This window comes from Octopus sinensis, linkage group LG2 (assembly GCF_006345805.1).
Source record: "Octopus sinensis linkage group LG2, ASM634580v1, whole genome shotgun sequence".
Taxonomy (NCBI): domain Eukaryota; kingdom Metazoa; phylum Mollusca; class Cephalopoda; order Octopoda; family Octopodidae; genus Octopus; species Octopus sinensis.
The window spans coordinates 163,820,504-163,956,280 of NC_042998.1; the positions used below are offsets into that span (position 1 = coordinate 163,820,504).

The 135,777-nt window shown below is 37.8% G+C and overlaps 3 protein-coding genes and 1 long non-coding RNA gene across 8 annotated transcripts in view; 2 read left to right on the forward strand and 2 right to left on the reverse strand.

Moving 5' to 3' along the window:
* Nucleotides 1-6,149, forward strand: part of LOC115226650 (centlein-like) — a 410,125-nt gene extending 403,976 nt beyond the window's left edge. For all 4 annotated transcript variants that reach the window (XM_036500365.1, XM_036500367.1, XM_036500368.1 and 1 more), the window contains 3 exons: nt 1,398-1,583; nt 3,294-3,491; nt 5,930-6,149. In XM_036500365.1, the coding sequence (XP_036356258.1) occupies nt 1,398-1,583; nt 3,294-3,491; nt 5,930-6,097 (552 nt within the window). In that variant the 3' untranslated portion in view covers nt 6,098-6,149. The remainder of the gene's footprint in view (nt 1-1,397; nt 1,584-3,293; nt 3,492-5,929) is intronic.
* A 919-nt stretch (nt 6,150-7,068) lies between these two features.
* LOC115232545 lies at nt 7,069-43,592 on the reverse strand. Of its 2 annotated transcripts, none has more exons than XR_004997867.1 (17): nt 43,467-43,592; nt 39,721-39,970; nt 35,893-35,999; nt 31,696-31,860; nt 30,778-30,889; nt 28,213-28,332; nt 25,474-25,609; nt 24,080-24,151; nt 23,360-23,492; nt 22,427-22,591; nt 19,713-19,909; nt 18,965-19,091; nt 16,190-16,400; nt 13,580-13,743; nt 12,207-12,461; nt 8,122-8,784; nt 7,069-7,274 (listed from the first exon to the last, which is right to left on the reverse strand). XR_004997867.1 is itself a non-coding variant. In XM_029802485.2 (17 exons), exons 3-17 carry the CDS (start codon nt 39,932-39,934, stop codon nt 8,182-8,184), a joined length of 2,781 nt encoding a protein of 926 aa, XP_029658345.2. In that variant the 5' UTR covers nt 39,935-39,970; nt 42,647-42,824; nt 43,467-43,582; the 3' UTR covers nt 7,632-8,181. The 2 variants fall into 2 exon arrangements, 1 of the variants encoding a protein (XP_029658345.2); XM_029802485.2 differs by lacking the exon at nt 7,069-7,274 and adding an exon at nt 42,647-42,824 and having other exon boundaries at nt 7,632-8,784; nt 43,467-43,582.
* An 11,619-nt stretch (nt 43,593-55,211) lies between these two features.
* LOC115232646 (long-chain fatty acid transport protein 6-like) lies at nt 55,212-119,154 on the forward strand. Its single transcript, XM_029802644.2, has 14 exons — nt 55,212-55,350; nt 64,633-64,694; nt 73,883-74,304; nt 82,665-82,775; nt 84,203-84,427; nt 89,124-89,282; nt 91,750-91,874; nt 94,170-94,361; nt 95,645-95,744; nt 98,265-98,463; nt 99,650-99,747; nt 103,772-104,098; nt 107,048-107,320; nt 119,143-119,154. Exons 3-12 carry the CDS (start codon nt 73,920-73,922, stop codon nt 104,086-104,088), a joined length of 1,911 nt encoding a protein of 636 aa, XP_029658504.1. The 5' UTR covers nt 55,212-55,350; nt 64,633-64,694; nt 73,883-73,919; the 3' UTR covers nt 104,089-104,098; nt 107,048-107,320; nt 119,143-119,154.
* LOC118762094 lies at nt 78,670-80,056 on the reverse strand. Its single transcript, XR_004997871.1, has 3 exons — nt 80,045-80,056; nt 79,262-79,266; nt 78,670-78,762 (listed from the first exon to the last, which is right to left on the reverse strand). It is a non-coding gene; the product is annotated as an uncharacterized LOC118762094 (long non-coding RNA).
* Nucleotides 119,155-135,777: the final 16,623 nt, after the last annotated feature.

The following is a 135,777-nucleotide window of genomic DNA, read 5'->3' on the forward strand; positions in this document are numbered from 1 at the left end:
TTCATCTGAACCCATGCCTGTATGAGAAAATGAATGCTAAAGCAATGTTGATGCTGATGAATAAATCAATGAATAGCTTTAAGTGTAATCCACAAATCTATTATTCTGGAGATGCAAGATATCAGATGTTCAGCATGGGAATAGAAAATCAGTATTCAATTAATATTTCTGTAGTAATGCCATCTTCATTGTTAGACACACCGCCCTTAAAATTTACACCTTAAAATGAGAGCAGTTTTAATTTTTATTGACAGTAAGAAGTTTGTTGGAAAGTAATTTAGTGGCTATGTCAAGCAGATGACAAAGAAATACATAAAGAAGCTAATATGCTGGCTCTATTTCAAAAATGTGTTGCTATTTTATCTCAGGTCAAGTATAATGCAGTAGACTTATGATAAAGATATTCTAGTCACAACCACTCCATTTAAAAATTTTTTTCTGATGCAATGTATTGAATTCTTCATTAGCCAATGAGTTCTTCCTTTTTTAAAACTTTTAGCATTTAAATTGGCCATACCTGGCCCAGAATAATCTATCTGTTTTATGTTCAAATTGATCATATCTATCCTCTAACATCTACCCTACAATTTAATTTTTAAAATAAACAATCACATCATTGAAATCTCAGTGCTACAACATAACACATGATTAGTTCAAATTAAAAGAGTGGCTGTGGGGTAAGTAGCTTGCTTACCAACCACATGGTTCCAGGTTCAGTCCCACTGCACGGCACCTTGGGAAAGTGTCTTCTACTATAGCCTCAGGGTAACCAAAGCCTTGTGAGTGGATTTGGTAGACAGAAACTGAAAGAAGCCCGTCGTATATATGTATATATATGTGTTTGTGTGTCTGTGTTTGTCCCCCCAACATCGCTTGACAACCGATGCTGGCATGTTTATGTCCCCGTAACTTATGACAGTAGAGTTGCTCAAGGTACCATGCAGTGGAACTGAACCCCGGACCATGTGGTTGGGAAGCAAACTTCTTACTGCACTGCCATACCTACACCTATGTGGAATTATTTTTTTTCCTTGCCAGTAAATCAAAAAGCCTCATTTTGAAGGCAATTGAGGGTAGTTTTTGTCTGTATGTTATGCCAAAATGTCTTGTTTTCTCATCCTTTATAAACTTGAAGTAGCATATTACATAAGTGATAGACTTAATCATTGTTTGATGTGACATCTCCACCTGACCTGTGGATACTTTTAGTAAAATCCATCCTTTTGGAAGCATTCAGGCTAGGTTCTTGATCTGGAAATAACTTATATCCATTTTCCCACCAATCTTCAAAGCTCTGAAAAAGAGCCATATGTGTTCTTCTTCCTCCTATGATTAAAACATGTACAAAAAAAATGAAAAATAATATTGCATTTGATTTTAATTACATTGTGAAACAGAATCGGCAGTATGAATACACTTTACAGCAGCACGAGAAGATGCAAGCTGCTGTAAGTGAATTGGAAAAATCCGCCCAGAAACATATTGTAGAGATAGCAGCCCAGAGTGAAGCAGCAATTACCAACACACAGAACAAACTAATCGCAGCCCACTCAAAGATCGAATGGTTCCACAAGTTTGTCAAGGTAGGAAATATATTAATGATAGCAGATGTAATATAGTAAGTGATATTTTTTGTTGATGGCAACATCATTTTGGATATACATCTAGCCAAGACACAGCTGATGCCTGTTTGCCATCAGCAGAGAAATTCATATGTTGGGAAAACTTACATATTGTCTGTTTCAATGATGAAAATTCAGTTATTCAATCAACTGAACCACCTATACATTGGAGTAGTGTAGTGTGTGAGGGACTGAGTATTCCATGTGCTTATGTACTCTTAATGTAGAATCAGTATAACACAATGTACAACAAAGTCAGTGCTTTGAATTATAGACATACTCCATACAGTAGTCTTACAATTTCCATCTTCCCAGTTTCTTCCCAAGACTTGAGTCAACCTGAAACTATGATCAAATATATTTGCTCTAGATAGCTTGCAGTAATATTGAACCCTGGACCCCATTGTTATGAAGTAAATTTCTTAATTTACTTGGCCATGTTTCATCCACTATATTAGTTTGTTAGTCTGAACAAGTCAATCACTCTCCAAATATTGTTGACTGGAGGGTTCAAAGTCTCTATTAATGCAGTCACATGACCTAAACAGATCACTGAATTGAATATATGTTGAATATGTGACTTCAAAGATCAAGGTTCAAACTCATCCCTCCATCCATCCTCTCAAATCACTATTCTATGGGGTCCTGTCACAAGCAACTGTCATTACACTTTTCAGTTGAATTCCTAAACAGGATCGATTAAAACTATGGATGTTATCCAACCATTTCATTTTTGATCTACCCCTAAGTCTCCTGCCAGTTAGCTCAGCTTGAAGAATCTGTCTTGTCACTACAATTGTTTCCACATGTCATTATACCCACAGTCCATTGGTGAAATTATATAATTAACATAGTGTGTAATCACTATCGTCCATCAAAGGTGCAAAATGTGTTTTCCTGGTAACCAATAACTGTGGATGAGCTTAGTATAGCATACTACAAAGTGGTTTTTACCTAAATTTTATCCAACTATCATCATCATCATCGTTTAACATCTGTCTTCCATGCAGGCATGGGTTGGACGGTTTGACAGGAGCTGGCCAGAAGACTACACCAGGCTGCTGTCTGTTTTGGCTGGTTTTTACAGCTGGATGCCCTTCGTAACACCAACCACTCCACAGAGTGGACTGAGTGCTTTTTATGTGGCACCAGCACAGGCAAGGTCAGTTTTGGCATGGTTTTTACAGCTGGATGCCCTTCCAAATGTCAACCACTTTACAGTGTGGACGGGATGCTTTTTATGTGGCACCAGCACTAGCAGGGTCGCCAAGTAACTTGCAAGACAAGGAATTTTTTAGAAGAGAAGGGGGCATTGGAAGAGGTGATCTTGCATCAGATGTTGAAAGGTGACAGAGAAGCAGAAACAGGTGTCTTGCTATAGGAGAGGTATATAGCTAGGGACTGCTGAACTCTACACATTTTTTTCATTCTCTCTCTGTTTATTTCCTTTTATTCCTTTCTGTTGAAGAGTGTAGGCTCAAAACATAAAAGACTTGTTCATTTTTCCCAAGTGTCAAATTAATACATTTGGTTGTTGTTCATACACCTGTCTTCATCTTTTGTTTTTCTATAAATCTCAACTACATATATGTGTGTATGTACATGCACATATGTATATATAATGTCTTTTGTTTGTTTCCTTTTGTGTGTGATGGTGGAATTTTAATACAGATATTGAGCCATGAACTTGTACATCGTATTTACCAAGTGCGAGAAACATTAAACAAGTCACAGATGGGCAAAATACAGCAACAGTTACCTTCACACACAAGCATGCAGGAGGCTAAGAATCTAGCCAAGAATATTTTGAACATAAGTGATTTAGAATTGAATGATATTATGAAAGGAGATAATTTAACTGCCAAATTGGTAAGTCATTTTTTCCCTTATTATGTTGTCTGCTTTTCATTCATTGCACTTTTTCCTATTAAAATAAATTTCCTGTGACTTTTAATTGTTTGAAAATAATTAAGAATTTTGTAATACTCTTTACTCTTTTTTACTCTTTTTACTTGTTTCAGTCATTTTAGTGTGGCCATGCTGGAGCACCACCTTTAGTTGAGAAAATCAACCTCAGGACTTATTCTTCATAATCCTAGTACTTATTCTATCAGTCTCTTTTGTTGAACTGCTAAGTTACAGGGACGTAAACACACCAGCATCGGTTGTCAAGCGATGTTGGCGGGGGACGAACACAAACACACACCCTCATATATATATGACAGGCTACCAAATCCACTCACAAGGCTTTGGTCGTCCCAAGGTCGTCCCAAGACACTTGCCCAAGGTACCACGCACTGGGACTGAACCCGGAACCATGTGGTTGGTAAGCAAGCTACTTACCACACAGCCACTCCTGCGCCTATATATTTTTCTAAAATAATTAATTTTGTCATTATTAAACTGTTGTTAGCAACATAAATTAACAAAAGACTCTGCCATATGATTTTGACACCTAAAGCTATAAGACAATCGTTTACTCCTTTGTCATCTCATTTTCTTATATGTGTGTGTGTGTATCTATGTGCCTGTGTGTGTTTGTCCCCCACCACTGTTTAACAACCAGTGTTGCTATGTTTACATCCTTGTAACTTAGTGGTTTAGTGAAAGTGACTGGTAGAATAAGCACCAGGCTTAAAACAAAATAAAAAACAAGTATAGGGGTTGATCCATTCAACTAAAACTTCTTTAACGTAGTGCCCCAGCATGGCCGCAGTCTAGTAACTAAAACATATAAAGGATAAAATATAAGCAAAAGCTTATCGGTGCTGCAGAGTTCCAGTCCATTTCATGGTGAGAAACCTCCATAAAGTTATCAATCTTACATTCACTGGAAGATTGAAAAAAGGGGGAAAAGGGCAAGATATAGAGAAAATAAACCTGAGAGACGTTTATGAATTTGTGTTGCAAGGTGCCTGAGTTGAAACTGTGTGTTGAAGCAGATATTGTTATATTTCAAAGGCGGCGAGCTGGCAGAAATGTTAGCATGCCGGATGAAATGCTTAGCAGTATTTCATGTCGTTACATTCTGAATTCAAATTCCGCCGAGGGCGACTTTGCCTTTCATCCTTTCGTGGTCGATAAATTAAGTACCAGTTGCATACTGGGTCGATCTAATCAACTAGCCCCCTCCCCAAAAATTTCAGGCCTTGTGCCTAGAGAAAAGATATTATATTCCAGGATGGTCTTCTTTTATTTTTTCCAAATAAACACATACACCATATATTCGTCCTTCACTCGTTTATTATGGACTAAACAGAGCAGGAGGATACACATGGATGGAAAGGGTCATTGAAGAGGTCAAAGATGTGTGGTGAAATATTTCCAGACAATGGACGAGATAAAACAAGAACAGTAATGAAAAACAAATGACCATTCCGAAATACAACCTGAGGGATTTAGTCACCGGCTAGAGAATACACAAGCCAATAGTTTGCCAAGTTGAGAATAGGACAGGAGAGGTGAACATCCATGACTGTTAATGCCAGTAGGTATGGCACAAGGAAAAAAGAAAAGTTGAGAGAGAAGGAACATGTACATGCCTCTTTTCTGACCATTTTGGAAACATTGATTTTCTTTTTTATAAGAACTCCTCCTACAAATTCATAGGATGTTTCTTTCATAAATGATTTCTGATTTAAGCCCAAGTCCATTTTGAAGGGAAGGGAATTAGTTGCCTAATCAATCTCAGTACTTTAGTGACATTTCATTTTATCGACCTCAGAGAGATGAAAGGCAAAGCTAACCACAGCAGAATTTGGACTCGAAATGTAAAGATCTTGAGCAAATACTACAAAACTTTTTTCCCCACTACACTTTAAAACCAAGGTGCCACATAAAAAGCGTTGGTACTGGTGCCATGTAAAAAGTATTGGTGCTGGTGCCTTCTAAAACACATCCAGTACACTATGTAAATTGGTTGGCATTAGGAAAAAGCATTCTATGGAACCTGGTGTGGACCCTGTGTGTTTTACGTGGCACCATTACCAGTACTTTTCACAAGGCACCAGCACCAATGCTTTATACATGGCACCATCACCAGTGTCATATTGTCCATCCCATGCCAGCATGGAAAATGGACTTTAAATGACAGTGATGATGACAACTGTTTTAAATGATGATGCTAACCGTTTTACCAATCCTCCACCCTCTGTTAAAGATGAAGCTAATTGTCTGCTAAATTATAATTTTATTAGCAACATATATCTGACATTTGAAATCCTTAATACATTTCAAAAGATTGTTGCAAAACAAAATTTTACTGTGACAATTCCAAAGATTTCTTATTTCATTTTGATTTGTTTCAGCAAAATGTAACTGATAGTCAATATGCCAAGGACCAAAGATGGGCGTCACTGTGTGAAGAAACCATCAAGTCACGTGATGATTTTGTTATTCCTCTATTGGATCTTTTCATTAAGAAGTTAGAAGAAAAAGATAGTTTATTATATAGCTTATATTCAACAAAATATTAAAATACAGACAATTTTATTTTTTAAATATATTTATTTATATATAAATGATTATCAATTCTTTTTTGATCAATAAATTCATGATTTTTTTTTCTTTGATATAAAAATATAATTTCATAAATGCTTTGAGTAATGTTCTATTTTCAATAATTTCTAGAGCAGTTTTGTCTAGTTTACATATATGTATCAGTATAAATGTGCATGATGTATTCTTTACAATTACTGGACTCTTATGAATTGATAAATTAATATCTAAAATCTTCAGCAAATATTGATTTATGAAAAAGTGCTGAGTAGGTCCAAAGGTGTGTCAGAGGTTGAAATTCATCGCAGACTTTCAGTATAATACAGGAACAGCACTCCACCATGTAGAAGTGTGTATGAGTGGATCGAGAAGTTTAAAACTAACCGGAAAACGTGAAGCACAAAGAGGGAGCAGGATGCCCCTCAACCTTCACCACTTATGTGAAGATTCAACAAGATCAAGCGATGGTTGGTTCTGGTGAACTAATGAGCAACCAACAAAGAGAGGGTATGTTCTCTGCAAATTAGTCATGGTTCTGCATATGAAATCATCCGCAAAAAGTTTTGCTTCCATAAAGTCTGTATGAGATGGGTGCCAAGAGAGCTTACAGAAGTGCATAAGCACAGTTGTGTGGAGATCTGTTACTGCTTACTCAGCTGCTACAGTGATGAAAGCAAAGCTTTTTTGGAGAGAACAGTCATAGGAGATAAGGCATGGGTCCAATAGGTAGAATTTGGAAAGGAAAACTCAGAATTGGCAGCAAAAAAGAAATTCAAGTAAAGTGTACCACATTTTGGGGGAACACAAGAGAGCCTATATTGAAACATTAACTGGATAAGGGGTTTAGCCACCAATGTAGGCTACAGTGAAATGCTGGCCAACAAACTGAAACCAGCAATTTGCACCAAACACCAAGGTCTATTGTCAAAGCAAGTGTTATTGTTGCACAACAACGCATGCCCAAATATGGCCACCCACACTATTGAAACCATTGAGTTTCAAGTTCCTGGAATGCTCTGCATAGTCCAGATCTCATCCCTTCTGACTATCATCTCTTTGGACCACTCAAACATTCTTTATGAGGTTATCTGCTACAGATAAAGAGGTGCAGGTAGTAGTACATAAATGGTTGTGCAACCTTCAGAAAAACTTTCTCTGATGAAATGAGTAAACTTGTAGACTGCTGGCAGAGCATTGAAAAGCAAAGGAACTATGTTGAAAAATGATGTAAATGTTCAACCCCAGCTTTTGTTTAAACAAATTACAGAACAAGAGTCTATGTAACTTTTGACTTATCCTTGTACATTTTGAAATGATGGTGAATGAAAAATTAGCACATTAATAATGAAATTAGAGAGCTTATTTGTTAGAAATGATCTCTGTTTTTCACACATTAATCATTTATTCATAGGGCTTGCATATAATATCTTCACTATTTTGTATGATTTTTTTTTCTTTAAAATTTAAAAATAGTGGTTACTGTAAATAAGAAATTTTCGTGATTTTTTTTTCTTTGATATAAAAATATATAAATATATAATTTCATAAATGTTTTGAGTAATGTCCTCTTTTCAATAATTTCTAGAGCAGTTTTGTCTAGTTTACATATATGTATCAGTATGAATGTGCATGAGATATTCTTTACAATTACTGGACTCTTATGAATTGATAAATTAATATCTAAAATCTTCAGCAAATATTGATTGATGAAAAAGTGCTAAGTAGGTCCAAAGGTGTGTCAGAGGTAAATAAGAAATTTTCATAAGTGGCATACATATTCAGAAGAGAGATTTCTATGCATTTAGTAGAGAAGCATTCATTAATCAGTTATTGGTTAATAACTATTTGGCACTTGTCAAATAAAACTACCATATACCATCTCAACATTTACATGATATGATCAAGGATCTTCTTTGACCTATGTCTAATTCATCCACCATCACCCTTATTTAATGAAACTGCTAAGTAGGTAACACACGGGTCAATTTCTTCGACTGAAACCCTTTAAAGTGGTGCTCCAGCATGGCCACAGTCAAATGAGTAAAACAAATAGAATACATGATTAAAATCCTTCTTGGTATTTTTGTTTCCGTATTGTTTTTACTGGTTGACTCATAGATGTTAATAAGGATGAATTGATGCTGTGAAATGGATTAAGTTGTTGTGAAAATAATGACTGTCTTTCAATTGATGGAGATCTTCTAAATGGATCAGCAGATTGACGCATTTTTGAATGAGTTGGTGACCCACCAAAACCATCTTCAAACTGATTCGTACTTGAAAAAGTTGGTGACTTTGACATGCTGTCAGTCTTAGTAAACAGTGATTTTCTTTTTGAGAAATCCTTAGAATGGATTGTTTGTGATAGAGGTGGTGATAAGCTACTGGAATCAAACGTTTGTGATCGAAGAGATGTGGTCGGCTGAGAATGAGATAACTTAGTAAAGTCAGTTTTGTGAGGAGTTTTATGTCTGTCTGATTCTTGTAAATATGTTGGTAAAGACAGAAAAATTTCTTTAACAGAAGTTGAGACTGTTTGTTGGCTTGAAGACTGAAAATGTGTTGGTGATGAAAGTTGAGACTCTCGTTCACCAAATTCTTTGTCGACCTGAGCAGTTGCAGATGGATAATTTCCATTAGAACTTTCAGCATCAGACCACCGTACCTGAAACAAGCAAAAGAAAATTAAAGTCATTGACATAGCAAGCCCAAAATAATTGTCTTTAACCTAGTCACTATTTTTAGTTGCAGCTGCTTCACTTCCACTAATATTGACTTTTTTGGAAAACAGAAATATACACAACTTACATTACCTAAAGTCATGGATATAATCTAGTAAATATTGATTTTAAATGTTTGGCACAAGGCTAGTAAGTTTGGAGAGAGGGTAAGTTGATTACATTAACCCCAGTACTCAATTGGTGCTCTTTTTATCGACCCTGAGAGGATGACAGGCAAAGCTGACCTCTATGGAATTCAAACATAAAGACAGACAAAATGCCACTAGGCATTTTGGCTGGTGTGCTGACGATTCTGTCAGCTTACCACCTTTAAACTCATAAACGCTAACAAGTCAACTGAAGAATTATTACTACCACGTAAAGATAATAAAATTCATTTCTTACCAAGTTATACAGATATTTAGAATAGAAGGTTCATTACTCTTACTAGGTACATCAGCATAATCATTATTGTTTAATGTCTGCCTTCCATGCTGGCATGGGTTGGATGGTTTGACTGAGAACTGGCACGCCAGGAGGCTGCACCAGGCTCTAATTTGATCTGGCACAGTTTCTACAGCTGGATGCCCTTCCTAACATCAACTACTCCAAGAGTGTAGCGGGTGCTTTTTACATGCCACCAGCACAGGGGTGGGGCATTCAGGCAGTACTAGCATTGATCTCGTTCAAATGGTGCATTTTACATGTCACTGGCACATTTTCATAAATGAGAGAGAGAGCAAGGTTTATAACATTTACAAGGCACACAGAATTACATGAGATAAGTTGTATCTAACACACACATTTAAACATAGAAGAGGGGTTTAAATGAGAGAGATGTTTGTTTAGTAAGCATAAATTCAGATGGCGACAGAGACATTTATTATTAACTAAGCACAAGCATTGGAGAGTACCAGTGGACCTGGTTGGCTCTATGCCTGATGGAAAGGCAGATGTTATGATGATCAAGATGATGAAACATACATTTAGAAGAGAGTTTAATAATATTTACTACTGCCTGTATTTACAAGAGAGTAATTTTATAAATCAGATGTGTTATTTAATCAGAGGTTTAGTATGTTGGTACAACTGCAAGAACATACCATTCAGCAGTATCATCACTCTTTTAAGGTCCACTTTTCCATGCATGGACTGGAAGAAATTCACTGAGTGAGATATTTTACGAATGGATTCACTTCCTGTCACCAACCCTCACCTGTTTCCAAATAAGGTTATATTCCCCATCATTAGACAATGTTTTCATAGCAAATTGGAAAAAAAAACAAAAGACACTACTTGCATAACAGTGACATTTGTTTACAACTGTCACATGAAGTCAAGACCAGGATATAGTATCACACATAAATACATATAGATATATATATATATGTGGAGGCACATGACCTAGTGGTTAGAGCAGCGGAGTTGTGGTCGAAGGATTACGGGTTCAAATCTCAGACCGGGTGATGTGTGTGTTTATGAGCGAAACACCTAAGCAGAAGGCAATGGCAAACTTCTGCTGACTCTTTCACCACAACTTTCTCTCACTCTTTCCTCCTGCATCTTGCAGCTCACCTGCAACGGACTGGAAACCTATATGCCAAGGAAACCGAGAAAGCAGCCCTATGAACAAACAACAACAATATATATATATATATATATATATATATACACACACATATACATACATATATATACACACATATACATACATACACATATATAAGGGTGTGTTGAAAATTCCTGGCTTTAAGGGTATTGCGAAAGGCCTGGTTAGAGGCCCAACTTTCTGAGTTCTTTTACAGGACTTAGAAAAACTGAAAGACCACTGCAATAAGTGTGTGAATCTGAGTGGGGAATATGTTGAATAAAATCATAATTAACTGATCCTCTTGTATTTTCTTGTACTCAAAACCAGGAACTTTTCAGCACCCCCATGTGTGTGTGTATTGTACCCCTGCCAATGACATGTGAAAAGCACTCATTACACTCTTGTAGTGGTTGGCATTAGGAAGGGCATCTAGCCATAGAAACCATGCCAAATCAGACTGCAACCCGGTGTAGCTCTCTGACTCACCAGTTCCCGACAAACCATCTAACCTATGCCAACATGGAAAGTGGACATTAAATGATGATGATTACATAAATATATTTATTATTATTCTTTCTTACGAAATGTATAGAACTGCTTAAGAAGTGCTCGGGTTGAACCCAAGACAAAAGATAAGAATTAAAAAATAAACTCAAATTAGGTAATCAATTTTTTATACATACTCATACAGTTATAAATTCAAATTAAAATGTGTATATATTAATATGTATCAACATATATGAATATTTTTAAAAATATAAATATACATAAAAATACATGTAAATAGAGTCCTGTAGGATATATATGGAAAAAGTGTGAGAATAAGAGAACTGATAAAAATTTGTTTAAGTACGAAAATTAAGTGTAAAGAGTTTCAGTTAAAAGATCCATAAAATTCAATCTGCTTTTTTTAATTTGAGTTTATTTTTTTAATTTTCATATATATATATATATTTATATAAACTAAATAAGGGTAGAAATTGATATTAATCAATTAAAACCAGTGGCTTAGCATATTTTAAAAAATCCAAAGATTAAAAATTGTGTTACATACAAAATTTAGAGGACTGACCACAAAAAGTGGACAGCCTATATGCTAAACATAGATGTCAAATCACCATTACCACGAAGAATCTGTTCTCAAGAAAAATCTCAGCAAAAAATCAAAATGTAAAAATAAGCAAGACAAATGAAAATATACGAAATAAAAAACGATTACCTATGTACCATTGGCTTCACTTGTTAATATTTACGTATATGGACAAGCAAATATCTGCAAGATCATCAGCATAGTCTGTCGTTTACAAAACACAATTTCCAGAATTTTTTTTATTTCGTATATTTTCATTTGTCTTGCTTATTTTTACAATTTGGGTTTTTTGCTGAGATTTTTCTTGAGAACAGATTCTCTGTGGTAATGGCGATTTGACGTCTATGTTTAGCATATACATAGGCTGTCCACTTTCAATGGTCAGTCCTCTAAATTTTGTATATATGGGCCTGATGAAGCCTTCTGGCTTCACAGACCCCAGTAGAACCGTCCAACCCATGCTAGCATGGAAAACGGATGCTAAACGATGATGAATAGGATTCTTTTCGAGTTCCATCTGCAAAAGCCACTGAAAAGACTTTGATCAAACTAGGGCTAATGTAGGAGACACTTGCCCAAGGTGCCATGCAGTGGGATTGAATCAAAAACCATGTGATAGGAAAGTAAACTTCTTACCACACTGTCATACCTGCACAATGATACTAAATGATAACAGATATACTTACAATGCTTTTTGTGGGTGTTTCCTTGGGTGTAGAATTTGAGCTGTCTCGTACATCATCACTACCATTGTCCTCCTCTCCTCCTTCTACCTCCTTTTCCTCTCCTTCTACTTCCTCTTCCTCTTCTGAAGAACTCATTTCCACATCATACCAGTGTTTATATAATTTCTTTGATAGTCTTCTGTTTTCACCTGTCAGCTTATCTATTGATGGTGGCGTGGCATTATAAGAGATATCAGATGATTTCATTATACCGTCCTTGATAAGAAGAAAGAAAAATCAATAATATTTGTGAACAGTTTCTTTTTTTTTTCAATTATTATCAGTTTAATATTGGCTTTTGTGATATAGTCACTCCATTTGAATTTCAGGATTGATTGTAGTTTTACTTGACAAAATCTCTCAAGTCAACATATATAATCTTTTGGCATTTAAACCTGCCAAATCCAACCCAAATATTCTACCTGCTTTACATTCAAACTGGCCAAATTGAGCCTCTCATACCAATCACATCATCAGAATTTCAAAGTGACAAGATAATGCATAATCAATTGAAAACAATACACAGTCGTGGCTGTGTGACTAAGAAGCTTGCTTCCCAACCACATGGTTCTAGGTTCAGTCCCACTGCATGGCACCTTGGATAAGTGTCTTCTGCTATAGCCTTGGGCTCACCAAAGCCTTAAGAGTGGATTTGATGGATGGAAACTAAAAGAAGCCCATCGTATTTGCCATGCTGGACTGCTGAAATCTACAAGTTTTTTTCATTCTCGCTCTCTCTCTCTGTTTATTTTCTCTTATTCCTTTCTGTTGAAGGGCATAGGCTCGAAACATAAAAGACTTTTTCATTTTCTCTGAGTGTCAAACTGATACACTTGTTTGTTGTTCATACACCTGTCTTCATTTTTTGTTTTTCTATAAATTTCAACTATGAATATATATATATATATATATATATATATAGGTTGGACAGTTTGATAGAATCTCGATGTCTGTTTTGGCATGGTTTCTATGACTGGATGCCCTTCCTAATGCCAACCACCTTACAAAGTGTACTGGGTGCATTTACATGGCACAGTATGGGTGCTTTTTATGTGGCACTAGCACCCACAATCTCACAAGATTAGGAACATTCAGCTGGAGAAGGATGCAAGGGACATGCCTGTATGCAAGGACAACCACACATTTACTTAGCTGGGTGTATTTTCTCAAGCACTGTAAACTCCAAGGAGTATTGGTCCCCTGACATCTCTTCTGCAAGGCCCAGTATCTGAAGATCCTTTCTCATCACTTTGTCCCATATCTTGCTGGGTCTACCCCTTCTACACATCCCCTCAAGGATTAAAAACGAAAAATCAAGAGAGATTAACACTCACCACTTCAATAGCACTAAGCAGGTGTTTGCTAGTCAAAAAAGAGGTATTACATGCTTTGCATACTCCTGTAACGATTTCATCATCATCAGAATCAACATTATCATTCTGACATTGAGGCATGCAGAGCTGACACAACACATGGCCTTTCACATCTTCAAATATTCCTGTAAAATGAAAATTTAATCAAAATCAGAATATTTTTATTTCTATTCTCAAAGCTTCAACAATCTCATATCTTGCACTCTCTAATCCTCAAAAACATGAGCTTAAAACCTTTGAAGTCACTACAAATGCTAGTTTGCATAATCTTTGATCTTTACTGATGCCCATCACATACATAAAATAGCTGAGATTATATCTCAAAACAGTAGTCTTCTACGATCATCACCATCAACATTTTATGCCTGTTTTCCATGTTGGCATGGGTTGAATGGGGCATTGGTAGGAAATGATTCAGTGTTGATCAATTGATGAGCTTCTACAAAGCTCAAGTAAGACACAATGAAATAAGGCTTCCACACATGAGACATTTCTGTTGATACACACTAACTTCCAAATCACAACCAAAAAGAAAATCCTTGACTGATTGGCAAAAATACAATCACCAATACATATATTCGCTATGGATACAATTCAGTATAGATCAGTGGATTTGGTCATTCAACCATTCATTGACACCTACATGCCATTGGAAAACAACCATCTTTGATTTCAAGACGAAAGATGTTCTTCCATCAGGATAATGCTTGGCCACATACAGCGAGGATGACATTCCAAAGGCTGGAGCAGTTTGAATGAGAAACAATGCACCACCCACCATATTCGCTGGAGATAGCCCCATCTGATTATCATTTATTCCGTAGTCTTCAAAATCATTTCGACGGAAAAAATATGAATTCTGTAGACAAGGTCAGAACACTAGTGGAGGAGTATTTTTCATCATGGACAAGTGTATTTTGAAGGAGGGGCCTTGCAAGTCTACCAGATAGATTGATGAGCATTGTAGAAAATGAAGGAGAGTATATTTTAGATTAAAAAGAACTTTGTTTATGTTAATTTTTAAAAAATAAAAAAGTATAAAAAAACTGCATAGGATGACCCAATATATATATATATATATATATATATATATAAAATGAGATAGGGGTTGTAAATTCAACCCTCCATGGGATAACATATATCCAATATACTGCTAGAGAAGTACCCAACAAAGCTAATACATAAATGTTAAAAATTGCGATGCAATTAATTAATTTACTGTATTAGGTGGGCAAAGGTAAAATTATTTTTACCATAAATTAATAATACAAAATGAGAAAATGGAGAAATATATCTAAATCAATCATCAACCATCAGATAATACCGAATCATATACTTTATTAAAACACTACACAATAGCAATGAGATTAGACATTAATACAGTACAATAATTACAATCAATATGGTGAGATATAACTAAATAAATATAACAAGATATAAAAATACATTTACATTATAACTGACAGCTGTTTCGGCCATGAAGATAGGTATATCTCATTTAACCTATTAGCCATATAATGCAGGTATAAATGAGACATTAACAAGAATATCTTACGGCCTCTTCGAAGAGGGCGTAAGATATTCTTGTTAATGTCTCATTTATACCTGCATTATATGGCTAATAGGTTAAATGAGATATACCTATCTTCATGGCCGAAACAGCTGTCAGTTATAATGTAAATGTATTTTTATATCTTGTTATATTTATTTAGTTATATCTCACCATATTGATTGTAATTATTGTACTGTATTAATGTCTAATCTCATTGCTATTGTGTAGTGTTTTAATAAAGTATATGATTCGGTATTATCTGATGGTTGATGATTGATTTAGATATATTTCTCCGTTTTCTCATTTTGTATAAATATATATATATATATATATATATATTTCAGCATGAGAAACCATTAACCAAGACACACTTTCTTTTTCCTCTCTGTTTTCTTTACTCGTTCTTTTCTGTCAGAGTGTAGGCTCAAAATGTCAAACTAATACACCTTGTTTGTTGTTCTTTTATTTGTCTGTCTTTTGTTTTTTATACATTTGAACCAAATGAAGGCGCATGGCACAGCGGTTAGAGCTTACAGTTGTGGGGTTGTGAGTACGAATCCCAGACCGGGCTGCGTGTTGTGTTTTTGAGCAAGACACTTTATTTCACATTGCTCCAGTTCACTCAGCTGTAGCAATGAGTTGCGACGTTACAGGTGCCAAGCTGTATCGGCCTTTGCCTTTCCCTTGGATAACACTGGTGGAGTGGAGAGGGGAGGCTGGTACGCATGGGTGACTGCTGGTCTTCCATAAACAATTTTGCCCGGACTTGTACCTGGGAGAGTGACTTTCTAGGTGCAATCCTATGGTCAGTCATGACCGAAGGGGGTCTTAGTATTTAGTATATATATATATATATATATATATATATAATCAGTCAACTCACAACAAAATAGTATCAAGTATTATTATTTAGAACAGGTTACAAAATGAGCAAGCACCAAATATTCATTCAACTTCAAAAGTGGTACATCAAAAAAAAAACATGCAACTTAAACGGAGTACACCAAATATATACTCAACTTTCACCTCATATGTTGGCCTTGCCTTCATGCGTTGAGAGTACCCTTCTTCAAGTTGGTTTTCAAGGTGTTCTAACCAGTTTTTACTGATGCTAATAATTTCTTCTGAATGTTTCACAATGCTGTCACCAGGACCAGCAGAGCACGTCTTGTCTTCATAAACATTAGTTACACCATATGCTTGGTAGAAGATGTCACCAAGGGAATTTAGCTGAAAGATGTTAAGTATAATAATTATAATTACAGCATGAAAATTAAGCTAGGAGCTGATAATTTTCAAGTCTATTATATATCTGAATAGCAATCATAAAGGACTTTATTGTTCAAGAAGGTAGAATGAAATTTAAAGCATATAAAATCAAATACAGATCTAGCCACTTTAAATGTATTTATCAATGTAATTTCAGAGAATACCATCTCAGCAGTTACCAATTCAATATGTGTGTGTGTGTGGTCAAGCATGACCTTCGAATGTTGGGCCTCACAGAGGCAATGATAAGAGACCGAGATCTCTGGAGATATGCTGTGACTGCGAAGACCCCCTGACAAATAATGTGAGTTCATGGCTGTTTCTTGCACCAGCTTCACATAGCAGCCCCAGCCCATCCGAAGTACCTTGGATCGCAGGACGGCCTGCTGTACTTACCTTGGATCATAGGGCGACCTGCTGTGCTTGAGGAGACCTATTGAGTCAAGTACATCAACATCAAATAAAGATCAAATGGAAATTGTAGTTGTGATACCTGTGCCGGTGACACATTAAAAGCACCGAACGTGGCTGATGCCAGCGCCGCTTTGACTGGCTTTCGTGCCAGTGGCACATAAAAAGCACCAACCGATCGTGACTGTTGCCAGCCTCCCCTGGCTCCTGTGCCAGTGGCACATAAAAAGCACCCACTACACTCAAGGAGTGGTTGGCATTAGGAAGGGCATCCAGCTGTAGAAACACTGCCAGATCAGACTGGAGCCTGGTGCAGCCTCCTGGCTTCCCAGACCCCAGTCGAACCATCCAAGCCATGCTAGCATGGAAAACGGACATTAAACGATGATGATGATATATATAATATATATATATATATATATAGTCATGCTACACAGCAGCAAAACATAGGCTGGAACTGTTGAGGACATGCATAGTCTTGAAAGAAATGAAGCCAGTATGCTTCACTGGATGTGCAATAACGGTATGCATGTTCAACAGAGTGTAAGCATCTTGAGAGAAAAGTTAGATATAAGAGGTAACAGAAATGGTGTGCAAGAGAGATGACTGTATTGGTATGGTCATGTGATACATATGGATGAGCACAGCTGTGTAAAGAGGCACTGGTCTCTAACTGTGGAAGAAGTAGACCCAGGAAGACATTGGACGAGGTGGTGACAAGTCGAGGCGATGACAAATGACTGAGACTATTGGCAATATGCCATGCTTGAGAAGACTCAATGAGCCAAGAGAAATTGTAATCATGGCCGATGCCAGTGTCACATAACAGGCACCTGTACTGGTGGCACGTAAAAAACATCCATTACACTCTTGGAGTGGTTGGTATTAGGAAAGGCATCCAGTCATAGAAACTATGCCAAACCAGACGGGAACTTACTGCAACTCTCTGACTTACCAGTTTCAGTCAAATCATCTAACCCATGCCAGCATGGAAAGTGGACGTTAAATTATGATAATGATGATGATATATATATATATATATGTATATGTGTGTGTGTGTGTGTGTGTGTGTGTGTGTGTGTGTGTTGTGTGTGTGTGTGTAAACAAATGATGAGTGGATTTAAAGGTGTAACTTTTATTTCATGGTTTACAATTGTTTCAACAACTTGGGTGACCAGTCACACTCATCAAAAGACATTGATGAGAATGACAATTAGTCATGCATATTATGAAACATATATTAAACAACAGCATCACAAGTTGTTTGTTTAGAACTGATTGAATTATAGAATACAGAAAATTATTTGGCTTCTCACTTAAATAATCAATATAATCACAGCGGGGCAGTGCCACAAACTGAAATGACAGCAAGACCTTATAGACATGTGTGTGTCTTTCCAAAGCCAAACACAACAAAATTTGTCTTGAAAGAATTCATTCAAATACAAAAAAAAATCCAATGATAACAGATGTTGTCCTCATCATCATCATCATCATCATCTTTTAACGTTCGCTTTCCATGCTTGCATGGGTTTGACGGTTTAACTGAGGGCTGGCAAACCAAGAGGCTGCACCAGGCTCCAATCTGATCTGGCAAGGTTTCTACAGTTGGATACCCTTCCTAACACCAACTAGGGGCCAGTCAGACAGTACTGGCATCGGCCACACTTGAATGGTACTTTTCATATACCACTGGCAAAGGAGCCAGTCCAGTGGGACTGGCATCAACCATGCTCGAATGATGCTTTTTATGTGCCTCTGGCATGGATGCCAGTGAGGTGGTACTGGCATTGGCCATGACAATGATTTCACTTAACTCAACAGGTCTTCTCAAGCACAGTATATATTGCCCACTGATTGAAGGGTACTTTTAAATGGGCTGGTTATGCAATACTGGTATAAGCTATGGTTATGGTCTCACTTGGCTTGCGGGGTTTTCTCAAGCACACCATATCTCCAATGGTCTCAGTCGCTTGTCACTGCCTCTGTGAAGCCCAACATTCGAAGGTCGTGCTTCACCACCTTATCCCAGGTCTTCCTGGGTCTACCTCTTCCACAGGTTCCCTCCACTGTTGAGGTGTGTATAGTAAAAATAATAAAAGTCATAGTCATACCTGGAAAACATACATGCCCTCAGAATTGATAGCCTCCCCAGCAACCCCGACGATGGGATCAGAGAGTCTTTCATGAACGACGATATCTTTGATTTGATTGATAATCTTTTCAATGAAGTATAAATCTCTAGAAGAAGAAATTATTCAATAATTAATAAGCTGTGAATTCAGAAATGATCGAGAAACTGCAACTGAAAAGTTAATATAGTTACATACATCTTCATTATCCATCATCATTTAACATGCTGACATGGTTTGACAGAAACTGACCAGTAAAGATTGTTTGCCAACATAACATGGCAGACCTGGTTTAGGACTAATGTTGCTGTAATTTAGCCCCAGGAGACATCGTCTACAGCTGGCTACACAACATAATCTGTGTCCTTAAAAAAAATATATAAGGACACAGATCATGTCGTATAGCCAGCTGTAGATGTCTAAATTACAGCAACATTAGTCCTAAACCAGGACTGCCATGTTATGTTGGCAAACCATCTTTACTACAAAGTACTGTTGCTGAATATCTGATGTTGTGAGATTTAGAAATGGTAATTTTCTAAGAAACTGACCAGTTGAAGAGCTGTTCAGGCTCCATGTCTGTTTTGGCATTAATTCTATGGCTGGAAACCCTACCTAATTAAGAATGCCTTTGATCCCAGGTCTGACTTGGGGCTACAGAAATGCAACAAGGAAGAACATGAAAAAGAAAAAAAAAATACTTTAACTAATTGCAAATGTAAAGCCATACCCAGGTCTTGAGATTCGCCAAGGAGAACACATAGATATAGGCGGGTGATTAGGATCTGTTCGATATTGTACACATATGGCCTCATTTGGATACTGGCTGGCAGCTAGAAGAACTTCATCACCTGAAGACTGGACAGCACCTTGGATTGGTGATAAATAATGGGGGATTCCTTCTAACATGTGCTGCCATTGTAACACCTGTTGAAGCAAAACCAGGTAAAAATACATAAATATTTACTATTTCATTTGAAATTCATTATATTCATTTAACAGTAATTTTAACTGTCACATCTTTAATTTAGAAAAAGAACTAATTTATTAATTGTGCTTTTTCCCCTCTCTCTCTCTCTCTCAAAGAAGCAAAATTCCATTCCTGCACCATTTCTTTCACATATTGAGCCACAAAGTGATCATTCAAACTAAAAGAATAGCCAAACTCCCTCAAACAGCACCTTGTCATTCTTATACAAGGAAGGAAGGGAATGTAGGACCATGTGGGGCCTAGATACATTATGCCTGAAAACAAGACAAGATAGTCAAGACTGGAATATTTGAGTATAGATCTGATTAGTCAACTTTGTCCTAAGGGTTAAAAAATCATCAACACCTAAATGCCTAAATTATTTATTACTGTATTTCAAATATAGGATTGTGGATACTCATACCTCTCACCAAACCTTTCTGCTTCACTCTCTTGCCTTTCACATGCTTCATCATATTCCCATTGATTATGAGACAAGTACACTTGGGATAGGGTGGTAGTCTATTGTTGAAATACTGGTGGGAACATTGACTGTCCACTACCTTTTTCTTTTTACTTCTTTGTCAGGAAGAGAAGGGTACCATCCATGACCCTTTAATATTTCAGGTATCTAAGCCTAGTAGGGTGGAAGAAATTATCCTAGAGCCAGAAATTTAAATTTTTGCAACAGAGTGAATTTTTCTTAAAGTACCTGGCTACAGCGAAGGTATAAGTAACATGGCTAAATTCTGTGGAAATATAGGAGTGGCATGGCTGTGTAGGAAGAAATTTGCTTGCCAGTCACATGGTTCAAGGTAAAGTCTCACTGTGTGGCACCTTGGATAAGTGTCTTCTATTATAGCCTCAAGCCAACCAAAGCCCTGTGAATGGATATGGTAGACGGAAACCAAAAGCCGCCAGTCATATACATATACATAAGTATGTGTGTCTTTGTGTCTATGTTTGTCCCCCACCATCTCTTGACAACCAGTATTGATACAGTTCTATATTTAAGAGATGAGGAATTATGTACATTATTTACATTCGACAGATATTTGTCATCTTGTTTGTTGTTAACACAACGTTTCGGTTGATATACCCTCCAGCCATCTTCGTCATATGCCCGTGGGCATATGGTGTAGTGGTTAAGAGCACAGGCTACTAACCCCAAGATTCCAAGATTGATTCCAAACAGTGACCTGAATAATAACAATAATAATAATAATAATAATAATAACAACAACATCGAAAAATACCTTAGGAATGAGAACCTAAGTTCGAAATTTCCCCAAGACACCTGAAGAAGGTTGGAGGGCATATCAGCCAAAATGTTGTATTAACAACAAACAAGATGAGGACAAATATCCGTTGAATGTAAATAATGTAAATAATGAACCAGTATTGATGTGTTTACATCCCCATAACATAGCAGTTCAGCAAAAGTGACTGATACAGTAAGTACCAAGTTTAAACAAAAAGTACTATGATTGATTCATTTGACTAAAAATTCTCCAAAGTACTGCCCCAGCATGGCCACAGTCAACTAACTGAAGCAAGTAAGAGATAAAAGATATAAAGGTGGCTAATGTTTCTAGGACTGCACTATGCTCTGGCAGAGATACTAAACATTTAGAGTTAACAATTTTCCAGTACTATAACTTGTTAAAAACAACATGACAAAAAAATGATTGACTGACTGACTTGTGAGGTACTCATTGAAGCAGCAAGTATTGTAGTACCTTACAGGATGTCAACTGAATCCACCTACATCTCAATTTTGTCAATATAATTATCAAAAGAACGCTATGAGAATCCACCAGTCTACATAGCCACTAGCATAGTTGAGTCAGACTAAAGAAATTCAAGATGGTAAAATAAAAAGAAAAATGAAATTATAATCTTTTATGTATTTGATAGAGAGTTGCTGAAGAGGTCACAGAATGGATGACAAAAGAACTTTAACAAAGAAACCAAAATAATAGTAATAAAGCTGAAGAAAAGACCAAATATATAGCACAAGTGTTTAATTGGCAAAGTATGACCATCCCCAAGTATAACATTATAGAAATTATAATCTTTTTGTTGAATTTAGGGAGAGTCATTATGCCTATAACAAACACAAGCACTGGTTCTATTTCACTTCTTTTGTTATTATTATTAGTCAATTCATTAACATTTAAGCTATTGGATTGCTTGATTAATCGTTTGGTGAAATCAATAATCAGCTAGGCTTATCAAAGTCCTTTCATCACCATTTGCAATCTTGTCAATGACATGCCCTCTCTATACTCCAGGTCAGTTTCAAGACTGCCAAATTAAATAGAACCAGTACAGGTGTTTATTATTGGCATAATTATGCTCCTGAGATACAACAGAATGTGTTTCAACAAAAGTTCATATCAAGTATATTGCAAACCAAATACAAAAATGGAATTATAATCAAAATTTATTTAATCATATATTCTTCTACTTACTGGATGACAAAGAAATCTTTCATCTATGAGAAACAAACCATGATCTGTAGCTACAAAATGATGGAATGGATTTGTCCGAGAACAACATGAGGCAGAAATTCTTTCATCTTTAGACAGAAACTTATTCGGAAGAGCAAATACATCTCTTGGGTTTCTACAGGATGTCTGCAACAAGAAAAGATTCAGAATAAAATATCAAAATAAAAATTGTTTTAGCAGAGATACACAGACACAAAGACAAACATACATAGACACACACATATATATGATGGGTTTCTTCCAGTTTCCATGTTGCCATCTATCAAATCCACTCACAATTCCTGGACCAGGTTGTGTGTTGTGTTCTTCAGCAAGACACTTTATTTCACACTGCTCCAGTTCCCTCAGCTGTAAAAATGAGTTGCAACTTCACTGGTGCCAAGCTGTATTGGCATTTTCCTTTCCCTTGGATAACATCAGTAACATGGAGAGGGGAGGCTGGCATGCATGGGTGACTGTTGGCCTTCCATAAACAACTTTGCTCGGAGGGTAACTTTCTAGGTACAATCATTCATAACCAAAGGGGGTCTTAAGTTTAGAAATAGCGATAGCATATAAATGACATATAAAATTGATAATAGTGACTGCCACATAAAAAGTACTCATGGCAGTGCTATGTAGGAAAGAACCTGTGCCAGTGCCACATACAAGAACCTGTGCTGGTACCACGTAAAAGAACCTGAGCCAGTGTCATGTATAGAGCACCATGCACCCTCGGTAAAATGGTTGGCATTAGGAGGGGCATCCAACCATAGAAACCATGCCAAAACATACAAGTGGAGTCTTGGGCAGGTCTCCAGCTCCATCCTGTCAAACCATCAAACCCATGCCAGCACAGAAAACATGTTAAAAGATAAGGATAATGATGATGACATTATGAAAATGAATACAAACCCTGATATCCATCAGTTCCATAGCTGATTGATTAGTGAAAACAAATGACCGTGGATGTGAAGCGTAGTGGACATTACACCAATTTGACTTGCAAGGGAATCGGTGAGGGTGTTGATTAACCACATTCTGAACACTGAAACAAATGTGTCAAAATAAGCAAAAAGGAAAGGGTAAAATACAAAGGAAAACTTTCACTTGGACCAAAATTTTAAAATGAAACTCAAAAACATTGAAATGAAAATTCAACGAAATGAAATTAAAATGATCTTTAGGCTGCCACTGCAAAGTGACTCAAGCTCCAAGAGTTTCATGCATCTGCATCAAATATTCTTCCTGTTTGCATCACCATACTTATTTGTATATACACACACACACACACATATATATACACATAAACATAAATATATATACATATATATAAATATATATACATATAGGGACAATTCACAAAAAAACAAAAGACGAAGACAGGTGGTGTAGACAACAAACAGATGTATTAGTTTAACACTCGGGAAGTGAAAATGTCTTTAACGTTTCGAGCCTACGCTCTTCTTCGATGGAAGAGTCCATCATATATCATCATCGTCATTTAACGTCTGCTTTCCATATTAGCATGGGTTGGACAGTTATATAACCAAAAAGAAGTATTGAAGCAACAATAATATAAAGGATTAAAAAAGACTTGGAAATGAAAATAGTAGAAATAAGAAAGAAATGTACCTTCTGTTGCAATCCCACAGAAAGACAGAATTTGTATGGTCAGCTACAAGACATTCTCCCACAATATACGGACTGAAAAATAAAGTATAATGTAACAAATATAGCTACACCTAACTGAGAACAAATACAAATGTGTATATGTGGGTATATGTGTATTCATGTATGTGTACATAAATATAAATATATGTATGTGTAAATGTATATATATATGTATTTTATGTATGTATGTGTATGTGTGTGTGTGTGTATTAGTCTAATACTCAGGAAAAATGGAAAAGTGTTTGATGCTTCAAGCCTATGCTCTTTGACAAAAAAGAAGAGGAAAGTAAATGGAGAGAAAAAAAAAACATGCCTGAGTTGACAGTTTTACATGTCAAATTGTGTGTGTGGGTGGGTGTATACAGGTTTGGCCAAAAGTCACCTGACAGTAAATCAAAAAACACTTAATTCCAAGATTAAAACAAAAAAATTATTTTATATCAGACGACTTCACTAATAAATAGGCATATGTTGAAAAAAAAAACAAAAAAAAACCGGTAATTTTAACTGACAGCATTCAATTATTAAACATTCATAATTGGAATGAATAAATAAAATTTAATATTAAGTATTTATGGAATTTTGATTCACTGTCACGTGACTTTTGGCCAACCCTGTATATATATAAAGTGCACAATATAAAATATTCAAAAATCATAACTAAAGGACTATATAAGAGAGCAAGTGTATGTACGCCGCTATATATATATATATATATATATAAAATACAAAATGAGACAAGAACGCAAAACATCCAGATAGCTAGGTGATACAAAGAGGGACAACAAAACATCCAGATAGACAATACAAAGAAAACAATGACGAGTTATTCGAAACCCTCTATCCTCAGTCAAACGCCAGATTATCCTCGCACTTTCAGCTGATTATTCTTGAGATTGCTCCAATCTAGCCAGCCCCAAGGAGAAACTAAGCTAAGAGCATTATATTCCTTGGAAGAAAGCAATGAATGTATACAAAAACAAGGACGGAAAAAACCGGACAAAGTTGCACAAATATAAATACAATAAAAATAATAACAGGACATAACAACAGGTGTCTTTTGACTAAGGACGAATTGAATTAAGCTGGCATGTGTGGAAATGAAGCCTTACAGCAGGGATACAAAGATTTCACAAACACAGGGACTCTACTTTTCACTTCACTCAAAGCAGTTGCTCGAATTGCTAGAAATAGCAGTCAAATCTCTCTCAAATCACATTCTACCATCTTAAGAAAGAAGGACACATTCAAAAACAGTGTGCCAAAGAAAACAACAAGATGGTCACAGTTGGAACACTTCTGATCATGGATTTGCTCAATCATGATTGACCTGAGACTAAAATCAAACAACAAACCTCAAGTTTACTGAAGTATATGTCTTCCCTTCACAATGAAGAGTATTCTTTAAAGAGCTGCTTATTCCATCTCCATCACTGTCACAGCTTATCTCAAACAGAAAACATTTGTCAACAGTTCGAGTTAAACAGTATGCTGAAAAGTAAAATAAGAGAGAAAATATAAAAACTAGTTCAGCAATCATCAATCTTTGGAAAAGAACTCTTTTAAAGAATCTATTTATCAATCCCAAAAGGATGAAAGGTAAAGTCAACCTCAGGGGCATTTGAACTCAGAATGTAGACAGATGAAATGCCACTAAGCATTTTGCCAGGCGTGCTAACAATTCTGCCAGCACACTACCTTTGTTTTTTTTAAATATTGCAATTCGTTTTGATTCATCCAAAGTTAACAACTTAATACACAATAATCATTACAAAGCCTGCAACTGGTTATTTCCTTGGTGCTACTAAGTTCATAGAAGTGCAACCATTATGTTGTCTGCTAGTTCACAGAGTATTTAAAACCATAACTGAATGACCATTCTATTGCCAAATATTTTCATTTATTTATGCGCCCTTTTCAAGCCTAGCCAGGCTCACGGGCCCGGTTTCCTGGTTTCTGTGGTGTATGTGTTTCCCCCCAGCTGGATGGGACACCAGTCCATCACAGCGTTACTCAAGAAACAGTGAGATAAAGTTGGGGTGAAAGAGTAAAACAGGGGTCGCCACCACCCCCTGCCGGAGCCTCATGGAGCTTTTAGGTATTTTCACTTGATAAACACAGACAACACCCGGTCTGGGAATCAAAACTGTGATCCTCCAACCACGAGTCCGCTGCCCTAACCACTGGGCCATTGCACCTCCACATTGTCAAATATATTGAATAAATAAATGCAATTCCATTCAATTTTTATTTATCATAAATTCCTAACATATTATCATCATCATCATTTAACATGTTTTCTATGCTGGCATGGGTTGGATGGTTTGAGAGGGGCTGGCTGGCAAACCAGAGGGCTGCACCAGGCTCCAATCATCTGTTACAGCATGGTTTCTACAGCTGGAGGACCTTTCTAATATCAACCACATCACAGAGTGCACTGGGTTTTTTTTTTTTTATCTGGTGCCAGCATGGGTGCTTTATATGTTGTGCTAGTATGGGTGTGTTTTAAAAAAATTACTGGGTAAGTTACCCATGTATCTCCTCTAGAGACTCATGTTCCTGTCCTTCTTTCCTACTTTAGTCTCTCAACACCAGGTACAATGCCAACACCCTCAACACTGCACCCACCAATTAGTGAAGGAATCTTGTCTTGCATGTTACTTGGTGATCCCACTAGTACTGGTGCCAACAAAAAAACACTCAGTACAATCTGTAAAGTGACTGACACTAAGAAGAGCATTCTTTATTAAAGCAAACAATGGAAACCAACACGGCCCTGAAGCTCATAGAATCTTGTGGAACTGTTGAACCCATACCAGCATGAAACATGGTTAAGCATCATCATCATTATCTATTTCTTTACTACCCACAAGGGGCTAAACACAGAGAGGACAGACAAACGGATTAAGTCGATTATATCGACCCCAGTGCGTAACTGGTACTTATTTTATCGACCCCGAAAGGATGAAAGGCAAAGTCGACCTCGGCGGAATTTGAACTCAGAACATAACAGCTGACGAAATATGGCTACGCATTTCGCCTGGCTTGCTAACGTTTCTGCCAGCTCGCCGCCTCATTATCGTTTAACATCTACCTTCCATGCTGGCACGGGTTGGATGGTTTAACAGGAGCTGGCCAGGCAGAAGACTGCACTAGGCTTCTGTGTCTGTTTTGGCATGGTTTTTATGGCTGGATGCCATCCCTAATACCAACCACCCCACAGAGTGGACTGAGTACTCTTTATGTGGCACCAGCACAGGCAAGGTTGGTTTTGGCATGGTCTTTACAGCTGGATGCCCTTTCAAATACTAACTACTTTACAGTGAGGACCGGATGCTTTTTACATGGTACCAGCACTGGTAGGTACACCATGTAACTTGATCTTGTGTCAGATGATGAAAGGTTAGAGTGTGAATGCAACAATTTGAGATTTAACTTCCAATATGCAGGCTGAGTTTTAATTAGATGACAGAACTTTAAGAGCAAAATAAAGTTAAGCTCTTCATCTCTAGTGTCAGGACACATGGAGCAGATGAAGAATCTTCTAATCATTTGATATACTAGTTGCCAAATTTCCTTCTAAGCACATCCTAAAATTTTAAAAAGTACAAATTGGACAATGGGGTCTTAGAAATACAAAGAAGATGGGATGATCATGGCTGGAACACTTTAAGTTAATATGTGTACTTCATCAGAGCTAACTTGGTGACAAATAATAAAACACAGAGGGCAAATTGGTCAACAGATTGAATATTATTAATTACCTGTGTCGGTGGCACATAAAAACACCATCCGAGCGTGGCCGTCTGCCAACCTCGTCTGGCACCTGTGTCGGTGGCACATAAAATCACCTACTACACTCTCGGAGTGGTTGGCGTTAGGAAGGGCATCCAGCTGTAGAAACACTGCCAGATCTGACTGGCCTGGTACAGCCTTCGGGCTCCCCAGACCCCAGTTGAACCGTCCAACCCATGCTAGCATGGAAAGCGGACGTTAAATGATGATGATGATGATGAATAAAATATGTGTAGAATAACTTGTATTTAGAAAAATGAATTGTATGGAAGACAAGGTTGAAATAAAATAAAACTTACTTGTGTCATACAAAGTTTGACAAGACAGGTCAAACATTTCTTCATTCACTTTAATCTTGTGAACAAATTTTTTGTCCAAGTTAAGCAGGCTGGAGTCATTTACCTTGGGTGTGATGATTTCTTCAAGTTAAGAAATAATCTTCTAAGAAGAAGGAACTTTTAACTGTTTACCTGACCTGCTAGAAACAATAGCAATATTCTCCCTCCAAACACTTTCTGTCATAACTCTTTAACATTCAGATTACTCTGCCAAATGCAACACTTATACATTTCCATTGTTAAGAATTAATCATGCATTATATCATAGCTTTGGAATTTCAATGGCGTGATTGTTTATTCTTACAACAACATTGTATGATAGGTGTGAAAGGCTGGATCTGACCAGTTTGAACATAAAATAGGTAGAATATTTGGGCCAGATACAGCAAGTTTAAATACTAAGAGTTAAAAAATGAAGTACATATTACATAATGTAGTCCTTGTATTGCAATTCCCCAACCCACAAACTAACAAAATGCTTATGGCTATAACACCATTCATCAGAGGTCTGCTCATTCAGGGTTAACCAGTGGCTAAATAATACAGATTGATCTATTGGTCTGCTATGCACTCATCTCACATGCTCACTTATACATTATACTACATTCACTCTAAATTTCCTACTTAGTAGTTCATAGGAACAAGCATGGCTGTTTAGTAAAGAAGCTTGCTTCACAACCACATGGTCCTGGGTTCAGTCTCATTGCATGGCACCTTGGGCAAATGTCTTGTACTATAAGGCCTCAGGCTGACCAAAGCCTTGTGTGGGGATTAGGTAGATGGAAATTGACAGAAGCCCACCATCTATATATATATATTTGTGTGTGTATGTGTATGTGTGTGTGTGTAGGGTGTTTTTGTGTTTGTCCCCCACCATCACTTGACAACTAGTGTTGGTGAGTTTACATTCCCGTAACTTACCAATTCAGCAAAAGAACCCAATAGGATAAGTACCAGGTTAAAAAAAAATATAAGTACTAGGGTCAAGAAAAATGGCAAAATAGATAAATAAACTAATAAAAATTGGATAACTCCAGACCCTGGGTTTCTGACTCTGTATAAAAATACTTTGCCTTTGTCAATGAAATATACCAAGAATTGTACATAATTACATATATATATATATATATATACACACAAACATACGAATACTTACATATATGCACATGTATATATATATATATGTGCACCTATATATATGACCAGTTTAGTTATCAGTCCAAACGCCATGTGCTATGCGGTCAAAATACCACTGTGGTGAATATAATGATGAAGTGAATATATATAAATTTCTATATAAATAAGGATAAGACTGTTATTTAACAATCAAATCAAGTGGCAACACGGGAAGATAAAAACTTTATAGGTTATAATTATTATTATTAAAATTATAATAAGGGTATCTATGAGATACCACCATACTTGAAATATTCATATGTTTGTGTGTGTATATATATATGTACTTATGTACAATTCTTTGCATATTTCATTGACAAAGGCAAAGTATTTTTATACAGAGCCAGAAACCCAGGGTCTGGTATTATCCAAATTTTATTAGTTTATTTATCTATATGTCTTTTTACCTTGTGCTGTATTGAATGCATGATGTGGTTTTAGAGTCAGGTTCTGACTGCTATTTCAAGCATGATGCTATCTCTTAGATACCCTTATTATATATATATATATATATATATATATATTATATATATATATATAAAATGAGATAGGGGTTGTAAATTCAACCCTCCATGGGATAACATATATCCAATATACTGCTAGAGAAGTACCCAACAAAGCTAATACATAAATGTTAAAAATTGCGATGCAATTAATTCATCTACTGTATTATGTGGGCAAAGGTAAAATTATTTTTACCGTAAATTAATAATACAAAATGAGAAAATGGAGAAATATATCTAAATCAATCATCAACCATCTGATAATACCCAATCAATACTTTATTAAACCATTACACAATAGCAATGATATTATACATTAATATAGTACAAATATAACAAGACATAGAAATACATTTACATTTACATTGGATGATAACTGACGAAGATTGAGCAATGTCCTATCCTGTGTATGAATTTTCCATTTGTTCCTTTGTTATGTTTCTGTTTAAATTTTGGAACTTATCATGTATATATATATTTGTAAATAGTAAAGGATTACTCCAAATGTTTACCAGTTTGCTCTTAGTTAGGTATTCAAAGTAGGTTATTCAACAGTTAATATATAAATCCAATAATATTCTCATAAGATGAGAATTTAGAGATATATTCCATTGGATAATTCTGAATATATTACCATAACCATAGAGGTTTTCTAGGGCATATAATATCGACAATAAAAAAAAAAGAATTATTATGAAGCGGCATAGCATTATCTTTAATTCTTTTTATATATACAGCTTTACATAGACCTACCTATGTTTCAACTGCACCTATTAAATACATAAAAAAAAAAAAAAGAGATCTCAAGACCCTTAAAAATTGAAAACACAATGAATCTTAAGGATACTGATTGTTTTGAAATCAGGCCCAGTTATGGCAGCTAGTGATATTGTAGAATCTGCTTGGTTGGAGAAGTTCAATGTTTGCAAACATCCACCTATAAATTTATGATTGGAATGCTGAAAAAAAGCAATAAAAAAAAAAAACGATGTATGTGTGTGTGTATGAGAGCATGAAAGAGAAAAACAACTACATAGGCATGCTTTTATAGTTTCATTAGTTTCTGATTGGACTCTGGTCATGTTGGAGCACAGCATTCAAGAGTGTTAATCAGTCATAGCCAAGGACTTAGGCACCTGTTTCATCAACCTTGGCAGAAGAAAATGCAAGGTGACTTGGGCACAAAGAAATGTAATGATTTTTTTTGCTTCTTCCTCACTAACCCTGACTGAGTAAAGCCAAGTTAATATACATACACACAATAAAATAAGAATCAGCCAGAGTACTAGGTAAATACCCAACACCAAGGTAGTCCAATGGCTCATCAGTCTAGAAGTTCCCTTCTGTTTGTTTTTTTAGGCAGATTCATCATCCATTACTGGCTTACTAGGCCTGTCATGTCCTCACCATATTACTCATTTTCGCTATCTGAATGGACTAGAGCGTCAGGAAATGAAGTGCTTTGCTCAAGAACACAATGCATTGCTTGGTTCAGGAACCAAAACCACTATCTCATGATCATGATTCCAACACCCTAACCAATAAGCCATGTGCCTCCACTAGAGCACCAGGCATTGATACAAAACGTATAAAACCCCTGAAAGTGGTGCTCTAGTGTGGCCAATTTTAAAACTAAAACCAGTAGAAAAGGAACAAAAATAATAATAAATACTAATAAAAATAAAATTAAAAATATCAATAAAAAAAATATAGCATAAAGACAATAAAAAAATCAGCATCATCAATTGGAATGGTATTTTCTTACCCAAACATTTTGGACATCCAAAAACTTCCCAAGTGCTTCATAAAAGTTTCGTAAATAATTGTTAGCATAAAACATTTTCAATGCACTGGTTTCAGTCACATTCGCTTCTTCTGTGGCATGTAAGGCCTTAAGAATTTCCAACAGATGAATCTGCCAAGTGGCATCCTACAAAAAAAGAAATCAATGCAGACGTTAAAAATACCCACTTGGATAAAAAAAAAAAAAAGATGCTTTGTAAGTAATAAAGCATATTGGTTTAGAGATTTACGTTAAAGACACTTCCATGAGTATCTTTCCCAGCTTATTTGTGGTCTCAATGCATCTCTTATGCACCCATAGTTGACAATAGGTAGGAAGCAAAGTCCTGCCTTCTCTCCTGCTAACTGCAACTCATGACCAATTATCATCAGGTGTCTTATTTCTGGAGGTGTATCTGCTTTCAGAGTGGAGAGGAACTAGCAATCTTTCTTTCTAAGCTAAAGGTAGTAATGTCCATATTTGTTCATGACAGTGTGATCTTTCTGTAAGGTTTTAGTAGCATTAGGACTCCTGATTGCATTTAATATTTTACAATTATATCAGGCAGCAAGCAGACAGAATTGTTTGCCAAGGCATATGGCTTAGTTGTTAGGGTGTTGGACTCATGATCGTAAGAGTGTGATTTCAATTCCTGGACTGGGTGATACGTTGTGTTCTTGAGCAAAACACTTCATTTCACATTGCTCCAGTGCACTCATCTGGCAAAAATGAGTAATCCTGTGATGGACTGATGACCCATCCAGGTGATGAATTTGTAACACCAAAGAAACCAGGAAACCGGCCCTTATGAGTCAGCATGACTCGAGAAGATAAAATTTACAGTCTGTCTTTATTTTCTGAGTTCTAATTCTGCTGAGATTGACTTTTCCTTTCATCCTTTAAGGAAGAGGTGGGGAAACTTTTTAGTGCAGCAGGTAAAAATTTCCAAAGAAAAAGGTCCACAAGTGGATCACAAGTTCTGACTCTTGTATCTGTGTATATATCTATGTATAATTCAATATACCTTAATAAAGATAAGTTTAACACATTAAATTAACATGTAACATCTTCATTAATGCCACCACTGAATTTAGGATGTTTATATTACTTATGAGGTATTCTATATGTACCTATCCTAATGTTGGACAAATCATAACAGTCAAGCACAAATTGAATTTAATTTTGAAAAATTACATTAAAACCTAAATACTATTATGTGTAAATGACATATTTGAACAAATTTATCCTAGTGATAATTTCATCAAAGCTAACTAACCCTAACTTTAAAATTTGACTTTGTTTAGTGAGAAGGATAAAACTACTTTTTAAAAAATGTTTTTCACTCATAAACACACATCGCCTGGTCTGAGATGCAAACACACGATCCCTCGACCGCGAGTCTGCTGCTCTAACTACTAGGCCATGTGCCTCCACTTCATATATATATATATATATATATATATATATATCACCGTGACTGACCAGGCTATCAGATGTTGCTACACATCGCTTGTCACAATGCGCTTTGCATTGTTTTAGCTACCCCACTGGCTAAGCGAGCAGGCCAATATATATATATACAAACGGTATGAAATTCTGATATGGTGCCCACATAAATATTCCAGTACCATCGCCAAACTTCCATAGGGTTTTGGGGGACTTTTTTCTATCATCTAGCTATTTTATCTTCCCTACAAAAACGAAGGAAAAAAAAACCAACATCCATATCATGTATACTATATAAGTATCCTGTTCAGCAAACCGAATCCACATCCACAGATCTGTGTCAGCAGCCCTTAATTAGATTATTATTCATCCGAAGTTCTTCTACACATCCTCATAGCCCTTCCTTTTATTTTGTCCATCTTACCACTATCACATGGGATGCGTATATAATTTACAGAATGACAACGTTTATCACATTCAATACTCCATAATATATGGAGTTATTCATTAGATCTGATAATATTATACGTTTCAGCTATCAAAATAAATAAAATCGTTTCTGTAAAGTTTTAATGTCTACAATCTATGAATTCCGATCACGTAAGAGAGAAAGCAACGACGACAACTCAATAAACAAAATGCATGAGTTACCTCCCCTGATACTTTTATTTGGTTTTACTTTTCATATTGCTAAATGTGATAATTATTTTACACGACATCGTAAGAATGCAAAGAACAAGATAAAATCTGAGAGGTGAGAAACCTATTGAAGCAATGAATTATTAGTACACAAATCACATATATTCTAAACCATCAGCTTGACTAATAATATCCTTTGTAAAAGTAAACACTATATCATAAAATATTTTACTTGTTTCAGTCATTTTGACTGCGGATATGCTGGAGCACCACCTTTAGTCAAGCAAATCGACCCCAGCACTTATTCTTTGTAAGCCTAGTACTTATTCTATCGGTCTATTTTGTCGAACCGCTAGATTACGGGGACGTAAACACACCAACATCGGTTGTCAAGGGACGTTGGGGAGACAAACACAGACACACAAACATATACACACACGCACACACACACACATACATATATATGTGTATATATATATATATATATATATATATATATACAACGGGCTTCTTTCAGTTTCCGTCTACCAAATCCACTCAGAAGGCTTTAGTCGGCCCGAGGCTATAGTAGAAGACACTTGCCCAAGGTGCCATGCAATGGGACTGAACCCAGAACCATGTGGTTGGTAAGCAAGCTACTTACCACACAGCCACTCCTTGCCTCGTCATCTAATAAGAGGAAAACAAAAAGAATGTAGCCTTGTTTTGGCTAGAAACAAAAGTGTAACAAGGTGGTATCAAAAGTTTCCCTTACTAGTTATGTTTAATATAAAATAACTTATTTACCTAAGTTTTAATATCATCTCCTTCAAAATAGTCACCCTGTGCAGCAATACACCATTCCCAGCATTCCTGCTACTTTTAGAATCTGTCCTGGAAGACATTTTCTGTAAGCAAATCGAAGACCTTCTGCAATTCGCTCTGGAACTTGACAACGGAGTTAAAACGGCAACCTTTGAGCTGCATTTTTATCTTGGGGAAGAGATAGAAGTCCGTAAGTGCTAAATCTGGCAAATAGGGCAAGTGCAGAAGTGATACCATGTTTTTGGCATCAAACTCACAAGTGAGGGGAGCTCAGTGACAAGATGCATTGTCGTCGTGAACAATCCAGTTCTTGGTGCACCACAGACCCATTTGCTTTCACCGAATGTCCTCCTTCAAACATTTCAAAACATTGCAGTAGAACTCGATTGATGGGCTGGCCTTGGTGGAAGAATTCTCAATGCACAATACCACATTTCCGGGGATGACGCTCATGGCAGGACTTCCAGATCGCTCACTGTCATCCAAGGATGTTCTTCCACTTTGAAACATCCATGCCATATTGGCTTTTTGTTTTTGTCCATGACAAAATTGCAGACTACAGCATACATGTGATCACAAAAATACAAATTTCATAACTTGCAAAGTAAAAATAGCAATATCATTTGGCACAGTCTCATGAAGGTCATTGCTAGTTGTCACTGTATATACAACTGTGTGCTTGCCATTTCTTGGCACACTACATAACTAGTCCGAGAACTTTATCATACCACCTTATACATCATCATCGTTTAACATCTGCTTTACATGGGTTCGACGATTTGACTGAGGACTGGCGAACCAGATGGCTGCATCAGGATCCAGTCTTGATCTGGCAGAGTTTCTACAGCTGGATGCCCTTCTTAACTCCAACCACTCTGAGAGTAAAGTGGGTGCTTTTACATGCCACCGGCACGAGGGCCAGTCAGGTGGTACAGGCAATGGCAATGCTCAAATGGTGTTTTTTACGTGCCACTTGCACAGGAGCCAGTCCAGCGGCACTGACAATGACCTTGCTCGAATGTTTTTTCACGTGCCACCAGCACAAGTGCCAGTAAGGCGACTCTGGTAACGATCACGGAAGCCAGTTAGCTGCTCTGGCAACAATCACGCTTGGATGGTGCTCTTAGCACTCCACTAGCACGAATGCCAGTCATCGAATTTGATTTCGATTTAATACACTGAAACATTATCAAAAGATAAAAGAAAAACATCGCCACATCCCTAATTAACATAGATGTTCTCTGACTGAGCAACACCAAGAAATAAATATTATTCTAATCCTCATCTTACCTGATGACATAGAGTCTTCATTATTTTAAGTCTTTTGTGTAAGGAAGTCATTTTCTTTTTAATGTAGTTGAGGCGATGAATCCCAATGGCATCATGTTCTTGTAAAACTGAAAGGAAATGAAACAGGAATATTCATGTTTTGTTGTTATTTAGCTTTAAATCAGCACTGATTGAAGCATTCGAAATTTTGTAAATATTCATTTTTTATTCAGACAATGTACAAGGGGATGCTGAAAAGTTCCTGGCTTTCAGTAAAAGAAAATACAGGAGGATCAGTTAATTATGATTTTATACAACATATTCCCCACTCAGATTCACACACTTATTGCAGCAGTCCTTCAGTTTTTCTAAGCCCTGTAAAATAACTCAGAAGGTTGGGCCTCCAGCCATGCCTTTCGCAATGCCCTTAAAGTCAAGAACTTTTCAGCACTGCCTCACATCAAAATCAACACTATCTGTTTTTAAAGACAGCAGAAAGTAATTTGAAACAGATTTAGCTGCATTTTCATCAAATCTAATGACTACATAAAGAACCCCTGGTTGACTCATATATATATATAATATATATTTTGTCTTGTCTTCCTAAAACACCGAATCTCTTCTTTTTATTATTCTGAAAGATTTTCCCAAACTCTATGAATATGAACTCTTCAGTTGCTCATTGCACCAAAATATCCTTTCACAAAACAGTTAGGTGCAGCACATTACATCACTGTATTTATGTGTAATTCCATAAATGTGCTATAGAGGAAAAACAAGTCTTTCTATTATTTGTTTGACTTTCTGTAAATGAATAAACAAATGTTATCTTTTATCTTTTACTTGTTTTAGTCATTAGACTGCGGCCATGCTGGGGTACTGTCTTGAATTTTTAGTTAACTGAATCCACCCCAGTACTTGTTCTATTAGACTCTTTTGCCGAACAGCTAAATTACAGGGATGTCAATACACCAAAACCAGTTGTCAAGAGCTGATGGGGGGGGGGGGCAAACACAGACACACACACATATAGATATATATCCATATGGTGGTGGTTGCCCCCTCGTTATTGAGTATGGCCATTGCATGAAGCTTAATCAATGTTGTTATCATGCAATGCCTGTGCAAGAAGATTTTTTTTTAAAGTGAAGAAAGGCTGTGCACTGAGTCAATCCCACTCACTAAGCAACAGCAGCCATAATCCGAAAAGAAGAACAAATCAACATCATCGGTAACCACTGAGCCGCAGGTTTTATGTCGGAGTTATCCCAGTTACCTGAGTTACCTCTCCTAGAAGGATGCCCTAACAAAGGCTAGGAGTCCTTCACTCCCAATGGTTTAACTGCGCGATCGGGTATTCAGTCCGATTATTTCTATGTCCCCACGCATGATACAGCCTTAAGACATTTATTGGATGGCCATTGACTCTCAAGAATTCCTCCGCCCTTTGACAGGTTTTGTTTTTCATCCCGCAGGGTGTCCAATAAACACCCTCCTCACCAAGCAAGCTTGGTGGGGTTGCTGGTTTAGTCGCCGACGACCCAACCATGCAATATATATATATACGACAGGCTTCTTTCAGTTTCTGTCTCCCAAATCCACTCACAAGGCTTTGGTCAGCCGAAGGCTATAGTAGAAGACACTTGCCCAAAGTGCCACACAGTGGGCTGAACCTGGAGCCACATGGTTGGGAAGCAAGCTTCTTACCCCACAGCCACTCCTGCATCTATACTTACATTTCAGTAACTATTAGAAAGACTTGTAACTGAATTGGAGCGGATTGTTGTGTTTTGCTTACAAAGTGTGAAATGCTTGCAAATTAACAGTCTTGAGTGTATCATGCAAATGATAACACTGTAACAAAATTTTTCAGTCATAGGTACAGGAGTGGCTGTGTGGTAAGTAGCTGTATGCGGAAGCCTGACGATGGACGATTGCGTCATTAAAGCAAGAGAGTTCATCGGTCGGGTAACGTAAAATTGTAATTGTGTTACATTGTGACAGAGGTTTATTGCCTCTGAAGAGACTTTTAAAAGTGTAAATTGTAAATTGAAATTTTTGTGAAAATTTTTTGAATTTTTGTAAATTTTGAAAAGAACATTGTTTTAGAGAAGCAAAAGTCGGCGGGCGCTTTCTGACTTCTCCCATCACCATCTTCATCAACCACCACCATCATCCATTAATGTCCTTGTCCAGCCCGTAGCTACTCTGTGTGCTGCCCTAGTGGCAAATTATTAAAATAAAGTAGCTTGCTTACCAACCACATGGTTCTAGGTTCAGTCCCACTGCGTGGCACCTTGGGCAAGTGTCATCTACCATAGCCTCAGGCCAACCAAAGCCTTGAGTGTGGATTTGGTAGACGGAAACTGAAAGATGTCCGTCATATATATGTGTGTATATGTTTGTGTGTCTGTGTTTGTCCCCCCAACATCGCTTGACAACTGATGCTGGTATGTTTATGTCCCTGTAACTTAGCGGTTCAGCAAAAGAGACCGACAGAATAAGTACTAGGCTTACAAAGAATAAGTCTTGGGATTGATTTGCTTAACAAAAGGTGGTGCTCCAGCATGGCCGCAGTCAAATGACTGAAGTGAGTAAAAGAGTAAAGAGTCAGTAAGTGCTATTCCCTGTTTGCTTCTATCTAGAAATCAAAGAAATGGCTACTATTCCCTTAAAACTCTGCCTTTATGACTTGGACATCAATGTTTTGAAACTGACTTTTTTTCCATTACATTTCAGTCAGATTCAGTGCTGAGTTGCTCAAACAAAAATATCATTATAACAAATATTCTTCTCAGTACCACAGATTTGTTTGTCCTTTAGTGGCTGATGATATGTGCATCACTGATCACAACTAGAAGTAGTGGAGAAGCATCAAAGCCATGTGTTGAGAGGAATTCTTTGGGGTTTGAATAATTCACTTCTAGAAATATGGGGCTTTCATTCATCATCCTTAAACAACCCCTAATTCAGCGACCTTTTGAGTGGGATGGACTACTTGACCAGAAGAAAATTCTAACAGGACCCCACCTGTAAGGTCATGTGCTGTTGATCTTGATATGAGATCACTATAGTTCTATATTTAAGAGATGAGGAATTATTTACATTATTTACATTTTTTATTCTTTTAATTTACATTTGATGGATATTTATCCTCATCTCGTTTGTTATTAACACAACGTTTCGGCTGATATACCCTTCAGCTTTCATCAGGTATCTTAGGGAAATTTCGAACCTGGGTTCTCATTCCTAAGGTATTTTTCGATGTTGTTGTTGTTGTTATTATTATTCAGGTCACTACCTGGAATTGAACTCAGAATCTTGGGGTTAGTAGCCTGCGCTCTTAACCACTACGCTATGCCTATGTAAATAATAAGATCACTATGTTGCACACATGTGGTTGTGATGCATGTGTCGGGTGTACCCTTATCAGAGAGGTAGTCATGAAGGGTATATTGGGTTTTGTATATTTGTACCCCAATGCTACTTTGATGACATGCGCAGCTCTCTCATTCAATAATAATAATGATGCTTTCAAAATCTGGCACAAAACCAACAATTTCAGGGGAGGGACAGGCCAATTAGATCAACCCCAATGCTCAACTGGTATGTACTTTATCGACTCCAAAAGGATGAAAGGCAAAGTTAACCTCAACAGAATTTGAACTCAGATGGATAAAATGCCACTAAGCATTTTGCCTGGCATGCTAACAATTCTGCCAGCTTACCACCGTAATAATAATAGTAATAATGTAATATAAATAAAATGCCAAATGCTCTGGTGCATGACTTTCAACCCACCCTGTATATCAGTGAGTAAGTTCCATTAAATTAGTAAAATATCTTTACCATCAGGCTTCTGGAATAAAGGGAGGCTTGAAAACTTTGCATAAAGATGTTCTCCTTTACAACTGTTGTGTTCCTTTTGAACAGTCGCTTTTCCAGTTTCGTTAACATGTACACCACATAAGCTTCCACAATCAGGAAAGAAGTCTCTTCTTTCTCTTGAATTCCACAGTATTGAGTGAAAGTTGTACGGAGGATAATTCATAGAGAAAGTCATTCTGGCCTTTGTTTATCTTGTTCCACTTTGGTAGTTCTGCAACAAGAAGTTAAACTAAGTAAATAATGATTATCAAAGCAGTGGGTTCATTTAATTAGGTACAAGATCAATTATATTCTATCCTAGGATATTATTTTTTATCTTTTACTTGTTCCAGTCATTAAAATGCAGTCATGAAGAATTTTTAGTCAAATGTATTGATTCCAGTATTTAATTTTTTAAGCCTGGTATTTATTCTATCAATCTCTTTTGCTGAACCACTAAGTTACAGGGACACAAACCCACCAGCAGTGGTTGTCAAGTGGCAGGTGGGATAGGGGACAAACACAGACACATGTAGATATATATGCATACACACACACACAACAGGTTTCTTTCAGTTTCCAGCTACCAAATTCACTCACAAGACATTGGTCAGCCTGAGGCTACAGTAGAAAACATTTACCCAAGGTGCCATGCAGTGGAACTGAACCTTGAACCATGTGGTTGTGAAGCAAGCTTCTTACCACACAGCCACGCCTGTGCCTTTCTAGAACTTATTTTACAAACCAAGAAGAAAAGAAATGTAAAATTCTGGTGGGGTTAGAACTCCGAGCGACATACAAAGACAGGACTAAATACTGGACCATTCCCCCTCTATTTAGATGAGTAGTTTTACACCAGGGTTCATATAAGATTTGGTTGACAAAGTTCATGTGCAATACACTGGTTATTCTTCTACAATAGATAAAATATTTTAACAGGCACAGCTGTGTTGTAAGAAGTTTACTTCCCAACTACATGGTTCCAGGTTCAGTTCCATTGTATGGCACCTCCGGGCAAGTGTCTTCTACTATAACCTTTGGCCAACCAAAATCTTATGACTAGATCTGGTAGACAAAAACTGAAAGAAGCCCATTGTACATGCTTATATATCTACATATATCTATGTGTGTATGTCTTTGTGCCTGGGTCTGTCCCCCACCAATGCTGGTGTGTTTATGTCCCAGTAATTTAGCTGATCAGCAAAAGTGGCCAATAGAATAAGTACTAGGCTTAAAAACACAAAGAAGTAAGTACTGGAGTTGATTCATTCAACTAAAAATTCTTCAAGGTAGTGCTCCAGCATGGTCAGTTTAGTGACTGAAAAGTAGTACAAGATAAAAGATATATTTTCTCAAATCTTATTATAAAAATACTACAGGATTTTTTAAACATCAAATGGTTAAGGGCCAGGGGAGTAAAATAGGAATCAAGGGGGTCTATAGACAAAATATGGTTTAGAACCACTGATCAAATGTAAGTTAGACAACACTGGATAAGATCTATCAACTGTGAGAGGCATGTGCAGTTAGCAAAGTGACACCAACAACTTAGCAATGAAACAGTGACCAAATAGTTGTCAATCGAGGCTTAGTTCACTGTTACCTCTTGTTTATTGAGGAAAAGAGGAAAGAAAGAAAAGCAAAGCTATAATCTACAACACTGGAAGAATGCCATGTCAAACAAGGGCAATAGTTTGGCAGGGATTATACAGATGCCTTTCTGGGACTACTTGTCTACCAGTGACTTCTACCTGGCCTGGCACTCTTTCTCACCTGTGGCTCCACAAAATGTCTGCATATGACAATGAGCAAATTACTGAGCAAAGGAATTAGCAGGTGGGATAAACCAGGATGAGGGTAGACAATAAATTTTAAGATCTTGGTAAAATTTCAATAAGATGTTACCCTATGCCTGTGAGGACTGGATTTTCCAGCAGTCAATGCAATGAAAAAACAACTATCAGTTATAAAGTTTCAACAAGAAAAAATATCCACCAATATTATGTGGAACCCACAAGGCAGAAAGTTGGCAGACTCATTAGCATGCTGGGTAAAATACTTAGTAGTATTTCATCCACCTTTACATTCCGAGTTCAAATTCTGCCGAAGTTAACTTTGCCTTCATCCTTTCAAGATCAATAAAATAAGTACCAGTTAATCACTGGGATCGATGCAACTGACTTACCCCTCCACTGAACTTGCTGGCATTGTGCCAAAATTTGAAACCAATATTACTGTGGAATCTGTTCCTTCAGAACATGGTAAGGCTCTTAAACTTCCCTGTCATCTCAATGCATCCTTAACATACCTCCAGTCATATCAGCCAAACTTACCCCAGGTCTTCAAAGCCAGGGATGATAGAGGAGGCTAGTCATCCAACCTACTCTCACTATAATCCATGTTCAGCCCAAGTCAGGACACAAACTTCTTCAAACAACAGACATCAGTCCTTTCATTGCATCAGTCAGAGTATCACACACTCTATGATAATAAAACATTACCACTTCTGAGAAGATGTAATATAGATGGAGGCAATTATAAATTTCCAGCTACTTATGAGGCTGCATTGTTGTTTTCTGTAAGCCTTGGTCATCTTCGAAAGTGAGGGTGAACAACATTCTGCAGTCATTGCTGTATTAGCTACTTTGGTTCACAGCCCCACAAAAGAGCAAAGCATATGTATTAAAGTTCTTTTCAAAATGGCAGGGGGAAGCAAACTTTTCTGCAACAAAATCATACTAGAGCATAGGTGACTGATGGGGGAGTGAGAGGTGGGGTCCAATTAATTGACAATAAATGTTTTCCAGTCATACAGGTAAGGATTATTCCCCATCTAACACTGGATCTTGTTGACATAATTTGAGGTTGGCATTTTCACCATTAACCAGCTATAGGCTAAAAACATTACCTTTTCAACCATGTAGTTCTATTGGGTTTCACATCATGGTGCAGATACAGTAAGAAGAATGTTGCATCCTATGTTTTTAAAGATGATGGACAACCATTTGGGCTAGTATTTTCTTCCACACACTTGGGTTGACCAATGTCTTGTAATAATAATTTGATGGGCAGAAACCGCATGGAAACTTGAAATTTTGAAAAAAAAAAAACAATGTGTCAGTATGTGTGCATGCACACCAATTTCTTTTCTTTTTTTTAAATTAAATTATGATATAATCCGTAATCTACACTATTCGAAAGATATTCGCAGAAAATTTCATGAAAAGAATACGCATTTTCCTGAAAGTCATGAGGAAACAAAAACCGGCTCCTGTGGATTTACCCAACTCCTCTCTCTACTCTACAGAAATTTTCCACAACAAATTCCGATACAATTGGAATCTACAGCATCTGATACGTTTTTGTAGAAAGTTTCATTAAAAAAATATTCTGAGAGTTATAAAAAAACAAAGTCAGTGACGGACACTCTTGCGTCTATATGCTCTATGTAGATCCTTTTCACCACGATAGGATATTTTGAGAAAATGTAGCTGTTATATCTAGCATGTAGGAGCTACTTCATTGATACGAAATATCTCGTTGTATGTTTTCTTATTTATCTCCAAGAATATATGCTAGGAGATAAATAATAGACATTATTGCTATGAATGTAGCACAAGTTAAACACACGTGCTTAGTGAACATAACAAGACGACTAGCTAACTAGAATTTTTAACATATTTCTCTTTCTTTCGCAAATATGTGCATGATTATCAATACAGTCTTACCTTTATTGTGTATTTACGCAGTCTTCATTCTACTAAATATTTCTACCATGAGCATTTAAAGACCAAAGACGAATAAACACAACACAACATAAACATCAACAATGACCGATTTTTAAGCGGTGATATACCAAATACGTTCCTAAGGAAAAATACGTACACAATTATTATCTGCATAGACTACTTTAGTTTTCAGTGCAACTGTCGCCTGAGATTATTGAACGTTATGACTTATGTAATTCCTAATAACTTTCATAGGAAAACTGTAGAATCAAAGGAAATTAGTGATGTTCAGCGATGATAAATAGTAATACAAACTAGCAATACCCATGGAAGTTCCACGATTATTTTGAAAACAGCAAAAACAGTTGGAAGATTATAAAAGTTTATGAAAATACAGTTTCTTGAAATATTTGCTTCTTTATATGTTATAAGACTGCACGTAGTTTTGAATGTGCTTTTCTTACATCTCTGAAAAACCTCATCCTTGTTATCTATTTGTTTCCTCTCCTACTTTAGGAATTGTCGCTTAGATTTTTTTATTTTATTTCAAGAAGTAAACTATTTCAATTATGGACAAAATCGAAAACAAGCTACATCTGCAATATTATTCTACTACTGTACAACTACGTTGGCAAATTTTAGATAAATTAATTCGCCGTTGGTAGTTCACAATACTAAATAGGTTGCGTGTGATGACCTCTGATATTTGAGTTTTCGTACATTTTCAGCTTGGAATGTTTATTTTTACAAGTGTACTAATATTTAACCGTTACTCACTCTTACTCTGTTGTTTTAGGGATCTTTTCGGTTTGAACGGCCGTTTTTAACATAATTTCTTGGTAACTAAAAAATTTTAAACTTCGTATACTGGTAGAATGTGTTTAGAAAACATCTTTTTCTCTTGGCTTTATTGAGAAAATTCTATAGTTTGTAAGATAATTGTTTTTTTTTCTTCTATTTCTGCAATTTCAACCAATCACTGGCGTCTATTGAGGTAAAAAAAACATTCTGTGTCGCATGAATATGTCCCTCGTTTAAGAAACAGAATGGGTTTATTTACATTTCTGAAGAAAAAAAATACCCTCCTAACCCTAACCCAGACTGAAATGCAATAGATCGATATTAGGGTCATAATTATGGGTGACAATTTCATATGACACCGCTAGAAAAAAACTGCCGTTCAAACCGAAAAAGATCCTTGTTTTAGTTCTTCTCTACCAGCGTGACGAGAGTGTGAAGCATATTTGCGTTTTATTATGTGATAGTTCATTGTTATTGGAGACAAGCGGAGCACGTAAGTAATATATGCATGATTGGACATTACAACACAAGGTCGGAACCTTTTGTGGAACATGACATGAACGCGTTAAATAAGGAAACGTAGAAGACGAGAGACCATCTCATTGAACAAAGCTACATAGTTCAGTTCAGACCTCCTTGTGAATCGTGTCTGAGGTTGAATTCGCCAACTTCTTACAACTTTAAGATAAAGTTTCTAGAACCTTTTAATTCAAGCCATTTGATGAGAAAATTTGCACCCTTTCTTCGAAGTTCACAGCATCAACCAATGCTGATTAGACAAGCCATATTCATGTAGGCATCAATACCATTTATGGCGGCATTTTGCATTTTATGGCAGTAAGATAGATCGTGGTCTTGAGCAGAGAAAATCGGTGAGCAATGGTTCAAGTCACAGCAAGAGCTTCACTATATGTATTTCATCCTTATTTTCATATAAGAGAAAAGTTCATATGGATAGATTTCAACCTAAAGTTCCACTAAATAAAGTAGCTGCCCCGCTGAGCTATGTGTTCTTGAAATAACATATTAATGCGATCTTTGATTTGAAATGCATGTAACTTAGGAATTGAAAGTAGACGTAAATCAATTCAGAAAGTACAAAAAGACTTGGATATGCCGAGCAAACGAGATGAATATGTAGCTGATTTAAAAGTCAAAGATGTCATTATTGCAAATTACTCTTTTTATTTCGCAATCAACATAGAAAAGAAAGCGTTTGTTAAGAATCTCCTCATATAATAATGAGCATTGTGTTTTTATATATTTGTCCAAAATCACAGAGTAAGAGAAAGAGTAGTGTAAGAGAAGGGAGAGGAGAGAAAATAGTAACTCAGTGAAGAAGTAGTGAGAATAATAGTCCTGATTGAGAGAGAGTGAGAGAAAGTAATATATATATATATATACTTTATTTAAAGCATATTACTCTACCACTGGTATTTGAGTACTCTTTTTTCCCACCTTGTTTCACATTTATGTGTTTACTCCGGTATATATATATATATATATATATATATATATATATATATATATATATATATATATATATATATAAACTGCTAAGTTTACAGGGATATATATATATATATATATAATATATATATATATATATATATATAAAACAATACTGGGAGGATAAGAAACGAAGAATCGAACGAACCCGACGCGAAGCGCTGTCAGACAATAGTGTAATAAAGGCCTTTTCGTTTGTTTTTCTCGTTTGTTTTCTTGTTTATTTTGATTTCTCGTATTGTATTTTATTTCTCGTTTTGTATTTTCTTTTACATGTATTTTTATCTTGTATTTTATTGTGCAGTTTTATTGTTACGTCCTGTTTGTGCTACATTTTTTTCTTGCTCATTTTACCCCTCTGCGAGGTTATTTCATTTTAATTCTCTCGCAGGAAGGCCTAGTATTGACGAGTCGTGTCCTGTCTTGCCTTCGAAACACGCTTAAGTCTACTAGCGACAACTGATGATTGGGGAATTCCCTTGTGTAGCTTGTCCTGTACCTTTTTTCTGTTGTAAATAATGTTTTTCCGTTTTCGTTCTCGTCCTGTTCCACGTCTCTGTCTTTCTGTTGTAAAAAAATGGCTTTTCCGTTTTCGTTTCTGTTGAGTTCTACGTCTTTTTGTGGTGTCCTGTATTTACGTATATATATTTATATATGCATGTATATATACATGTAGATGTAGGTACGTACATATATGTTTGTATGTATGCATATATTTTATTTATTACACACTATATATATATATATATATATATATATATCGTTTGTAGAAATACATAAATCCGGAGGAGAAGCACACTCTAAGATGTAGAGCAGTTAATATAATGGGGGAGGCTAGTTTATTGGGTTACCCTGGGTTTCTCGCTCATAAGGGGTTTGGCCTTACGGCCTATCTTCAGACCCCAAACACTGCTGGCCTTTTAACGAGGGATGTTGCTAATGAAAACGTCAACACTTTAATAATTGGACTGGTTCATTAATCCAGCGGCTGTGAATGACTCTTGTGCAGTAACTGACAATAACACTCGTGTCCGTGCGCGAACAACTTTGTGTCCAAAGTTTTATTCAGGTGCGTAACAAACGAACTCATACAGTGAGTACATAATGTTCAATAATGTTATCTGGGATGAAGAAAAGGTTCTGAACATCTTGCCATGTCCCACGATGACAATGAGAAAATAGAAGTAATTCAAGCTACAAAATTTACTTTCCCACAGGCACTAGGCGTAGAATATCATAGCGAGTTGCTGGTGGGAAATAAATATCGAATCCATGTACCTGCCTTTCTCTCCGATGTTGACCTTGTCGTATCGTAGAGAAAGAGAAGTTCAATCGGAATACGCTCTTAAGTAGGCAATATGCTTCTACTGCCCTCTTATGTATCGTTTGCTAGTAAAGGGGGAGCTAACCAAGTTGTATTTTCTTAAAATTTCCTTGGATTCTTCTTTTAACATCAAGACTTTCTAATTTCTTAAGCTTTCCCTTCCACCAAAAAAAAAAAAAAAAATGGAATGCTTTGGTTTCAACTCAGTTTGAAATTTCATTCTTTTGGAGGAATAGCATGTTTTAAAATACTGAAATGATTATTTAGATATGAAGAAGGTGTTTTATAAAGTTTTAATTTCCTTTAAGTGATTGCTTGCATTTAATTTCTACTTTCAGTTTGTGGTCATAAATGAAGAAATACCATTCATTTATTGTTATTCTTTGACTTGTTTCAATCATTTGACTGTGGCCATACCGAGGTTTAACCTTCTATGGTTTAGTCAACTAAATCAACCTTAAGATAATTTGATCTGTCAATCTTTTTTGGTGAACTGCTAAGTTACAGGGATATAAACACACCACCACACCGGGTTGTCAAGTGATGAGAAATAAACACAACAGACATGCACACATACACACACTCACGCATACACACACATATACGCATGTGCGCGCGCACACACACACACATACACACACTCATGGAAGAGAGAGATGAAGTCTGTCAACTGCTGCTGTTGGAGACTGGAATTGGACAAGCATTTAAAGAAACAAAAGGAATGACTGAGTATTTCTGATGAAAAGTAAAATTTGATGGCAAAACAGCATCAGGACAAGATTGGCTGACTGTGCCTTCAAATGCAATTACTCCAGCTGGGCCTGTCCTTCACTTGAGGTCTTTTGCAGTAACACCAGACTCTGTTCTTCCAGCAAGACCAAAGCAATGTTTTTCAAATTCTGATCTATTGTCTCCAAACATTTAAAGGATGCCCTTGATGTTTAAACCCAGGTCAGGCCAGACTGAGCCATTCTGTATTTTTATTGAAGATGTAGGACAACATTATTTAATGCGTCCTTCATTTTTAAAATGTTAGAGAATGGTGTGAGGGAGATTTGGCTGTTATTTCTAGCAAATTGAACAACCACAAAGATTTGATTGCGTGATGAGATTTTTTTTACACATATATATATCAAAAGGGTTTTGTTAGGGGAGATTTTCAGTTTAAATTTTTCTGTTGTCGAACACTCATCGTTTTGTCAATGGACCGGAAGTTGTTCGCAACAGCACCAGTTAAAATTACCCATATACAACAACTTTAACACGAAATAACTTCTAAAACACAAAATTTTGTCAAAAACGTTGAGATTAAACCCTGTTCTATGTGACACATTCTACCAGTATCAGAAGTTTCAAAATGTTTAGTTAAAAAAAAAAAAGTAATTAAAAAATATGTCCGTCAAATGGAATAGATCCGAACTGGGCTTACAAAGAATAAGTCATGGGGTCGACTTCTTCGACTAAAACCTTTTAAGACGGTGCTACATCATGGCCACAATCAAATGAGTGAAACAAATGAAAGAATAAAAGAATAACTGTAAAAGCTACAGATTTATTCTTTACATTGCGTCGACTTTGTTATTACAGTTTCTAATTCATGGCCAACGTGAAAACTTTGTAGTGATCCTGTACAACGGCGCGCGCGCACCGCCCTTTTCTGTTTCGCGCGTGCGGGGCCGGTGCTTTCACCACCGGAAGAAGGAATTTGCTGACGTGGCGTTTGGCTTGTATGGCGAAGGGAGCGTAAGACGTTGACCACCAGCGTCCAGTAGGCAGTGACTTGAGACACAGCGACCGAAGGCATCAGACGTGTAATTTTCTCTCTCTGTCCGGACTTGATAGCAGCAGTCAAGAGAAGACTTTTAACCAGGATTTGTTGCCGACCACATCATTTTCTCTCCCTATTCGGACGCCATCTTGACCAGTGTTGTTTGCATTTGAACACTGTAAATTCTACAGCGATAAAGTTCAGCTCTGACACATCCATGCCAAGCGGAACCAGATATACCACTTATTTGTTACTGTCATAAGAGAATAAAGTAGATATATATTTTTTACGTCTGCGTCTTGTTGTTTCTGACTGGTAGAATCTGGATATTAAAGCAACGGTAATTTGTATGCACCAACTGCACCTTAAAAGTGCAGTGAAGCTATGTTAGTTCCCGTTACAACTTATTTGTACGGTGAAATAAAATTCATTGAATGTTTGTAAGGTGTTATTACATTATTTACCCACAGCCTCATGCATATCCTCCTTACAACATATAGGTACTCCACCCACAAGCCACCTCTAGTTACAAAATTTCACGCTTACGAAAATTTTGTAGCAAGTACATGCTTGTTTAAGCTTAAATAGGCCAATATCCGCTTGTACACGCGTTTTTCTGCAAGTGATCATATGACCTGGTTATATACCAATCTAGCCTTTCCGGATCTTATCTCAGCATGTGACAGACCAACCAAGCGCCAGAAATTTATATCTGCCCGCTGGGAGCCTACCATCAGCTATATAAGGAGACCTTTCCTGCTATTTCTTTAGTTAGGTAGGTTTGCACGGTCGACTTCAGATCTTTGGCAGAGAACAAGTTTACTTCCCAAGCAGCCCCACTATTCTTTGGTGCGTATGTTTGTTCCTGCCATACAGCAGAAGTTACGTCTCATATATGTTTTCCTGTTTTACACCGCATGCATCATATACCATCAGCATTAGAAAACTTTGCACATTTGCTAACAGTATATTTCAAGATGTATCTCAACAGCTTTGCCATGTTAATGCTCTTTTACGGCTTGACTAAATCGTCGCATTTTATCATCTTGGTTTTTCTGTTCCTTCCTTTATATGCACACGTATATTGGAACTCAAACCAGCTTTATCCCTCAACACAACTTCAGCCGTTAAAAGTGTATAGTATCACTATTTAATTTCGGAATACAGTCTGTATTTCGCCCTTGCGTAAAACTGGGATATATTCTTAACAATTAAAAAAAACTACACTCTCTTCATCAAAACGCCGATTTCCACAATTATACACAGTTCCTCTTCTCAATCTCAAATCATTATATCAGGTCTATTGTATTTACATTTTATTGAGGTTTTCTCTGGGACATTCCACCAGTACTCCTTTTTATCATGAATAGCTATGGCTTCCACCATACTGTGAGTTTTTATTTCTTTGTCCTTGGGGTTATCCTTCCGACGGATTTCATTGTAGTATCCTATCTACAACATCATGTCTCATTGGTAGATAATACCGTGATGACATTTTCGGACAACTGCTTATGATATCAATGATATTTTTGATGTTAACTCTACAAAATCTGCATCAGTTGTCACATTTTGCAGCACTTCCTGCAACTCTGTCCCTTTTGTGCATTAGGTATTTGGTTAATGTATCTTGCTCTTGGATTGCAAACACATACCCTTCAAAGTGGGAGTTAGTAGTCCGGTTGTACAAGTGCACTTTTCCCGAACTTATGGACTCTTAGACGGCTTACACACACACACAGAGGATCGTTTTTAGAAATACATAAATCTGGAGGAAAAGTACACTCTAAGATGCAGAGCAGTTAATATTATAGTGGGGTAGACCGATTTATGGGGTTACCCTGGGTTTCTCGCTCATTAAGGTTTAGCCTTATGGCGTTTCTTCAGACCCCAAACACGTCTGGCCTGAGATCTCTTTAAAGTATGGGGGGGAGCCTCGTTTTGAAGGGTAAAACCCTACCCTATTATTCTCCCTTTGCCATTGTCCGATCTTCGGCCGTGTTACCATCTTGCGGTCACCAAAGCACCACAAATGTAAACGATTGTCTCCCTTCGGGTTTGGCTATTGTTTTCTGGCTGTGGTGCCGCCATGTGGATTAAAAAAAAACCGCCAGGAATTTTCTAAAATGCAAGCATGGTCCGAAAATCTCCGTCCTGGAGTTGAGGATGCCCTCTGGCACGAGCAAGTCTTTAAGGATCCTCGTGCGTTAGGCAATGCATAACTTGAACCGTTTCATCCTGTTGAAGTAGGGACATGGGTTCTTGAGTATTTTCTATGCAATCAAGTATGGAATCTCTTCATCTCGTAATTGCCAGATATAGCTGGCCAGCGATGTCGCATATCTCCTTTCTGGGACTCTGAAGGACAGATAGTTGGAAATATGCTGTTTGAGAGAGTTCCCAGTGCACTCCATGAACTTCTGTGGGTGCATGATGTCGTTGCGCTTGTTGCTGTTACCCAGGGTAACCCCATAAACCGACCTATCCCATTATAATATATATATGTGTGTGTGTGGTGGTGCTTAGTTCAGATTTACAGAAAACGAAAAGTAGTTTGATGTCCAGGAAGAATGGGAAAGTCTTTGGCATTTTAAACCTATGCTCTTCAACAGAAAGAGTTGAGAGGGAAAAAAACGGACAGAGAATAAAAAGAAAAAAACGGAGAAATAAAGAAATGTGTAGGGATCAACGGGTCAACATGATGAAGTGACTGAATGAAAGAGGCTGAGTGAATGGGAGATAATAACGGTGACCTGGCTGAACTAGGGTGCACATGTTAGAATGGCGTGTGTGAGTGTGTATGGGTGAATGATGGCGAACAGGTTTAAATGTATGTGGTATCGTGCGTGGGAAATGAAAAGAGGTTCACCTATCTTCCTCTCTCGTTGATGCCTGTCTAGCAGTAATCTCTCCGGCGATCCTGCCCTACCCCTGTTATCAAGTATAAGCAGCTGCTATCTTACCAACCCAGGAGCGAGCGAATTCCCTGACGTCCGTTCACGATGCCTCTAGCAGGCAAAATGAGGCTGACGCTCGCTTCTCTCTCCCCACTTCCATCTCTCACGATTCCTCTTCTGGTCAATCCGTTGACTATTGACGTCATGACCTTCTTTTTCCGGCTCATCTCCACACGCCTCCCCGATCTCAAAGATCACCTCCTCACTTCACTCCATGTCGAAATCTACCACCCATCCGGGTGGGTGCCTTGCCCGCTGTCATCTTCTTAAGTTGGGAACCTCATTCTCTTCCTCTTTTCCACAATCATCATCCGACGAAGCGACAATCCTACGAACACCTAAGACATGACGTGGTATTCTATCCACAGAAATGTTGTATTGGAACTGACAGCCGTCACTATTTCTCTGTTCCACTGAGTTGTGCAGCGTGCTTTTGGGGGCTTGATCCAGACTTCATTTCCCACGTCCACAAAATGGGCTCCCTCTCTTCTACAGGGCATCTCGATGATTTACTCGGATGCTTCCATTCATATTTGAATATTGTTCTATGTGGCACGGACTGTTTGGCCTGACCTGATCGAGGCGACATGTACCAGAATACTTATTCCAGTGGCGAGATATGGCCTTGATCATTCGATGATGTCTCTTCATGACCCCATTTCCACTCGGCTTGTATGCCGCTCTGAAAAAGCGGTGCACTTTCCACTTGTCGAGCATCTCATTCAGCGCCTCCGAACGAAACGCTGTGCTGTTGACCATCAGCAATTCATTCACAAAGACCCGCTCTAAGAATACCTCGTTTAGAATACATGCCATTTCGTCCGCAGTGCTTGCCCTCAATTCCCTCGAAATGGCCATCCGATCCGGTCCACAGTCGACCATCGAGAGATACGTCCCCTGTCGGTAGTGCGTTACATCCACTGCTAGTCGTCTCCAGTTGTGTTCTACCAAAATATTTCCTTGCTCATGCACACCCGGAGCAGGGTCGATGGATTGACACTTATCAAAATTCCTGACCGCCTTTTGGATGCTCCGTCTAGTAACATCAGCGTCAATCTTCCTGGCGAGATACAGGGTCCTATCCACACTCATATAATACATGGCATGCAGTCTCGGAGTCATATAACCGACACAGCGCCTCTACTCGTTCGCGGGGTAGGTTTGAGAGGCAGTAACTTCTCCGTGGCCTTTTCCCTGACCGCAATTTTGGGCAATATGCCCAATCTGTTTGCACCGGAAGCAAACTGGTCCGGGCTCTGCGCACTCCCTGGCACTTAAAACACCGGCCTGTGAACGGTCGCTATCGTTCCACAGCAGGTCTCTTTTCGTCATTCACTGGCCATCGTGGGCTTCTACAACAGCCATCACCACTGCCTTCCACTCGGTGTTTTGTGTCAATATGCGGGCTTGAACGATGAGCTCGCTCATCGCCATTTCGTTGCCGCCTGGCAATTGTTGTAGCCGCATCAACATGTCGTCGGGAAAGCCATTCACAAAGACCAGTCGTGCACCTTTCCCAGTCCCTCTCCGGTGAGACCAGATAAAACAGCCAACCTCCGTACCTCCACAGTATATTCGTCAACCTATTCCCCTGTCCATTCCCAGCTTAGCAAAACTGGTGTACTCTCCCCCTGTGTAAGCCGCTCTCAAGCGCTGCTCAATCTTGTTCTTCTTCATTCATTTTGAGGTACTGTGCCAGCGCGCTCCTCTCTAAATACAGCGCCATGAAGCTTGCTACATTTTCGATGCCTTGTAGTCTGGTTACAACTCTGACCTTTTGAATACAAGCTATTACGTCTCCTTCGCCATAGAAAGGTCTGATGACGTCACTGCCGATCTTATCTTCACTGCTATCATATATTAGGGGACTAGGATGTCTGTATATGATTGCCGAAATAGCTTGTCGTGCGTGGGAAATGAAGAGAGGTTCACCAATCTTACTGTCTCGTCGACGCCTGTCTAGCAGTAATCTCTCCGGCGATCCTGCCCTACTCCTGTCATTCAGTATAAGCAGATGCTATCTGACCAACCCGGGAGCGAATTCCCTGGCGTCCGTTCGCGATGCCCCCGGCGGGCAAAATGAGGCCGATGCTCGCCTCTCTACCCCCACTGCCCCTCTCGCGCTTCCTTTTCTGGTCAGTCCCTTGACCCCTGACGTCATGACCTTCTTCTTCCGGCTCATTTCTACTAGTGGGCAAGCTTAAAATTATATGGGCCAGCAGGCGAGTGCGTGTGAATATATGTGGGCGAGCTTAAAATTATGTGCGCCTGTGTGTGTATGGGAGCGTGTGTTAGTGTCTGTATGGAGTTTTGTACGTCTCATGTGTTTGTGAGTGTATGTGCGCGTATGGACTGGTGTATATGCACGTGGGGCTATCATGTGTGTATGTCCGTGTGAATATTTACATGTATCTGTAAAAATTAACACGTCCTTCTCCAAGCCTTAGATTCAAACCCGTATCTAATAATTCTCGGTCGTCCAAACCACCACGATCAACAGGTGCGAAAAAAGGGTTTTTTTCTTGTCGTCAAAAAGTGATTGATCATCTCCCTTTGACCTACCACCTCAGCCATTTCAGGCAAAGTTCAAATGGACAGGAGCTGACCTATTTAGGCACGATCTCTGCTGCAGTATGTATGTCCTTCTAGCTGCCACGATTGTTATAAATACGGTGGTCAGCAGAGGAACTGACAAGAGAGGTCTACATGCCGACAGAAAGTTTTGTCAGACTGCAGAGACCGAGAGAAATGATATAATCGACTTAATACCTATGTCTGTCCTTGTTTGTCCCCTCTATGTTTAGCCCCTTGTGGGTAATAAAGAAATAGGTATTTCGTCTGCCGCTACGTTCTGAGTTCAAATTCCGCCGAGGTCGACTTTGCCTTTCATTCTTTCGGGGTCGATTAAATAAGTACCAGTTACGCACTGGGGTCGTATTTAATCGACTTAATCCGTTTGTCTGTCTTTGTTTGTCCTCTCTGTGTTTAGCCCCTTGTGGGTTGTAAAGAAATAGGTAGACTACTGTCTTAGATGAACTACGCACAAACATATTCATTTCTGACATAATCACTTCCACAGATGTACCCTGTTTCTATTTCTCGCAACTCGTAGCAGTTGTCAACATTTGCATGTAGTAAAGAATTATGTGTACCAACGACAAATTAAGTCCAGTGAATAAATTATTTTAACTATGAATTGATTCATTCATTTCTTTACTTCAAAGGCATCCACATTCCTATTGCATCTGTTCACCAGATTCACAATTAACCACTACACATCTATCTATCTGTTGCATAATTTCTTGCACACTTGTCATTTATTAAATTTCATACTATAGTACTACTATGCCTAAGCGAAATATAAAACATCTATTTATCTAAATAGAGAGAGAAAAAAGAAAGAGGTATAGCAAGAGTGCATTATAGTCATCGTTATCATCACAATGCTCTGAAGTTTATATGAGTGAGTAGTCTCACTGCTTACCCTGTCAAACTAGGACTATTCTTGTTACGCCTGAATCTTATCGTGTGAGTTTTGATTATTCTCTTAGTTTTTTTTTTAACTGTTACTCTTCTGGTGAGCAAAATGATTATGCAATAATAATTATTTATTTATTCATTTTATATAAGTAATTAGTTATATATTGTCATGTCAGTAGATTTAAATAGTGTTGTAATTTGTTTAGCACAGATTTTGTAGTAGACGTAATATCAACTGTCCTCTGGTTGTTATACATAGAAGGAAAGAAAATGGAAAAACTGGATGTATGAATGATTTATTTGTTGAAAAGTTTTTTTCAAAAAACAGCAATAACCTCCGCTAAGGCAACACCAACGTCCTCTCAACGATTAGCCGGAGATGATTTTTAAAATGAGAATATCTGAAATAAACTCGACTGCTCTCACAAACGAGAATATTAAAAATGAGTCCGACTGTTCCCTAAAGTTAAGTAAAAAAAAAAAACACCGGAAAAATAATCCAGAATCCTTGCACGGTACCGAATCGATCCCAAAATTTAATCAGTTCGAGCCAGTCACGATGTCAAACATTCCTGGGAGTTTCATCCGAATCCATCTAACCGTTCTTCAGATATCTTGTCCACGGACAAACAAACACGACTGAAAACTGTTGAGGGCGGGGGTAATAAATTATAAGTTGTAAAGTTGTTGAGTGCAATTCGAAAATTTGGCTGCTTTTTCTTGCAATCGAGAGACGACGTCGAGGTTCACTTGGAGGCACGACTAGTGGCGATGGAAGTTTTCGTGTCAGGCGTGACTAGGGTGCAATTTGGCTGCCATCTAAATATTGCAGAAATATTGCATCGAATAAAGGTGTTGACTTTATTCTATTCATCCTGGGATGATGTAAGCTGACTTAGACAGGAATTAAATATCAAAAACGAATTTATTATTTTATTGAAGTATTACTTATCTCGGCAAATTACCTCAGATTAATGAATGGGTTTATTTTTTTAAAGAGTCACTAGTCCTAGGGGAGGAAGTCTTTCGGCCCCTCCCCCCATTTTCTCCTAAATTTGTTTATTTTTGTAATTTTTTTGCCAAAAATCCCCGTTTTCGGATACGGAGGTTCTGGAAAATTGCCAAAAATTGGCTTTGAGAAATCTCCCCTTCCTCCACCCCAACTTCTTCAATTTTGACTTTCTTCCTCAACACTAACCCTAAAACTCTAGCCTTAACCCTGAAACCCTAACCCTAAAACCCTAACCTTAACCCTAAAACTGTAACTGTAAGTACAGAAATGTTTTGAAATTTTTTTCAGAATGATAATCTACATATTTTTCTGCATTTTGAAAAAAAAAAAAAGTTAAAAATGAAGGAAATGAAGGGTGGGGGTGTTAATTTAGAAATGTCGATTTTTGCCAATTTTTCTGCAGATTCGTCTTCCCCGTAGCTGAAAAGAGGGTCTATGTTTGAAAAAAACCCCCAATTTTTTAAGGAAAAAGTGGTCGGGCGGGGGTGGGGGGTGTCTTGCCCAAGGGGTCTTCAGAGATTTTACGGAATCTAAGTGAAATACCCCCAAAATTATCAATTGCTAAAAAAGGGACTCTATGTGTGTGTGTGCTTGCATGCGCATATATGTATGTCTTATACTTTTTAACTTGTGTAATGAAGTTGTTTGGTTAAGGTATTGGTTGCACCGTTACTTAATATGATATCATACCTTGACGGGCAGGTGTGATATAATTGAAGGAGCATGCTAGGTTAAGAAAGTTAATTTCGGCCTGTATGTATGTACACATTCTTATTGTAGTAGTAAACCACAGATAGTGGTAGAATGATGTAAGAGAAAAAAAATTGAGTGAGTGAAAGTTATAGAGTCGAGGGAAGTTGTGTAACCTTTCTCCTTCAGGCTGTTTATACTTTAGTGGCTGTCTGCTTGGGGTCATGACTCTATTTGGTCTTAGTTCACTGCCTCACCTAATTCTAGTATTTATAACTATGCAAAAACCAGCTAGAAGGATAGACATATTGTTGAGAGCAATAGATTTCGTTGGTGGTACCTGTTATGTCTATTCTAACTTTTGGTGGCCTAGAAGAGGTTAGAAGGGTCAAGTGGCAATGACATTATTCTGTTTAGAGAAGGCATCTGGCAAATGTAACTACTGTCACTCACAGAAAAACTATTGGGCTGGTGCATAATTATTGCGGCTTTTATTCAACAAAAACAATAACAACATGTAACAAAAACCCCTTTAAATGATTATTCCGGAGCATATTCACCATCTACTTCAACTTCTGCTTTCCATTTGCTTGGCAGATGGTCAAACCGCCATTTAAAGATGTTTTTGTTAAATATTGTTATTGTTTTTGTTGAATAAAATTTGTTGAACAAATGCCGCAATAATTATGCATCAACCACGAGAAAAGTGTTGTTGAACTGTTATGTGAAATTTGGTGATCGAGGATCGAATCCACGCCATGCCTGCATGAAACCATTACACTTTCAGTCATTTGAATGCGGCAATGCTGGGATACCACCTTGAAGGGTTTTAGTCGAACAAATTGACTGAAATTGAACAAATTGAACTGAACCTGAAACCATGTAGTTGCAAAACAAGCTTCTTATGAGTACAGCCATGACTATGCATTTAGTATTGAAATAATAGGAGGGGAAAATGTTATCAAGAATTAATCTGGGTCACTTTTCACATTGACTGAAATAGCACACGAACACAAAGAACAGAAAAGATTAAGAAGAAAAATAGCAATGTGTTTGTTTTGGTAAAAGAGCATACTAGAAATAAACAAGTCGTTAGAGGTGTCGTCAGAGCAGGATTAAGAATAAAATTTAAAATTTGTTTCTGTATAATGACTATTGCAATCTGCTGGGTGTTTTTGTATCATATATGTAATATTAATAGGTGCTGACTTGGCTGTGTGACAAGACGCTTGCTTCCCAACCACATAGCTCCAGGTTCAGTCCCACTGTGTGGCACCTTGGGCAAGTGTCTTATACTACAGCCTTGGGCCAACCAAAACCTCATGAGTGGATTTGGTAGATGGAAAGAAGCTCACCATAAATATGTGTGTGTGTGTGTGTGTGTGTCTGTGCTCATCTCTCACCACCACCTGACAACTGTGTCGGTGTGTTTACGTCCCCATAGTTTAGCTGTTAGGCAAAAGAGGTTGAAAAAGTACTGGGGTTGTTCATTCAACTAAAAATTCTTCAAGACAGTGCCCCAGCATATTCACAGTCAAATGATTGAAACGAGTAAAAGATAAGAGGTAATTAGATTATATCTTATGCACTTTATTGTGCTTTGTTATGCGTGTGATCCATCCATTTGTAGAAAATTGTCTTGCATAAAACTGGTCTGTGGTGCAAAAAAATGTCAACGACCACTGCTTTAAACTTCAGCACATCAAGCAATTTTACAGGTCAAAGAATTCACTACTAAACTGGTTGTATAAAAATCAAGCTCTGGAAATGAACATTTAAAGAAAGTAATGAGTATATGAATACTATTACCTACGAAATTCAAGCTTCTTTTAATAACTTATCTTATTTTAAGAACGCATGGCACTAGCAGACAGAATGGAAAAGGCATTGCCTCGGATGCTAGTGAGGGAGATGCCCTGGAACAGCCACTCTGATGCATGGAGCTTGCACTTGTGGACAGCAATCTCTGTCCCGACAGTGGTGAGCAGGGATATGATCCAGGGACCAAAGAATATTGGAGGCCTCAACTGCCACAGGGAGTTGTCAGGGAGTAACTAATGCCTTGACAGTTTTTTTTTCTCTCAGCCTGATGAGCAGGAGAGCCTAGGCTGGTAGCTGACAACAAGTTGCCACTGGAGAAGGTGTCTCAGCAAGTGGCATCCCAGATGAGGTGTCTATAGTCACTGAATGGGGAAATTGTCATACCATCCAGCCTTAACCCTTTAGTGTTCAATTTGCTCTGTCAACTATAATGCATATTTATTCACATCCTTTTGAATTTATCCTGCATCATTTAGTCTTGAGATTTTGATGATGTGATTGTTTATGTTAAAAATGACATACTAGGGTAGGTGTGTAATTTATTCAATGCACTGACATACCCTAAAATGTCAGCTTAGTTTGAGAAATGCAGCTGCAATATGGACTCACAGAGCCTATCATTAAGAGTGTATTTTTGATTAAATGGAAAAGTTTTATGTGGTGAGAGCACAAATTCTGTCACATCACTGTGTAAAAGCCATATCATTTCTGTGTGATAGAAAATGCTTGAATAAGGTGGCGAACTGGCAGAAATGTTAGCACGCTGGGTGAAATGCTTAACAGTATTTTGTCTGCCGCTACGTTCTGAGTTCAAATTCCGCTGAGGTCAACTTTCCCTTTCATCCTTTCGAGGTCGATAAATTAAGTACCATTTACACACTGGGGTCGATATAATCGACTTAATCCCTTTGTCTGTCCTTGTTTGTCCCCTGTATGTTTAGCCCCTTGTGGGAAATAAAGAAATAAGAAAATCCTTAAATTACTCATGGAAAAGACATGCATTAGGTGCAAGCGCTTTGAAGGCATCGACAATCTTAAGGCATCTTTGAAGGCATTAACATTGTTCATGATAGCCTTCACTTTAGGTTCCATCTGCTTCACAACCACAGATTGGCAATGGATCATACACTGAATAACTTCAGTTCTAGAGTTCAGCTCATTTGTCTAAGTCATAAACTGCTATAATGTGGATCCTCATCCACTTGTATGTTGTTGTTGGCACTGTGATATTTTTGTCAACATTATTATGTTGTGGCAGTATTCCACGTCTATTATTTTCGACTCATCTATTGTGCTATTGCTGATAGCACTGCAGGTCAATGACTTTGTAACATCTACCTTGCCAGGTAACTTGAACTCAATATATTTCATGTAACTGACACTGACTCCAACTGAGAAACTCATACAACAACTCTACTACTACTGACTGACTTCTATAATGACTGACTGTCATTTCTCTGTAACATCTCTTTTAGTCTATATTTTTCTTTGTGAAGCAAGTCATTTTATTTTACTTCATTTGCTCCTTTTCCTATTTTAGTGTTTTTTTTCCAACTTCATATTTTTTTTCTTTTTGTTGTTTAATTATAGGAACTTTGTGCTCTTCCTTTTTCTTCCACTTGTACACATGGGTTCAACCATCTGTAATGGTGTTGGTACCTAGAACATGTCATACAGCCATTCCATAAGTTCTTCCACTCTGTATAGTTAATTTTCTATGAATCTCTTCTTCAAATGGTTTCTATGTTTTTTTTCAATACCTTTTCTTCTTTTTACCCCATACATCAATTTTTCTATGTACTTTGTAATTTTGTCTTCTTCCCTTTACTGTTTTCTGTTCTTATATGACCTCATGTCATATAAAATTTTGATATGTCTTTCCTGGCACTTTTTCTTTCCTCGCCAGGTAACAGTTTATCAAAACTGATTTCACCTTCCTGGCAAACATCAGTTCTGCTGGTAAGCTTCCTGCTGGTGTATCAGGGTTTGGTGTCACCTTGTTATACACTCAGGAATTGCTGCAGGGTGACTTCATCTGTGACTTCCTTGTTTGCTTTCCTTAAAGCTCTTTTAAAAATGTTCACAAAACACTCTGCCTGTCCATTTGATCTGGAATGGTAAGGCACTATTGTTTTATGTTCTACCATGAACATTTCGCAGAATTTTCTAAATTGTGTTCTATTATCAGATACAGTCACATCTGGGATGCCGAATCTTGCAAATAATTCATGCAAGAAATCTATCACAATTGAGGCAGTTGGTTTTTTGCACTTAACAATTTCTGGCCATTTTGTAAAACTGTCAACTACAACTAAGTAGTAATAACCATTTAATAGACCCGCAAAATCAATGTACAGTCTTGCCCATGGACATTTTACTTCTGGCCAAGTTTCCCATTTTTGAGTAAGCAATTTCGCTGCCAGTGTACATCCCTGCAGCCTTTTACTATGTTTTCAACTTCTTTGTCCATCTTTGACCAGTACACATAACTGTGCACAAGCATTTCCATCCTTGTGATCCCTGGTGTCCAATATGGAATTCTTTCACTACCCTTTGGCCATAAATCAGTATGCTGTTGCATGTTGAATATATGTTTACATAGTCCTTACCAAGGATATTTTACTACTTGTGGTGCCACTAGATAGTTATACTTCAACCAGAGTATTTACAGCTTGATTTACCCAGGGATTTGAACTCATGTTCACTAGCTAAACTATTACTACACTTAGCACTTAATACTTTTATATTCACTATTCCATTGATTCTTAGGATAATGAAGCAGAGGAAGCCAGGAGCATTAAACCTACCTTTTCTCTTATATTTGTAGGTTTGGTGTTCTTTCTCTTGTAACTAATGGATCGTATATGCTGTTCATTTCTATACTGGCCTACTTAGAAGGTTATCAAAGGTCAACATATGTGCTGATTATTTTTATCATTTTATCACCAAGTGTCATGTCCTATTTGTTATCACAACTTTTTATTCATAGTGATGGCTTCTCTTGTCTCTTCACAAATAATTTTATATCTTTACAATGCTCCTCTGAAAATAAATTGCTTATGCTTCTACAATACACAAAGCATTTTAACTTTTTTTTCATAATTCTTAATAACATTTGATTATAGAGACACAGTAAGATTTTTTAACACAGTGAATGGCTATGGAGGTCCAGTAGAGTAAAGTAGGAATCAAAAGGATCCATAGACAAAAAGTGGTTGAGAACCACTGATATAGTGTAAGTTAGATAAGTTGTGGTAGATTTTTGATTGACAACATTCTTAACCATTGCATCTCTGCTCTTGGCAGGTGATGTTATGCTTGCAAGGTAGTTGTCTCTCTGAAAGGTCTTTCCACTCCTGATCATCTCTCATTGGCATGTGCCTGAGTTTTGCTTGATGTTACAGGCTACGATCAATGCCTTTGTTTATGCTCCATGAATGGTGGGGATCAAAGTTCAAGTTTTATTTGTTAAAGGCCAACTTGTGATATGTGGAAGTTATTAGCATATCCAGAAAAGCCAGTTTATTAACTTTTTCCTCTCTTTTTGTAAACTGTATCACAGGTCTTATTGAATTTACATGGTCTAGCAGTATTTTCACTTCTTAATAGTGAAGCCAAAGTACGAAGCTGTTTTCTCTATACTCTCAGCTACATGACTAGTTTAACCTTTCTGATACCGATCTGTTTGAGACCACCTTTGGCTTAAAGTGATCAAAATTAAAACTGTTCATAAAAATTTTTTGTTAATTTATGTTTCAGACATAGTCTTAATAATAACAAAGCTATTCTATTGAATTCGTCATTATTTTCAAAATTTCTAGAAACGAAAGTAACATATTTTAATAGAAATGTGGTAATAAAAATGTTATGTGGTTTTCTTCCTAAAGCTATTTCATCAAAGTACGCTTTATATATATATATTTCCTCAATGGACATAATGACAAGCTCATAACTAAAGCCCCCCCTCTACCAGACCCCAATTGCTTTTGAACAAAATGAGGAATCCTCTGTATAGTTGTTGGATCTGCTAAAATTCAACATGACAGTTCTTCAAATAACACCCTTAAAACAGGAAGGAGGCATTGAATCATGTAATACCAGATATATATTGGTTTTCAATTTTGGCATAAGGCCAGCAATTTTAAGGGATAGGTAAGTCAATTATATCGACCCCAGTGTTCAACTGGTATTTATTTCATCAGCCTTGAAAGGATGAAAGGCAAAGTCATCCTTAGTAGAATTTGAACTCAGAATGTAAAGATGGATGAAATGCCGCTAAAGTATTTTGTCTGGCATGCTAACAATTTTGCCTGCTCACTAGATATATATTAGTCCTAGATATATATTAAAAAGATGGGGTGGTCAAGGTTGAAATACTTTTGATAATGGGTCTGCTACATCAGAGCTAATTTGGGCTAAAAAGCTACAGCAACAGAATTTTGCTTGATTGTTTAAACTGCCGGAAATAACAACCAAATATTATCCATTTCAGATATTACACTCCACCATCTTAAGAAAGGTAGGGGTACTTCAAATGCTTGGTCCTGGTGCAAAAGAAATGTTGCCGTTTAACCTTGAGTCATCTTTGACTGAGCACACCAGCATTGTGATCTTACTGATCCTATCTTTTTACATATCAAGAACCATATATGCTAAAATATTCTAAACTGGAGTGCTATTATTTGGCTTTTGTTTCTAGCTGGTTGTGCAACTGCATAGCAGCTGACTCACTGGCTCAAAAGCTAAAAATGATTTATTTGATTAAGTTCTTCACTGGTATGCTTTGTTATTTATTATTAATGTATGTATTGGTGGTAATCTGGTAGAATGTTAGCATGCTGGGCAAATACTTAATGGCTTTGCCATTCATCCTTTTGGGGTTGATAAATAGCACCAGTGAAACACTGGGGTCGATGTGATCAACTGTCCACCTCCCATAAATTTCAATCCTTGTGCCTATGGTAAAAAGGATTATTTCTTATTTCTTTATTGCCCACAAGGGGCTAAACATAGAGGGGACAAACAAGGACAGACAAAGGGATTAAGTCGATTACATCGACCCCAGTGCGTAACTGGTATGCTTTGTTATCTATTATTAATGTATGTATTGGTGGTAATCTGGCAGAATGTTAGCATGCTGGGCAAATACTTAATGGCTTTGCCATTTATCCTTTTGGTGTTGATAAATAGCACCAGTGAAACACTGGGGTCGATGTGATCGACTGTCCACCTCCCATAAATTTCAATCCTTGTGCCTATGGTAGAAAGGATTATTTCTTATTTCTTTATTGCCCACAAGGGGCTAAACATAGAGGGGACAAACAAGGACAGACAAAGGGATTAAGTCGATTACATCGACCCCAGTGCGTAACTGGTACTTAATTTATCGACCCCGAAAGGATGAAAAGCAAAGTCGACCTCAGCGGAATTTGAACTCAGAACGTAATGGCAGATGAAATACCGCTAAGCATTTCGCTGGTGTGCTAACGATTCTGCCAGCTTGGTGCCTTCAAAAGGATTATTTATGTATTTATTAAGGTGGTGAGCCGGCAGAATTGTTGACATATTGGGCAAAATGATTAGTGGCATTTCGTCTGTCTTTGTTCTGAGTTCAAATTCTGCCAAGGTCTACTCTGCCTTTCATACTTTTGGGGTCAATAAAATAAGTGCCCAGCTGAACACTGAGGTTGATGCAATCCATTTACGAGCTCCTCTGAAATTGCTGGCCTTGTGCTAAAATTGGAAATCATTATTTATGTATTTATTTTGTTTAGTAATTTTTTTTCTTAATTTTCTTTTCTCATTAGCTACATCTCCATGGAGTTACTTCAGTTTTTCTGGTGAAAATTTGATAAAATTGAAATTTTAGGTAAGTCCATTGATTTCTTTCTTATAATTGATATAAGTGCAGCTGACAGGGGTATTTGGTTAAGAAACTTGCTTCCCAACCATGTGGTTTGGGGTTCAATCCCATTGCAAGGCACCTTGGACTATAGCCCTGGGCCAACCAATGTCTTGTGAGTGAATTTGGCAGAAAAAAACTGAAAGCCTGTTGTATACATATGTGAAGGTGCATGGCTCAGTGGTTAGAGCATCAGGCTCACAATCGTGAGGTAGTGAGTTCAATTTCTGGATCAAGTTATGTGTTGTGTCTTTGAGCAAGACACTTTATTTCACGTTGTTCCAGTTCACTCAGCTGTAACAATGAGTTGCGACGTCACAGGTGCCAAGCTGTATCGGCCTTTGCCTTTCCCTTGGATAACACTGGTGGAGTGGAGAGGGGAGGCTGGTATGCATGGTTGACTGCTGGTCTTCCATAAACAACCTTGCTCGGACTTGTGCCTCAGAGGGAAACTTCCTAGGTGCAATCCCATGGTCATACACACACACACAAATATAATAATAATAATAATTGTTTCTACTAAAGGCACAAGGCCTGAAATTTGGTGGGAGGGGATTTGTCAATTACATTGCCCCCAGTGTTTCACTGGTAATAAATTTATTGACCCTGAAATGATGAAAGGCAAAGTCGACCTCGGCGGAATTTGAACTCAGAATGTAGTGACGGGTGAAATAATACTAAGCATTTCATCCAGCATGCTAACGATTCTGCCAGCTCACTTAAAGATGATGTGAGGTGCAGAAACACACGTTGAGATCCACAATTAAAGTTTGTTAACTTTAATCATCATACAGTTCGATATTTAAGAGATGAGGAATTATGTACATTATTTACATTTGATAGATATTTGTCCTCATCTTGTTTGTTGTTAACACAATGTTTCGGCTGATATATCCTCCAGCCTTCATCAGGTGTCTTGGGGAAATTTCAAACCTGGGATCTCATTCCTAAGGTATTTTTCGATGTTATTATTATTATTATTATTATTATTATTATTATTATTATTATTATTATATTATTATTATTATTATCAATATTATTATTCAGGTCACTGCCTGGAATCAAACTTGAAATTTTGGGGTTAGTAGCCCATGCTCTTAACCTCTACGCCATATGCCCATGGCATAGTGGTTAAGAGCGCAGGCTACTAGCCCAAGATTCTGAGTTTTATTCCAGCAGTAAATAATAAAAACATTGAAAATACCTTAGGAATGAGAACCCAGGTTCAAAATTTCCCCAAGACACCTGATAAAGGCTGGAAGGTATATCAGCTGAAACGTGTTAACAACAAACAAGATGAGGACAAATATCCGTCAAATGTAAATAATGTAAATAATGTACATAATTCCTCATCTCTTAAATATAGAACTGATTGAAGTTAAAAAACTTTAATTGTGGATCACAACGTGTGTTTCTGCACCCTACATCATCTTTAAGTTGCCAGCTTCATATTATGTAAGATTACTCTTAATTATTATTATCTATTTGAATATTGTCCAGCAACAGCAGCCGTTGCTTCATTGGGTGAAGTACGATTAAGAACTGTTAGATTTTTCTGAATACTTGTCAAAAGATGTTCTATACTTTCCATCAATCAAATAGTTTTATTCTGGTGGTGGGCGGTACTTGTGAATAGCAAACCAAAAAAACTTGTCACAATAATGGCAACAACAACAACAACAATAATACCAACAATAACAGGGACAACATGACCTTTATGTTATCTGCTGTGGTGAGTGAAAACAGCAAAAAAAAACAAAACAACAACCTTATTTAAACAATAGTATTGGTCAAATGAAAAGAAAGATAAAAGCAAAAATAAAATCTTTCATTAAAACCTCATCGGATGGTTTTTTACATGTCTAAGATGAAGTAGGTTAACAGGTCAAAAATAAATGAAATTTTCAAATAATCTCTTGAGACTCATGTTACATTTTATGTCTCCAATGTCTTCATTTCATTCTCATCATCATCATGCTACACTTGCTGTGGCCTTGTTTTGACACCCCTTGTCTATCTTTTCATATGACACTTTAATTTACTATTTTTGCTTTCCAAATGTTAAAAATTTTACTTGTTACTCAAATTCCTCCGAGAGTTTAGCTGCACTTTCTAGCAAAACCTTAAACTTTTTCTACATTGTTTCCCTTCTGTGATTTGATTCTTTGTATACATATTTATAATCTCTAGTAATTCCAATCAGCATTTATGAATTAACTACAGCTTTTTTTAAAAAATCTTATTGCCATAAGGAATTCAATGCTGCTTTTGTTTAACTTGCACTGTGCAATGTTATTTCGTTAATCCAAATCAACCTTTTATAGGATACCAAGTGACATATTACGTGTCTGTCTTCTAATAATTTCAGACATTGACAAAAATCTATACTTCACCTTATGAAGCACCCACAAGCAGCTGTTGTTGAACAATATGCAAATATATAATAATTATTAAGAATAATCTTACATAACGCTATATGGATATGAAGCTGGCAACTTCTTGGCTGATGTGGGGTGCAGAAACATCTGTTGTTATCCACTATTAAAGCCTGTTAGCTTCCATCCTCATGTTATATTATAATTGTTATAATATTAATCCTATGTTGAAAGGAGTTCTTCATGTATGGCCATACCTGGAAATACCCTCAAGTATAATAACATGAAAGCCAAACATCAGCATTGGAGCTCTTAAATGTGTGTTATGAGGTCTTTACCCAAAATATACTACACACACACACAAACACAAACACAAACACACACATACATGTACACATCATCATCATCATCATCATCATCGTTTAGCGTCCGTTTTCCATGCTAGCATGGGTTGGACGGTTCTACTGGGGTCTGTGAAGCCAGAAGGCTTCATCAGGCCCAGTCAAATCTGGCAGTGTTTCTACAGCTGGATGCCCTTCCTAACGCCAACCACTCCGTGAGTGTAGTGGGTGCTTTTTACGTGCCACCCACACTGGTGCCAGACAGAGCTGGCAAACGGCCACGAACGGATGGTGCTTTTTATGTGCCACCGGCACGAGGGCCAGGCGAGGCTGGCAACGGACACGAAACGGGGCGGTGCTGGCAACGGTCGCGAAACGGAAAGTTCTCTTACATGCCACCGGCACTGGTAACACATCTGCAATTTCCATTGATCGATTTCCATTGATCGATTTCGATTCTGATCGTCACTTGCCTCAACGGGTCTTCACAAGCAGAGTTTCGACATGCCACCGGCACTGGTAGCACATCCGCAATTTCCATTGATCGATTTCGATTCTGATCCTCACTTGCCTCATCACGTCTTCACAAGTAGAGTTTTATGTCCCAAGAAGGGAAGGTATGCATACGTAGGCTGGCTCCATCCCATGTAGAAGGCCACGGGTTATGGACTCACTTGTCCTGCCGGGTCTTCTCGCGCACAGCACACTTCCAGAGGTCTCGGTCTCTAGTCATTTCCTCAGTGAGACCTAAAGTTCGAAGGTCGTGCTTCACCACCTCGTCCCAGGTTTTCCTGGGTCTGCCTCTTCCACAGGTTCCCTCAACCGCTAGGGTGTGGCACTTTTTCACACAACTATCTTCATCCATTCTGCCACATGACCATACCAGCGCAAACGTCTCTCTTGCACACCACAACTGATGCTTCTTAGGTCCAGCTTTTCTCTCAAGGTACTTACACTCTGCCGAGTGTGAGTACCGGCATTACACATCCATCGGAGCATACTGGCTTCATTTCTAGCGAGCTTACGCATATCCTCAGCAGTCATGGCCCATGTTTCACTGCCATGTAGCATGGCTGTTCGTACACACGCATCATACAGTCTGCCTTTCACTCTGTGCGAGAGGCCTTTTGTCACCAGCAGAGGTAAGAGCTCTCTGAACTTTGCCCAAGCTATTCTTACTCTAGCAGTTACACTTTCAGCACACCCGCCCCCGCTGCTGACTTGGTCACCTAGGTAACGGAAACTATCAACTATTTCTAGTTTTTCTCCCTGGAAAGTGACGGAAGTTGGTCTCAGAGCATTTTCAGTGTTTATTGTTCCTGAGCATCTGCCACATACAAAAACCATCTTCCTAGTTAGCCTTCCTTTGACATTGCTGCATCTCTTATGTGTCCATAGCTTACACTTGGTGCATCTTATAGAGTTTCTACCTACACCTTTTCTACAGATCGAGCAGGGCCATCTACCTGAAGGTGTTTGTGATTTGTCTACCTTCCTACTGATTACGACTTTGGTTTTAGCTAGATTGACTCTGAGGCCCTTCGATTCTAATCCTTGTTTCCACACCTGAAACTTCTCCTCCAGTTCTGATAGCGACTCAGCAATTAGACCAAGGTCATCAGCATAGAGGAGCTCCCAAGGGCATCCTGTCTTGAATTCCTCCGTTATTGCCTGGAGGACTATGATAAATAGGAGGGGGCTGAGTACTGAGCCTTGGTGGACTCCTACCTCTACCCGGAATTCTTCACTGTACACATTTCCAACCCTCACCCTACTAGCGGCGTCCCTGTACATGGCCCGCACAGCTCTCACTAACCATTCATCTATCCCTAGTTTCCTCATTGCCCACCAGATAAGGGATCGGGGGACCCTGTCGAAGGCTTTCTCCATGTCAACAAAAGCCAGGTACAGGGGCTTATCTTTGGCTAGGTATTTCTCCTGCAGCTGCCTTACCAGGAATATAGCATCAGTAGTACTTTTCCCTGGCACAAACCCAAACTGCATCTCATCTAAACTAACTCTCTCTCTAATTAGTTGGGCTATGACCCTCTCCGTAACCTTCATCACCTGGTCCAACAGCTTGATACCTCTGTAGTTATTTGTATCTAGGGCATCACCTTTACCTTTGTAGCAGTTGACTATTATACTGCTACACCAGTCATTGGGTATGACCCCTTTGTGTATCACCTGATTAACTATACGGGTGACTAGGCTATAGCCGACACTACCAGACATTTTGAGCATCTCTGCAGTGATTCCTGATGGGCCTGGGGCTTTCCCTGTCTTCATGCTTCTAATTGCCTTAGCTACCACGGAACTATCAACTCGGATAGCTGGTCCCTCTGTTGGGTCAACATTCGGCAGACTCTCTTTATCCCATTCATTTTCTTCATTCAGCAACCTTTCATAGTGGCATCTCCAAACCTCTCTCTTTGCATCCTCATTTAGCGCAAGTGAACCATCTTCCATGCGAACACACTTCTCTCCTACCACATCACGATTCCCTCTCACACACTGTCTTGCAACACGAAACACCTCCAGTCTTTGGTCCTCACGGCGCAGAACATTGGCAAATTTTTTCTTATCTGCTTCCCCTCTGGCTAATAAACCTGTCTCCTAGCTTCTCTTTTGGCAGTCTGATACAATCCCCTGCTACCCCCATTTTTCCAGACCTTCCAAGCCTGTCTCTTTTCTCTAATAGCCCTGTCTACAATATTGTTCCACCACCACGTTATTCTAGGTCGAGAGGGGACTTTGCACCAGCCACAGATCTGGTCAGTGGCTCTCAGCAGGTTGTCCCTTAGAAACGTCCAGCTGTCTTCTACCCCCTGTGATGCTCTATCCCCTTCTACTTCGTCAGAGGCTTCAAGTAATATGTCCCTAAATCTCTGTCCATTTGCAGGATCTTTAAGCTTCCAGATCCTTCTTCTCCATATTTGTCGTCTTCTGGTTGTCCTCCTAGTCCTGATCCTAAAGTCACTAACTACCAGTCTATGTTGTGGGGTACATTCTTCACCTGGGAAGGTTTTGGCATTTATAAGCATCCATCTCTCCCTTTGCCTTGTAAGGATATGAATATATATGTGTGTTTGTATGTACCCTTATGTCAGTATCATGAGGGCTGTACTTGTATAATTTTCACTCTAGCATCAAACACATGTTGAAATTGCATTCATGCATCCACTGCAAAAAGTTGCAGCTGCTTAGTTTTTTGTTTGTTTTTTTCTTTCTTTCTATTACTCTCTTTAAGTCCTCTCTTTCAAACACTCATATGTTGAAACTGACATCAGAAGCCATCATATATATATATATATATGTGTGTGTGTGTCTTATTTGTTTCAGTCTCTAGACTGTGGCCATGCTGGAGTAACACCTTGAAAGGTTTTTAGTCAGACAAATCGACCCCAGGGCTTATTTTCTTTTATAAGTATCAATTTTACCTTTGAGAGTCAGTAAAAATAAGTACCAGCTTAGCCCTGGGGTCTATGTAATTGACTGGCCACTCCTTCAAAATTTCAGCCTCTTACATCATCATCATCATCGTTTAACGTCCGCTTTCCATGCTGGTATGGATTGGACGGTTTTAGAAATTGTTTTCCTTGTCTTACTAATTTTCTTAACTTGCAAGGCTGAAAGTATCATAACTATAATTCATCATTTGCTCATTGACACCTAATTTATAATTTTTAGCATTTAGTTTGGCTTTAAATATCAATCTAATATATCTATAATATTCCTTTATAACCTTTTATTTTCTATATCTGTAGATGTTCTATCTTGTTCATTAATTCCTACTTTTTATCTGACTTTGATCATATTCTCTTATCTTCGTTTATTTTATATGCTATCTATAACTGTAGTTTGTTTTCTATCTCTCAAAGTGAGTTTAGATATATTTTTATTAGCTGAATTTCAGACCAAATTTCTTAATGAATTTGCATCATACAACAAATATTTAGTTGTTTGCTATATCCAGTATAAATCTTGAGATCATCCATATAAAGTTTATTGTGACCACTTAGCATGTGGAGGCACATTAACCCAGTGGTTAGGATCGTGGTTTCGATTCCCAGACCGGGCATTGTGAGTGTTTATTGAGCAAAAACACCTAAATCTCCATGAGATTCCGGCAGGGGGTGGTGATGGACCCTGCTGTGCTCTTTCACCACAACTTTCTCTCACTCTTTCTTCCTGTTTCTGTTGTACCTGTATTTCAAAGGGCCAGCCTTGTCACACCCTGTGTCTTGTTGATTCTCCCCGAGAACTACGTTAAGGGTACATGTGTCTGTGGAGTGCTCAGCCACTTGCATGTTATTTAATGAGCTGCCACGTCACTGGTGCCAAGCTGTATCGGCCTTTGCCTTTCCCTTGGATAACATCGGTAGCATGGAGAGGGAAGCTGGAATGCATGGGCGACTGCTGGTCTTCCATAAACAATGTTGCTCAGACTTGTGCCTTGGAGGGTAACTTTCTAGGTGCAATCCCATAGTCATTCATGACTGAGGGAGGTCACAACAACAATATTACAATATTTTTTTATCAATATTAAGCTGATATTTAGAGAATAAATTAATATAGAATTTTGATGAAAGATTTTAATTTAGGTTACTTTAAATTGTGGAGGTGCATGGCTTAGTGGTTAGGGTGTCAGGACCATGATCATAAGATTGTGGTTTTGATTCCTGGACCGGGCAACGTGTTGTGTTCTTGAGCAAAACACTTCATTTCACATTGCTCCAGTCCACTCAGCTGGCAAAAATGAGTAACGCTGCCATGGACTGGCGTCTCATCCAGTTGGGGAACACATACGCCATTGAAACCGGGAAACTGGGCCCATGAGCCTGGCTAGGCTTTAAAGGGGCACATTTATTTTTTTACTTTAAATTAGGAAGTTTGTATCATAGAATCAGAAGCAGTTTCAGATGGGTTAGTATCAAAAGTATTTAAAGGTTCCAACCCCAGAAAGAAGAAATACTTTTCTAAAAATCGGTTTTGCTTTCATTTTAGAGTATATTTGTATTGCTTTAGCATTTAGAGTATATTTGTATTGCTTTAGCATTTAAACTGGCTATTTCCAGCCCAAATATTCTACCTGTTTTATAGTCAAACTGGCCAGATCTGGCCTTTCACACCTACTCTACTATGCCATTCTAAAAATAAACCTTTACATCATTGAAATCTCAAAACAATGAGATAATGCATGATTTCATCAAAGTATTATATTTGACAGAATAATCTGAATATTAAAGGGTTAAAGAATCTCCAAATGGGGAATCACTGTTAGAGGTCTTCTGTTAATCAAACCAAACCAAAAGTATTTAAAGGTTCCAGCCCCAGAAAGAAGAAATATTTTTCTAAAAATCGGTTTTGTTTTCAAAACTCTTGTTTTTTTCCCTTACTGCATACAATAATGGCATTGACATTAATTAATCTTAACAACATTTGGCTTATTCTTTCTAATCTTCCCTAAGTATGGTTTTGTTTCCAGGTAAGTAATTATCTTTTGGGATAGGATTGATGTAAAAACTTTTTTTTATATATATAATATATATACTATAGACAGCAAGGTTATTCATTTGTAATTCTGGAGATGTGGTGTTTCTCTTCACTGATCCTTTTAAGCATTTGTTTTTGGCTGCAAATGTGATGTAACACATGCTAAGCTCTCAATTTCTAATTTTTATGCATTAAATTCAAAGTGTGTATGTCAAAGGGTTACTAGGTTTGCTAGAAACAATAGCAAAACCTCTTTCAAGTCACACTGTACCATGTTGAAAAGGAAGTATGCCTTGGGCAAAGTAATTCTCGATACGTTTTGTTTGCAAGGGAAAAGAAGAAGACTGGATACTTGCAGATAGTATGCCAGTTGTCATGATTCACTCAATCAAGTTAGACCTGGGACCAGGGTCTTCTTAAAGGCACTGGCACACTGAGCAGTAGCCTAGGTGTCTTATGGGTTCTGTGGTCCAATTCTGCTCTATATATTCTGTGGTTGCTCTTAAATACTACAGGACCCAATGCATTGATTTGCCCAGGGGCCTATAATGCTACTAAGGCACCCCTGCCTGGGACTAAACACACATGCTCATGTGATCATGTGACTGACGAGGCTATCAGATATTGTTTCACATCGCTGATAACGATGTGCATTTGTATTGTTTTAGCCTTCAAATGATGCTACCCTGCTGGCCAACATTCTCCCCTGATTGAAAGGGGTGACTGAAACAATATGAAATGAAGTGCTTTGCTCAATAATACAATGTGTTACCCACTCAGAGAATCGAACCCATGATCTAGTGATTATGTGTGCAACAGCCTAACCACTGGGCCACACACCATCACACCAGCTACAAAACAACAACAACAAAAGCAGCTCTTAAACTAATTTTCCTTGCTAGAAAATTCAATCTAACTTTTTTGTCTTTTCTTTTTCTAACAGATTACTATCCAGTCATTATTCTGTAGACAACAACAACATGATGGATCCTAAATCCTTATTACTGGCTGCTGCTACAGGATGTGCAAGTGCTGTTGGTTATTACTCTTGGCAAAAAGCTGTTAAACCTTTTGCAAAGAATACTTATTTTGATTTGAAACAGATAGCTATGGGAATGAAAATATTCAAAAAGAGTCAAGAGATATTGGTTTCTAAAGATAACTTTATTTCTGTCTTTGATAAAACACTATCATTATACCCTAATAAAACAATGCTTATCTTTGAGGGGAAACATTATACATATGATTACGTAAACAAAATGGCTTCAAGAGTAGGAAACTATATGTTGTCTTGTGGTATGAAACAAGGAGATGTTGTGGCAATCTACCTTACCAATTCTCCACAGTTTATTTGGACCATTTTGGGTAAGTAATTTTTTCATCATTTATATATTTGTTTTGCAAGATTCTTGATGTGAAATTGTGTGTTGAAATAGTTATTGTTGTACTTGAGGACGGTCATATTTTGCCAATGCCCTATTTATTTTCACTGTAGTTTTACTATTATTTCTTTTTATCTCAAGGTTTGTTGGAACACCTGGAGTCTTGCATGCATAGTAGGCTTGCTGCTTGCAGAGAACAGTACTGTGCTACCTGTTCTTTTCAACTATCTAATATTTACCTGATTTTTCTGGCTGTGCCAAGGAGGCAAACCTTTTGCCACAGTTCTACTGGATATTCTGTTCTGATTTCCTTTATATTCCTCATCATACCCTCTGATATTGTCTCCAGGGACCCAACAATAATTGGAATGATCTTCACCTTCATTTTCCATATCTGGGCTACTTTGTACTTAAGAGGGTTGTATTTATCTATTTTTTTCACCTTCCTTCTTGACTATTTGTGGGTCAAAGGGGCATGCAACATCAACTGTATAGCACATGTGGTGCATCTTGTCAACCACCACTAGGTCCGGTCTGTTATGCTCTAGCACTTGATCTGTTTAGAATAGGAAATCCCAGAGGATTTTGCTTGTCTCTGACACCACCACTCTCTGCTGTTCGTGATCATACCACATCTTGCCTCTCTCTAGCCCCCACTTTTTGTGCAGTTTCCAATTTTACACTTTTGATGCCTTATCATCTCGCCACAACTCATAGTGGTTTTGAGCAAGTCTAGAGCATTTGTTCATTATATGAGCAATGATTTTGTCCACTCTATTACAGATGCTACAGTGGAGATGTTTGTTTATTCCTAAAGTTGACCCTCCAATTCATGGCCAAAGCTTGGTCTTATGCTGCCAGTATGGTGCTCTCAATTTTTTTAGTGTTCCTATTTTTTCCAGCAACTTCTGTTGTGGCTACATGAATTGATTGTGTAGTCCCTTGTCGCGTAACGCTTCTTCATATCCTCATTGTACTACTTCCTTTATTTTTCCTTTTTTCTCTGCTTTCAGTCCTCACCTCATACCTAACTGACACTAGCAAGGTTTCCTTACTTTGGGCTATGTATCTAATCAAGCTCTTGAGTTCAATACATATGCAGTATTCCACACTTATCGGTTCCCTTCCTCCATTTGCTCTCTTCATATATAGTTGATCAGTGTCTACACATGGATGATGGACTCCATGCATCATTAGAAGCTTTCTTGTCTTCTTGTCCATCTACTTTATCTTCTCCTCTGTTCACTTCAGGATTCCAGTACCACACCGAACTACTGCAACTGCACGTGAGTTTATTGCCAAAATTATGTTTCTGACATTCATCTTTGAAACCAATATTTTTCATACAATAGGTACTCTTTCTTTGTCTTTTCTTTCATATCGTTGTGATTAATTTTATCTGCCTGAAGTATTCCTAGGTATTTACAACTGGATTGAGGTTCAATTGCCTTCCCCATTTCACCATTTGGCATACATATGCCTTCTGTTCTGACAAGCTTTCCTGTATTGTTGTTGTTGTTGCTGTTGTTGTTGTTTGTTGCTTGTTGTTGTCGTTGTTCAGTAGTCTTATTTTTATAACGTGCTTTCACTGCACTACTGAGCGCAGCTCTGTGTGCCTTGGGGTATGTGCTGTGGTTTACTGTGATGCTCTTATGGTTACTGTATTGAAAGTATTTTACGTAGGATGTGTGCAGTGCCCAGTAGTTCTATTTTCTACATGTTATATATATTTGTTGGTCCTGGTGTTTTTGTTATGTATTTGTCTGAATATTTTTTTATCAGACCTAATGCACCCACTATGATAGGAATTGTATCTATTTTTAGACTCCATATTCGAGTTACCTCTATTTGCAGGTCTTTGTATTTTGAAAGTTTCTCCATTTCTTTTAGAGAAATGTTGTAATCTGTTGGTATTGATGCATCAATTAGAAAACATTTTTCTTCTTCATGAAATACTAGGCAGTGGTATTTTATTATTATTATCATTATTATCATTATTATTATTATTATCATTATCATTATTATTATTATTATTATTATTATTATTATTATTATTATTAATGAATCAAAGAACAGTGCACGCCCTCAGTGTGACACTGGGGTACAAATATACAAAGTCCACTATATCATCATGACTACCCATCTGATAAGGATACACCAGGCACATGCATCACAACCATATGTATGCAACATGGTGATCTCATATCAAGATAAACAGCACATGACATTGCAGGTGGGGCCCAATTAGAATTTTCTCCAGGTTGAGTAGCCCATCCCACTCAAAAGGTCCCGAAATAAAATTTGCTTAAGGATGATGATTGAGACACCCATGTTTCCAGGAGTTAAGTATTCAAACCCCAAAGAATTCCTCTCAACACATGACTATGATGCTCTCTAACTACTTTTGTTTGTGATTCGATATGCACTTATCATCAACCACCAAGTGGCTCAAGTGGTTATGGTCAAACAACTGACAAGCAAACCTGTGGTATTGAGCAGAATATTTGCTGTAGCCCATCTTTTATACCAAGACAAAACATGTCCATGATAAATCTTCCAATCAGTTAAGATCAGAAGCCATGAGAGCCACTGTCTGATATTGTATGATGGCTTTTAAATTATTATTATTATTACTATTATATTCATTATCATCTTCTTTCAATTCTGTTTCCATTTCTTATTTCTTTATTGCCCACAAGGGGCTAAACATGGTGGGGACAAACAAGGACAGACAAAGGGATTGAGTCGATTATATTGACCCCAATGCATAACTGGTACTTAATTTATCGACCTCGAAAGAATGAAAGGCAAAGTTAACCTTGGCAAAATTTGAACTCAGAACGTAATGGCATATGAAATATCGCTAAGCATTTTGCCCGGCATGCTAACATTTCTGCCAGCTTGCTGCCTTCTGTTTCCATTTCTTGCCGAGTGTTTTCCTGACACCTAGGGCAGAGAAACTTACTGTATACATTGGTAGGCCATTTAAAATAAACACACCAGGTTGTTCATTTACAAAGTTCTGTGATAGAGAAAAAGGAAAAGAAAGACTGAATGAAAAAGGAAAAAATAAAAAAAATAAAAAGTTAAAGAAAATATAGGGGAAAAAGGGAAAGAAAATTCACAGTGACAATGCTTTTCTCCGTATGTGTGATATACCAATTAAAACAATCTTTTACACTGTCTGCATGGATGGATCATTCTTAAATGATTTTCAGTTCCTTTGTTGATCATTCCAAGTGTTCCTACAATCACTGGTATTGTAACCATCATGGGATGCCACATCCTTTTGATTTCGATTTGCAAATATTTATATTTTCTGAGTTTATCAAATTCTTATGCCAAGATATTTGGTCACAAGGTTTGCTCATGTCAGTCAGTAAACAGACTTTATTGTTTTGGTCTTTCACAATAACATCTGGTGTATTTGCTTTGATAATCTGGTCTGTACACACTGGGAAGACCCAAACAATCGTTACATTTTCTCCCTCAGTTACAGCCTCAGGGTGGTGCTTGTACCATTCGTCAGCAGATTTGATTTTATAAAGCTGACACATTATCCAATGTAGATATTGGCCAACTCTGTCATGTCTGTTGCGGAGGAGGGAGCCCGCCGACGAGCAGAAGCAGAGGAGTAAGGATGATCAGTAGCAGGAACGACAATGACGACACGGCGAGGCCCCTCGTCCCGTCCGCGTCCTCCTCTACGTTCCCCTCCGAGCGACCGCCGCCGCCGCCCTCCGTCGCCGCCGCCGCCCTCCGTCGCCGCCGCCGCCCTCCGGACGCGATTACCCGCCGAACTTAAGCATATCGCTAAGCGGAGGAAAAGAAACCAACCGGGATTCCCTAAGTAACGGCGAGTGAACCGGGAGAAGCCCAACGTCGAATCTCGTCGGCCGCGCCGGTCGTCGAGAGCTGTGGCGCAAGGGTTTTACACGGTCGATCGTTTCGCCCGGCTAGGTTCGGAGTCCCCTCGATCGGGGCTGCCCAGAGCGGGTGCCAGGCCCATTCGGAGCCGGCGGCGATCAGCGGTGTTCATCGGTTGCTTGGGAACACAGCCCAAAGCGGGTGGTAAGCTCCATCCAAGGCTAAATACGGGGACAAGTCCGATAGCCGACAAGTACCGCGAGGGAAAGTTGAAAAGAACTTTGGAGAGAGAGTTCAAGAGACCGTGAAACCGCCCAGGGGTAAACGGGTAGGACTGCTCACCGCGATCGCGAGGGGACTCAGTCCGCTGCTTCCCGCCGAGGCGCCGTCGTCGTCGACGAACGCGCCGGTGGCGGCCGCTCGTTCCGCGGGCGGTCGTCTGCCGCCTCGTCGGCGCTCGATTTCCGGGGCGTCGGTATCGGACGCACTTCCCCTCCGATCCGTCGTCACGACCCGCTTCCCGTCGGGCCGGTAGGCGCGCGGCGTCCGCAGGTCGCAGACGAGAGCCCCGTCGCTGCCGCGCAAGCGGCGGTCGGTGGGATCCACGCGCTCTTCTCGACCGGGCCCGTCGCTCCACGTAAAGCGCAGGCACGGCTAACCGACGGAGACGGGCAAACGCACCTCGCCCTTAGCACGAACGACGCAGCGAGTCGCGCGCGGCCTCTTTCCGGAGGTCGCTAGCGATGCGGCCGCCCACGCGCTGCGACTGCACGGAACCCTCGCAAGGGGCGACGCACGTTGCGGTCACAGGACACCCCGCCCGAAAAGCCGCCTGCTGCCGCCGGTCAGCGACGAGCATCGGCAACCTACCCGACCCGTCTTGAAACACAGACCAAGGAGTCCCAGTCGACTGCGAGTCGTTGGAGCCTTTCACTTCGCGAACTCTGACGGCACAGCGAAAGCGAGAATGTGACACGACGTCACCGTCCTGCTTCGGTGGGACGGCGCTTCGAAGCATCGTTCCCGGGTCGGGTCCGCGCGTTCGCCGCGACGTTCGCGTCCGGCGTTCCCACTCCGACTCAGGTGTAGCAGGCAGCCGGGGACCCGAAAGATGGCGATCCATGCCCGGTCGGGACAAAGCCAGAGGAAACTCTGGTGGAAGTCCAAAGCACCTCTGACGTGCAAATCGATCGTCGGAACCGGGTGTAGGGGCGAAAGACCAATCGAGCCGTCTAGTAGCTGGTTCCCTCCGAAGTTTCCCTCAGGATAGCTGGCGCCAGCAGGAGAACGACACGCAATTCTGTCCGGTAAAGCGAACGACTGGAGGCTTAAACTTTACACCCAGAGATTAGGTGATCCATTGTTTCAATCTCATTGTTGCAGTATCAGCACTTTGGGTCTACACCATTTTTCATCACATTGGCTTGAGCAGCCAAGATAAAGTCTTCACTTTCTGCTGTTTAACCCTGAGCTCCATAGCGACTGATGGGTGTGCATCTATTCTACATCAGTTTGTTCACTACAGGCTACTTATATGTTATGCAGGGGTTTTTATTCCCACCTATCAGCCAATTCAAACACATTTTGTTTTGCTATTGATTTCACCTTCTTTGCAACTACAGTTTCCACAATTCCATCATGCTGTTTAATGTGGGTATCATGCATAAACTCACTTGAAAATTTTTTGCTCTCCTTCATAACAGAATGAAGCTTCTTACATATTCCATGGTTTTCAATGAGCTTCAGCATCCAGTCGTTAGATGTTTCAAGATATTTTGCCAATCCAGTTGTGGTTTTGTAAGAGATTTCAAATTGGATCAAGTGTCGACCTCCTTGAGCTTTGGGTAGGTAAAGACAATCTGCATCTGCCTTTGGAAGGTGTATCTTATTGCAAATCAGCAGCTTACAGATTTTCCTGCCAGTCTTTCTTATTTTGCTCATATTCCAGTTCAACACATTGAAACTATATATAACAACTGGAACTGCTAAGGAATTTATAGCTAACACCTTGTTGTGTGCATTTAACTCAGATTTTAGGACTGCTTGAACTCTCCTGTTTCATTCCTTCCTGATCTTCCCTTTGATGCTTGCATGCTGAATATCAGAGCACTCATTTATTCTGAGTTATTTGTAAGTTGGTTCCTGCTTGAGTTCTTTTATTACTGTATCAACATTCAACACCACTGAATGTGAGGTTTTCAATTTCCCTTTCTGGAAAGTGACCTTGGCACATTTATGAAGACCAAATTCCATCCCGATATCATCACTGAATGCTTTCACAGTACATAGTAGTCCTTCAAGCACATCATTGTCTTTGCCATAGAGTTTTAAGTCCTCCATTGATGATGATATTATTATTATTATTATCATCATCATCATCATCATCATCATCATCATTCTGTGACCTTTTCAGTGACTCTCTGTCCCATGTATTTCCACTTGTCTTGCCTATTCCATTTTGTAGTTCTGTGGTATGTATACATAAAACTAAAGTGAAGATCAAATAAGTAGTACATGTGTTTCATTGGCAAAAGATGACCATCTCCAAGTATAACAATTCTTTTGTCCTTTTACATTCTTCTCTATTTAAACTTTTGTTATCATATTTATGTCGAAGCACACGGACTTTATTTTAGTTAATTTTGCAAATAATGAAGAATTTAATTACCTAACTTCATTATTAAACTGGATGTTAGCATATAAACTGACATGAAATTGGGGATATAAAGTTTTGATTTAGCTCACCTTAAAACAGGGAATTTGCATTATAATTGAAAGTGGGGTTTCAGGAAGGTTGTTATCAGAAGGGTTGAAGTTGTTTATGTTTTTTTATGTCATGTATTTTATAAAGAATAGCTTTGTTGGTTACAAAAAAATTGCGAACATGCTAACTATAGCTCACTGCATTCTGATTGTGACAGTGACGAGAAAAGTATCTTTGCAACTTTGGCAGACTAAATATCAGAAGATATTTTTGCGGAACCCTTTAGCATTTAAACCCACCATATGGGCCTAAATATTCTTCCTGTTTTATGTTCAAACTGATATGATCTGGCCTCTCACACCTCCCCTACTATGTCATTTAAAAAATAAGCAATCACATCATTGAAATCTCAAAGCTATGAGATAATGCATAATTCTTTTCTACTCTAGGCACAATACCCAAAATTTTGGGGGAGAGGACCAGTTGATTAGATCGACCCCAGTACACAACTGGTACTTAATTTATTAACCCTAAAAGGATGAAAAGCAAAGTTGATCTCGGCAGAATTTGAACTCAGAACATAAAGACAGATGAAATATTGCTAAGCATTTTGCCTGGTGTGCTAATGTTTCTGCCAGCTCGCCACCTTGAGATAATGTATAATTAATTCAAAACAATCTCAATAAATAGGCATTACATTTGATAGAGTAATCTGAATGCTAAAGAGTTACTGCTGAGCTTTATTGGGTTTCATATATGCAAACATTACTCCTTGATGGCTGTTACAAAATTAATTATAGCATCAATGCACCATCATCATCATTTCATTTGGAAGATAAGACTGAATTCATGAAATGTTAATGGATGTAGGAATACTATTGTTCCAAACTAACAAAAGATTAATAAGAAAATTAAGAAAAAAACCTTAATTAACTTCAAATCTTAAATGTCTTCAGTATATTTTTGTTAAGGAAAAGCTGTTTGACAAACATATGCACACAGACCTACATATGTTGTCTTTTTTAGCACTATACATCTTTAAGTGATCTCACTTAGACGAAATGCTATGACTTTGTAGCATTTAAAAATACACATAAATAAATCATGTGTCCATCTCTTATGTGTCCATAGCTTGCACTGGGTACATCTTATGGAATTTCTACCTACGCCTTGCCTACAGATCGAAGTTGGCCCATCTACCCGAAGGCATTTGTGATTTGTCTGCTTTCTAACTTTGGTTTTTGCTAGGTTCACTCTAAGGCTCTTCAATTCTAGACCTTGCTTCCACATCAGAAATTTCTTCTCAAGTTCTGCTAGTGATTCAGTTATAAGGTCATCAGCATAGAGGAGCTCCCTGGGGCAGCCTGTCTTAAATTCCTTTGTTATTGTCTGGAGGACTATGATGAATAATAGAGGGCCGAGGACTGATCCTTGGTGAACTCCTACTTGTACCCTGAATTCTTTGCTGTACTCATTGGCAGCCCTCCCCTTACTGGTTGTATCCCTGTACATGGCTTGTACAGCCCTTACCAACCACTCAAGGACAGAAGTAATTCTATCAACACACACATATCTACCATGTCTCATTAGCACATTCATTCTACTAACATTCCATCCGATCTTTCTTCCCCAGAAACTGCAACCCATGAGAACTCCTTTATCTATAGACGCAGCTATTTGAAAGAGATGGTGCATCTGTTCTATAACCAGGAAAGCCACCATACATTGTATGTTTTAACAGTGATTCTAAAAGTATTCTTTTTATTTTGCAGGTCTTATAAGAGTTGGCTTAATACCTTCATTGTTGAACTTTAATGTTCAGGGCCAGGGTTTGGTTCATTGTATCAAAGTCTGTGAACCTGTTTGCATTATTGCTGATAGTGGTAAGCCTTCTTTTATTTTATCCTCTTTTTTATTCTTTTTGTTTTGTTTTTACATGTTTCAGTTGCTGGACTGTAGCCATGCAGAGGCACCACTTTGAAGGGCTTAGCTTGACAAATTGACTCCAGTTATAATTTTTTATTTTAAGCCTGGTATTACTCTACAAGGACATGTTCAAACCAGTACCAGTTGTCAAACAGTTGTAGGGTTAAACACAATACAATAAGAAAAGGCACACACAGGGACCTATACTGATACATATATATTTATCTATGCACACACACACACACATATGTATGTCTATACACACACACACATGCACACACAGAGGCATAGGTATGGCTGTGTGGTAAGAAGCTCGCTTTCCAATCACATGGTTCCAGGTTCAGCTGTACTGTATGGCACCTTGAGCAAGTGGCTTGGGCTGACCAAAGCCTTGTAAGTGAATTTGATAGATGGAAACTGAAAGAAGCCTGTCGCATATATTAATATGTGTGTGTCTTTGTGTCTGTGTTTGTCCCCACCACCATCACTTGACAATTGATATTGGTGTCTTTACATATCTGTGACTTAGTGGTTTGGTAAAAGAAACTGATGAAACAAGTTGTAGGCTTACAAAGAATAAGTCTGGGTCGATTTCTTTGACTAAAAAGCCCTTTAAGGCAGTGCTCCAGCATGTCTGCAGTTGAATGACTGAAACAAGTAAAAGTATATATATATATATATACACACACACACATATATATATATATATATATATATATATATGTATGTATATGTGTATGTATGTATGTGTGTGTGTGTGTGATTGGTGGATCGGAGAAATCCTAGAGCATTGGAGAAAACCATCATTATCATCATCATCATCATCATCATCATTGTTTTAGTGCCCACTTTTCAATACTGGCATGGGTCAGATGGAGTTTTGCTGAGACAGATTTTTCTATGGCCTGATGCTCTTCTTGCCAATTCTTACCTGTTTTCAAGCAAGGTAATATTTCCCATTTTCCCATGGTCAAACATATTTTCAAACAATATTACGAATGTATAACAGTCATTATAACAATCATGCTATGTCGAGACAAGGATTCACAAACATACACACACATACATGATGATGATGGTAATGATGATAATAAAGATGATATTGGTGGCGATGGGTGATCTTCATGTCTGAAGATTATGAAGAAGATAGGCCAGCCTTTAGGTGGCTATGTAAATCAAAGTAGCAGGATTGACATAAACTCACATTTCTAAACCATTCACTTTTGATGATAGGCCTTTGCACCAAGGTGCTCAACTTCACTTTTCACATTGTTAGAAGCTCTTCTTCTTCATTATTTGTTATTTTATTGTTACAATGTTTCAAGCAAACTACAATGTTCTACTCTATGTGTAAAATTATCTATCGAAAATAATCTGTTTTCAGATCCTAATATGCAACGGAACTTACAACACGTCTATCCTGAATTGAACAATATTCCAGTTTATATAATTCAAACATATGATATATTCTATCCTCCACTTGAAATTTCCTGGACTGATTTTGATGATATTTTGGCTAAATCTTCTGATGCTCAAATTGACCCTGCAATAGCTAATTCAATTGGTTCTTTAAAATGTGCCATGTATATTTACACTTCTGGAACAACAGGTAAATAATAATTACTTATGTTTTTTGATGTATGTATGTTTGAAAGTATCAAACTTTGCTGTTTGCATCGTCCATATTTGTAAATGCTGGTGAAGACATGTGATCATGTGGTTAGAGTGTTGCATTCTTGATTATAAGATTTTGATTTCAATTTCTGGACCAGGACTGAGTTATGTTTTTGAGCAAGACATCTCATTTCACATTACTCCATTCCACTCCACTGTAAATGAGTTACTCTGCAATAGACTAACATTCTCTTCAGTGGGAATGTGGTGTTCTCAGTCTCTTACATGCCATAGGCCTGCTTGCAAACCCAGGTGGGTGGCATCATTTAAAAGCTATAACTATATGAAGAAGAACATTGTAACCAGCAGCAAATCACAACATCTCATTGTCTGTAAATGCTGTTTAGATCAGGTAGATTATTTTTTAAATTTTTTATTTTTTATTTTTTATATTTTTTTATATTTTTTATTTTTCATTTCTGTATGAAGCATTTAGATATGTAAATAAACAGATCAATATACAGACGGATAGGTATATAGACTATATGAACAGACACATATGGAGACACGGATCCACACATATAAAGATGCACATCCATACACACAAACATGGTACATAGTTAAACCACACACACACACAGACATGCACACACAAGGAGACAGAGGTGCATACGTATACAAACACATGCTCACACACACATACATAGAAAATACACAAACACGGACAGGCAAGCACATAAATATGTAGGATACATACATACAGATGCACACACATACATACATATGCATACGCATACATATATACATACATACACATGCAAACACACACATACATACGTACATGCATGCATGTATAGGCACACACACATACTGACCCACTGATCCACACACATGCGCACAAACAAACAAAAGGGAACGCAGTGTAAATAACAGACAGAGTCAAGACTATTGAAACGGTTGCAACATGCAACAAAAATTTTAGAAAATAGATATAAGAAATAAGTGGAAATTTTACCTGTGAGTGTGTTAAATAATAAGGAAGAGAATGACTCTCACCAGACACAACAGAATATGCTTCAACACACGAACTCATATAAAGAATCTTGCAAATCAAATCCAAAAACGAAATATATATATTACAGTTATGTTGAAATAGGTGATACAGGAGAGTGCTGCATTGACAACAAAATATTTGTGGAGTAAATTATAAAGCTTTGCAAAAATGACAATTTGAGTTTGGCACACCAAGTTGGACAGAATTATCATTTTTATAAGAATGGGATGGATCATATCTGAAAGCAGCTCCAGGATTTTTGATGAATGAATTTGTATGTGGTCTATTTCTGAGAGCTATTTTATTGGATCTCTGTGTAATTTGGCATGCTAAATGTTGTTTTAATGATTCAGCATTAAGTGCTGCAGCATGCCTCTGCTGATCTTGGGAAAGTCTTATCTCCCTTCTCTCTTGAGATTCCATCTGATGTGCTGCAGCATGCTTTGGCTGATCTTGAGAAAGTCTCATCTCCCTTCTGTCTTGAGACTTTCGCCTTCGGTTTCCTGCAGTCCTCCTTGCTTTGTAGGTGTTTGTGGAGAGATTACGTCTCCTCTTTAGTGGCATATTTTTTTCAATATTGTAAGCAAAAAATTATGGACATAGAAAACAATATGTAGTCTGATCAATAAGTATCCGGACTGTTGCTATTGTAATAAAGCTAAAGCACACAGAATAAAGCTCTTTGGCACAGATTGACCTTAAACTCTGCTGTGCAAGCATACTAAGTTTTAACATTCTAGCTCTCTTCCACTGTTTACAGCAGTGCTTGGAAGAAAAGTGTGTAGCATTTGATCATCGCATTGACTAAGACAGAAAATTGAGCAGAGAATCTGCATCAAATTTGTCAAAAATTTGGTGATACTTGCTCAGAGGCCTACACAAAGTTTTCAAAAGGCCTTCTTTGTTCTTGACACAATCAAGGAGATCCTGTGCAACTGAAATACGAGTGTCTTTTGGGTCAGCTGAAAGCAGTTGTGGCACAAACTTGGCAGACTTGAATTTCATACCCAAATCTTCAGTGAAAATAGACTGAACTGAACTGTAACTAATCTGCACATCCTCTGATAACTCACGGATGGTGATCTGATGATTTCCCTTCACAGATGCATGCACATCTGTGATCTTTCTTTGTTCTACTGGTTGCAGGTCTCCCAGAATGTTTAACAACATCGAGACTTTTTCAGCCATCTTGAAAACGTCTGACTCACTCATACACTTGTGTGCGACTCATACACTCCTCTCCATACACTTTCTGCAACTTTGCATAGGCCCCTGAGTAGGTATCACCATAACAACTTTCTCTGTGATGGTCGATGCAACAATCAGACACTACACAACTTTCTTCCAAGCACTGCTGTAAACAGCAGAAGTGAGCTATAATGTTGAAATTTAGTGCGCACGCACGCACAGCAGAGACCAAGGTCAATTTGTGCCCAGTAGCTTCACTCTGCATGCTTTAGCTTCGTTACTATGGCAACAGTCCGGATACTTATTGATCAAACTTCATACATTAATCTATTTTTGTAAGCAGTTGTATGTATGCAGTATGCCTGTATTTTTGTATGCTGTGTAAATTAACCAAATATAAGCAAATTGCAAATACTTTACAACCTTGCAACTGCTGTGATAAATTATGAACTGGTAATTGAACAGTAGATGTATATTTTTATATACTTTGGATCTACCATCTCACTTTTTTTTGTCAAGAATTTCAGCACCAGCTATTCTCATCACATATGTATATGTATGTGTAGATGTCTGTATGTGTTTAATAACGTATATAGCAAATGTGCACAGACTCTCACAGACATTCATATACAAAATATGATGATACACACATATACACTCTCACATACAATCACATATATATAGTAACAGAGACACACATGGACATACATCCACACATGGACATACATCCACACATGTCAGTCATCACATATATACATGTATGTGTAGATGTGTGCATATTTAATAATGTACCTAACATACAGACACACTCACCGACACACACACATACACACACACTCATACACCTACACACATACTCTCACAGATACATACACAAAATGTGACATCATTGTCGTTGTGGTATAAACTGTCCTTTACTATCACATATGTAACAAACATGCAAACACACACACACAGACACATACACACTCATATAAAATGTCCTGTACTATAGTTGACTATATAAAGATAATGTGTATGAAATGTTATATTGTTTTAATCGAAATGCAAAGAAAAAAATAAAATGTTGACAGTCGTAGGGTGTAATACTATCTAGTAAGAGAGACACACACCAACATACTTTCATGTGTCAGTTGTCACATATGTATATGTATGTGTGTGTGTGTCTGTGTGTGTGTAGAATAATGTACCTGACATGGAAACACACACATACACACTCATACGCTCACAGACACATAGGCACTCATACAAAATGTGATGCTGTCCTGAACACAGAAACACACACACATTCACAGATACATACACACACATACACTCACACACATGCACTGACAGACACATACACACTCATATACAAAATGTGTTGTTATCGTTCTCATGGTATAAAATATCCTATACTATATTTGACTATTGAAAGATTATCTCTATAAAATGTTATGTTGTTTTAATTGAAATAAAATAAAAGTACATGTTGACACTCTTGGGGTGTGATACTATATTACCTTGTAAAATTTGATTTGATTTGGTGGAGATGTTTGAGAATGTATTGGGAATAGACAGAGAGACAAAGAATATTATATATATAATGTACACACACACACAGACACACACACACACATAAATAGATAGGTAGGTAGGTAGGTAAATAGATAGATAGATAGTTTGATAGTTAAATACAGAAAGATAGATATAGATAGATAAATAGAGAGATAGTTTGATATTTTGATAGTTAATTACAGATAGATAGATAGATAGATTGATAGGCAGATAGATAGATAGATAGATAGATAGATAGATAGATTGATAGGCAGATATAGATATAGATATAGATAGATAGATAGATAGATTGATAGGCAGATATAGATAGATTGATAGGCAGATATAGATAGATAGATTGATAGATTGATAGGCAGATATAGATAGATAGATAGATTGATAGGCAGATATAGATATAGATAGATTGATAGGCAGATATAGATATAGATAGATAGATAGATAGATAGATTGATAGGCAGATAGATAGATAGATAGATTGATAGGCAGATAGATAGATAGATTGATTGGCAGATATAGATATAGATAGATAGATAGATAGATAGATAGATAGATAGATAGATAGGCAGATATAGATAGATAGATAGATAGATAGGCAGATATAGATAGATAGATAGATAGATAGATAGGCAGAGATAGATTGATAGGCAGATATAGATAGATAGATAGATTGATAGGCAGATATAGATATTGATAGATATAGATAGATTTTAGATAAATATAGATATAGATAGATTGGTTGATAAATATAGACAGATAGATAGATAGACAGATAGATATAGATAAATTGATAGATAGATAGATATAGAAAGCTAGCTAGCTAGATAGATAGATAAAGAGATGATCACTTGTTCCTTATCTCTTCCCATATATTTGCTCATTGTCTCATTTAAAGGACTGCCCAAGCCATGTATTCTTACACATGTGAAATGTCGCATGATTTGTGTATTAGCTGGCTTACTACAGATAACTCATCATGATATCATCTATAACACGCTGCCCTTCTACCACACATCTGGTCTTCTTCTTGGAATGTTTTTAAATATTTATGCTGGTAAGTAAATCAATCACTAGACTCCAGAGTCTATGATTTCTTTTCATATGACATATCATCATCATCATCATTCTCATCATCATCATTGTTTTAATGTCCTCTTTTCCATGCTTGCATCGTCAGATGGAACTTGATGAGATGGATTTTTCTATGGCCGGATGCTCTTCCTGTTATGAACACTCACCTGTTTCCGAGAAAGGTAGTATTCCCCCTCCCCACTCATGATCAGACATGTTTTCATGGAAGGTTAGATATGAAGGACACTGCTTGCATGATGGTGAAACTCATTTACAATCATCACATGATGTCAATGCAAGGAGACAATAACATATGCATGCATGAACACACATGCACATACACACACACACACACACACACATACACACACACACACACACACACACACACACACATTCACGCATACTACAGATTTCTTTTTAGTTTCTGTGAACCAAATTTATGCATACAAGATTTTGGTTAGCCCAGGGCTATAGAAGACACTTGCCCAGGTGCCACGCAGTGGGACTGAACCTGAAGTCATGTGGTTGGGAAGTAAAATTTTATACCATACAGTTATGTCTGCATCTGTAATAATAATCAAAATATCCATGTCTGTGCATATATATATATATATATATATCGGTGCAGAAATGGCTGTGTGGTAAGGTAGCTTGCTTACTAGCCACATGGTTCCTGGTTCAGTTCCAAGTGTCTTCTACTATAGCCTTGGGCTGACCAAAGCCTTGTGAGTGGATTTCGTAGATGGAAACTGAAAGAAGCTTGTCATTATATGTATATGTGTATCTGTGTTTGTCCCCACCACCATCACTTGACAACCAATGTTGGTCTGTTTATGTCCCTGTAACTTAGCAGTTCAGCAAAAGAGACTGATAGAATAAGTACTAGGCTTACAAAAAAATAAATCCTGGGGTTGATTTGTTCGACTAAAGGCAGTGCTCCAGCATAGCCACTGTCAAATGACTGAAACAAATAAAAGAATACACACACACACACACACATATTTGGCTTCTTAAATGAGCAATCACTGAGCTTTTTCCTGTTTTTTTTTTTTTAATGTGGACAATGCTCACTGCTGCAGCATTATATCTTTTTGAGTATCAGAACTTTGTTGATATTTTGTTTCTTTTTCACAAAAAATAACAAAATGTTTTAAAAAATTCATGATAAACTAAAAACTAATATATGTGTGTGTGTGTGTGGTGTGTGTGTGTGTGTGTGTGAGTGTGTTAATTTAAATGCAATGAGGTATGTGTTTAAATCATAAATATAATTAGTTTAGTTAAATGGAAGGATGCCCTGGAGATCCAGCCACCAACCAGCATCCAAACTACACAAGTGCATTGGTGCTGGGTGATCAGTCTCAATGGGAGACAAAATCCAAATTAGGCAAAGACAGCCTGTCCTAGATCCTGTGAAACTCTAGATGAGAAAGCACAAGAGGTCCACAACCATCAAGCCTGAGACTGATTGTAAAAAGTCAATGAGAACTTGGTTGAAGAGGAAAGTACGCAACATAACAACTAAGTCTGCTTTACCTTTCATCTTCTTGCGGGTGAATGAAATATGCACCAGTCACGCACTGGGGTTGATGTAATTGACAAGTCCCCTCCCTTAAAATTTCAGGCTTTGTTCCTATAATGGCAAGCTGGCAGAAACGTTAGCATGCACGGGCGAAATGCTTAGTGGTATTTCGTCTGCCATTAGGTTCTGAGTTCAAATTCCTCCGAGGTCGACTTTGCCTTTTTCCTTTTGGGGTTGATAAATTAAGTACCAGTTATGCACTGGGATAGATCTAATCGACTTAATCCCTTTGTCTGTCCTTGTTTGTCTCCTCTATGTTTAGCCCCCTGTGGGCAATAAAGAAATAAGTTAAGGTGGCAAGCTGGCAGATTAATTACCACGCCATGCCCATCTTCATGTCTTGAGTTCAAATTCTGCCAAGTCAACTTTGCTTTTCATCTTCTTGGGGGGGGTCAATGAAATAAGTACTAGCTGAGCACTGGGGGTCTATGTAATTGGTTATTCCCCTTACCCCAAATTTCAGCCCGTTTGTCTATAGTAGACAGAATTATTACTACTATTACTAACATTAAATTTTTCTTACTACTACTACTACTACTACTACTACTATATCCTCCTCGTCGTTGTCATTGTCATCATCATCATTATCATCAGTATCATCATCATTGTCATCACCATCAGTATCATCCCCGTCGTCATCATCGTCATCGTTAGTGTCATCATCGTTGTAGTCATTGTCGTCGTCCTCCTCCTCTTCATTGTCATCTCCATTAGCATCATCATGGCCATGGTCATTGTCGTTATTACAATGTGTTGGTTACTACTGCTAAGGCTGCTGCTGCTACAACAACAACAACAACAATAACCACCACCACCACCACCACCACTACTACTACTACTACTACTACTTTTTATATCTTCACAGGTACAACCACTGTAGTGAAAAGAAAATTCTCTGCATCTACATTCTGGGATGATATTGAGAAGTACAATGCCACTGTTGTACTTTATATTGGTGAATTATGTCGTTTTGTATTGGCTCAGCACAACGTAAGATGTCAGAAGTGTTTCACTATTGAATATTTGTTCAACTGTTTTGTCATCAAATTTCTATAGAAATACACTGCCTTTGTTTTAATTAATTTTAAAAATGTTTAAGTTCATAAAGTAACTTTGTCGTTATTAAGTTCATATAAGATGGTGAGCTGGCAGAATTGTTGGCATGTTGGGCAAAATGCTTAGTGGTATTTTGTCCATCTTTACATTCTGGGTTCAAATTCCGCTGACGTCATGTTTCCCTTTCATCCTTACAGGATCAGTAAAGTAAATACCAGTTGAGTACTGGAGTCGATGTAATTGACTTATCCCCGCCATTGAACTTGCTTGTACCAAAATATGAAATCATAATTAAGTTCATATTTGGTACACAAATTAATACAAAAATTAAATGGGAGACAATTGCAGCATGGAAGGTGTTTATAAGCCATTTAAGAAACACACAAAAACCATTAGTTTCACTTCAACATTTAAATTTTTAATTTGCCAAAATATCTTCGTTGCTTTGAGACCGTGACCTGTTCACTGATAAAATTCCATGCTGCAATTGTTTACGTTTCAGCACACAATCTCAAATGAGGTCGTTTGCTATGCAAGTACATCTCCGTAAATGGAAGATTTTAAACTTAAATCAGTTTAAAACAGAAAGATTTTGGTCATAGAACTAAGAACAATTTCAAATGGGTTGGTATTGGTAGGGTCAAGTAATACTTTTAATACAAGTTACAAGTAAAAAAAAAACCTGCATTGCAGAACAAACTTAAGTTCACAAATCTTGAGTCAATGTCTGAGTAAATTATGCAGCACTTTGAGCAAGTGACTCCTGCAATAGCCTCAGGCTGGTCAATGGCTTGTGATTGAATTTGGTAAAATGGAAACTGAATGGAAGTCCTTATATTGTGTGTATATATATATATATATATATATATATATATATATATATATGTGTGTGTATGTATATATGTATGTATATATATATATATGTATATATAAAGGGAAGGTTTACGAAAATAAACAAAAGATGAAGGCAGGTGGTGTACATATATATATATATATATATATATATATATATATATATGTATATAAGTATGTATGTATATAGGTATGTATGTATATAGGTATCATCATCATTATTGTTTTAACAACCAATTTTCCATGATTACCTTAGTTGGATGGTGTTTATTAATGCAGATTTTCTACAGCTGGATACTCTTCATGTTGCTAACCTTCACCTGTTTCCAAGCAAGGTAACGTTTCCCCATGGCCAGACATGTTTCTGCAAGATATCAGAAATAAATGAATGACACTGCTTGCTTGACAGAGATGTTCATTTATAACGGCAAAAGAGACACAACTGCACACACACCCACAATGATTTACTTCTTTCAATTTCCATCTAGTAAATCCATTTGCAAGACTTTGGTTTGGCAGGAGCTATATTAGAAGACACATACTCAAAGCGTTATGCAATGGGCGAGTGTCCCCAAAACCATGTTTCTCGTAACCAAATTTCTCCACTATACAGTTATGCCTGTATGTATATATTTATGTATGTATGTGAAGGTGCATGGCTCAGTGGTTAGAGTGTCGAGTTCACAATCATGAGGTAGTGAGTTCAATTCCTGTACCGGGATGTGTGTTGTGTTCTTGAGCAAGACACTTTATTTCACGTTGCTCCAGTTCACTCAGCTGCAGAAATGAGTTGTGATGTCACAGGTGCAAAGGTGTATCGGCCCCTTTGCCTTTTCCTTGGATAACACTGGTGGCGTGGAGAGGGGAGGCCGGTGTGCATGGGTGACTGCTGGTCTTCTATAAACAACCTTGCCTGGACTTGTGCCTGAGAGGGTAACTTTCTAGGTGCAATCCCATGGTCTGTGTCATGACTGAAGGGGGTCTCAGATGTATGTATGTATGTATGTATGCATATATATATATATTATCTGTGTATATGAGTGTGTGTGTGCACGCGCATGTGTGTGTCTATGTAAACATTTACATTCTGTACAAAGATGAGCTGTGGATGGAGTTAGTTGACATTTCTCTGCTAAAATTCTGTCCAGTAGCTTTATGCCTTCGAAGACATGTGGAATGAAAACTCTCTCAATCAAAAAATGGGCAAGTGTAAGCAACAGGAAGGGTATCAAACTGTAAAGCAATGCCTCATTAATATGCATTTTGTCTAACCAATGCTAGCATGTAGAAGGATAATGAATGAACTAATGAACAAACAGGCTGATCACATATTATATATTTCTGTTTCTTAAAATGAAAACATTTTCTGAATTTCAGAAGAATAAGAAGATATCTCATAAGGTGAGATTGATGTATGGAAATGGTCTTGGTATAGATATTTGGGAAACGTTCCAGAAAACATTCCGTATTCCTAACATTTATGAATTATATGGTGCTACTGAAGGAAATTGTTTTCTGATAAATTTTCAAAACAGATGTGGTGCAGTTGGTCGCTTGAGTCCATTACTTGTAAGTCAATACCATTATAGACTTTCTGTCTCTCTTTCTTATTTCACATTGTGTCTTTTAACCTTTAGCACACTGTAGGTGCATCAGGTCACCATATGAGTTTTCTTCCTTGTAGTGACAGGGCAGTGACAAGGGAAACAATTCTAGAGAAAATACTGTGTGGCAAAGGTTAAATTAATCAATTTATCTATTTATTTCAATGGTTCTCAACTGGGCTCCATATAAGAATTTTGTGGGTCCATGCAATTGGAGATCACATCTGTATTTTAGATGTTCACAAATAAATTTTGCTTTCAATTTATCTATTGCAAGAAACAGCTAGGTTTCTTTCTCTAATGTTTTACATAATTCAACATGTTTCTGGCAACTGAAATATGTTCTCTCAGAGAGTACTATTGCAAACCTATACAAATAAATGGATGAAAAATAAAAGAGGAATTTTGAAAAAAAGTTTCTTTAAAACTAGTTTTTAAACATCAAATGGCTATGGGGGTCCACTAGAGTAAAATAACAATCAAAGGGGTCCATAGGCTCAAAAATAGTTGAGAACCCCTGATTTATTTTGATATATGTGTTTGTGCATTGTTTTAGAGTTTCATTTTTAATGTATTGTTTTTCTTGATTCATTATTACTAGGTCTTTACCTGTTGCTATGCTGCTGGTAAAATTATTTGTTAATCATGCACATACCTTCTTTTAATAGGAGACTGTTATATAGTGAAAGTCTTGTTAGTTACTATGGTGACAACAGTCTATCTATCTATCTATCTGTCTGTCTGTCTGTCTGTCTGTCTGTCTGTCTGTCTGTCTGTCTGTCTGTCTGTCTGTCTGTCTGTCTGTCCTGTCTGTCCGTCCGTCCGTCCGTCCGTCTGTCTGTATGTATGTCTGTATATCTGTCTGTCTGTCTGTCTGTCTGTCTGTCTGTCTGTCTGTCTGTCTGTCTGTCTATTATCTATCTATCTATTATCTATCTATCTATCAATCACAAGCACACACATATTTTGATATTTGTATTTGTGCTTTATTTCAGTATTTTATTTTTAGCATGTTGTTTTTCTTGATTTATTATTGTTATTCATAAGCAATTTCAGTACAATGTCAACCTACACTGCAGAGACCCAATTTTACAAATAATCTCATATTTTCTTGAATAATCTCATATTTTCTTGTGGGCCTAAAGAGCATTCTCTAACTAGGATTCACATTCAGCTTTTCTCCTGTTCTAAACATAGGCACAAGCATTGTTATGTGGCTAATTGTTATCTTGTTTCTATTTCCTGTAGAACAGGTTGAACCCTGCGAAAATGTTCCTGGTTAAGTATGACCTTGATGCTTGTCAGCCTTTGAGAAATTCTGAAGGTCGATGCATCCCAGTAGAAATAGGTAAATATCACAAATACTGTTTTTTAAATTAAAGAACAGGGGTGGAATGTCGAGTATTACCACCTGGCAGTGGGGGCTAGGGGCTTTATTGAAAAAAAAATGACAATGCTATTCAAAAAAAGATTTGTTTTTTCTAGCACAGAGCTGAGAAAACTAATAAGGAGAGTACAGGAGGCGATTGAAAAAGCCAGCTTCTATATATAGCTGAAGCGGGAAGACCAAAAATGTTATGACTTTCAGTCATAACATGCTGGCAGGAAAATAACATCACTAGGTGAGACAATCTGACACTGAATTAGCTTCGCTGATTGACAGATGATGGTATCGTTTAGAGAATGCATGGGCTGAGACTACGCACCTTCATTGGTCAGTTAAAGTTGTGACAGTGTCATGTGACAACTTGCTGGGGCTGTCTGCTGGAGCCTAGCAGCAGGTATTTAAAGGAAAAAAATTGACAAGACAGTCAGTCGCCTATATATATAAAGAAATAATTGAGATTCCATTGAATCAGGTACTTAAGTTGAAGCATCAAGTCAGTGCGGTGTTATCCATTCAACTCAAAGTAAGGTGAATAAAATCAAAATGAGCAACAGGATATCAAGAGGTGATGCAGTATGACTGTTTCAAGCGGCTCCATTAAATTGAATAATGTAATCATTACATCAATTTAAATGCAGGGATATCCTCAGCTGCATAAATAAATAGAATTTTTAATCAGTTGGATACATTAATATAATTTTACACAAATTCTCTAATAAAGCAAGAAGAGGGAAAGAGTCCATGTTGCTACTAATGTAGCTCAAAATCTACTACACTTCTAAGAACTGTATGAAGTTTGTTAGGGTCATAGCTTGTAAAGGATTGTGGTTCATTTTTAATTTATTAGTCTCTTTTTTTTTTATCAACTACCAAATCTAAGGCTAGAGGACACTGTATGTTTAGAATGGATAGATTGAGTGAGTTGACAGTTTATAGTTGGGTATGGTCATAAATATTGTCAAAATTTTAGGATTTGTATAAGTAACTGTCTATAAAGGAGGCTGGGTAGGGGAAGACCCCAAATCAAGATGTTAATTATATATATCTGAAGTTATATATATATATATATATATATATATATATATATTATATATATATATATATATATATATATATATATATATATATAATTGTGTGTGTGCATTTGCATTTGTGTTTGTCCCTCTACCATTGCTTGACAACTGGTGTTGGTGTGTTTACATCCCCATAACTTAGTGGTTTGGCAATAGAAACTTATGGAATAAGTATCAGGCTTGACAAAAAAAATGTAATAAGTCGTGGGATTGATTAATTTGATTAAAAATTCTTCTAATGGCTGAAGCAAGTAAAAAATAAACGATATGTAATATAGCCAGGACTAAATTATTCAATGTGTTCTTTCAGTTTTAAGACTGTTGTGGTCTGCAGGAGATTCTGCTGCTTTCTCTAGTAGACTATGGTGCTTGTATATGAACAGCTATGCTACATGGCAGTGAAACATGGGCTGGACTGCTGAGGACATGTGAAGGTTTGAAAGAAAGGAAGCTAGTATGCTCCTTTGGATGGGTAATGTCAGTGTGCATATATGACAGTGTAAATGATTTGAGAGAAAAACTGGGTATACAGGGCATCAGATGTAGTGTACAAGAGGGAAGGCTGTGATGGTATGGTCATGTTATGCGTACAGATGAGGGCATTGCATCAAGAAGTGCCAAGCTCTAATTGTGGAGGGAACGTGTGGAAGAGGTAGTTCCAGGAAGAAGTAGGACAAAGTGGTAAGGAAGGATCTTCAGATGCTGGGTCTCACAGTGGGGATGGCAAGGAAACAAAACTTTTGGCGGTTTGCTGTGCTTGAGAAGACGTGTCAGTCTAAGTAAATATATGATTATCCTTGCATACAGGTATGTCCCTTGCATCTCTCTTCAGCTGAGCATTCCTAATCTTGCAAGCCTATGGGTACTGGTGCCACATAGAAAGCACTCATATTGATGCCATTTAAAAAGCTTCTATACCAGTTATGTAATGGGACCCAGTACACTCTGTAAAGTGGTTGGTTTGAGGAAGGGCATCCAGCCATTGAAACCATGTCAAAACAGATATGGCACCTGGGCAGCTCTTCAGCTAGTCAGCTCCTGTCAAACTGTCCAACACATGCCAATATGGAAAATGGACGTTAAATGATGATGATGATGATGATTAACTGACTACATTAAAGTTCTCTCATTGGCTCATTTTGTTGAATATTTGGCTTACAGCAATGGGTTCAACTCTTATTTTAGTATTGAGTGGTTAATGTAAATAAATAGACAGATATTTTATTTGGCAGTCTGTTATTTGTTGTACTATTTTCAGTATCATCCTTTCTATTTTCTTTAGTCACCACTGCTATTCTCCTCCTCCTCCTCTTCCACCCCCTCATATTTTTTTTGTTATATTAAAATTTGCCATGATATATAGATATTCTCTGGATAAAACAGTTGTCACTGCTGTTGTATATTGCAGGTGAGGCTGGCCTCTTACTGGGAAAAGTGGTGCCAGAACATGACATACCACTGTATAAAGGTAAAAAAGAAATGTCTGATGCCAAATTTGTGTTCAATGTTATGGAGGAAGGTGACAAATACTTCAACACTGGTGATCTTCTGTATTCAGACAATGACTACTTTCTTTACTTCAAAGACCGCATTGGTGACACTTTTAGGTAAGTCAGTAGTTTATCCACTCCATTGAACCTTGGAACTTAGATCAGAGCTGATGTTTTTAAGCAATGTTAACCCTTCAGTATTCAGATTACTCTATCAAATGTAGAGAGAGGCAGAAAAGAAAAGTGAAAGTCAAAAACAGTGGAGAAAAGTCATCAATGTGGTACACTCCATAGAAAGTGAAAGCACTTTATCTATTGATTCTTGAAGGATGAAAGGTAAATTTGACTTTAGAACATAAAAATCTGGAGAAAATGCTGCGAAGTATTTTGCCTGATGCTCTAATGTTAACCCACTACCATAAAATCATTATCATTTAATGTCCATTGTCCATGCTGGCATGGATTGGATGGTTTGACCAGGACTGACAAGCTGGAAGGCTGCACCAGACTCCAGTCTGATCCGGAATGATTTCAATGGATGGATGCCCTTCCTAATGCTAACCACTCTGTTAGTGTAATGGGTTCTTTTATGTGCCACCAGCATGAGTGTCATGTGCATAACACCAGTATCTGTTATGACTCTGAATTCACTTGGCTTGATGGGTCTTCTTCTCAAGCATGGCATAAGGCCAAAGGTCTCGGTCATTTGTCATTGTCTCTGTGAGGCCCAACACTCGTAAGGTGCTTTTGACCTTACGAGAGATGAGAAAAATAAGTCAAGACCTGGGGTTGATGTAATTGACTAACCCCCTCCCCACAAAAAATTATGGCCTTGTACCTGTAGTAGAAATAACTAATGAGCTACTTAAAAAATTAACTGATTATATTTTAATAATACAATTGCAATATGGAAGGTTTTATAAGCCATTTAAGAAATATACAAAAACCGTTAGATTCACTTCAACATTTAAATTTAAGTTGCCAACAGGTTGTGGTATCAAAGCGATGAAAATATTTTGGCAAATTAAATTAATTGTTGAATTGAATCTAACGGTTTTTGTGTGTTTCTTAAATGGCTTATAGACACCTTCCATGCTGTAATTGTTTTCGTTTCAGCACATGATCTCAGATCAGGTCACTTGCTATGCAAGTACATCTCCGTAATTTTAATAAGTTAACAAAACAGGTTTTTACATAATACTAATATTTGGGCCATTGTTGCTTATAAAACCAAGTTATTTAGTAATTTGTTTGACATCATACCTTTTCTACTAGTCTTTTTGCCATATTTTTTTTTCTGCAGATGGAAAGGAGAGAATATTTCTACATTAGATGTTGCTAACGTTATTAGAAGCCTAGATTTCATAGAAGATGCTAATGTATATGGCGTTAAAGTTCCAGGTGAGTAAACCTTCTTAAAAACTATCTTCAATATCCACTCTTTCATGATAAGTGAGAATTAGGGAATTTATTTGATATTTTTAGCTTTTCTTTCATGTTAAATGATCAGAGATTAAAAAATATGTAATACTATAATATCTATGTTAGGTTTCAATTGCTGTGATCCCAGATCTTCTATTGTTATTTAGCCAGTCCTGCTCTAATCAAGTGGACCATTAATCAAAAGCACTCTAGCCATTGCAACCCTATCTTTTATTCCAAACTTAGTGTACCTATGTTCACTTTATCCAATGATCCATTCTTTTTAAAGATAACAGCTTGTGATTTAAGGGAGATATTGTGGTTGTTTCTAGCAGGTTGAGTGACCTCATGGAAGCTCTTTGTTGGTTTGTTCAAGTATCTTAATATTGGATGTGTGCATTGTATTTTCATCATTTCGAGAACCTCTTCTTGGTCACATGACTAACTAAATCACCATTAGATCTCACCCTGCTATGTTAAAAAAAGAAATACACTTTAGATATGTTTCTAGGCACTTTGTCTGGAAAAGGCAAAAATAAAAAATCATTTGATCATAGGCTATATGGAACTTTGGGTAAGTGTCTTCCCTGAGCTAACCAATACCTTGTGAGTGAATTTGGTAGATGGAAACTGTGCAGAATTCTATTTTCTCTCCAGTGTTTTATCTGTTTCTTTCAACACTTCCCCCTATCTATCTGTCCCCCCTCTCTTTTTACTTTTATATTTCTTCCTTTGTCCACCTTTGTCAGCTGTTAACCCTTTTTGTTACGATATTTCTGTTGAGATGTTCTGTGTTTGTTTCAATTGATTTTAAACATAACAAAGAATTAAGTAAAATAACTTAGCTATCATTAAGCTAATGTTAGGAATATAAATTGTGACTAAGGTTTGGTGGAAAATTTTAATTCAGAACTTATAAAAACAAAACATTTGTACTGCAGAGCCAGAGACAGATTCCTCTCTCCCTTTCTCTCTCCTCTCTCTCTTTCTCTCTCCTCTCTCTCTTTCTCTTCCCACATTCCATCTTTCTTCATATCTGTCCTATTCTAACTATCTCTACTCCTTCTTTTGTTTCGTCTATCCTTACCTTACTATTTCTTCTCTATGTATGTCTGTCTCCCACTTTCTCATTCTCTGTCTTTCTCTCTACCATTCATTGCCAGCTCTTTCTCTCCTCTCCCATAACCATTATCGTTCAGATTACACTAACAAATGTAATTCTTATTTATTCATACTGTTTTGAATTAATCAGGCATTGTCTTGTAGCTTCAAGATTTTAGTTATGTTATAGTTTACTTTTAGAATGACGTAGAATAGGTGTGCTGGGTCAGATCAGACTGGTTTGAACATAAAACAAGGTAAAATATTTGAGTCAAATATGGCTGGTTTAAACACCAAAAGGTTAAAGGTATCACATTACATCCTGTTTCTTAAATCACTCACCTTTTTCTCAGCCTGACCACACACTTGGGTCTTTTTCAGTTCCTGTCATAGCATTTACTTCAGCTCTTGGTTTGTCTTGTTCATATATTTTTCCTATTAACATTACTTTTGTATAAGTCTTAATTTTGTCATATAGTGAACAGGGATTAATCTTCTCTCTTTGCTCTTTTGCACCACATGGGCTCAACTCTCCTCTCCTCTTCATCTAATCCTCCTTCTCTCTTCATCTAACCTTCCTCCCCTCTCCTCTCTTCCTCTCACACTTACTTTCTCTCACCCATCTCTCTTCTCTTGCTCCAACTCCTACTTCTTCTCTTCACTCCTGCCCTCTTTCTCTCTTCTCTTCATTCCTACCTACCTTCTCTCTTCCCCCTCTCCCTTCATCATCACCCCTCCCTCGTAACCCCACCCCTACACAATCCAACCCCACCTTCCCTATCCATTTCATCCCATCCCTTACACTACTTCCACATACTCCACCTCTATCCCCACCCTCATCCTAATCCGCACTCCATCCTTGCTTTCCCCATTCTCACCTCCCCCACATCCCAACACCACCACACCACACCACTCACCACCACACCACACATCACCATACCACACCACATTACATCACACCACAACGCACACACTAGTACTCACCACTTCTCAGCACCCACACCATTATCCTCACACCTACACATGCACACATGCACGTGTCAAGGTCACCAGCCCTCATGCATATACGGGCTCTCTTATACACATGCATGTGCACCTTCGTTTTGGGATCACCACTACTTTATTATCTCCCCTTCTTCCTAGCTCTCCTGTGTGACTCCTCTGTCTGGCATTCACCATGATAGATCGCTAGCCACTACACATTCTTAATTTTCTCTCCCTGTTTCTTTCTGTGTTCCTTTTTGTGGAAGAGAGTAGGCTCGAAACATTAAAGACTTTTTCACTTCCCGAGCATTGAACTAATACATCTGTTTTTTTTTTTGTCTACACCGCCTGTCTTCGTCTTTTGTTTTTTTTTGTGAATTCTCCCTATATATATATATATATATATATATATATATATAATATATATATATTCTTTTATTCTTTTATTTTGTTTCAGTCATTTGACTGAGGCCATGCTGCCTTTAGTCGAACAAACTGACCCCAGGACTTATTCTTTGTAAGCCTAGTACTTATTCTATCAGTTTCTTTTACTGAACTGCTCAGTTACAAGGATGTAAACACACCAGCATTGGTTGTCAAGTGATAGTGGGGGGACAAACACAGACATAAAAAACACACACACATGTGTATACGATGGGCTTCTTTCAGTTTCCATCTACCAAATCCACTCACAAGGCTTTGGTCGGCCAGAGGCTATAGTAGAAGACATTTGCCTAAGGTGCCACACAGTGCGACTAAGCTTGGAACCATGCGGTTTGTAAGCAAGCTACTTATATATATATATATAAAATAGTTGTATTATTTATTATTTGTTTATGTTTTCATTACCATTCTTTTGTATTTCATATATTTTCCTGTTGTTCTCATAAATCATCCTTTTTGCTGTTCGGTCCACAGATGCCATCTCTTTTTGTACTTTTTCATTCTGATATTCATGTTTTCTCGTCTATATCCCAGCAACATTTTACCATTGACACCAGCAAATTAATAATATCACAAATTATAGCATCAAAATTGTGATGACTTTTAGTTGATAATTGATGAAGGACGAGCATATCCATGTGCTTTGTGTATTTCATCTTGTTTTTTTTTTTGATGTTCCTTCATACCTTTCCATGCACCTGTGTCTGTGTGTGTTCAGCCTTATGCATGTGTGTAACTGTGTTTGTGTTTATTATCATTGCTCCCTTTCTGTTTGACAACTGGTGTTGATTTGTTTATGAGTCTGTAAATTAGTAGTTCAGCAAAGGAAACTGATGGAATAAGTAACACACTTAAAATGAAACACAAAACAATAAAATACATGAGTAGCTGTGTGGTAAGAACCATGCTTCCCAACTACATGGTTCTGAGTTCAGTCCCACTGTGTGGCACCTTAGGCAAGTGTCTTCTACTATAGCCTGGGGCTGACCAAAGTCATGTGAGTGGATTTTTATAGATGGAAACTGAAAGAAGCCCGTTGTATATATATATATATATATATATACACACATATATATATATGTATGTATGTATTTGTGTGTTTGTGTTTGTTTCCCCACCATCATTTGACAGCCAGTGTTGGTGTGTTTACATTCCTGTAACTTAGCTGTTTGGCAAAATAGAACTATAGAATAAGTACTAGGTTTACAAAGAATAATTCATAGGATTGATCTGTTTGACTAAAGGTAGTGCTCTAGCATGGCCGCAATCAAATAACTGAAACAAGTAAAAGAGTAAAAAGAGTAAAGTGTATGTACTGGGAGTGATTTGTGGTGTTCAAGCATGGCCTCGGTCCAGTGACTGAAATGCATAAAAGGTAAGAGTTAGGCTGCTCAATTGGTGCTAGTTTGGGGTTATACAATATAAACAACAACTACAAGCATTTGGTTCATTGATTTATCTTTTCTTATCTCAGGTCATGGTGGCAGAGCTGGTATGGCATCTCTAAAATTATATGATGGAATTAATATGACTAATGAGCGGTTTAGAAAGATATATGATTATTGTAAGAGGAACCTTATATCTCATGCAGTACCGCTATTTTTGCGAATACAAGACAATATGGAACTATCTGGAACATTCAAGCAGCAGAAGAAAAAGCTCCAAGAAGAGGGTTTTGATCCTAGTGTTGTCACCGATTCATTATATTATATTGACCATTCCATGCAGACTTACTTACCTTTGACAGAAAATATGTTTAAGAATATTAATTTTAAGAAAAGTAAATTATAGTGTATTTTATTATTATTATATTATTATTATTATTTTTTTTGTTTTTGGTTTCTTTTCATTTTAAAATTCAGAAGAACTCGTATGTTGGTGGGACATTATAAAAAGATGAATAAGAATTTCATTAAAATAATAGGTAAAAGCATAAACACTTTTAGTAATAAAAACGCAATTATATGTATGTGTGTGTGTGTGCATGTACATATATGTATATGTATGTATATGTAATCAAGTGGCCAAAATTAGAGAATGAAAATAAGAAATAAAGATATTTACATTTCTACTTCATGTTTCCGAAGGTGATATTTACTTTCTTACTTCGAAGTATGTTCATCATTTACAATAAATTTTGTAGGAAGTAATTAATAACTAAATAATTTATAATAGAAAAAAATTGTTTATTTGAAAAATACAAGATAGACAAAGTTAGAGAATGTAAAATTCAAGAAATCAAAATTTTGCCAGAAAATTTTGTAATTTTGTAATCCACATCAGTATATTAATAAGATCCTTTATTTTTAATGACTTTAGCACATCTCTGTCCACAGGATTTGACCAATTTCTCACTTTGTTCTGATGTAATTTTATTCCATTCTTCCTATAGTTTTTCCCACAAAATTGTAACATTTGCAGGTCGGTGCTCTCTGATCATATCACCAAGTATCTACCATAAATTTTTAATGAGATTAAGGTCAGGACTCTGAGCTGGTCAACACATCACAGTAATGTTTTCAGCTTCAAATGCCTCCTTAACTATTTTAGCACTATGACATGACACATTATCCTGCCTAAAGATTGGCTGAGGAATTGGAGATGACTTCATAGCTAGCACAACATGCAGCAGAATGATGTTTTTGTATATGACTGCATTTACATTTCCATGGATCTGGATCAAAGGCTCAACACCTGCTGCAGAAATCATTCCTCACACTATTAAACCCATGCCTCCAAACTTCACTGATTTCTTCATGCATTTAAGGAACACTCTTTCACTTTTACAACATCTCACATACTGTCTACCATTGGAGCTAACCAAATTGAACTTGCTTTCATCATTAAAGAACACATGACCAGTTGTCATCTGTCCAAAGTATATGTTTGTTGGCAAAGACTAACCTTGCTCTTTGGTTCTTCATACAGATGAGAGTTTTAATGGTGGAGGAACAGGCATGGAGTCTGATTTCCTTCAAACAACAAGCCACAGTCTTCCAAAACCCATTCATTCCATAATCACGATTTACTTGAAAAATTCCTGCCGCAGTGTTGAAACAGCTTCTTAACGACAGCCTCTGAATCACATGGTCTTACCAAACACTTGTTTTCTGTGGTCTTCCTTATTTTTTTAATGACACAAACGAACTTGTTTCTTCATAAAGCTAGAGTGTTCTTGAAACAACACTCTTCAATTTGTTACTGTCTCTGGCAATAGCAGAAATTGTAATTCCTTCTTTTTACAATGTGACAGCTTGCTTCCTATGGCTTTCATCAAATTTACATTGGTTGTCCATGGTTGTTAATTCACTACTGTTCAATATAATTCTTCACACTGTTAGGTCAACTTAGTTTATATTGGTTGGAGTATTGTCAGGTTTTATGTTTTCACTTTCATGTCATATGTCCTCTAATTTTGTCCATCTTGTATTTTTCAAATAAGCATTTTCTCTATTGCAAATTATTTAGTCATTAATCGCTTCCTACAAAATTTATTGCTAATAATGAACATACTTTAGAGCACATACAGTAAAAATCCCATTTGGTAAAATTAAGTAGAAAAGTTAATGTCTTTAAATTTTACTTTCGTTCTCTAATTTTGGCCACTACTGTATGTACGTATATGCATATATATATATATATATATATATATATGTATAGTTGAAGTGTGTTCTGTAAAGAACATATAAGAGTACAAACAGAACTTGTACTTACTCTTCCATTTGACTCTTTTACTTTATTTATATATATATATATATATATATATATATATTATATATGAAAAATGCATTGTAAATAAACAATGACAGATAAAAAACATATACGTATAAGACACAGATTGTCCCTAATTTTTATCATTTATCAACTTGAATGGTAATACTCAGTTTCGCACCTTTATATATATATATATAGATAGATAGAGAGAGGTGTGAAACTGGGTATTACCATATATATATATATATCTATATATATATGTAATATACACACACACACACACACACATATTAATGTAAGATTCAGGGATCAAGGTGTAGGAAGAAAGTTACCTTCGAGCAATCTGTGGTGAATATTAAAAAACAACTTTCAGGAATAATAGTGGTTTATTGAGACGGAAGATTGTGGATTTTTTTCTTTTATTGAAAAATGATGTGTGGAAAAAATGTTCTTTTTATATTTCTCAGTAGACAACTAGGGTTACCAAATGTGAAAAAGAATACAAGAGTTACGGAGTAGAGTATGGGAAATCTGGGCTACATATGTTTCATAGCAAGTGGAACCTCAGAAGTGGTAAGACCTAAGTGAGGTGTATACCACCGGCTACTCTTCAGGCCAAGGATATCTTAGTTAGATTAAAGGCTACATTGTCACAAGGAGGTACATCTGCTGCTGTTCATCTGAAAGGAGGTACATGTTGATGCAGGGACACTGAATCAGAATGTCATTCTGTTTGAATCCTCTCTGTGTCAATATGTACCTCCTTTCAGATGAACTGCAGCAGTTTCTATGGTAAAAAGAAACCATAGTATTGTTGGGAATAGATGGACTTATCCACAATCTTGAGGTTTACACTGGTGCAATTAGAATATGTCTAAATCAACCAGAAATAAAAGCCTCTGGAAATATTGTGATGTTTTTGCTGAAAAATATACCAAGAAACAAATGGTACAAACTGTATTTTGACAATTGGTACACAAGTGTTGATCTTGTAAAGACCCTACATGAACAGGGTATAGCATGTGTTGGTACAGTGCATGCAAATTGTTACCGGTGAATTGTAAACCTGTGGTTGTAAGCTGTGATTGTTAGTTACCTGTGGTTGTAAGCTGCGATCAGATGCAATATTAAAGAAAAAATGTTGGGGTTCTGTTGAAGTATGGATGACCAATTTTGATGATTTGGAGTAAAATGGTAAAATGGTTTGATAACAGTGGTGTTAATTCATGTTAATACATGAAGCAATCAATTCAACCCTTGAAACCTCTAGATTTGAAAGAAAAGAAAAGTGTGGGGTAACCATACCATCGTCTCTTTTTATATGGATATATATATATATATATACATATACGAATGTAAAACATTTTTATTTTTGATTATTTCTAACAATGAGATATTGTTAGTTATTGGGAACATGTTTATATTGAATAAAAATTAATTTAAAATCCAATTTTATTTAATTAATTAATTAATTAATTAGTAAACTCTAAAACCAAAATGATTATTATAAAGAATTTTATTACCATAATTTTCTTGTTTGTGTGCTTTATTTCTCTTGTTGTGTAACCCCAGGTTGTGATTCAACAGACCTACGATATATAAGCAGTTCTCTAAAGACTAGCCTCGTGTGACCCATAGATATATATGTAATATATATATATAATATATATATGGTTCCAGATATAACTTTCTTGTACCTAACCATCTACAATTGGTTAGTAGGAGAGTATCCACATAGAGGTGTTTGATAGCATTTTGGCGTTCATTGTTATTGGTTTCAAATTTTGGCAGAAGGCCAGAGATTTGAGGGCAGGAAGTAAGTTGATTACATCGACCCCACTGATCAACTGGTACTTAATTTATCAACCCCCAAAAGGATGAAAGACAAAGTCGACCATGGCGGAATTTGAACTCAGAATGTAAAGACGGACTAAATGCTGCTAAGCATTTTGCCCAGCATGCTAATGATTCTGTTAGCTTGCTGCCTTTCTAATGACTGATAATAATATTAATAATTGTTTCTTTATTTATATTTTATCTATATATATATAATAAAATAATAGTAATCCTTTCTACTACAGGTAAAAGGCCTGAAATTTGGGGGAGGGGGCTAGTTGATTATGTCAGCCTCAGTGCTCAACTGGTACTTATTTCATCGAATCCAAAAGGATGAAAGGCAATATTGACTTTGGTGGAATTTGAACTCAAAATAGAGGAAATGCCACTAAGCATTTTGCCTGGCATGCTAACAATTCTGGCAGCTCACCGCCTTTCTAATGAGTGATAATATTATTAATTGTTTTTTTGTTTATATTTTATATATCTATATATATAAAACTGTAGTTGTGTGAGTGTCTGTCCCCTTCGATTTAGATTCCTAACTACTCCCACATTTTGCGGTGCAGTGTAACCAAATTCGGGTATCTTATAGTCGTGATTCATATCGAGCCCGTCTGGCTATTAGCGTGCGTCTACGATGAGTCTACGATTTTAAAAATAATTTAACATTATTTTTTATTCCATTTTAATGCATAATTTTTCGTGTGTCGATGGCGGCGGAGTTGGCGTCCATGGTCACACCTGCACCTGTTTGCTTCTCTCCCTTCTTCCCTCCCTCGTGAAGCTGTGGGGAAGGGAGTGTAAGGAAATCAACGTCGTAAAGCGTTGTCAAGGAGACCAGCGTTCTTTTAGAACAACGACTTAATGGCTTGAAGACACCAAAACAGAAATGGCTAAGAAAGCCCGAATTGGCATCTATAAGGGAAGTAACTCTCTAAAAATGCTTATATAGTTATTTCCCTTACAAACCCGAGCAACGCCGGGTGATACTGCTAGTTTATTTATATAACAATAGTAATAATAAGGAGAACTTTTTATACTATAGGCACATGACTTGAAATTTTGTGGAAGCAGGCTAATTGTCACATTGACCCCAGTGTTCAACTGTTAATTATTTTATTGACCCCGAAAGGATGAAAAGCAAAGTCGACCTTGGTGGTGTCTAAACCCAGAATATCAAATTGGAAGTAATGCTGAAAAGCATTATACCATCAGAATTATCCTTATCAACTTCATCATTGTTTTGGATAGCATTTGACAAGTCATAAAGCCAGTATTCCCTGAGAAAGTCTAGCCAGTTAATCAATTCAATGAATCCTAACATATTACTGGTACTCATTATTCCCTGAGAGATAATATAAAAGAAAATAGTCAAACCCTGGAGTATTTGAACTCTGTAATCTGATACAACTAATAAGATACAAGAAAACCACATTAGTGTTTTGTAGGATGTTATAGAGCACTTGTCCATTTCTATAAGGAACATTAACCTAGTGACCTAATAAGAAGTACAAGTATATGCTCTGAAAATATACTATCCAAAATAAGAAAGTGGGTGGCTTGGGACTAGGGGTGCAAGTGCACCTCCTAAAGGTTTTGGTGGGTGCATAATGAAAATTTGCTCCCGTACTGATTTTTCTCAGGTTTGAAAACAGAGCATAAAAATTGATCTGTAAGAAGTAGCTCAAAGATAGGTTTCTTCTCAAAGAACAAAGAACAAAACTAATTAAAATAAAACATAAAACCTTGTTTGTAAAAGATTTTGGACCTGAGCTTGCATCCACTAAATAAATTTCATTCCTAAGTCAGTGGTGAGTGGATAACCAAGTGCTTCTCTATTTCTGTCTCTCATATCTTTTTTCTATTCATCCAACCATTTGAAGATTTTTCAATTTCCAATGGAGTGTTTTTAAATTTTTTACATTGATGTGTTTTGCATGCTGATGACGAAAATTATATTCACTTTTGTTTTTGAAAAATTGATAATAAAGAAGTTAGAAGCATTTAATGTTATGTAATTTTTGCCAATAGGTGCAGGAGTGGCTGTGTGGTAAGTGGTTTGCTTACCAACCAAATGGTTCCGGGTTCAGTCCCACTACGTGGCACATTGGGCAAGTGTCTTCTACTATAGCCTCAGGCCGACCAAAGCCTTGTGAGTGGATTTGGTATATGGAAACTGAAAGAAGCCCATCGTATATATGTATATATATATATATATATGTGTGTATGTTTGTGTGTCTGTGTTTGTCCCCCCAACATCACTTGACAACTGATGCTGGTGTGTTTACATCCCCGTAACTTAGCGGTTTGGCAAGAGAGACTGATAGAATAAGTACTAGGCTTACAAAGAATAATTCGTGGGATCGATTTGCGTGACTGAAGGCGGTGCTCCAGCATGGCCGCAGTCAAATGACTGAAACAAGTAAAAGTGTAAAATAGTGTCTTTCTTCACAGTGGATTTGTCATGGCAATATTGTCTTCCCATTATGCTATGTGAAAGAATTGACAGCTACTAAGTTTTTGTAAGGAAGAGTTAGGGGTTAGACTATAAGAAGTTATTCTTATAGACTATAAAAATTATTTACAGGAAATCTATGCAGGAGCTTTGCTCCACATTCTAATTATGATTTGTGGTTTTGGCAGAATTGCTTAAATGGACAAAACTGTATTTTTGAGGAGAAAATACAACCGGGGTCGAATGTTACTTGAACTTATGTAAGTACAATGCCATTAAACTGAAAGAGTTATTTAATGAATATGAGGAAGTTGTTTCTGTACTTTGATTTTTATGTATTTGCTGTGTGATTTAAGGGCTATTTAGCTGTTATTTTTAGCTGTTATATGATGACTAGCTCATACCCTTCTCGTTTATCAGTCTGCCGTATTGATGTTTATCGATATCTTTTCCCTCATACACACATTTAATGGTCTTTTGTTGGGATTTAAGCCCAAGTTTCGGTATGTCCGTATTTTAAACAGATTTTTAAAAAATTTCGAAAAAATAAAATTTTTTTCTGTAGTCTTGTGAATTCACGTGTGTAGAATACAAATTTGCAAAAATTTTCTGAAAATTCCAAAACATAAAAAAACGGTTATGAGGCGTTATTTGCTGTGGATAAAGCAGAATTCCGCCAAAGAAATTTAAACGAATTTATCTGACAACCCAATAATTACTACAGACGAAGCGTTAGAGTCAAATTAGGAAACGCAAGGGAAATAATTCCTAACTATTTGTAAGACTTATTTCCCTTTGCAACTTTTAAAAAATACCTTTAAGTGCAGATCATTTATACTTATGTTCTCTCCCTTGCTAATTAAACGTAACATTTATAATATATTGTAATGAATGGCTCAATGGTTAGAGTATCTGGCTCGCAATCTGTGAGTTGTGTTCGTGAGCAAGACGCTTTATTTCACGTTGCTCCAGTTCACTCAGCCGTAGAAATGAGTTGCGACGTCACTGGTACCAAGCTGTATCGGCCTTTGTCTTTCCTTGGATAACACCAGTAACGCGGAGAGGGGAGGCTGTTGTTGTTGTTAAGCAACAAGACGGGTAAGGGTGATTAGGTGATGGTCTAGGGCATAGGGGCAGGAAACCCCAGACCTTGGAAAAAAAAAAAAAACTTTGGTCGTCTTGTTGTAGTCGAGGGCTCTTCGTTGACGCCCAACACCACTGGGTGGTGGCCCTCGAAGTCGCTGGAAATGGAGATCTCCAGGTTCAAATTCTTGAACGGCGAGAAGGGAGGCTGGTATGCATGGGCAACTACTGGTCTTCCATTAACAACTTTGCCCGGACTTGTGCCTCGGAGGGGGAAGTTTCTAGGTGCAATCCCATGGTCATTCATGACCGAAGGGTATCTTTATTCAATCAATACGATGTCAAAGGTCGTATGATAATTAGGTGCATACAGTCAGTGCTCAGATCCAATTTATGCCTAAACACCAACTTCAAATGTAAGGATATGGGAGCTGCCTGAATGAAAATTTGCTACAGGCATTGTAGCGATCAAGCTGGTTCATGCACGTGGTAAGAAGCTTGGCGAGCTGGCAGAATCATTAGCACGCCGGGCGAAATGCTTTGCAGTATTTTGTCTGCCGCTACGTTCTGAGTTCAAATTCCGCCGAGGTTGACTTTGCCTTTCATCCTTTCGGGGTCGATTAAATAAGTACCAGTTACGCACTGGGGTCGATATAATCGACTTAATCCGTTTGTCTGTCCTTGTTTGTCCCCTCTGTGTTTATCCCCTTGTGGGTAGTAAAGAAATAGAAATAGGTATTTCGTCTGCCGTTACGTTGTGAGTTCAAATGCCACCGAGGTCGACTTTGCCTCTCACCCTTTCGGGCTCGATAAATTAAGTACCAGTTTCGCACTGGGGTTGATGTAATCGATTTAATCCCTCTGTCTGTCCTTGTTTGCCTCCTCTATGTTTAGCCCTTTGTGGATAATAAAAAAAAAAGAAGCTTGGTTCCCAACCACATGGTTCCAGGTTCAGTCCCGTTGCGCGGCACTTCGGACAAGTGTCTTCTATTGTAGTTTCCGGATGACCAAACTCTTGTGGTTCGGCAAAGGAACCAATAGGATGAGAATCAGGTTTAAAAAAAAAAGTACTGGGGTTGATTCAAGCCAGCGCTCCAGCATGGCTGCAGTCTAATGACTGAAACTTCAATACAGTACTCGTTTAAGAAGAAACCTGGGTGCATCGAGAGGAGAATTCAAAGGTTTGATGCGATGCTCATTATTTCGAAAGAAATGAGAAGCAGCTTGTAAATCATGTTTATTTAGCTTTCAGCGATGAGATTTTTGTTGGTGAAGAAATAAGCATCATTGTTTTAATAGCAAGTGACAGCCAAAAGGATTAGCACTTCAGAAGAGGAGAAGTTATTATAGTTGTTTTATTAAGTAAAAGAAAGACAGATAGGACACAGCTCACCAGTGTGATCGTGAAACGATTTTGTGGGTAGATTACTCAGGCGAAAGTAGCTAACTAGGCGCAGGCGTGGCTGTGTGGTAAGAAGCTTGCTTCCGAACCACGATGTTCTGGGTTCAATCTCACTGCATGACACCCTGGGCAAGTATATAGCCTCAGGCCGACCAAAGCCTTGTGAGAGGATTTGATAGACGGAAACTGAAAGAAGCTTGTTGTATACACACACACACGCGCGCGCGCACACGCACACATAGCGCACGCGCACACGCGCACACGCGCACGCGCACACGCACATAGCGCACACGCACACGCGTACACACACACACATACATACATGTGTGTGCGTATGTGTGTGTGAATCAAAACAGTTTGATTTAAACTCCTTGGTACTCTGAGTTTCAAGTCTTCGACCACTGAGATTCAAACGCAATGGCCGAAGACTAGAGACACGCTTGAAACTCAGAGTACCAAGGAGTTTGAAACAAACTGTTTTGATCTATACATGTAACTCCCAATAAATGTTTTGAGTGCCCTTCTTTCGTTTGTCAATATATATATGTATATATGTATATATATGTATATATATATATATATATTATATATATATATATATATATATATATATATATATATATATATATATACATATATACATATATATACTAGCAAATGAACCCGTCCATTGGACGGTGTAATTTATAATGGTGCACTCCGGTGGACAGTAAAGTTGAACTAGCCCGCAGTTAGAAGTCGTTCCAGGTTGATAAGCGTAAAATGTATAATTACCATTTTCGTTAGTAGTTTATGATATGGTATTAAACAACTAGGTAATAAATAAATTTTTTTGAACACAAATTTGGCACTTAGTAATAAATGAAAGTCCATGAAATGAGATCGCAATCGCAATAAGCATTAGGGATCCTATATCGTACTTGAAGCGTTTTGCATCATGTACTTATTTTTCTCGTAATGCCTGACACAACCACATTGAAGCTTTTTTCTCAATGAAAGTCATGTACGATGAAGAAAAGCAAACATTTATAGCAAACACACAGACCGAATAATGGCATAACATAAATATACGTCAGAGCATGCTTATGAGCGAACAGCATGCCTGAAGTAAGAAGGGTCACTGAAGGTAATGTACTGTTAACAGCAATCAAGGAAATGAAGCGAATATCAATGAAATGCTTGCAGGAAGTCTGATTGCTACTGGCTGCAGTTTGGCGTGGATGTGAAGATTGTAGTAGAGGAATAAATATGGTGGGGCTACTTTGTAGACGACATTTTTGGTTTTACCTTCAGGGGCATAGATGAATGAGTTGTCTGGATGTCCAACTCTGGAACAACCGACGTAGAACTGTCCATGTGAAAAGCACGGCGTTCGAAGGTCCAATCCGACAACTTTCAGCGACTGACCTTGTGCTTTGTTAATTAATGGCAAAGCTGAGTTTGAGAGGGAACTGAAGTCTCTGCAGTCTGTTGGGTTTAGAGGAATTTTCAGAATGAAAACGGTACATAGTTGATTCATCCCAAACAATGGGACATAGTCGATTCATCCCAAACAATGGGACATAGTCGATTCATCCCAAACAATAAGTTGGTACTGCTTCAAAATTGTCGCTTCGTCCGAAGAATGCAGTATATGACACGTTGGATTTTCTTGATGTGTTACATTGAAAGGCAGTTTGATGGTAATGTGTGCTGTTCGTCCATCGTCGAGAAAAGTTGAGGCTATTCCTGAAGAGACAACAACTATACCAAGGTCACCATTATCCTGCAACTTCGCAAGAAGATAATCCAGGAGGAATATTTTTCCAGTTCCACCGGGTGCGTCTAAGAAGATGATTCTGCCAGTGTGTGTAGATGTTTCCGAGGACAAAATTGTATACGTCAGCTTGATCGGAATTCAGAAGGGGCTCGTTGTTAGCAATGTACTGTCTGTAGATGTTTGTAGATGTTGTAAGATGTTTCTCTGAGAATGAGGCGATTGGAACAGGCATCTTCAATTCTGTTTGGAGTGTTGAGAGAATAAGTGTTCAATCGTTGACCTCCAATTGCCATACCCAAGTCTTAAAAGAGAAGAAGCCCTCTGTTGTAAATTACGGGGGTAGTGGGAGTGTCACCGCTACCTGTGATTTGGCGAGTCAGCAGCAAAATGTCATGACACATTGAGTCTTTGCATTTATTCCAGTAAATGTGCGTCTGTCAGTTACAGAAAACAAGCATTATTGCAAAAAGGTGTCGGAACTTGTGCAGAGAACGACACAGAGAGGCCTCTTCGAGTGCATTATCATATTGATCATCTATATCTAAAAGTCCCCGTTTGTAGCAGGCATCTTTGAAAGTGCCCCATAATAGAACAGAAGAAATAAAGTCCTACTGCCTTGTTTCATTCATGTATGTCTATCTACTATACACCTACTGGCATGTATTTAAGCGTCCTGACTTAATATTTCGTCACTAGAACTCTCTGAAGAGATTTTTCACGACCTTTCTAAGACAGTTATTATTTCTCGGTGATGTATAAAGTGACTGCTTGGTTCCTTTATCCGTCCCTGGTCGATTTATATAAGAACCAAAAATTATGTTAACAACTACTGTATATCATGAAGTGAAACGAAAATCTGTGTTTGGTTAGTTCAACAGTGGTTGAAGAGACGAATAGTCACCGAAACGTTTAGATGCCTTGCAATGAAACCTGTGGGAAATATTCCATATATCTTTGTGTGGTATATTTTATGTCAAATTTTCCAGTTTGTTCAGTTCACATTGGCATAAATTCTTAGGACCAACCACTTGTCGAGTTGTTGCGCATATTGTGCGTCTCTCGACTTTCAAAAATAAGTAACAAATCTTTCTCAGGTCACACCTTACTGTCTGGGAGATATATTTTATACATCCATAAAAAGGAGGGTTGTGGTTAGAACTGAATGATTAGGACTAAATACCAACGACAACGGAAGTACGTATTCACTCATGGTACCTCACTTATGTAAGCTTTTCACTTCCTATAGAACCCAGGCCATCAACAAAGTTTCTCCTATGTTCTCGACACTGGATTGTCTTTTCTGTATCTGTCTAGTGATTCCTGCTTTTTCAATTCGGCTTCATATATTTCCTCGAAGGAAGGCCTTCCTGTTACAGGTCCATGTTTTGAATTGTCATCTATGTTTCTGTAATGCTGCTTTTTTCAAGGTAGGTGCTTTGGCCATACACAAACCCATTTTTACATCTGAAAAGAGATGATCCATATTAGTTTGGCGTCTATCCTTTAACATGTCCTCAATGGGAAGCCATACTTCGAGCTTGCGCTCATGTGGCATAGAAGTACAGAAGCCAATGCACCATAACAAGGACTGGGCATTGTGGTAAATTCACTCATGGTATTTAAAGCTGGAACTCCGTCGGTTACGACGATGAGTGTTCCAGTTGATCCGATCAACGGAACATCCTGCTCGGGAAATTAACGTGCAAGTGGCTGAGCACTGCACAGACACACGTACCCTAATACAATCCTTATGGAGATTCGCCGTAAGACAGAATGTGACAAGGCTGGCCCTTTGGAGTACAGATACTACTCATTTTTGCCAGCTGAATGGACTGGATCAGCGTGAAATAAAGTGTCTTGCTCAAGGACACAACGCGCCGTCGGGGATCGAACTCACGATCGTGAGCCTAATACCCTAGCCACTAAGCCACGCGCCTTCATAAGCATGGTATTAAAATGTAACTCACTAAGCGCTTGATATTGTAGTGTAAACGACCCTTGGTATAATTCTCAGGTTAGATACAGTGTGACACCATGTATGACAAAGTTGAACCTCCGAATTCCAGCCATTCCGTCCGAATGACTTCTGCACAGTTACCATCAACAATTCCTTAAACAATTCTATTCCCACGGACTCCTTTGGCTCCTATTTTACTGGGATGGACCCCTTTCGATGTTAAAAAAAAAAAAGTCTATTTTCGTAATTAAATATTATTAGGAACTGCATAAAGATTGCTAAAATAGCTTGTGCATTGTAAAAAGTATTGCGTTGTCCGGAAAGTTCGTGCCGATTTATAGTAGCTTACCTTCCAACTTATTTTAGAACATGGTTGAGTCCATAAAATAGGATTTGACTACACCTCCATTTAGAGCACAGTTTAAGCTATCTTTTCGTGGAAGAAGGTTTATGTTCCTATAGCCTGTGTTAATTCTGTAACCCTTTAAAATGGAAGATAAGAAAGTTCATTTTCGGCACTTGATGCTTTGGGAACCAGACAAAGATTGCTGCAGCTCGGCTGGGATGTGTTACCCCACCCTCCATATTCACCAGATATTGCTCCTTCGGATTTCCACTTATTCAGGTCTCTACAGAATAGTCTTAATGGTTAAAATTTTAATTCCTTGGATGACGTAAGAAGATATCTCGATGAATTCTTTGCCATGAAACCACCTCAATTTTGGCAAGAGGGTATTTGCAAGTTGAAGAAAAGGTGGAGACGCATTGTGCAACAAAATGGTTCATATTTGGTTGATTAAAAATGCAATGGCAAGTATTTATTGACCTTTTCCTTTCCTTTAAAAATCGGCATGAACTTTCCGAACAACCCAATAAATTAAATTTATTGCAGATAAATTTTTATAACAAAATCGGACCCCGGTTTAGAACCACTGATTAACACATTGCCACCCTCAAAATTCAGGTTGAATCGAGAATGTTGTGGAAGACGCTCAAGATTCCTGCCTTGCATTCGGATTGAACCCAGAATCTCACGACTGTGGCTTCTTTGCAACAAAACCACGCAACCAGATGCTACATCAAAAATTAAGTTTTGGGTAGTCATACTCTTTCACCGCCCCACAAATAAGAAAAGCCCCTAGTCGACTGCACTTGAAGCCGTTCTCTTACAAATGTAGGTCAAGTAATCTCTATCGCTTCTTAGTTGAGTTTTCTTCTGCATCTCCTCTCGCCTCTACCCATTTCTCCACCTGTGTCCTAGAACAACCTCTAGCAACAGGAGAAACAGCTCAAACAATAAATCCCTTACAATACGTGTCTTACTGAAATTTTCCCTGTTTGAAGGAGTGGGAAAGTAGATGGACAGCCAATTTGAAGTTTACGAAATATAAATATATCGTGTATGCGCCTGAGCAGGCGATAGATAGATAAACAGATATATAGAGGAATAGTGATATAGACGTATAGATAAAGGAAGGAGAGAAACCTTCATGTTTTATCTTTTACTCGTTTAAGTCTTGAGACTGCGGTTATGCTGATGCACCACCTTGAATAATCTTTAGTTGAATGAATCGTCCCCAGGACTTATATATTTTTAAAGTTTGGTACTTATTCTATCGGTCGCTTTTGTCGAACCGCTTAGTTACTGGGTCATAAACGCACCAACACCGGTTGTCAAATGGTAGTGGGGGACAAACATAGAGACAAAGACACACACACACACACACACACACACACATGTATATTTTTATACATATACGGCAGGCTTCTTTCAGTTCCGTCTACCAAATCCACTCACGAGGCTTTGGTCGACCCGAGGCTATAGAAGAAAACACTTGTCCAAGGTGACACAGTGGGACTGAACCCGGAACCGTGTGGTTGTGAAGCAAACTTCTCACCACACAGCCACGCCTGTCGTCTATACTCTTTTTTCTGTTTTTTGTAGTAACAGTTTTGTCACATGACAGCTTCTTTGCAATGTCATTTTTCGGAGACAATATGCATAAGGAATTTAAGTGCTCCGTAGTCATGGTAGATCAAAATTTATTCTTTACAAAGGAAAGCTTTGAGGAACTCCTTTCTGCTTCACAGCTCGTGATAGGCATTATCAAGTACAGTTTATGCGCAGTGGTAATATTAGGGGACACTTCAATTAACTGTTGTTCATAACCTTCAAATACATCAGAACCAGGGGTTTGGAGTTTCTTACTTGTTTTGTTAAAACGCTCCATAACTTCTTCCCAATTGATTGTTAAAACAGCATATACCAATTTTACCAACTTGTGGTATAAATTTTTGCATTTCGTTTACATTCAGGCTTCTCTCCTGAGTCTTCAAACATATGTTTGAGAGTTTACAAAATACCCCTATATCCATTTTAATTGCCCGAACTGCTTCATAATGTGCAGACATTCTAGTTACATTTAAGCTCTTTTGAGAAAAGGCTAGATTGCCCTATGTGTCCAAAATCCCCCATCTTCGAGGAAATTCAGAAAAGAAAACATACAGCTGGTGTAAGATGCCAAAATAGTCAACAACTTGGGGTACAGTAGACACTGCCTTTTACCAAACAAGGTTGAGTGAATGGCTTCCAGATGATACATAGTCTGCATACCTATTGCAGCCCTTTCTCCGAGCCCTTCACATTGGAAACATTGTCGTACAACTGACCACGGATATTTTCAGAAATTGTGTTATTTTGTTGAACAAGGTCGTGTATGAGTGGTTTTCTATTGGAAAAAATGCTAAAAACTCTCGCATTGGCTTTCCATTATCGAACCACAATTACTAGCTGCTCAACATGTGTCACGTCAGGTGTGGAGTCAACTATAATTGTATAGTATTTGGTGTCTAGGTTGTTGATCTGATTCACCACTTCATCTTTCACATGTTTTCCCATGATTTCTGTCAATTCTTCATACACAGATTTGGATAGGTTAGTAATGTTTACTTTTTCATTTTTACATTTCTCTAAATGTTCATATAAAAATGGGCCAAACTCCGAAATAAGCTCAATGGCCCCCATGAAATTTCCATTATTTGGGGAGCCCCACCTTTTCTCATAACCTCTAAATGCTAAACCTCTTTCACTTAAACACTTTATAACTGCTACAACTCTTTTTAGTACTTCAAAATAGTACTGCATGTTTTTTCCCCAACTGTTCCTCAAGTTGCTGATCCACAGTGTTTTTATTTGACTTTCATGTTAGCCAGCTCAACTTCGCCGTTATGTTCCATGCTGTCTTCATGATTTTCTAGAGTTCTGAGTATATTCATTCAATAAGAAAACCTACCTGTTGTAAGTGATATTTGGCATTTAGAAAAAAGTTTGCGCTTTGAGTAAACTAACCAGGATCTCACCACAGGCTGACAATTTTTCAATCTTATTTTCAAAGTTCTTGTTTGAGAAACTTCGATTTTGTTGTTTTTAAATCTTGTGGGATTCAGTATATACATTATCTGTTTTTTTTTTAAAACAGAACAAAAAACAAAACAAAAAAACCCCTGATGTATTGCATTAAACAGTCTTGTATGAAATCATTATCAATTGTTACAGGCCAGTTTGCCAGGTTACTGTATTCTTTGAAATCACTAAATTTGCTTCGTGCTTCTTGTTTCTGCTCTCTCTTTTCTTGAAGTTCTTGACCACTGTGATCACCATCTGCACCTAAAGTATCAACAGTAGGTTTGAATATTGCTAAACAGAGCGCTCATGGTTTGTGCACTTTCATTGACTTCACTGGGGCTTGCATGGCTTGTTTCAGTTGCAGGTGATGACAAACTTTTACTTGATATTGTAAAATAGTATGATAGCTTTTGACATTTAGAAATTTCGTTAGATTGCTGTTCTTTGAGTTGAGCCGTTCTGGTATGCGCTTAAGTACTTTCTTAAAGACATTGCTATTCGTCTTGTGAAAAAAAAAAATTGGGGTAATATTTTCATTAGCCACAACAAGACAGAGATCGATCAAGATAAGGGCCCACAACTCAATATATAGTCATAAATGAAGAATTGTTCATTTTATATAAGACGATATTGAAACAATTTTTAAAGTAGAAAAAGTGCTTTGTTACTGAACAGATTGTAAGTCCAAAATTAGAAGCCAAATTCTTTCATTGGTCATAAAGTAACGGTGTGAAAATAAGAATTCTTATCTCTACAATGCTGATGTAGTGGTAGACATATTTGACAATGGAAGTTTGCAAAATAATTCAAGTAAAGCAAATTATCTGAGAGTCGTTTGTACTTTTATTTTTTATGCTACTCCACACTGGCAGAAACAACAGGTGAACAACTCTTGGCTAGACACGGCGTGTCTAGATTCTGCATAGGAGTATGATATAATGTTCACTAAAACTGGTAACAGCAATCTGCATGGCAAAATGCAACCACGAAAAAATTGTTAGAATGAAAAAATTAAGTTGCTTCAGAGGGCCCCTCCTGGATTAGGGGCCTTGAAGCTCAGCTTCATTAGTTTTATGGTAGATCCGCCACTGTAGAGACTTGCTGCTTTTGTTGTTGTTCAGCCCCAACTCAGCTCTGAACGAGTAGCATATTTATAATCAATGCAATCTAGCTGTGGCCATCGTGTCTCTTTTTCAGGCATTAGTATGTTTATGTCTATATATCTCAGTTTAAGACGATAGGATATAATATGAGGGACATTTTTCATTGCTATTTTCAGCAAATCGAGTGACCACACAGAAGCTCGCTATATCATTAGAGCAAAATCGTTATATAAAAAGTATGACATTTATTAGGTCGACCAATTATGAAATTAGTCATAATTGGCTCTTCTAGCCCCCGTCTATTTAATTAAGCCTTCCAATTAATATACGAGGTTTCATATTCACTTACTGATAAAACAGAACGAAATAAACCGGTGTTTAGGTTCCACATTAAAAACAATGTCAAAACGTATAAATCAGTGGTTCTCAATCATTTTTTGCCATGGACCCCTTTGATTCCTATTTTACTCTACTGACCCCCTGACCACTCAATGTTTTAATATTTAGAATTAAATATTATTAGGAATTGTATTAAAAAATTGTAAAAATATTTTGCGTATTATACAAGTATAATCAATTTATTGCACATAAATTTTAACTACAAAATCTTATATGAACCCCACCCCAGGGGCTATATGGATCCCGATTGAGAGTCAGTTGTATTAAGTTTATAAGTGTCTTCTTCATAGTTTGGAGAACAGTAAAGTACAGCTAACATGTACAGAGGGCACGGTATAAAATTTCCTACAGTGATCTGTGTCGGTACTAGTTGGAGCACAACTGTATAGAACACAATCGAGGCACGTCTAGCTGATGCACAAGTAGGTGAATCACAATTAACTACGGCACGGTATTTTGAGGCTCATCTAACTGCAGTATGACATATCTAAACAAAATTATCTAAAGCTCAACGGGGTAAGGTACAAATAACCGAAGCACATTTGAGGCGCAACTAAGTGCGGACTAATTTGAGTGGCACATTCAGGAGGAAATACAGCTAAAGTACAAGTAGATGTAGTCCAACTAACTGATCTACAACTTCATGTACAGCTAAGTGAGGCTAGGGAGAAATAAAGCCATCTGAGCTACAAATAGTACTTAAGATAAATATAAATCTGGTGACTATTAAGCATATGTTTTTTTCTTATTTCTTCGAGCCCCTGGGATTCATAAGGCCGGTTACATGGTGACCGAGATCACAAGAGTCCCTAGCAAAAGTAGGCGAGAATAACGCTCCACAACCGTGACGCCTTGGAGCAACACGGCTTCGGGCTTGCCGTAGCGTCGGTTTGCCAAACCCGGTTCTACTCGTGACACGTAGATAAACAAACAACCCCGAAGACCCGGATTCATCAAATCCTGGGGACAGCACCATCGGGCAACTGGAGACAGCATAGTGACATTAAAAAACGTACGCTTCGGCCAGGATGCTTTTCGCAGTGGCAGTGCTGCGAGAGGTTGACCTGATTCCAATGGTCTTCTCTGGGGGAGACGATGCTGCTCTCTTTCAGATCATGAACTACGAATTTTCACTCAGCCAGCTAATTATTTGTGATGCCAGTGTTTTGTTAATCAATGTTTTTAAATATCAGTAGAAGTGAACTTTGTCTACGCCTCCGATTCATGGTGGATACTTGCTATTGATGATGTACAAAGAAACAGAAATTCTGATTTAGCAATGTCACCGATCTTGTACGTTTTCCGTCTGCAACTGATATTCTTCAGTGCTAAGGTGGCGAGTTGGCAGAAACGTTAGCACTCCAGGCGAAATGCTTAGTGGTATTTCGTCTGTCTTCACGTTTTAAGTTCAAATTCCGCCGAGGTCGACTTTGCCTTTCATCCTTTTGGGGGTCGATAAATTAAGTACCAGTTGCGTACTGGGCTCGATCTAATCGAGTGGCCTCTCCCTGAAAATTTCAGGCCTTGTGCCTTAAGAGTAGAAAAGGATATTCTTCAGTGTTATATTGCAGCATATGTCGATACGACAAGCTTTTTCAAGACAAATGCTGCAGTTTTGTGGTTTTCGATATTTTATCCACGTTTAGTAAGATATACAGAATACTATTCTGAACTAATTTTGCTTCCGTCATTAATAAAGAATGTATGTATGTCTGTGTATGTGTGTAAAAGTTATAATGGCTGTATTTTTCAACTGATTTTCTCCAAACTGGGATGATTTTAGATGATTTTAGATTCTTAAAATTTTTCATATAATGAGTAACGGGTTCCCTGGGGGCAAAAAATATCCGTTCGTGGGTTACGTGGAGAAAGGAGGTAACTCTTTGCGAAGTAACTTTCAGTAATTGATTATCTTCCTTACATCCATTGGTCATAAAAACATTGCTTTTATCTTAGATTCAAGTCTTTGAAAATTAAAAAAATATTTACTTTCGGTTTTCTAGCGTCAGTGACATCTATATCTCTATCTACATCTCTCTATCCATCTCTATCTCTCTACATGTCTCTATTCATCTCTCTCTCTCTCTCTCTCTCTCTCTCTCTCTCTCCTCTCTCTCTCTCTCTCCTCTCTCTCTCTCTCTCTCTCTATCCATCTCTATCTCTCTACATGTCTCTATTCATCTCTCTCTCTCTCTCTCTCTCTCTCTATCCATTCCTCTTTATCTATCTATCTATCTATCTACATCTTATTTGTCTAAACTAGCTAGCTCTCGCTCTCTCCCCTCTATCTATATCTCACTCACTCCATATTGTTTTCACTTTCAGCTGAATCACTTTCAGCTGAATCACTTTCAGTCCAATCACTGTAAGTTTTTAACCACTGTTTACAAACAACAACGACAAATTACTGAGAGAAAGAAGTTTACAATTACTGAAGAAAGTAATTTCATACATAATTTACTGACAGAAGTAACTTCATAAATTTCACTTCAATCCGTACATTTCGTGAAATTTGCCCACAAATTTCTTATTTACTTTTGCAACGGTTTGGGTTTTTTTTTATTTTTGTTGTTGACGGAATTAATGATAACAGTAAGTTCATAATTTACTGACAGAAGCAACTTCCAAAAGTTTCACTTAAATCCATACACTGAGTTAATTTCCCTATTTTTTTTTACTTTTGCAACAGTTTTGTATTTTTCTGTTGTTAACAGCTTTTTCTGGTTCCTTCGATATTGGCTCTTTGGTTCACTGACAAATTTCGCTTCAACCCGTACAATTCCTTATTTTCTGTAGAAGTTTCTTACTTGTTTTCTGCCCGTCGTATTAAGATATATAATTTCCATTACCCAGTTATTTTCAATGTTTACTATCTTGCGCACCCGTATATTTCTGTATACGTATATAACCATGCTTAGAAGGAACGTGTCAAATTTGTCTACAACGTCAAGGTTAGCCAAAAGAATGTCTCTGTCCAGGGAAAGAGAGACAGCTGCAGAAGGGGAAGAATACCAAGAAACGAACAGACTGTGCACTACAAAAGCCTCTCAAAGGGATGAGCAGCGGCATGCACGACTGACAAGGAATAGGATCTCCACTACATATGTACATATGCATTCTTTATTCTTTTATTCTTTTACTTGTTTGTCATTTGACTGCAGCCATGCTGGAGTACTGCCTTTTTATTCGAGCAAATCGATCCCAGGACTTATTCTTTGTAAGCTTGGTACTTATTTTATCGGTTTCTTTTGCAGAACCGCAAATTTATGGAAACATAAACGGACCAACATCGTTTGTCAAGCGACGGTGGGAGGGGAACAAACAGTCACAATGACCGACACACAAAAATATATGCATATATATATATATATATATATATATATATATATACCTCTACCAAATCCACTCAAGTTGTTGGTCGGCCCGAGGCTATAGAAGAAGATACTTGACCAAGGTGCCACCCAGTGGGACTGAACCCAGAAGCATGCGGTTGAGAAGCAAGCTTCTTACCACGCATTCATGCCTGCGCCTATATATACATATATATATGTGTGTTTGTGTGTGTGTGTGTACACACTCATACATACACGAAGGGGTGCTGAAAAATTCTTGGCAAAGAGGAAATAATAGAATAATAAAGTGTCGCGAAAGGCCTGTTTGGAGGCCCAAACTTCAGAGCTTTTTTACAGGGCTCAGAAGAACTGAAGGGCCACTGCGATAATTGTATGAATCCGAGAGAAGAATATGTTAAATAAAATCATAATTAATTTATCCTCCTGTATTTTCTTTTACCCAAATCCAAGAATTTTTCAGCACCCTGTGGTATACACACACACATGTATATATATATATGTATATATATGTATGTATGTATGTATGTATGTATGTATGTATGTATGTATGCATGCATGCATGTATGTATGTCTATATATGTATATATATATATATATATGAGCGTGTGTGTGTATAATACAAATAATTAAGAAAAGGACGACAGATAGAAAAAAAATAAATAAAGAAAGAGAATTTCGCGAAAGAGGAAATAACAGAATAATAAGAGGAAAGGCGAGCACAACCAAACATATAAACAAGAACATTAAACAACAACAATAACAACTACAACCGTAATAACAACTTCGGCAACGAAAATAAACACTCCTGCCCTGCATAGCAGCCGAGAAATTTGAAGACATGCAAACGAAAATGAGTTGAAATAACCTTTCATTGGAAATAATTATGTCGTGACTATTATGTTTTTCTTTCCAGAGATTTGGATCTAGTATTGTGAGAATCTGTCAGAGTCCAGCGTTCAGTGGATAATTTGTAACGTATGGTATAACCTTTCTTAATAAACATAATTTTTGCCTCGCTGAGAAAAGTTAATAAAATGATTACGCCACAAGTTTTATCTGTCCGTTGTCAGAATAAAATAGGAACAATCTGACATTCTTCTAATCTTAGACTTTCGTCAGAGAAAAAATACCTGCCTTTGGCCCACGGAGTAAGCATTGTGGTCATTATTAATATTAGCTTGAAATTTTGGCTCAAGGCCAGCGAGTTCGGGGCAGGGGGCAAATCACTTACATCGACTCTAGTGCTCAACTGTTATTTATTTTATCGACCTTGACCTCGGCGAAATTTGAACCTAGAAAGTAAAGACTAAGCATTTTCCCCCTACGTGTTGACGATTCTGCCGGCTCGTCGCCTTCGTCGCTGTTAATATTGGTTGTTTGATGATAATGTTAGAGTATTGGGTGTTAATGTTACTTTTCAAGGTTGTGGTAACGGTGATGGCATTGATCATAGTGGCAGCTCGTGTAGATTCTTGTTATTTAGTTCAGTGGTTCTAAAGCTTGTAAATCCTTGAATTCCAGCCGAAAATATTGATTTCAAATTTTGGCACAAGGCCAGCAATTTTGAGGGAGGGTTATGCCGATTGCATCGACCCCAGTGCTCAATTGCTATCGACTCCGAAAGGATGAAAGTCAAAGTCGACCTCGGCGGAATTTGAATTCAGAATGTAAAAACGGACCAAATGCCGCTGAGTATTTTGCCCAGCGTGCTAACGATTCTGTCACACACACGCACGCACGCACACACACACGCACACACACACTCACGCACGCACGCACGTACACACACACATGTATGTGTGTCTGTGTATGCGCGCGTATGTGTGTCTGTGTTTGTGGCACCCGCAACTATTTCTTTACTATCCACAAGGGGCTAAACACAGAGAGAACAAACAAGGACAGACAAACGGATTAAGTCGATTATATCGACCCCAGTGCGTAACTGGTACTTATTTACTCGACTCCGAAAGGATGAAAGGCAAAGTTGACCTCGGCGGAATTTGAACTCAGAACGTAGCAGCAGACGAAATACTGCTAAGCACTTCGCCCGGCGTGCTAACGTTTCTGCCAGCTCGCAGCCTTAAATGTGGCCCCCACAACCTTTCCATCAACCAAATCCATTAACAAAGCTTTGATCAGCCCAAGGCTTTAGTCGAAACCATTTGCCCAAAGTGCCATGCTATAGAACCATGTGGTTGGGAAGCAAGCTTCTTAGCACACAAGCCATGCCTTTGTGCATTTTCAACTCAGTAAGGTGTGGTTTGAAGGAGATTCGAGATTCGACTGCTATTTCTAGAAAGTGAAACAACCACGTACAGCATCCTTGTCAGCTGGTTGTGGAGGTGGTGGTGGTAGTGATGAACAACAGCGTATTCTACTGTGTAAGGTCACGAAACAGGTGGATGGCGGATGGACGGCACTTGTTAGTAGGGGCTAGGTTGCGAGGTGGTTGGAAAGTGGGATTGACACTTGGCCTTTAAACGGTAGCAATGGGAGTGAGGCAGAGGAATAGATTAGATAGAGGAGGTGTGCTTTGGTTATGTACAAGTAGTAGGGGATCCACACACACTCACACACACACACACACACACACAAACACACACACACAAACACATACACACACTTATGACACATACATACATACACAGGGTGGACCAAAATTCACGCACCAAAACATTTGACATTTTATTTATATTACGTTATCATTTTTATTCATTTTGCTCGTAATGCACAAGTACGTGTGTATTTATCAATATTTTATTTCTTTTATTCAATTTTAGAAAAATTGCTTTCGAAATGCGATAAGCATATACTAAATAAGTTTTAATCTTGGTGCGTGGGTTTTGGTCCACCCTGTATATATATTACATAGGATGACAACCTAAGATCATTTCAGATCAACTTGACTATTTCATCAAGTAATGGGAGATGGAGAGACAGGCAACTGTAGGGCAAGGGAGTGAGGCGGAGGTTAGAGCTTGTGAGACGGGTAGCGGATCAGGAAAGGAATGGCAAGTGTTGGTGATGATATGTAATTAGACCGGAAATCGGGAGAGGTAAAATGCTTCACACACCGGATGCAGTTTCAGAAGACCACAGACTTAGTGTTTTTCCCTTTAATAATCTGTTTGCGTGTGTGTGTGTGTGTGTGTGTGTGTGTGTGTTGTGTGTGTTGTGTGTGTGTGTGTGTGTTGTGTGTGTGTGTGTTGTGTGTGTGTGTGTGTGTGTTGCGCGCGCGCACACACGCATTTTTGTGTGCGCGTATTATGTATGTACTTGCATGTGTGATTATAGGTAGTGTGAGAGCTTTGTGATTGTGTACGTGTATATGTATGTCTGAAAACATACTTATAAACATTCGTGTACATCTATCTATCTATCTATCTATCTATCTATCTATCTATCTATCTATCTATCTATCTATCTATCTATCTATCTATCTATCTGCTTCTTTAGCTGTCTTACTCTCTCTCTCTCTCGCGCGCTATATGCATGTACGTATGTGTCTACGTACGCGCACGCTCACAGACATACACACTCGGTCACAGGTGTGGCTGAAGGATACAGAAATTTACTTCACAACCTTGCGATATCACTGCGTGACATACTGGGCAAGAAGCATAGTCGATGCATTTTTACCTGTAATCCAAACCTCCACTCTCGTCTCGCAATGCTACACTGATTCTCTTTGGGAATTGCGTCTGGATACACATGTCTGTGGAGTACTCAGCCGCTTCGTACGTAAAATCAATGGAATAGGTCATTCGTCTAATCTAACAACTGGATGCTCATGCACCGAAGTTGATGTGAGAGTCCATCCCGCTCTCTCTCTCTTTCTCTCTCTCTCTCTTCTCTCTCTCACACAAATACACATACATACATACATACATACATACATACATACATACATACATACATACATACATACATACATACATACATACATACATACATACATACATACATACATACATACATACATACATACATACATATGTGTGTGTGTGTATACATATATATGTGTGTGTGTGTGTGTATGTGTGTTAGTGTATAAATATAAAAATGGAGCAAAAACGCCATAGAGGACAATAAAGCATTCGGACAGATAGACGATACAAAGGGGGGGGAGGAGAAACAACAATTAGAAGGACAGGCAAAAAAAAAAGACGGGTCAATCGTGGCCTTCTTTCCTCAGTCAAGTATACCAGAAGTCCTTACTGTTTCGGGCAGTTACACTTGAGACAGTTCGATCTGGTTGTCCCCACCAAAAGTCGAAGCTAAGAGCATTAAACTTTTTTGTAAGAAAGCTAGCGAAGGTGTACGGTAACAAAGACAAAAAACGGAGAACATCGTACATAATTCCAAATACAGACAATAAGAATATAACAACAGGTGTCTTTCGACTGAGAATGAATCAAATTGAGCTGGCGTGTAAGAAGTGAAAACCTAAAGGCAGGAACACAGGAGATGAACATAAGAGGTGTTGACGGTCGGCAGTCAGGCCAAGAAAGAAAGATCATATATATACATGTGCATGTGTGTGTGTGTGGTGCGTGTGTGTGTGTGAGTAAACGAAGGGGCGCTGAACAGTTCATGGCCTGGTTGGAGGCTCAAACTTCCGATTCTTTTATAGGGCTTAGAAAAACTGAATAAGTGCGTGAATTTGAGAGGGGAATATGTTGACTAAACTCATAATTAACTCATCCACTTGTATTTTCTTTTCCCCAAAACCAGGAACTTTTCAGCACCCCTCGTATATGTATATGCATTAAGTGCATAAGTATGTATATATGCATGTGCGTGTGTGTTTAATGTGTTTACATATACACACATACATTGCAAACGTATGTATATCGAATTCCTACTGCAGCACTTCATAATGGTGTAACCGTGACAGTGGTTGTTCGGTTGCTAAGGTTGCGTGGCGAATGCCCTGGCAGGTACTGGACTACTGACCCTCCCGAACGACTGCTTCACGGAAGCGACCACATTGTCTACTCGCTAGAAGCTGGAAGCTAGTTAATCTGAAGAGGTAAATAAAAGATCCTGCCTGCCTAGCTAGCAAGGTGGCTTCGTTTTGCAAGCTAAAACGATACGAAGAAATGGGCCTCAGTGTCCTGCTGGACAATCAGATTGCTCTATGGCGGCGGAGCGAAACCCGTGCGACCGGAGTCCGCTGAGAGTATCAGGTACCTATAAGACGCCAAGGAAACAGATAACGGCCCTTGCCATATGTACTTACAACTGCAGGTCTTTGGCAGGGAGAACCGGAATGACCCATCTAATGGAAAAGAAAAAAGAGAATCAAATGTGATTTGCTAGGCCTCTGTGAAACACGTTGAAGAAAATAAATAAATCTGAGATGGACATATGGACGTGTCGTTAGATTGGGAAAAGCGGAAGGTGCGAGAGTAACAGCTGGTATAGGGTTCATCGTAAGCAGAGAATGGGCTTCGAAAACTGTTTCTTGCCAATTGCCTTCATCATGCATCGGTATGCTAAACATCCGTCTCTCGAGAAATGCCACCCTGAAGATCATTCAGATCTATGCTCCCACAAATGCGAACGAAGACGACAAAGTGGAAGGATTCTACCCATGAGCTACTTATATCATAGTGATGGGAGATTTCAATGCAGAGGTTTGAAAAGGACGACAGGGAGAGAAATAGTTATGTTTGGATCAGGAAAGGGAAACAAAAGAGGAGAACGTTTGGTTACAATGCACAAGTAAAACAATATTAAATTTTTTGGATTATAAGCAGTGTTGTTGCGCAGTAGCAGATGGACTCTACACAATTTGCATATATATCCCAGACTCCAGTGATTCCAATTCGCTTTGAGGTGATTCTGTATATGATGTAGATGATCTGAAATAACAGCGAAATAAAAGCATCCATCATCCTCATTCATCCAGGAGGCGAGCTGTCTCACCTGGTTTGAGATATTCAGTGAATTTTTAACACTCGGCGTCTTAAAGAGACATTCCTTGACTCAATCCCGCAGCTAAAGAACGCTTAAACAAAACACATATATGAGGTACGTGACATCGTTAATGTATATATATATATATATATATATAAGAAATTCCTTCCTTTCTATGTTTATATATATATATAATATATATATATATATATATATATATATATAGATATACGATGGGCGTCTTTCGGTTTCCGTCTACCAAATCTACTCACAAGGCTTTTGGTCAGCTCGAAGCTATAGACTCAAGCTGCCACGCGTGTGGTTGGGAAGCAAGCTTCTTACCACACAACCACGCTTGCGCCTATATATATATATATACATATATATACATATATACAGAGAGAGAGAGAGAGAGAGAGAGAGAGGAGAGAGAGAGAGAGAGAGAAAGAGAGAGAGAGAGAGAGATATCAATATATATATATATATATATATATATTATATACAATATTCAAAATAGTTTGATCGGATTCTGTGCTATTTCAAGTTTCGAAGCCCTTAACGGAGACTATCTCCTCAGGCTAGTGAGAATCCGAATGAACGGAGAGATGCAGGAAGTCCAAGATGTTTACTGGTAGGTGGAGTACAATTGGTCACATGATGTCACGATGGATATAATATCGCTTAGTAAGCGACAGCAGTCACGTGAGTGAAAAGATTTTCTCTGGCCACACCAATAAATACTAGCGAGACATAGGCAAACTGCGGCCCGCGTGATTCCTGAATTACCTTAAATGTTTTAATAGTTTAATAGTGCAAACCTGACTGATGATGATCTATGTCTCACGCGGGCCACTTCTCAAAAAAAATTACCCATGCCTGTAAAATGCTATATCATAACATTCAGTATGAACGCTCTTTTGACTATTAATCAATTTAGATTTTAGTTGTCAAACTCCCAGAGTGTCGTGACCCAGCAAGCATGTTGTTATGTGTGTGAGTGCGTACTTGTGTAGTGTTAGCAAAGAGCGGGAGGACTTTGCATGTGTGTGTGTGTGTGGTGTGTGTGTGTGTGTTGTGTGTGTGTGTGTGTGTGTTGTGTGTGTGTGTGTGTGTGTGTGTGTGTGTGTGTGTGGTGTGTGTGTGTGTAGGTTTGTGTAGGTTTGTGTAGTATAGTCAGTGCTAATGGGAGAGGTTCATACATGTGCTGTGAGTGTTTACACACGTATGTTAATATATGTGAATCGCTTCTGTTGATGGCGATAATGATGATGACGGTGGTGGCGAGTGATGATGAGGATGATGATGATGATGATGGTAGTCATACTAATTACCGTGAAGACTGTTTTATAGTTAGATGGTAATGACAGTGATGGTGGTGTTGATGACGGTAAATGCGATGATGATGAAGATGATGATGATGATGATGAAAACGGTAATGTTAATAATGATGACAGTGATGATGATGATGATGTTGATGATGATGATGATGATGATGATGATGATGAGACCAATAAGAATTTGTTGGCGTTTTGACGAGAGGGGTAGATGGGAGAGGATGACATTTCATCCAAAACACGAAATTAAAAACAAAAAATAGAAAAAGGAAGAAAACCTCGCCTCACCCTAATTCGACTAAATGTTGAGGTACACAGTATTTGGATTAAGAATAATTAACTCTGACCTTGTCAAGTCACGACATTTAACCCAGCTAAAATATCGCCACCGACTAATAAAAGTCTGCCATAAAGTCTCTATGCCGTCACTGGATCTACTAGAAATATCAGCCAAATCATTTTTAACTCGTTAGCGTTCAAAGCGGCCATATCCGGTCCAAATATTCTACTTGTTTTATATTCAAATCAACCAGATCTGGCCTCTTACATCTATCCTACAATGCCATTCTAAAAATAAAACAATTACATGCTTGAAATCTCAAAGCTGTAAGATAATGCATGATTAATTCAAAAGGATATGACTAAATAAGCATTGCATTTGATACAGTTATGTGAATGCTAAAATGAATACTTTTAATGAGACGACTGGTCGATCAAATATTCCAGGCTTCTCCTTGACCGTCCAACCTACTAGAAATAGCAACTAGAACTCTCTGTAACTGTATCATACATCAATATATAAAGAATGGAAGGCGGCAAGCTGGCAGAAACGTTAGCACGCAGGACGAAATACTTAGCGGTATTTCGTCTGTCTTTGCGTTCAAATTCCGCCGAGGTCGACTTTGCCTTTCATCCTTTTAGGGTTGATAAATTAAGTACCAGTTGCGTACTGGGGTGGATCTAATCGACTAGCCCCCTCCCCCAAAATTTCGGGCCTTGTGCCTAGAGTAGAAAAGAATATATAAAAACTGGTCATATTGAATAAAGTAATCCTAGCATGCCATTGCAAATGACGGAGTGGTCGCGGTTGGAATGCTCAGTTTGATTAAAGTTCAATTAGATATATTGGGTTCTGTAGTTCTATACAAAACATAACTAAAGATAGGGCGGTCATGGCTGGAATGCTTTTTTTTTTTGATAGCTCAACCCGATCAGGCTTCATTAGCTAAGGTGGATAAAATAGTCCTAGAGAAACCATTACAAAAGACGAAATGGTTACGGATGGAATGCTGTTGTAGAAGCTCGCTTTCTAACTACGTGATTACGGGTTCAGTCTTGCTACGTGGCACGTCGAGCAAGTGTCTTCTGCTATAGCCCCGGGACAACGAATGCCTTGCGAGTGAATTTTTTAGACGGAAACTGTGTTGAAGCCTGTCGTATGCACACACGCGCACGCGTGTATGTGTGTGTTTTTATATTTGTATATATTCTCCTACTGTTTGATGACCAGTGCTGGTTTGTTTTTGTCCCCATAACTTTGTAGTTCGGTTAAAGAAACCGATCGAATAAGTACCAAACTTAAATATGTGCTAGGATCAATTTGTTCGACCAGATCATTGAACGCTGTGCCTCAATATGGTTGTAGTCCAATGAATGTAACAAGTAAAAGATAACTCATTGTATCATATATGAGAAACTCTACTATGTGTTGTACTTTGTGTGTTGAATACTCACCTGAGGTATTTTCCTTTCAGCCAAATATATTTTAGGGGTCGATAAAATAAGTACCATTTGAGCCCTTATAATTGCTGGATTGCGCCAAAATTTTCATCATATCTCACGCTTCACCTGCCTGGAATTCGCCACCACGCTTTATTACAACTAATCTGCATCTTACTACAAACTACTTTGGATACTCTCTCCTCTTACTTCACATCATCCCCATTACACAGCTCCCATCCTACATACACCTACATCCTCCACTACTCACAGCACATCCCACAGTACTCAGACTATCTACTTTAATACTCATACCTCCCACACTCTCTCTCCCAGCATAATTTCCTCCATATAACTACATTAACTATCATCCAAACTAATCAATAAAACATACACATATTCTCTCTCCCTCTCCTCGTCTCTTTCTCTGTCACTCCTCGAAAAAGGATAAACAACCGAAACGTTAGATTTATTAACTCCTTGCGGCAAATCAACACACTGAATTTTTGTACAATCTTTTAATGAATTAAGTTTTGCCGATACAAATCACAACCAGTTTAACCTTAATTCTATATTTTACCATATTACCGACTTAATTTGTCTAACATTCATGTAAACTTAGATGATGATATTGTTCTTGTTTAACCCAGGTCAAAGGGCATTCGAGCCATAACTATCACACCTCCTTTTCTTTTATCTCTGACATTATGTACGCCGAGCTATATTATTCAATGTTTATTATTCTAAGCTCTAAGGTGGGATATGTAGCAAATTTGGCTGTTATTTCTAGCGACCGTATAAAGATTCCATATGTGACTCGCATGTATTTGTTGTCAATGTATGTGTTTTTAATGCAAAATAGTTGATGAATTTGGCAGATTTAGCTTATCGCATTTCACTAAAGAAAACAATACCATTTAATGAAGTCAACTACAACAGACTTACTGACTTGCTGTCAACACAATTGAAATGAATCGAGGTAAAGTTGTTGGGTTATTATTTGCCTTATCATTTCGCTTTCTGCTTCAGTTCACCAGGGTGGTGGTGGTGGTGGTGGGGACACCTAGTATTAACGGTTTTATATTACATTCGTTGCATACTTGCTTCAATAGAAAATAGAATGCCGTAGCGTGCCTTGGTGACATGCATCTTAATTCCACTATCTTTACGGAGTTTTAGTTAATCATATAAAGGAATTGTCTAATGCATTTAACGAGGTATATTGTTGGCGTGTAAATTAACTTGATAGCTGAAGTAGCTGCGGCATTAATATTGTCAATAGAATACGTGTAAGTGTATAACATTAGTATGCATGCATTTAAATACGTATATATGCAATAATCCAGTACATACGCAAATATGTGAATGTATGTAAATAAGTATCTATCTATCTATCTATCTATCTATCTATCTATCTATCTATCTATCTATCTATCTATCTATCTATCTATCTATCTATCTATGTTTGTGTATATGTAATTAAACATTTATATGTGTATGTGAACAAATATGCGTCTATATATGCATGTATATATGAAAACTAAGTATTGATATATGTATGGTTCTTAAAATACCCTTATTCATACCACTCACCAGCCTGAGTTATTTCTCTAAGCTAAATGTTGTTTAAATTATGTAAATTGCTTTACAATCTTTGCCATGTCTAAGTCATGTGTTGACTGAGGAGCAGATAGAACAATTGCTGAGTTGAAGACGTATTTTGAGATAGAAACACGTGTTGACAGCTGTTATTTTGTTCCCAGACAATCAAACTGTCCATTCCCAAATGGCATGTCCAGTCCAGCCCGGTGAATTCTTGATTCTTGGGTTTATCTCCCATTCTCATTTCGAGTTGGTCGCAATTGCCACAGGGTATTTATGTGCTATTCTCTCGAAGAAAAGATAATTTCATTAAATCAAAAACTTATCTTGTTTGGTATTAAATATACCTCTATTGGTCTTTGTCACGTATGTCAATAAGTACATATGTATGTTTGTATGCATGCGTAATTTTATTTAAATGTGCATGCAAACG

What these genes read in the sequence shown, in the direction of transcription:
- LOC115232545 (XM_029802485.2), bottom strand. Translation starts at nt 39,934, where the DNA reads ATGACTTTCTCTATGAATTATCCTCCGTACAACTTTCACTCAATACTG. An exon ending in TGGCGAATCTCAAGACCTGG is followed by an intron (nt 19,092 to 19,712) that starts GTATGGCTTTAC and finishes TTCTTCTTCTAG; the next exon opens with AGATTTATACTTCATTGAAA. An exon ending in TGCTTAGTGCTATTGAAGTG is followed by an intron (nt 12,462 to 13,579) that starts GTGAGTGTTAAT and finishes CTTCTTATCAAG; the next exon opens with GACGGTATAATGAAATCATC.
- LOC115232646 (XM_029802644.2), top strand. Translation starts at nt 73,920, where the DNA reads ATGATGGATCCTAAATCCTTATTACTGGCTGCTGCTACAGGATGTGCA. An exon ending in GTTTATTTGGACCATTTTGG is followed by an intron (nt 74,305 to 82,664) that starts GTAAGTAATTTT and finishes TTTATTTTGCAG; the next exon opens with GTCTTATAAGAGTTGGCTTA. An exon ending in ATGCATCCCAGTAGAAATAG is followed by an intron (nt 95,745 to 98,264) that starts GTAAATATCACA and finishes TGTATATTGCAG; the next exon opens with GTGAGGCTGGCCTCTTACTG.